The following is a 108,223-nucleotide window of genomic DNA, read 5'->3' as shown; positions in this document are numbered from 1 at the left end:
AAAGACCTTTCTATTTGAGAGTGATTCTTCCACTGGATTGGCATGGTATGGCATGGTTCGGTTCAGTACTTCTACATTTAAGTAACAGTACTTAAAGTTGAGTAAACATATTGGCGACTCTGCCTCCGGTCTATCATGGCACAAAGAGATGAGAAAATAAATAAAAAGGCTGTGTTTTAAAGCAGTACTAAGTAACTCTTCCCCCTAGAGGCCATAAGCGCAACTGCAGGTGTCGTAGCAAGTTACGATTTTTTAACTTATTAATTGTCTTGGAGACTAAATACTACGCTGACAGGAAAGGCGAAGGGAGAGAGGGTTACTGTGCATCCAATTATACAATGGAAATATTTTTTTTCACTCAAACTTGGCTGTAAATACTGTTTAAAGTGACGTTTGCCCGCAGTTAGCTTTGTCCGTTAGCATGTTAGCTTCTTCTTCGTGATTCCATTAGTGTGTATTGCTTTCTCCGGACCGGTGGCAGTCAAGTTGCAAACATGGTTTTCTGTCCAGAGACACCAGGGGGAGATGAAAGACCCTCCAATCATCCCATAAACACTTGTATTACCCACACAGGGACTACGGGGAGGATTTATTAAGGTAAACACGTTACTTGGTACTGCTTTAAAGTGGACATATCATGCACATGGGGCTTAAAAATACACCTTAAAGCAGAACTTTTGGGTGCATCAATATAATATGATTTTCAGTTTCGATTTGAGGCGTGGTTCACAGCTTCAACACAGAACCGATATAATGCTTGATTATTTAAAAATGTGGAGGACAGTTTGGGGTTTTAACAATGACTCAATAGTACCCAGGAAGTACAGAACAGAAGTGCTGATAGGGTAAAAGAAACTGCGAAAATTAAACAAGACCTGCGTGAATCGGTGAATGTAGTGAAATAATACTCCGTCTTTTACGAGGGAACAACATTATTTAAAGCTAAAAAAAACCCTCCCAGTTTTACAGGAGTTTTCCATTGGAGACAAAAGGTTCTTTAACAGTCATTGTTGAGTGTCCACTATATGTATCCAAAACGTGCCACAATGGCCCACACTAGTCCCATACCAATCAGTTGAAAGGCACTCCAGGTATTTCTGCCCTTGTTGTTGTTAAATAGATATTTTAGCCTTGGTTTGAGACGTTAGTATAATATTGATAATGTGCTTGTTTTTTTTCAATATTTCATTCATTTATATATAAAAAAAAACTTCACATCATCACAATATAAAGCAACAGGAAATAGTTAAATTGAGGTTTTTTTTAACATTAGTAAGACTATAATAGTGTAGTGACCTTTTCACTTTCTTTTGTGCATGAACACGTTTTTGACACGCGGGGCTGGGTACCGTTGCTTTCTGAAAGTTCAAATGGCTAGTCTGAATTTTGTACGTGTGGCTTCAGTTGATGGATAACACCCGGGGTAAGTATGAATCGTGATTTTATATCAGAGAAGTGGCGATTTATTTGCGTTTTCTTTTTGTTCCATAGAATTCTGACTCGCTCATATGTGGTTGGCATGGAAACAGTTAAAAACATTTACCTCTACCAGGGTTGCCAGGTCCACGGGTGAAAAAAGCTCTTCTTATATTATATATAGCAAATTCAAAGTTCTCGGTGCTTTTCCAGAGGGCAGGGGAGGGGGGGGGTTTGGCTGCTGATACCAGGAAACCCTGTCTACGTATATGCCATAGATACAGACGGCATCTCGTCATAGAAGGGGGCGTGGCTTCGCCGAGGGGGAAAATAGAATCTTTAGAGAAACACAATTTTCCACTCTTTTTAGCCATTTTCTGGTGGAACATCAACTTATTTATCACACACAAATAAAGTCAAGTGTAAATCGGGCCCATATGGATATTTTGTCACAGCAGATTGTTCAGTAGAAGTGAAAAAACGGCAGTTGTAGCAAGCGCTAGCTAACCGTTAGCATTAGCCCGATGCTAACATGTAGCATCAAGTTAGCATTCTCCGTTATTCATGTATTTATGGGCTGTTGAACCACTTTGCTCCTCCCCATGTCTTTGTATCATTATTTAGTAGAAAACTATATTCATATTTCAGCATTTGTTACCGTCGTTTTTGAATAATTAGAAAAAATATAAATTTTTCCAAAATTGTTTTCCCCCTTAACTGTTTTCAAAAATGACCATATATGGGCGATTCCAGAGATGCCGTCTGTATCTATATGCACTGGTCTGCTTCTTTGTTTTTCAAACTGTTCTTCTGTTTGATCAAATCAGCAAATGCTTCTAGAGTCGAAAATGGCATCATACAACATTTGACTGTAGTAGTAGAAGTAGTCTTTTTTTCCCCCCGAATTTGTTCCTTATGTGGATATGTGGACCATAACAAAAAAATAAATAAATAAAACACTATAATCTGAAAAGGAGTAGGCAGAAGTAAAACTTATGTTTCCTACCCCTGCTCTCTTTGAGTGGTGTGTGACCTGTGAGTTTGGAGCTTCAGCCTATACCTTTTCGGTCATTTTGTATGTTATGTTATGAAGAAGTATACTTAACTGAATGTAAATCTTTTGTCATAATTTTGACCGAATAAACTGAACTGAACTGATTTGATTTGGGATCCGGGGTAAAAAGCCTGGACTTTGGCACTGTCTCGAATTCCCTAGGACGCCTGGTCACCCTTGTTGCAGCAGTTATTAACGAGAGCGGAGATGTCCAGACCTTTTTTATTCACGTGGGGCCACAGGAAGGTGGTGATTTGTGTTAGTTCATTATGATTCTAATTTGGCAGCTCCGGTGATGAATAATTGACTCCCTTCTCCTTCCATGTATGTAATTATATATTTTTAAAGAACTTGAACTAAAAAGGCGTACGTGAGGGTCAATTCAGGAGTAATTCCGAGGGCCTACACAAAATGGTCATAGTGGAAAACAGAATTAAAAAATGTGAATGAATTATATAAAACCATTTTCCAAAACCAGTCTCGACGATTACAAAACTTTCCGAGGCACCGTCGTCGTAACGATCACGCACCGTCCGAGACTAGAGAGACTATTTTTGGTTTCGTACTTTTTAAAATCAACAGTACCCAGCCCGACTGGCACGAGACACGTCTATAAAGCGTAGTGTTTCCGTCAGACCTGCTTGTGCATATGTTTGGGATAACTTTCGGGAAAGCTTGGACTGCAGTTTTCAGGTTGCGGCGATGCCACAGTTCTTGAGGATGGGGCTGAAATGCGGCGCGTTGCCGACCATGGCTTCTCGGGGAGGAAAGGGCTTCATGGTGGACAGGATCAGAGCCAGGCAGTCCGCCACGTTCTTATTGGGAGCACAGGCCAGAGCTGGGGTGCGACCTGCCGTTAAGAGAAACAAAAGCATCCATTTGAGCTGGAGAAGAGACATTTTGAAGGCCCTGTCAGAGCGTATGCTAATACTGAATCCTCTTCTTTGTCTTGCTCATACCCTCTTCATCCACAGCCATCACCGCTGCCCCCCGGCTTAGCAACACCTGCACCACCGTGGCCAGGCCGTTCCTCGCTGCGATGTGGAGAGGCCTGAAACCAAGGAGAAAACCATAAGCTCCCGAATAAAATCACACTGTAAATGTGTGGAGTAAAAGTTAGATTTTGGAACCTACATTTGCAAAGTACTGTTGGCTGCGTTTATGAGCGACGAGTCAGTGATTTCTCCCAAGATCAGCAAGGCGCACATCTCATGACCCTGCAAACAAATGAGATCATCTTTAATCTGTGAAACTGACACCGAAGAAAGAATAGACTGGAAAACCTGTGGTGTATTTTGATTATTAACTTGATCATTGTGTATGGTGGGAGACTTGTGTTCTAAAAAAATGTGACCTGTGGCAACTACAGTGTTGAACTAACATGGGGCGACGCGGTAGCGCAGCTGTTAGCGCTCGAGCTTCACAGCTAGAAGTCTGGGTTCGATTCCCACCAGGGACGGGGCCTTTCTGTGTGGAGCATGTTCTCCCCGTGTCGGTGTAGGTTTCCTCCGGGTACTCCGGTTTAATCTACCTCTAAAAACATGTACAATAGGCCAGGATGAATAAGAGAGTGTTAGTACGGATGGAAATTAGCCCAAGGTTACAATCCGGTGTGGCTTGTTCATTAACATGCACTGTTCCGACCAAATAAACCAATAAACTAAACTAAAAACAAAACATTTTTATAGATATTGTTGTCAATTGTGGGGGGTTATATTGGCACAGAGAGTGTTTTAGTTCCCACCTACTAATGCTGGGTAATTAATCAAGATTTAATCACAATCCCTACTTTGGTCAATCTCAATAATTGTCATAGGACTTAAAGGGATATTTTTGACATAGGGCTTCATTTCCTAGTTATCCAGAGTGTTGCTAATTTCTGGAGATATTTTTTTTGTAATTTATGCAGTTCTTCTGTTTGGAGAGTTACGTGGCGTTAGGCTAATGCGAGGCTAGCGCATTTCTACGATATCAGCTAGCCTGCATTAAAAACAGTCTGACGCACTCCACAGTGTGTCAATCTTAAAAATGTTTTTTTTTTTTTTGCCATATTGACCTACCATCAAGGCCGTGGGAACCCAGGGTGCTGAGGGCGCTGCAGCACCCCCTGGTGGATAGTTTGTGAACTGCAGGCAATATTAACCCCTTAACTCCCACCTGAACCGAGCACATTTTCTCCAGTTTGGCTTAACCCCAGTCCAAAAGCTTCTGGGTTGACGAAAAAGTGATAAAAAATTGACAAAAAAGTGAGAAAAATTGACAAAAAATGGAGGAAAAAATGGACGAAAAAGTGATAAATACTCACGAAAAATGACAAAAATTAACCAAAATTTGACAAAAAAGTGAGAAAAATTAGCCGAAAAATTGAGAAAAATGAGACGACTGCCCAACAAAAAAAGTGATGAAGAAAAATCTGATGTGAGGAAAAAGATCAATTTAGTTTTGTAGGTCTTTCAAATGAGGCGTTACACTGGCCTACAGGATTTGGGTAAAGCTGAACTGGAGAAAATGCTCTCGGTTCAGGCGGGAGTTAAGAGGTTAATAAATAGGATTTATGCACAGAAAAAGTATTTTGGGGGTAAATTTTGTCCCTCAGCGCCCCCTAACTAAAATATCTTCCCACGGCTCTGCCTACCATCTACCTAATGTAGCTTTGTGGACCTTAATTTTCATTGGAAGAATTAGGCAAGAATCCAAACACAATGCTAAATGCCATGTATCTAAATTCTTTAACTCTGGTCTGTCCTCCAGCTCTTTAGGCTTTGTGACACGAGCCTGGTGCCGTTTGAGATTACAGTGTAGCTTCATTTGCAGGTGTAGCAGGTGCAGCAGGTGTGGTTGTGTGAAGTCACCTTGCTGCAGGCCAAGTGAAGGGCCGTGTTATTGCTGGAGTCCACCAGAGTCAGGTCGGATTTGGCTTTGTGCAGCAGAAACTCTGGAAACAAAAGAACAACAAACACAAGCTTAATGAGAGCCACAACTAATCAGTACAAAAGGTAAAAGAGTTTAAAGACGAGTATAAAGGTGCTTTCATGACGACCTACCGACAGCCATGGTCTGCCCGCACTCTGCCGCCACCATCAGGGCAGAGCAGCCACTGTGGTCCACGGCGTTCACCTCTGAGCCCTGGGACAGCAGCAGCTCTAGTCCTGAGAGGTTTCCTGAATACGCGGCGGCGTGGAGCGGAGTCCTGCCCGTCACAGTGGACAGGTGATGCATTAAAAACGTTACAGAACATTTATCTGAATATGAAAAGCACAAACCCACCTTCCTTTCGCGTCCTGCATGTTAACACTCTTTGGGCCAATAGTCTTTAAGATAATTTTAGCAGCTTCATCGTGACCGTTTATTCTGCAACAAGAGGGAGATTATTTGACAGCCTTTTTTAGATACAAAAGTGGCCGATGTATCGAACGTCTGGTACTCACAGTGCACAGTGTAACGGTGAAAAAGGGTTTCCTTCTTGGTTTCTATCGACTTTATTTTCAAGAAAAATCTGTAAGCACTTCTCCCGCCCTGCAGAGAACAAAAACAGAAAAAACCCTTAGCAACTTTACAACGCTGTGTTTTGTTTGACTTTGGTGATAAAAATGAATGACTGTATAAAACTGAATACAGAAAACAGCTCATTAGAAAACACTCTAAGACAGTGCTTTATCATGCCAGTCTGACCGTGGTAGGCCGCCCAGTGCGTCGGCGTGTATCCTCTGAAGTCCAACATGGAGTCCAGGGGGTCACAGGTCACGGCCACCTTCAGCAGCACGTGCAGTAACGGCGCATGGCCACAGGAGGCGGCCAAGTGCAGCGGCGTCCTTCCCTGAGAGTCCCGACACAGAGCGGAGGCGCCGTGGTCCAGCAGAGCAGAGAGGCACTCCTCACTGCCCAACATGGACTGCAGGGACAGGAGGGTGGGGGTGCGGTGAGATTACGGTCATTCAATTGTTTCATTTTTTTTCTTTTTAGAAATACAATCTCTACATGGAATACAGCATCTAACGGAACTAGGGAGAGAGACAACCACTTTCGCCACGTAACAATACCGTTTGACGTTGTTTCATATGTTAGTTCCACTAAAAAGGCTACTTCCTCACTCATATTAAATTGACCTATATTATCATAAGTTCAATGCAATAAAAAAAGCTGAACTCATCAGTATAGTTTACACACTACTTATGCCATTTAACATTGTAGATATTAGGCTATTTCCAGCTATGAAGATTTGTTTTGTTACTTTATTATGGGGTGGCCAACTGGTCGGAGGCCAAGAGCCGAACCTTTGAACCTTGATCCTGTGAAGAGCCACAAAGGCACCAATCATTCGCAAGATCCAGGGGCGGTAGCTTATTGTGATTAAATATAATGTGACCGCTATATTTAATCAAAATAAACTATAACTTTATGCCTTTTTTCTTTTTTATGATTGTATTAGATGTAAAGGTTTTGTGCTGTTCTGCTCTGATTGAGACAGAATTAGATTTTTTTTTTTTTTTTTAAATGTTGGAGGGTGTTTGTGTGTGGGGCCCTTGCCCCCTGAGCCCCCTGAGCCCCCTTCCCTGATTCGCCCCTGGCCTGTGCGCTCAGTGCCTGCAGCTTGATCCTGACTGGACTGTGCAGAGAACGCACCTAAGGCTGCACAAAGTTCATAAACTTTAATCAGGAGCCTCTGGAGGACGTCTGAGATTCTGTTTTATGTTGCATTTGTTACAGTTACAGCACATGTGAAAGAAAAGTCAATGACTTTGCATATTTCCGCTTTACGATGTCACGGTTTGCATCATATGTTATATAAGAGCTCTGTTTTTTAACCTTTCCTAATTTTGATCTTTTTCTATAAATATGAGGCCAAATTTCATCAAATAGAGAGTAGGCTAATCAGAAATTTGAAACGACAGAAGCTGATCCCAGTGCCACAATCTATTCTGCCTGACTGTTGTTTAACCTACATCCCGCTTTGTCTGAGGCTGCCGCACGGGCACCTTTCACACGCCGCCTCGACAAGGAGGGAGATACAGACTCTCATTCATGTGTGTAGAGATGGGAAACAGGGTCTGTAGGACTATGGTTGGATTTTATTTCAAGGTTCTCAAAGACTGTTGCAGATTATAGGAAATATGTACGCTACCAATTATTTTGCAAAGAGCCGCATTGTATTAAACATATCCAGTCATGCAAAGAGCCGCACTCTGATTGGCCAAGAGCCGCGTGTTCGCCACCCCTGCTTTATTACATCACTCTTCAGAGATTCTTTAAATACATTTCTTAGTGCTGTTTTTTTTTTTGCTTGTTCTAGCTATAAAGTCGACATTGTAAGGTTGCTTTATTGTATCCCTTTAACATGGGCTAAACTAATTAGACCTTTTTTGTTGAATAACACGTTAATCGGTTTAAAACACAAAATTAGTCGATATTCTTGGTCATCATTTCTTCCATTACAAAGACATACCACTCTGTGCAGTGCAGTAAAGCCCTTTTTGTCGGCTGTGTCCGGTTTGGCTCCTTTCTCCAGAAGTATATGAACACAGTCCGTGTGGCAGCCCAGAGCCGCCAGCATCAGAGCCGTCCTGGAAGAAATAAATAAAGTGAAAGTTGTTTTCAGGAGCCATAGCCGATGCTAAAACTGCATAAAGGGGTCACTCACTGTCCCTGTGTGTCTGCGAGGTCGATGACGTCCGCGCTCTGTTCCCCATTCACCAGCAACAGCAGACAGTCCATGTGACCCTCCGCCGCTGGGACGCAGAAATAACGTGACCAACATGAATGACAATGGAAACACTATCCATTATTCATTTGCCAAGATCATTTATGAAGCACATGAAATAATCTGTCAACAAATTAGAAGTTAAAGTTGGACATGTATTGAGCTGGTTTGGAGGTGAAGAGGTCGCAGATGATAAGTTTAACTGGAGATCGATGATTTGCTGAAGGGTCTGATACCTGCGGCGTGTAGAGCCGTCCTCTTGAGCCTGTGGTCCCTGACGGCGTAGGAGGCCTGGTGTTTGAGCAGGACGTCCACACAGGAGGAGTGTCCTCTCTGAGCGGCCAAATGCAGCGCCGTCTGCCCCGCAGCGTCTCGAACGTCCAAACTGACCAGAGTCTCACAGAGCAGGCTGAGGGCCTCGCAGTGACCATAATAGGCCTGGGACAACAGCAAACAGGGACAAGTGAATAAAAACGCAGATATGCATTTGGGAAGTGGGCGAAATGAGAAGGACACTTACAGCCAAGTGCAGTGGACTGACGGGAAAATTACTTTCTACTTCCTCCAGACAGTTGAAGGAAATTTCAAGTAGCTGAAAGAGTATGCAGGATTAGTTAAACTAAAAGCTTCACACAGTAATAATAAAAAAGTACATAACATGTCTCATACCAGTTCTAGGTGCTGCTTGTTTCCATAAGCTGCAGCGTAGTGGACTGCGCTGTATCCTTTACTGTTCTTCAGAGTGGGGTCTGCGCCACTGTCAAGCAGATAATCCAGGCACCTGCAACAGCAGACAATACCGACATCCCAAATTCATTAGAAGAATCGCTCTGTAGGCTGTTCCCTGGCAGCTCTACTCGTACATGCACAGATCCTCCTCTGAACATGTCCAAACCATCTCAATCTGGAAACTTTATCACCAAACTTAACAAGCTTGTCATTCAACGTCTGAATGTTGTCCATACTTTACCTCAACACCAATGCTCGATAGACTTAAGCTACAAGCTAGAAAAACAAGGAATGGCCAATGGTTTACTTACAAGGAGGCTTCTCGTTCTTTCTCCAGATACGAGTCGGGATCTGCGTCTGTGTCTTCTCTGCAAAAACAAGCATTATTGTAAAACTTGTAAGAGTATTCTTGCATCATTAGAGAGATTTCGGTACATGTTATCAACTGAAATGTGAGCGACATAAAGTAAAGGGCGGTGCAAAAAGACATGGAACGCCACGGCCTCATCTTACAAAAATGAAGAACCATCCCGTGACCAGACAGAGCTCTATTTTTTGCAAATGTTTACCCAGAAAAGGTAAGAGACGCTGCGGCATAGTGCAGGGGACTACAGCCCATCAAGTCCCTCTCGTTCACCTCCGACCCGGCTCTGACCAGGGACACGGTGCACTGGCTGTTCCCATTGGCCGCAGCGTAGTGGAGGGGAGATCTGAAGAGAGAAAGAACACTCAGAGCTGGGAAATTTGTATTATTTACAAAATCATTTAAAATAAACCATATAATACTTTGATACAAATGAACTGGCAATCATATCTTACCTTCCCAAATTATCCCTTGCATCGAGGTCAGCTCCACAATTTAACAGCAAGTTCAGACAGTCCACGTTTCTGTTTTAAAATACATGTCTTGGTCAGCTCTTCCCAAGAAAAGTCTGTCTGTGATAAATGTAATGTCTGTTCTCACCCTCCGGAGGCAGCAGCGTGCAGACAGGTGCGCCCGTGTTCGTCCTGAGTGTTGATGTCAAACCCAGAGGTCTGATCTTGGCTCAGAGGCGGCATGATGTTGTAAAATTGGCCTTAAGGAACACCACACAATGTCAATTCATATTTATAATCCTCGTCACGGCCACAATGATGATGTAAAGATGATAACAACGAGGCAATCTCTTTTGTACCTGGAGACAGCAACTTTCGACAACAGTCAGGAAAGCCATAGAGCGACGAAAGGTGAAGTGGAAGCATCCCATTAATGCCCTGTCTGAAGAGGGAAGAGAAATAGGTTTAGAAATATACAGAAAAATAAAACTGACAAAGAAATCACATGCTTATTGTATATTTGTTTGCAAAGGTCTAAACAACAGGGTAAGACCCCACGGAGACCAGATATTTTGTTGTTTGCAAAGAATATTACCTAAAATAATTGTAGCCTTTGTAATTTGTCAACTGCAACATTTCAAATTCAAATGTTGATTTGATTGCAAATAATCATGAAACATTTTGATGATGCAAAAATGATCGCTCTAGTTGTCGCTCTAGCATTCTAGTACTACTAGGCCTGTCACGGTATGAAAATTTTACCTCACGGTTACTGTGACCAAAATTATCACGGTTTTCGGTATTATCGCGGTATTTTTTTAATGTGTGTTAATATGTTCAGAAAGCATTGATAGTCCTGCACAAACTGAAATAGTTTCAAAAAAGTTTAACAGTGCTTATTACATAAAAAAAATACAGACAAAGCCTTTTCACATCAAAGTAAAGGAACTATAACGATGTGTTGTTGATCGTTTCAAGGTATTACATGTACTATTTATAGTGCTAGAAACGAAGAAGAATATTTTTGAACTAGATAAACCGTCTATATCAGGATTCAGGAATATTGTTCTCAGTTTGTGTCCATCCAGTGAGCTTTCGCTTTGCAGATTTGGGAAAATGCCAACAGACAGTGATCATTGATAAATTCATAATACTGCGGCGAGAGTGAATCTATTGCAAGATTGCAATAGCCCTCCGCACAATGGCACAATGCGTTACGCGTGAAAGTTTTGTTTTGGTTGTAGCTGCAGAGGCGCCTGCGCGGCAACTTCAGCAGATGAGACGGCGGCTCATAAGGCTCACTTTGACTAAACCGCGGGCGCGGTAATCCACCGCGGTGTTGACAATAATAAGTACCGTTTTGTTTTTGAAAAATATCTTCCAAAACAAGACGGTAGTTATTATTGTCAACATTTTTACCAGGGTTTACCGCTACACCGGTAACCGTGACATCCCTAGTACTGAGTAGGGACAGGTGTGACAATATATTGATTTAGCAAAATATTGCGATATTTGTAAGACGATACGATACCTTTAATTCCAGTGATGGCATGTTTGATTATGTCATACATATCAATGACCAACGTTATGCATATTAATGAGGCAACAATGCTCCACTGCTTTTAACTGTTTTAATTTCAATTTAGATAGAGCCAATAATGGCACAGTCAGAGCAGTAGAGGGCAGCACTTACTAGTAGTTGTTGTTAAGCTTTTAATGTACTAGTTTTTATATAAATCAGACTAATTTATGTTTGATTTATACCTTTCGAAACAGGACTGTAGTTTCTTGCTTATAATGTAAATGAAGTGATGTCACTGCCAAATCAATAGGCCCATTTTGAGTGTGTAAGTCAGGGATCAGTGATTCACTTACTCATATAAGAACAAGGGGTACAATGCACATGAAAACAAATGTAAATAATGTCTTTAATATGGTAAGGTTATCGTTATCATGAGCCATGTATATCGTGTATCGCATCGTGAGATTCCCATCCTTACTACTGAGCCTCTTGTTGATTAGTCAATACATTATTACAGTCTTTTTCAGGACAACTACAAACTTATTACACAACATTTTTATACTTGGGGCAGTAATACATTTCAAATAGCTTGAACAGTCATGTACCTTGTTTTATCGGCTCCGTTGGTCAGTAATGTACTGATGAGCAGCTCCTGTCCGTACCTCGCCGCTACATGGAGAGGAGTGTTCCCGAAGTGATCCACACAGTCCAGCTCACCCCCTGGAAACGGAGCAGGATAAAACAGCTGAGGGCCAATGCTTCAAAACTTATTAAAGGATGCAACAACTGAGGCAATAGCTACCATTTTGTATGAGGATCTGGGATGCAGAGAAGCGTCCGTGCATAGCCGCCATGTGTAACGGACTCTTCCCTTCTTTATCCTGAGAGAAGATGAAGAACAGTAGTTGACGTCTTACAGAACGGGAGTTGTTACCAAAAGTAATCATGCGTGTACCTGTACGTTGAGGTCCGCTCCATTGTTGATGAGCAGTTCTAGGCACAGGGTCCCGTTCGAGGAGGCGGCGGACAGGTGCAGAGGAGTGTCCCCGCTTTTGTTCGGGTGGTTAATGTTGGCTCCGCAGTTCACCAGCTCGTTGGCCACAGAGTCCTGCCCCATCTGACAGGCCACGTGTAGCGCCGTACTCCCGGATACGTTCAGCTCATCGGTCTGAGGGGAAGCGTTCACAATAAGCATGGAACTGCATAGTTTTATCAGGCTTCAATCTGTAAAAATATGTTATTGCAATATGAATGGACAAAATATCCGCATCACAACCAATACATATAGCAGCAACATGTATATAACAGTAAAGTCAGAAGTCTAGAGAATTCAGAAAGTGACCTTCAATTTGTAAAAGCATACAGAGGCCAAAACTAAAATGTGCATAAATTATAGTGTAGCTTTCTTAAAGGCCCTGAACCTTATTTTCTTCTTGTGGTGGAACAAAATTTGCTGTAGTCAGTTCCTTCAGTGTAGTGTAAACTCAAGACATGCAGAAAAAATACTGTGCAAAAGATTATAATTCTTAATTTCATGAACTTGCAGTTGCACTAGTTGTGGTTAGCAACTCTGTGTCTGTGACAATGAAAACTTGTGAAACATGTTAATTTGTTGACAAGTAAATAAGTGGCTTAAAATTTATATTGTGACCTAATTTCAACTTTGTGTGCTTGTCAGCTGATTTAACACACAAATCCTAAGAGGGGAAAAAATGATGTGCATGCTTATCATTGAGAGGACTAATGGGGTTGTTTCCAGTTGCCATCACATGTGCTGCTGACTTATAAACACAGCAGTTCATGTAGTGACAGAAGAGCAGAGGCGGCAGAGGACATTGTGACTGAGGCCTAATTTTATCAAACTATTTATAACTCGTTCATTCTCTCGGTGAAATGAAGAGCAAGTGCACCGCAATACAACCACTGAAGAACATAGCTGAAGACTTCATCATGTAAATAGTTTAAGTGAATATTTCAAGTGAATTCATGTTAAAAAAACATCTAAAAATATAACAAAAGATTAAAAAAAATGTTTTCTTCTGGGAATCAGATTTAAGGAACATTGGATTATACGATCTTGGTACTACAACATGGCTACAACATGGATGAATCAATGTATTAAGAAAATAAAAACAGTATGTGCACGATAGGTTTCCACGCCCCATTACCTCGACTCCCAGTTTGAGCAGGTATTTGACCATGTCGGTCTGTCCACCGGCAGCAGCGGCGTGAAGTGGAGTGTAGCCCTGTTTGTCTTTCGACATCACATCAGCGCCCTGAGAGAGAAGCCGCTTCACCACCTCCACATGTCCTGAAAGAGAACGGCATTACATTAAAGTCGCTGTAAAGCCGGGGACATAGTAGAGGACTTTAAGATCGATTTAGAGCCCCATTTGCCTTTCACATATTTTGGGAAAGCACGACATTTGGAGCGACAATGGCAAGTGTAAACCGCTCTTGTAGCACCTTGACAACCAGGCTTTCATCCACACTTGTTTTTCCCCCACTTTCAACACATAAGAGTGCATACAAGAACAGACAGCTGGCGCTGTCATCTATCGGATGGGTTTGTTTTGATTCTGAAATGCTTTTAGTAGTCTCACGTGTGCTGTTAAAGTGATACTCTATCATACCCAGATAAGCTGCCCAGTGGATCGGCTGCCTCTCCTTGTTGTCTTTGGCTTCAATATTTGCAGAATTGCGATGGAGCAGGCTCACCATCTGCAAACAAGAAATATATGTCACTTTTTTGTAAACAGTTGCTGCTCATTTGCACTCTTACTCACCTCTGTATGTCCACTGTGAGCTGCATGATGAAGAGGTGTCCGTCCTAGCTTTTCGACAGCATCAACGTTGCATAAGTGAGAAATGAGGATCTCAGCGGAGCCAATAGCCCAGTTAGCAGCAGCCATGTGCAACGGAGTATGCCCAAATTTGTCTCGTGGCTCAGGAAATGCCCCATGTTTTAGCAGCAACTCCACAGCCCTCTGAGAAACAACATTACCATTTAATCATAATTAAAACAAACAAATAAACAGCACAATACGTTTCAGCATACCTCATTTCTGGATGCTGCTGCTCTATGTAAAGGAGTCAGCAGACCCCGGTCCTCGGCATTAATGTTGGCACCTGTAGGAAAAACGTTAACTTGTATAACAACAATAAAAGATGATGATGGTAAAAAGATGGTAAATAATTAGTAGAAAGCAGAGAAATACATTCATATCACTGATGCCACTGCCGCAAGAGTAACACATTTAATGTTGATTACTGCAATTTTATCATTTATATAACTGACACAAAAGCATGATTCATATAAGGAAACTCTTGTCAAACAGACTTTATATTTTTTCTTATTATTATTTTGTTCACACCTGAGGAAAGAAGAAGGTCCATAATCTGGACATCACCCAAATAAGCAGCAGCATGAAGTGGTGTGCTTTGTTCTTCATCCTGGGAACACGTAAACGAGGTCTATTTAAACATCCACTTGAGAGATTGGTGTCATAATAACAGTAATGTATATAGTAGGAATAAGCCCATGCTAAGAACTCTAGTATAGGTCAAGTTACCAGTACATTGACGTCCTCATTATGGCTCAGAAGAAACGCAACCTCCTCTGAATTTCGGCTGAATATCGCCTGCAATAGCGGAGACTGGAAAACATGAGAAGATTTGGGCATTTTAGCTCATGTCACAATAAATCACGGTTCATTTACTAGTCATAATGCATAGTCATAGTGCTGTTCTGTCATGACCCAGTTCACCAACGCTACCAGCGCTTACGCAATATAACAAAACGATCAAAGCGATCATGCAAACTAAAGACTTGCAAAACAATCAAAAAAGGGCAAAGTGGTCATTGTTGTGGCATTGGTTATTGCAGTATAAACTTTTCTCATCGTTTCGCTAATAGGACTAGCCATCATCTGTGCGCAGAGGAGATGAGAGATAAGCCGTAAATCTACACAAAGCAATTTTATTTTCAATGCAATTACCTCGTCCTTGATGTGTCGTAGATCCATTTTGCAATCACCCTCGTCTTGTCTTCATTAAGACTGACTGGGGGTGCATTTGACTACATGACACAGAACAAGACCGAGGTAGCTTAGCATTAGCACTTTCCACGGACCAATGATGGAATGTCGCGAGATGTCAGACGGGACAACTGACATGAGTGGATTTTTTTCTTTCTTTAGATTTTTAATTTTATCATTTTTAACGTGACGTATGTTTATTTTACTGTTTAAGGTTTGATTTAATATTTTCAAGATAAATAAATACAAATAAAAAAACATAAATAAAATACAAGTACGTTGGTTCGGTGTACGCATGCGCACGAGCAGTGGACGCCATGGCTGACATGGGGAGATCAGAGTTTGCCACAGCTTGAGTTATCAAACTTAAATTTTACACATGTCGCAGCTTTGGATTAACTGTAAACTTCAAACAAAGGTCTTATTTGTTCACCGATAACGGATACTCAGGTAAGGATTGTTGTACATGCACTATTATTCGTTGTATGCTGTCTGATCTTGGTATCCAGGTTAGCTAGCCGGTTGTCACACACATGAATGAATAGGGCACTTGACATTTTGCTATTGACATCATTAATTTTCTTCGTTAGCTCGATATTTGTGTCTACTCATGATGTTAACGTGAATAATGGTAGAAACATACACAATGTCTTCAACTCAAGTTTACTGAAGCTGCTTATAAGCCATATGGATAAAATAGGCATAGCATGTCTTTTGATGAGGACTTGAACAACACACAAAAATAAACATGATTTGACATAAAATAAAGATTAAGCCTGTTCTACGCTTTTTTTCTTCAATTGTGTATTTTAGTGATACAAATGTGAAGTTCCACTATAACACAAATTTATTGTACTCCTAATTTAAGCTCGTTCCAGCTATGCAATGACAACAAAGTAATGTGTAGCCTAAAAATCAACGTGAAAATTGTTGTCAATTTCCGCATTAAGGAGTTCCTAGTTAGCTCGTCACTAGTGAAGCATGGTGATGTGTCAAATAACTGATATAAAGATCAAGTGAGATTAGACAGATTGTTTTTTTTTTTTATTGGAGTACATTTTTTTTCTGTTTTCGTTTTAGTCATTCTTACAGAGGCAAACATTTTACCCTTTCATACTGTGCTTGTGAAATTAACTATTTTTTTTTTTGTAGTTGTGTGTGCTACAACATGCCAGCACAGCATTTAGAAGAGAACACATTTCAATCCAATTACAAAAATTGATATAATGATCCTAAAATACAAAATATACATTTACTAAGAAAATATTTTGAAGATAAAAACATGTACTGTAAAGTGGCTGTTCAGATCCATTTTATTACAAATACTGTGCCCTCTCTTTCTACACAAGTCCGTGCATTCGTTACTGAGCTGTGGGTGGTGTTGGTAGATGGAGAGATTGTAAAAGCTGGTATTCGTAGATTACATTTGTTCGTTGTAACACGTTGCTCTTCTTATTTTGCGTTGTCAGCCGTCTCGGAGTTACAACACTTTGAAACCTGTGCATTAAATGTGACCTGCTTTGATCCCTGTAATTCCTCTGTTGTCTCTATCTAAGTACAGGATGTCCATAAAGTTTTTATCAACATGCCAAGTGTCTTTAAAGCCTTTACTTTACCTGAGTGAAAGTACAGGCAGTTCTACTTCTAACATGGGATTCAACATTAAACATTTAGGCACAGTGCACTTTGGATTTTTGTAAACATTCCATGCTTTTCCTCCAATAACATCAGGTGATGCTATTCATTACCACACTTGGCTCAAATTAACAGTACTTTTAAATTAATTAAGTGTAAAAACTGACCATGTTGAGTGAGGTTCAACAAGAACCAACAAAGTCTCGAAAGAAATCTGAGCAAAATGTGTAATTATATCCTTATTCCCTGGATTTATCATGTTTCCCCAAACACAACATTGCTAAACAGTAATAGATCTTATAAGTGCAAGGTTTGGATGTCTTGCTTATAATAAACACGTTTCTTGCCTCTCTTCGTCTGTGGGAACTTAAAGCTGAAGGAACACAATGTGATCATGTGACCTGAAAGAATCCCGGGACTCAGTGGGAGAAAGTTTGTGGGTAGCACTGCACTGCATACTGTAGAAAAATGTGACTTGTTCTCAGTTTGGTTTTATCTTTGTGGTGTACCTTAGAATAAGGGGACATGAAACCACTGATGCAGACAACATTTTCTGTGGGCGCCCAAAGCTGGGTACCCCAGGCAAAAAGAACACAATGTTTTGGTCATGTGATCTGAAAGAATCTCTGGACTCTGGGGAAAGAATAATGTGTTCTCGTACCAAAAGAACAAGGAAGTAAAAAGGGGGCAACATTGATGCAATCTCAATTTTTCTTTGTTATTAGAGACTTCAAAAGATTATAAGTAATATAGGAGCCCAGAGGAATTTCAGAGGAATATGCATTCTAAATAATACAAAATAAATGCTTGGATTTTTTTGTTTAAAACCAGACTTTTTCATCTTCAATGTGTTCACGTTTCAGCTAGAGCCGACCGATATGAGTTTTTCTAAGGCTGATGCCGATATTTTGGGATGTTAATTGCCCAATGCCGATTTTTCCTAATGTCTGGTCTATAATCCTGTAAAAAAACAAATACTTGGCCGCTCCAGCACTGGCCGATTTCATTTTATTACTTGATCCAAGCATAGTTTCTGTCCCAGCTTTGATTAGTTGTCGTTAGCATTAGCATATTGTTACCAGACGCAGCATTTTGCGCGGCAATCAAAAATACAATAGTGGAGCTTAAAACTAACTCAGTGATTGAATTCTCCAGATTCAATTTTCATTGCGATGTTTCTCACCTCCCCTGAGGCCTAGGGAGTTGTTGGAGGACTTGTTTTAAATGCAAAATACAGGAAGTCTATCATTTTCGGTCCCGGAAATATCGTCTTTTTCCGGCACTAGATCGGCCAATAGCCGATATTGTAAAATCCCCAAATATCGGCCCAATATATTGGCCGGCCTCTAGTTTCTTGGTCTGTGTTTATATAGAGCATGGTGGGCAAATGAATGCAGGCAAATGTCATCAGTGTCAAAATGCAGAGTTATATTAGTGTTAACTTAAGTTACACTTTATTAATTCCCATAAGGAAATTCATTGTATTGCATTTTACCCATCCTCAATGACGCTGGGGCAACCTGATCAGAATCACCAATTGTGCATGTTTTTAGTGGTAGGGGAAGCTGTGAAGCACAAGCTGCCATACAGTCCTGATGATGCATTCAAATGGACATCTCATTCATCTTTATCAGCAGCAGAATCGATAAAGTATGCAACAAAGTAAACATTTTTAGACAAAACTGCAACTTTCATGTAAGTCTGTGTTCAATTTAGAACAAAATTTACAGTATTCAACCCCTGAACGCCTCATACTCCTCCTGATGAGGCCACGGTGCCGGCTCCTCTGTAAACAGAAAAATGAGCTGGCAGCTCCCTGTAGATTTTGACTTATTAAACAAACGGACTTTTCATGAGGATTTCAGCTGCATCAGAACAGCTCGGTCAGATGTTTCATTGCAAACTTCTGTCATAATGCTAAACTCTGTGTTGCTGCTTCAAACATTTCCACTTATTTTGCGATCCCTGCACGTGCTTGTGTTTACATGGTGCAAGTGAGGGGTGTGTTGTGGGTGCACTGGGGGGCAGGGGGGGTGTGCAGCCCGTCTCTGCTTTTGTGGGACAAAGTAAGCGTGCTGTTTCGAGGGTGCCCCATCTAGTGATGCAAGGTGGGACTGGAATATTAATCTAATTTTAACATCACTAAATTAGAAAAGAATTGTGTAAGAAATGGTTTTTCAACTAAAATAAATCAGGACCAAAACAAGGCTAAAATTTAACTACATTTGGAAAATCATAAGTTAAAAAAACGGCCTTTCTGACAAAGAGTTTTTTTCAAATTAAGTATTTCCTTATTTGTTTCGGGGCATTCAGAAATTGCATTTTTCGTGGTTGAAATAGTCATGACTATGTTCATGTTTTTCTGATCTTGCAAAATCACAGTAACAGGATAAAACATTACTAGTCTACGACGCCACAGCTACTTTCTTTGACTGGAGGATTTAAAAACAAGGCTTTTGCTCATACTTGTCTATTTCATTTGCTTTAGGTGTCCTGTCATTGACCAGTCAAGTTTCCGAGGGTCCTCGCTGCAATGAAGGCTGAACAAGAAGACGAGATTGTTGAAGGTAAGCGGCGCAATTTGGCAATTTTTATCAGTGCATTCCAAAATACAGTATTTTTTATTTTACTGTTCCGCTATTTTAACCGTTGAATTGTGGGAATCTTAAGTGCACTTTCTACTTGATATTTAGCCACTATTCGAAGAAATAAGGAAGTGAATTTGAGTAGTCTTTGCCCCAAATGATTCACAGTTCCTAATTTTGAGCCGGGAAGGTCACTTCCTGATGTAAATTTGCTCGTAGTCACTTGTTGCAATGCAGTGACCTATAAGACATGAGTGGAAAAGGCAGAGTCATTAGGCGGCAGAGGTTAGACAGAGGAGATGGACGAACCCCACGAACGATCCAGACTCAGTGAGTAGAAAAGAAAAGGCGCTAATCGTTCCCAGTTATAGTGTTGACCCAAATGTATTTATTGCCACTGTACAGAAATTTAAAATGCAAAAAAAAAAAAAAACACTCTAATGGATATTTTTGTTTGTTTTTGCTGTAGGAGAAGTTGTTCCTTTTGGAATTGCTGTGTTCAAAACAGACCGGCAGGGCATTAGTGAAACACAGGGCAATAAGTGTCACCTGTGCTGCCAACACGAGAAATATGACGCTAAAAGTTAAATTGTGAAAGAGCTCGTCATAAGATGATTCATGGTTTTTGTCTATGCTCAAATGCAGAAATTTGTCCCACTCGTTCCTGTTGGTCTGTCTCACCATGCTCTGGTGATGGTTAGTTACCTCTTAGGGTGTTTACATGTATAGCTTATATTATTTTATTACATTATTTTAAAATTATTTATCCGCTTATCATTTATAAAATGAGGCGTGTGGGTCAGTGCTGTGCATAGATGGCCATGGCTTTGTTACATGTAACTTTACACCGAGTTCGTGATGAACGAGAGTTTATACTGGCACACCCTGAAGCAGGAGTTCTTCTGACGATGTTTTCTCTCTCCTGCTGCACCTCTCGTCTCTCCCAGCAAAGTTTACAACAGTCTCTCTGTGTGTCCCAGACCAGTGATGTGTCTGTGTTCACAGAAGCCTCACATAGTGCTCTCTGCTGTGAGGCAGGAATGCTAATCTCTCTGCCACCTTGTAGAAAAGAAAAGTGAATTAAAGCAGTGAGTGAGTGAGTTAGCACTTGTGAAATGGCTGTTTGGGAGCCCATGTGTACATGTTTATTTTTGCGTTATGCAAAATAGGGGTGGGGACCTCTGGGAACCTCACGATTCCATACGCCACACAACGATAACCTTATCGTGGCTCAGGATAACGATAGCCAATACTCCGATAATCCATACATTACAGAAAAATAACCTATGATGATACATTACGTTTTTCTAAGGCTATGTCTGTGAAAGACGCTATACAAACAATCAAATAATAAGAAGAAATAAGAAATAAGAAACATGCGATTTTTAGCCTTGAGTGAATAAATTATCCCTGACTTACATGCTGTAATATTGTCATTCTGGGTCTGTAGATCTTTACATGAACCAGAAACCACAGTCAAAAGGAATAAATCAACCCCAAATGAATCTTATTTATATAGAAATAAATATTAAATGTATATTTGTGTGCCAGTGTTTGAAGTGCTTCAAATTGTAGTGCTGCCCTCTACTGATCTGACTGAATTCTTGATCATTATTGGCCTCTATTGGCTGTGAAAGCAGTCACTGGAGCACTGCTACCTCATATCCATGACGTTGGTCAATATGCATGACATCATCAAAAGTATCAATATCAGAATAAAAAAATTGCGATATCTGATCTCGCTGCATCAATGTATAGTCACACCCCTAATGCAAATCTCTCCAAGACACATTCTCCTTTCTCCCTCTGTAGGAAGTCAGTTCCTCTTTGCCCTTGTTATGAAGGTTTTCTGGCATAAAAACTGACAAATCATCATGTGTGTAGTTCAATGTGACTCCTGCTGAAAACATAGGTTATAGCTATATAGGTCATAGCTAAATAGAAAAATAAAGTATCTCTTAAAAAAAAAAGACTCTTTGTTGACTCTTCTTGGTGTTTTTTAGAGGCCCCAGGAGCTCCGGAGAATGGGGCGATCCAGACGCACCAGTACAGCTCTGTCTCTCCTCCCTCCACTCCGTCCGAGCAGGACCTCGGCTTCTCCACGTACTTTGAGGAGAAAGTACACATTCCTGAAGATGCCAACCAGGTTCAACCCTTTTACCCTTGAAACATTAAAAAACACATTTATACATCTATAATAGTGCCTGTATGAGTGCAAATGTTTGCTCTCTGCAGATGTTCAGCTTCCGAAAGCTGTGGGCATTCACTGGACCCGGGTTCTTGATGAGCATCGCGTATTTGGATCCTGGCAACATTGAGTCTGACCTTCAGTCTGGAGCCAAAGCGGGTTTCAAGGTATTATTTTTGCCCTACATCTTTGATGCACTTGATTTCTTACTGTGATTACATAAACTTTATTATCTGTATCATTATGAATCTGAATCTGATCCACATGATTGTTTTTAAGCCTCAATTATGCCTGACCTGTCCACTTTAAGGTTTAAGGTTCGTTATTGCACACGCTTTATTTACATTAACAAGCATAACTCCCTCTGCCCGTCAGCTCCTGTGGGTGCTCCTCCTGGCCACCATCATCGGTCTCCTCCTGCAGAGGTTAGCAGCTCGTCTCGGGGTCGTCACGGGAATGCACTTAGCCGAAGTCTGCAACCGCCAATATCCCACCGTGAGCATCTCTCTTCTTTGTCTCTAGTTAAGACTGACGTTTTCGGGGGTTGTCTTTGCTAAATATTTTGTTTTCCTGAATGTTAGCTCTGTGAATTTTAACATACATTTTGAAATATAACATAAAATATGCATTTGTAGGTTCCCCGCGTCATTCTGTGGTTGATGGTGGAGTTGGCGATCATCGGCTCAGACATGCAGGAGGTGATCGGATGTGCCATAGCCCTCAACCTTCTCTCTGTGGGCAGGTAATGCAAGAGATTATGAGATTTCACCAGAACTTTTGTGTACTATAATTTATGTTTTACAATTTGCCTCAGGATCCCGCTGTGGGGAGGTGTCCTTATAACAATCACAGATACATTTGTCTTCCTCTTTTTGGACAAATATGGTGAGTCTTTCCATTCCACTCCGTCATACCCACATTTTTCTTCTCCTAAAGCCTGTGTTTGCATCTGGTTATAGTTGACTGTTGGCGAATTCACAAGGCGAATGCTCTGTAAAATGTTAAATCTTTCATGCAAATCTCCCCCTCTCTTTGCAGGTCTGAGAAAACTTGAAGCTTTCTTTGGATTTCTCATCACTGTAATGGCCATAAGTTTTGGTTATGAAGTGAGTACGTCTGGTACTTGGAACAATTTTGATTGTGGGGCGATTTAGGTGGTTGAGTCACTTCTAGAGACTGGTTTTGTGGATTTGCCCAGGCCAGGGGCATGCCAACTTTTTTTTTTGGTCATTGGGATTCAAGCTAAATTTGAAGAATTAAGAATTAAACACGTACACTAGGAATTAACCCTCGATTTGTTTGCGTAGGTTCTCCATCATAGTCTCTTTATATCGTCGACTCGAGGGATGGAGTTGAGAACGCTTTGCTTCTGTTTTCATTAGTGTCCTCTTGCTTTTGTAGTCAAGTTAGAGGTCTGTTTAAACTCTGCCCACTCCTGAGGGGAAGGGATGAAACTGTGATAAAAAACAGTGTTGTTTTCGTCAACAAACATGAATGTCCGAATAGCTCCACGGTCTTGCGCTACTGACTGGTCCTACTTTTGAACAGATAAGGTTCAGTGTTGTTTTTGGCCAGGGAGCGATTATCTTTTTATGCAGGATGGGGAAGCAGATTGGCTAGCTAGTCGAGCTAAACTAATGTGCTAAACTAGCCCTAAACCTAAACCCTAACCCTAATCGTATGGATAGTGATGTCTACTAAAGGCGCCCTATTGAGATTAATTGAATTCAGAGATTGAATTCAGAGCCCTGACTTCCCCTGCCATCCCGAACACTGAACCACACCTACCTCTTGTTTACATTTAAACAGCTTCACATGTAAATATACTTTTCTTCCGAGTGGAGACAAGACTTGCAGTTGTTTGCATTAAAAAAGTCTTGCCGCTCCCTGACCTGAGAAGCCCAACCTCATAAATTGGTCATGAAAAAATTACAAGTCGCCACAAATTAAAGGTCGGACCGCTTTAGCTTAGAGTACAGCACACATTTACTGTAGCCTTGTTTCAATAAGCTTCTGCAATGACAAAAGATCCAGCGTTGCATTCATTTTTCACCAAGATCTTGTATTGATGATGGGAGAGTGACCATTGCGCAAAGCGTTCTCTTGCACATCCCAAAGATTCTCAATGGGGTTAGGATCTGCAGAGAAAATTGGGCCACCTTTAGCCTCCTCTATTATCTTCTATCTCACCCTGTGCCCTGTCTGTGTGTCAGTATGTGTTAGTGAAGCCAAACCAAGTGGACCTCCTGAAGGGCATGTTTGTCCCGTACTGCGCGGGCTGCGGGCCGGTGCAGCTGGAGCAGGCCGTGGGCATCGTGGGAGCCGTGATCATGCCTCACAACATTTACCTCCATTCAGCGCTTGTCAAGGTCAGGAAGTATATCGAAACCTTTGCACCAACTGTCATGCATCCTTTACATCCAACACCATGGATAAGATTTTTTTTTTCCTGTGTTCCAGTCCAGAGACGTGGACCGCAAAAACAAGAAGGACGTCAAAGAAGCCAATAAGTATTTCTTCATCGAGTCCACTATCGCACTGTTCATCTCCTTCCTCATCAACGTGTTCGTGGTGGCCGTGTTCGCTCAGGCTTTTTATGGCCAGACCAACGAAGATGTGGTGGGTACAAGGGAATTTTGTTTCTGTCAAAATGCTGGACTAATGCAGTGTATTTGTTGCTACAGATTAAGAAGTGCAATGAGACTGGAATCCCCCACGCAGACCTCTTCCCTCCCAACGGCACTCTGGAGGTGGACATCTACAAAGGGGTGTGTGTGCCTGAGGTTTTGTAACATCGGAGTAACATGAAATGTGCTAATGAACCTGTGTATGTCCCTCAGGGAGTGGTACTGGGCTGTTACTTTGGTCAGGCTGCGCTTTATATCTGGGCCATTGGGATCCTCGCTGCGGGACAGAGCTCCACCATGACGGGAACATACTCTGGACAGTTCGTTATGGAGGTAAAAACACACGAATACTGTCCTATCCAGTAAACAACTTGTGACATGGGGCCCAGTGTCTTAAATGGTTAGGACTAAGGTCAGTTCAATCTCACCTCTGACCAGAAGAGCGGGAACCTCTGTCATTGTTTTGTGGCATTTCAACTTGGTGTTTGCTAGCTTGCCCGAAGCGAGTTTGCAAAATAAAGGTATCATACATGATTTCATATATCACAACATCACAGTCGTGATTTTGCCAACAGAAAGCATTAGCCGCAGTTAGCATAACATTAGTCACGTTAGCATAACACTAGTCACGTAGGCATAACATTGTCACGTTAGCATTACGTTTGTCACGTTAGCATAACATTAGTCAAGTTAGCATAACATTGTCACTTTAGCATAACTTTAGACACATTGGCATAACATTAGTCAAGTTAGCATAACATTAGTCACGTAGGCATAGCATTGTCACGTTAGCATAACACTAGTCACGTAGGCATAACATTGTCATGTTAGCATTACCTTTGTCACATTAGCATAATATTAGTCAAGTTAGCATAACATTGTCACTTTAGCATAACTTTAGTCACGTTAGCATGCCATTAGTCATGTAGGCATAACATTAGTCACGTAGGCATAACATTAGTGACGTTAGCTTAACATTAGTCATGTTAGCATGCTATTAGTCACGTAGGTATAACATTGTCAAGTTAGCATTACCTTTGTCACAATAGCATAACGTTAGTCAAGTTAGCATAACATTGTCACTTTAGCATAACATTGTCACGTTAGCATAACATTGTCACTTTAGCATAACATTGTCACGTTAGCATAACGTTAGACACATTAGCATAACATTAGTCACGTTAGCATGCCATTAGTCATGTAGGCATAGCATTGTCACGTAGGTATAACATTGTCACGTTTGCATAACATTAGTGACGTTAGCTTAACATTAGTCATGTTAGCATAAATTTAGTCGCGTTAGCATAACATTAGTCGCGTTAGCATAACATTAGTCACGTTAGCATAACTTTAGTCACGTTAGCTTACCATGATAGTCCTCTTTTAGCTTCTTCTTCCCTCTTGTTTCCTAGTTGTATTCTCTTCTACATTAGCCCGCTCACTACTCACTAGGGCTACTTCTAATAGAAACACTAAGCACAGTGCAGGGTGGAGGGTTGGAATGTGCTACTAACATTCTTGTGTCTTTGAGCAAGGCACTTCACCAACCATGACTTTGCGCAGATTTACAGAAAAAACAAACGCAAAGTAAAATCAAGCGTGCAGCCACTGAGGAGCCATTATCTACCAGTGCTGTCATTTTCAGCAGCTGTAACCGACTTGGAAGTGTCCAGAAGTACAAGGTTATGATTATGTTTTGTTCAATACTTCAATACTTCTCTCCCAGGGTTTCCTGAACCTGCGGTGGTCGCGTTTCGCCCGCGTGCTGCTCACCCGCTCCATCGCCATCTTCCCAACTCTCCTCGTGGCCATTTTCCAGGACGTTCAGCATTTGACAGGAATGAACGACTTCCTCAATGTCCTCCAGAGCATGCAGGTGGGGCACATTCGCCAACCACAAGCAACAATCCTCTGTCTAATGTCCCCGTTATATGATAAGACCCTTGAAATCGCTGTCTTCCGCAGCTCCCATTTGCGCTGATCCCGATTCTGACCTTCACCAGTGCCACGGCCATCATGAACGACTTCGCAAATGGATAGTAAGGAAGTCTGCGTTTTAGGAACTTTTCCCAAACACAAATATTCTGTTTTAGCTGATAAACTCAACCATCTTCTGCCTTTGTTTTCCAGCGGGTGGAAGATTATGGGATGCGTCGTCACCCTCATCGTTTGTGCCATAAACATGTATTTCGTCGTGGTGTACGTCACGTCTTTGAACAGTGTCGTCCTCTACGTCATGTCGGCACTGCTCTCCGTGGCCTATCTCTGCTTCGTGGGATACCTGGTGAGTTCTTCGACTTGTAGAGAAGGCAATAAGATAATTTTATACCTACATTTTGTTCTATCTTGGTCATTTGTCCATGATCTGTCCTCAGGTTTGGCACTCTCTGGTCTCTCTGGGCGTCTCGTGTCTGGACTTCAGGAGCCGGGTAAGACACTCAGCGCTCACAGAGGAACAGGCTGATGATGACTCCTAACTCTGTGCTAAATGGCTCAGCTCTTCCACAAACTATTGCCTCTGGAGAATGATACTTTCTTCTGTTTTATTTGTTTAAATTGGTTTTGGTTCATTATGAGCTTTGAAATGTGTTTTATGGCATCACTCCACCAGCATTTTGAATGACCTTGAAAGATCCTGTAAAAACCCAGGTGATTAAGAAGACAGCAACTATTGCCAAAACATAATAGCGACCCAAGGTACTCTGATTTAGAATAATTGACATTAAAATGCATGTGACCATGCTGTTGTTTTGAAGGGTAGACCTGTCAATCACATATTTATTTCAAGTAACTTTATTTTTAAAGGTGTTTTTGACCCATTCAGTAAATTGTTTGAGCTGGGACTCAAACCCACAATGCTGAGGGCAGAGAAGTCCAGTCCCATTAACCCCCTCAAATAACGTGATGAGGATCTTGTTTAAATGTGATACCAGCTTGAATAATCAAAAGTGCCACTGACAGGTCTTCACTTCAGACCCATTTATTCTCAAACTTTATTTGGACTTGGCCACTGCAGTAAAACCAACGTAAGGGCTGGCCCTGATATCTGTGATGCTTAAACCACTTTGTTTCCTTCAACAGTTATTTAATATAATCTTCAACTTTTTTTTTGCAGTTTTTCTTTATTCTTACATATTTCAGTTTAATGTTGCAATATAATTGTTCCTATCAATGTGTTAAAGTAACAAACAATGGTATTTCGGATGATGTATATGGACATGCATAGTTTTATAATGCTTTTGTTTTCTAAAACTGACTTTTATGCGTCATTTAAAAATACATTTTTACGCACAAATGAACTGTTATACCTCAGTGATTCAGGTCAGGTTTGACAACTAAGTCTGAGAAAATCATAGTGAACAACAGTAACATGTAGCTCATCTCAGACATTGTTGAAGCTCTTTATAAAACAGGTACAAGATTTACCTCTTAATCCATGTGAACGTACGGATCCAAACTCAATGTGAATACATGATTATAACACTTTTCTGCTGTTACTGTTAAATGTAGAACCAATTTTGTGTAAAATAAAACTTAACTATAAACAAAGACATTTGTTGCGTTTTCTGTCTGGTTAATTGGACAGTGTTTGACCCACATGTAAGTTATATTTCTTTATTAATAATTAATCATATTAATCATATTGCCTGATTACATTTTTATTTCAAATAAAGCCTCATAATAATCCAGACTGGAAGGTGGGTCCTGTACTAGTTTAACGTTTGACTCAAGGTGAGCAACATAAAACACTGAAAATGTAAAATTAAGATAAATAATCTTTGTAACATAAAATCAGCCTTCTTTATGCTTTTTCACTTCATTGATTGTAAGCTCCACTCTGTATTGTGTGTTTGCTTCATGTAAACTCACTGCTTCACAATAATAACACTGTCAACATCTGTCTTGAATATTCTGTCTGTCAAGCATTTTCCCGTGTGAATGGTGTCAAGAATGAGTTTATTTTTAAGACCTACGCATGACAATAAGGTATCGTTTTTTTTGCTTCTATTCCAGATGCCGGCGTCTTTGGCTCGTCGCAGAGACATTTACCTGCTCAACGACATGGAGACAGATGTCGCGGACGGGTAACTTCAGTCAGTGGGACCTTAGAAGAGTGTAAGGGCTGAATACACTACTTTAACCGCATCACGAAGCTACTTGTACTGCAGCTACAGCTGCTACTGTCAATATTCAACAAGCAACAGGCAGCTGGAAGAGTAAACACACCGGGACTGTGTTTAAGGCGTATTTTAGAGCTGAGAAGAACAACAGTATAACTTGCGCTTGAACAAAACCAAGATCAATAAAAACATGTGCAGCGTAGCCAAACTTAAACCATCTTGAAACTAATTATTGATTCATGGGCATTTTGGGCGACCTATTTATGTACAAAGTAGAGCTAGGACATTAATCACAATGAATTAATAAAAACTAACCATGGTAATATTTTGATGAACCACACAATATGCTGTCTCCTCATGGCATTATATCATAAAAGCTGCTAAACATATGTGATACTTTAATAGTTTAACTGCTCATGTTTCTGTTTTGTCTCACATTTTAATCAGAATGTGCCTAAAATGATCAACCTAACTGCACAAAGATGTTTAGCCGCACCACAAACAATGGACAATCAACGACCATTTCTGTTAAACTGAAAGTGTGCATGGAGAACGATGGTCAGATTAAAATTTCAAAGCTGCCATGAGGATGCTCTCTGGTTAGAGAGTGAAATGATGGCGAGTGTCAAATCCTGTAAGTCCAGTTGTTTTGTTTTTACTTTACGAGATTGAATTAAGCACATGGATGACTGAATATTTACAGGATAATGTAATGTCCAGCATGACTGAGGCATGAATGCCCACATTAGGTCTTTCACACACAATCTCAGCCTTAGACTCTAAGGTCTATTTAAAAAAAACAACTCTGTGATAACTTTCACAGTTAAGTGCCTTGTTCCCCCCATTCAAAGCCTTTCAAGTTTTACTAACATGCATTCAAAGTATATTGAGTTATACAAACCATAGGTACATATATTTATTAGTAGAATTATGTTTATAAATGTAATTGTTGCTTTTGTTGACAAAAATAGACAAGTAGAATTTCAAGTGTTTTTTTTTTTATTATTATTTTTATCAGAACAAACTTTTGAAATGGAAAACCAAACGTGCCTGTTTTGTTTATGTTCTTAGAATTTCACACAGTTAGATTTAGAACACACTTCAATTCTGGTTAAAAAGATTATATAATTTGCTTTAATTATTGAAAATCTTTTTACCAGTCTTCCTTGTGGGTGCCGAGCATCACCATGGCGTGGCTATTTCCCTAGTCTCATTCCTTGTGATAAATTATATTTTTGCTGCTCTAAAATACTAAGCTTTAAAACACTGAGCACTTATTTTGTAAAACAAGCTTTTATTTTGAAATCTCATCTGTATGAACGAAGTTACTGTGGGTTGGGTAACTATTATGGGAAACTGCTGTCCTGAGATGTACAAGTTTTTCTATTCTAAATTATATGAAAGCACATGTATTTAATCGTATTTGATATTTTATTGTTGAACTAAAATGATCTGACTAATGTACAGTATGTAGAAAAGTTATTGTACTGTGGGAAAATGTCGTGCTTGTGTTTTGGACATTTGTAACTTTTGACCAGAAACATTTGAATAAATAAGGAGAAAGTTGTTAAATAAAATATTTTTATTTATTTTACAAGTAAGTGCTGATTTGGTAAAAGGTTTTGTAAAGTCTGTAAAATCATGTAGCAATGTTGCACATGCTCTTTAGACTCAAAAATGAAAACTTCAAACAACATTACAAACTTTAGATGTAATGTTCTTTTCATTCAGAAACAAAACCCTCGATGTTTCATACATAACAGTTGAAATAATAACAATGCACACTTAATACTCATTTGGCCTTTGTTACATCTGTACATGTACATATTTATAGTGATTTTGATTGACATAACATTTACATAGGGTGAATATGGGTAAAGTGGGACAATGGGTAAAGTTTTTAATATCGGCTATATATATTTCTTTGCAAATCTTGAAAATATGTTTGTTCCTACTTCACCAATCAAAGGTGGCCTGAGTTCACAGATTAACATGTGTTTTTTGGGGCATGTCCTTCATATTATTCCTCACTCATTTATAAACAAAAGTAAATCTGATGAAGGCACTTTACAGTATTATTCTTCCATTGTCCTGTCACTGTTGTTTTCAGTTTATACCAAAGGTCCCGGTTAGTTATCCCACACTGGAACATGTCTGACAGGACAGGCTGCACATCAGACACAGGTGCATGATGGGCATATGTCTCACACAACAGTTAGAACAACCATTACAACCATTCTCTGTTATTATTATTCATAACCTCTTCACATATTCAAAAAAGTAGTTGCTACAATAATATTAATGATTTTGAATACAAAAAATACCATTTTAATAGTGTCCCACTTTACCAATTACAAGTGTCCCACTTTACCAATAGCACCTCGAAAAATTTATCATTGGACCAACCTGTGTTTGAGGTAAAATTATAACTTCTATGTTAAACATTTGACTTTTTTTCCTCCACTGATGTAAAATAGACATCTAAAGCTTTTTAAAAATATGTAACATTAAAGACGTTCGCATTTAATTCCAAACCAAAAATGAGGTGGAAACTGAATTTTCAAAAAGTGTCTCACTTTACCCATATTCACCTATTGAAAATGATGTAGAGGTGTTGTGTTCTCCTTCCATTCCACACGAGGGCGCTGATTAATCCGACTCACTTCCGCTTGGTCTTCCTCCTTACGTTGCTACGTCACCACATTTCATCAGCGTGGACGTCCAACAACATCGGCAAAGTGCAACACAAAACCCTAATTCAGAGCTTGTAAAGTTCAGTAATAAATTGTCAAATTAGCGGGATTGTCGTGACTCATATTTGTCAAATAGTTCGAGCGTTTGGAGAGAGTTTTGGACTTCGAAACTTGGTATTTTTGCTTTGAATTCTAGACTTGTCTTGCGCATTCAGGTGAAAAGATGAGAGAAGCGCTCTTGTTTTTGGCTCAATGCGCGCTTTTATGCCTTCTGATCAATGTCAACCAAGCAGCCAGGCAAGGGCAGGACACGAGATGCGGAGGTGAGCGCATTTTTAGTGTTTAAATCTGTTATGTGCGCAAAAATGCTAGACTTCTGATTCTTCTGCTGCCTTCTCAGCTTGCAGGGCGCTGGTGGATGAGATGGAGTGGGCGATCTCGCAGGTAGACCCTAAGAAGGTGGTCCAGACCGGGTCGTTCAGGATCAACCCAGACGGGAGCCAGTCCATCAAAGAGGTTAGAGAGGCTGTCAATGTCCCATTGTTCTTCAGTTTTCCTTTATAATAAATAGTTTTAACAGGGTTGCCCGTTACATCCATCTCTGGGAAATGGATGGAAAATGTTCTCGAAGAAAAAACAAAAGTTTATTCTTGAAAGATCTTTTCCCTTTGCTTTTCTGTTGGAAGTAAATCTCTCAGCTCTAGTTAACGCTGTTTGAACAGAAGCTTAGTTCAGCAATTGACCAAAACTAGGGCTCGATTATTGAAAAAATAATAATCACGATTATTTTTGTCATATTTGAAATCACGATTATTCAAACGATTATTTGTTGCCTTTAAAAAAAAGGATCTTTATTTTATTTATTTATTAATCAAAACACTATGATGATATTTTATGTTTTCTGGACAGTCATAAAAGTACAAATGATTTCAAGTACGCCGTGATTAAAGAGAGGTCCCTGTTTCACGCCTGCCCCCTGCTGGCCAACCCTCACACCTGCGCAAGCAAACTGAGCAGCGCGGCCTGATGACATCATCACACAGCGCCGTTTGTTTTTATGTCAGACAAAAGCATGAGCCGTGGCATGTGAAAAGCGAAGGGAAAATAATCCCAGCGGCCTGAAATATAACGCAAGTCTGCTTTGCAAAAAAAAAAAAAAAAGAAAGAAAATTGAAAAAATAAAAATAAAAGCAAATTTGAAAAAAAATATTGAAATTAATAATAATAATTTTGTAATCGCTTACTGTTTTAATCAAAATCATAATCGAATTTCGATTAATTGCACAGCCCTACCAAAACCACTGTAATTCCTGAAATTAGCCCTTCATCAAAATATTTTGATTCAGGTATAATATGGAGGTTATAGTCACTGCCACAAAATCTGATTAATTTAATATTGCCAGCCATAAAACGATGCCTTAAATTCCCTATGGTTTCTAAATCAATGGTTCTCAATCTTTTCACTCAACTAAACAAAACTCTATAGTATAATAATATATCAGAGTTACAATATATAAGAGTTTTGAATTCTCCTGTGTATGTTGTCCACTGCAGATCCCTCTCGCCCGCTCTGAAGGGAACCTCCTGGACCTCATGGAGGTTGTGTGCCAGCGGATGGAAGACTACGGGGAGGTGGTGGACGACTCCACTGAGAGAAAGACCTACGTCAGAGTCAAGTCCCGGAACGGAGAGAGTCTCGACCTGTCCGAGGCCAAACTGGACTCCAGAGTCACCTCCGGCCTGAAGTTTGCTGTGAGCCACATTTCTCATCAGTAAAGTCTTCAGTTTTAGTAGAGCCATTCGCTATCTCCATATTATCGTTATACACAATAGAATGTGATAAAATAGTTTGAAAGTATGGTTATAGTAGCAACAATAGATACTTCAAATTCCATTAACATGCTTTATACACGGGAGTACATGTTTTTTCCTCTTCCACACATGCTTCTCAAGTCTCTAACTGCAACATTTTGCTTCCTCTCCTTCAGTGTGAAACGATTGTGGAGCAACATGAAGATGAACTGATTGAGTTTTTCTCTCATGAATTGGAAAACGTGAAAGACCATCTCTGCAGCAAGAGAACAGGTGTGTTCTAGCATTTGCTTTAAAGGGAGTGTACGTTATATAAATAGCATGAGCACACAAGGCATCTCAATCTGGGCGTTGCCTTCGTAATTTCTGTATACAGGTCCTTCTCAAAAAATTAGCATATTGTGATAAAGTTCATTCTTTTCCATAATGTAATGATAAAAATTGAAAAACTTTCATGTATTTTAGATTCATTGCACACCAACTGAACTATTTCAGGTCTTTTATTATTTTAAAACTGATGATTTTGGCATACAGCTCATCAAAACCCCAAATTCCTATCTAAAAAAAAATAGCATATCATGAAAAAGTTCTCAAAACCAGCTATTAACCTAATCATCTGAATCAACTCATTAATTCGAAACACCTGCAAAAGATTCCTAAGGCTTTTAAAAACTCCCAGCCTGGTTCATTACTCAAAACCGCAATCATGGGTAAGACTGCCGACCTGACTGCTGTCCAGAAGGCCATCATTGACACCCTCAAGCCTAACCCCATAGAGAATCTGTGGGATATTGTGAAGAGAAAGTTGAGAGACCCAACACTCTGGATGAGCTTAAGGCCGCTATCGAAGCATCCTGGGCCTCCATAACACCTCAGCAGTGCCACAGGCTGATTGCCTCCATGCCACGCCGCATTGAAGCAGTTATTTCTGCAAAAGGATTCCCGACCAAGTATTGAGTGCATAACTGAACATAATTATTTGAAGGTTGACTTTTTTTGTATTAAAAACACTTTTCTTTTGGTCGGATGAAATATGCTAATTTTTTGAGATAGAAATTTTGGGTTTTCATGAGCTGTATGCCAAGATCATCAGTTTTAAAACAATAAAAGACCAGAAATATTTCAGTTGGTGTGCAATGAATCTAAAATATATGAAAGTTTAATTTTTATCATTACATTATGGAAAAGAATGAACTTTATCACAATATGCTAATTTTTTGAGAAGGACCTGTATGTGGACAAAGACATGCCCTGCTTCATTTGGAGGCTCAGAACCCAATGGAGGTGGCAAATTAGTTTCATAAATATTTGTAAGCAATTCCTACATAAGCTACCTTTTTAAAGTATGAATCTGATCGTGAAAATGTAATTGACTTGTGTTTACAGATCTATGTGACCATGCCCTGAACATACCCCATGACGAGCTTTGACGAACGCTGCTGTAACTTCTTTTCTGAGACGGAGACACCTGGTGCTGTAGTAGTTTTGGTTCCTTGTACTTTATTCATGTGGCTCTAAAAACTTAAATCAGACAAATTTACCAGCGCTAAATATCACAACATAGCAAAAAAAATAAAAAAAATAACTCTGAGTTCACCCACACAAGTGTAGATTGCTGATATTTATTTACTTTTCAATTTGCTTTCACTTTATTTATGTTCTATGGTGTGAGTTCTTTAGGTAAAAAGTTATTTCTTAGATGATAGAAATTAATATTCAAGACAAATAGATTTTTTGTCCCTATTGCCTATATTTAAGCGCAAATGATCTGTTAAGATGGGGAAAAAAATCACTGGTTTTCACAAGTTAAAGTATATAAACCTTGCTGTAGTAGTGTGTCAAAATGTATGCAGTATTTCCGCCATATTGTGCGCAGTATTGAATATCGACCCCATTCGAAGAAAATGTCAGGCATGTTTTCTTGCCACAAATGGTTGTCTGAAAGTGGTGAACTGAGCCTCCTAAGTGAAAATATTTCCTGAAATCTTTTTATATGAACTTTGTAAGTTTTCTTCAGTCGTTTTGTCTTTAAAATCTGAAATATATTTGTACAACATCTGCACCTGAGTTTGACTTTAAATTTGCAGAGAAAACATGATGTGTGAAAATTAGCTCATTTATTTATTCATAACATTAGGTACTTTGCTACACACTGAAAATATAGTTAGATGGGATACAATTCCACAACACATAATCACATGTAGTATTAACTCTGTGTTGTGATATTACTGAAACATTAGATACATTAAATACAACAAGCTTTCATTTAACTCACTGTCACTGCAAAAAGAAAAAAAGTATAGACAGTCATAGAAATGCTACAGTTACAGTAACTCGGGTTGGGCACTGCTCCCATGGGGTCGTAGGATCATTATGCGACATGTGTTTTCTTTGTTTGAATGAAAAACATGCTCACTGAGGGTTGAGAAACGGCACTGTTGTAATAGGTTGGAAAGCACTGGGTTAATGTTTGCCATGAGAAAGACCTTACAAAAGCAAAACAACAAAAAAACTCCAATCAGACGTGCATCTTTGGCCCCTACTCAAAATATACACTGCCTGACCAAAAGAAAGTGGCCACCTGGATCTCACTGTTCAAATGTTTGATTTCATTATTGCATAAAATTGGTTATGATCTGGGGATGCAGCAGTAAGTCATGTCTAGGTTCCACCAGTGTTCATATAGTCGACTAAAATATTTAGTCTTAATTTTAGTCAAGTGTCATGAGACTAAAACTATGACTAAAATGTCCAGATATTTTAGTCGACTAAAATAAGACTAAATAAAAATGAAAGGGAGAGACTAAAATCATCCAAACTTCTATTGACCGTCTGAAAAAGCCTCAGATCATGTAAAGTCACTGCCAAAGGATCAGCTCTGAGGTTTGTTCATGTGGAGCAGCTCCATGAAGCAGAGGAACAAGATTAAATATGATTATAATGAATATTATCAATCCAAAGTCGACTAAATTTGTCTTAAATTCAGTCGACTAAATTTACTTGCAATTTTAGTCGACTAAAACTAGACTAAAATTGAAGATAGTTTTTTTGACTAAAATCGAATTACATTTTCGTCAAAAGACTAAGACTAAAACTAAATTAAAATATGTTGTCAAAATTAACACTGGGTTCAACAACACAAGACTGACAGCTGACTACTTGAACTACCGGGTTATTCAATCAGTGGATTTCTTCTTCCCTGATGGCACCGGCATATTTCTTGACAGATCAATTCTACACATGGATTGGCCAAACACTCTAAACCCCATTGAGAGTCTTTGGGATGTGCCGGAGAGAAGGCGTTACACAGTCCATCAATACAAAATTTAGCTTTTTTCAGGCAGTGTGTTTTGCGGTGTTAATTTTGACAACATATTTTAATTTAGTTTTAGTCTTAGTCTTTTGACAAAAATGTAATTCGATTTTAGTCTAGTTTTAGTCAAAAAAAATATCTTCAATTTTAGTTTTAGTCGACTAAAATTGCAAGTAAATTTAGTCGACTGAATTATTATTCTAATCATATTTAATCTTGTTCCTCTGCTTCATGGAGCTGCTCCACATGAACAAAGCTCAGAGCTGATCCTTTGGCAGAGGATTTACATGATCTGAGGCTCTTTCAGACGGTCAATAGAAGTTTGGATGATTTTAGTCTCTCCTTTTCATTTTTGTTTAGTTTTATTTTAGTCGACTAAAATATCTGGACATTTTAGTCATAGTTTTAGTCTCATGAAAAACTTTTAATTTAGTTTTAGTCCAATTTTAGTCGTAAAGAATATCACTTTGACTAAAATTAAGACTAAATATTTTAGTCGATGAAATTAACACTGGTGTTTTGGCAATTTGGAAGATGATAGCCACTTGTGAGTGACTGAACAATGCAAATGTAGTAATATGTTACTAGTAGGATTTTTGACTTTTAAAAATTACTTCATTTGAAACTCATGGGTAGGATCAATAAGCAGCTTGATGAGAATTATGGGCTTTACATAATCTAAGATAATGCTTTTTTTAATGTGTATAATTTAAACATACAACTGATGCCTACAGTTAAACAACTACAACTTGATCTCGTCTGGCGTCTCTGCATCTTCATTTACTCTCATCTCCTCATTTTGACCTGTTTTGTTCACTGTTTCTCCATTTTGAGGCTCATTTTCACATTTTTCCTCATCGCTGCCCTGATTCTAAAAGCAGACTACCTTAGATTCAGTATTACTCATTACTCCCAGCTCATCATCCACAATCGTTCCATCTGACCCCTGACTGCTGTTACTACATTGAGAAAGCGTGTCATCTTGCATATTCAGACCTTCACAATATGGGTCTGTTTGCATCCCCTCTGTAATATCTATATAACCTTGATCAAATACATGTTCATAACCAACTACATTGTCTGCGAAACTCTCTCTATCCCAACTGTCCGTGACTTCTTCCTCTTCGTTCTCAGAGTCAGGCGCTGTGTGCTTCCTTATACGACTGACCGCGTCCCATAATGACTTGGGATATTTCTCCTCTTCACCGCAACTAGCATTTTCAAAATTGCTATCGCACGTAGAAGTCGGAGGAACAGACTTCAGTGAGGGATCCATTGAGGAAGATGACCTGTCCAAGATGGCGGTGCTGTTGTTTGTAATTGGCTTAGGGTCACAAACTAAACCAATCTCACTAATGTCTTTATTTGTAGATTGACAGATTCTTGCATCTGGGTTGCTTTTCCAATTATCTTTAATCAACTCTTCTTCAGTCGTGCTACTTTTGCATGTAGCGTCTTCCAATTCACAGGGTTGCAAGTCGAAATCTTGAACTTTGAAATCTGACGCATCTATGAAGCCTATTTCCTCCAAAATCTGCCCCTTTAAATCTGTATCTTTCTGGATTTTGGGTTCTTTTCCCCGTTCATCATCTCCTACCGAAAAGGCTTCAGGTTCCTCTTTTACACAGGTTGCACCCGCTATTTCTTGCGCCTGAACGCTCTCGTCATCTTCTACTTTTTCATCATCGTGCAGCTTATCCAATGTATGAGCTTTTTCTGAAATGACTTCCAGTGTTTTGCTGGTTTTTGTACACATTTCATCCTCTTCTTGATCATCTTCCGTATTATTTTGTAGCCTGAACTCTTCGCACATTTCTGAATAAGTGTTTGGACTGTCTGGCTCTGACACGTCTATGGAAGGAGCCTGATCTTCTGCACCTTTCTCGTTCACACTGCCTGCATCTTCTTTGTCGTGCCTTTGCTCAACATCCTCTGATGGTGCTTCTACTTGTGTATCTCTCACAGGTTGCGGTTTGTCGTCCTGATTTTCATGTACATCTACACTTGGTAACTTTTTCTCAATGTTGCCTTCATCATAAAGTCCCTCTTCTTTTACAAGAGCCTTTTCATGGCAACCAAATTGGAAATGCTCCTTCAAGTCGTCAGTCAAGTCTAGCTGAGTTTCTTGCTCTTGATCTTTAAAATCTGATGTTGCCAAAATGTCTGCCTGCGCTTGCTCCATTGCTGCTAATTGTTCTTTGCTACAGGTTGTATCTTTAATCGCATTACTTTCTCCTCCTTTCGTATCATGTACCTCAATGACTTTTTCTGCTATTTCTTGAATCTCAAAATCACTGGTGGCAGCATCCATATCTTTAATGTCTTCTTTCGCGCAACAAACATCAGCTTTTGGTTCACACTCAGGCTCGACTGCGTTATCCATTTCATCGTGAGCTTTCAGTGTTTTCTCACTGTCTGATAATATTTCTAGAGCTGGCATGGCCTCTACTTGACCACTGTCCGATTGCTGCAAGGTTTCAATTGCACTGACTTGTACCATTTCCTCCCTGTCTTTTTCACCATCATTGCTGCGAGAAACCTCATCTCTTTGACTAGGCTCAAGTTCTAGGTTAGACGATTCACCCAGTTTAATATTTACAAGTTTCTCGACCATGTTTTGTTGCTCAAGATCTCCTTCAATGACTTTGTCCGTAGCTTCTTGGTCTTGATTTTTGTCATTAGAATCATCTGACAAAATTCCATTGTTTGCCCCAATCAAACTAGATTGCATGGTGTTGTTCTCATAGACTTCTAAGACTTGGGGATCTGCGTCGACCTCAACTCGTCCCACGCCATTTTGCAAACTGTCATGCAGTGGACTTTGATATTGGGTTGGTAATACCTCATTGTCTCTTTCTTCTGCGGTCAATGCCAAATTATCTGAGGCATCAGTGCACTGATCGATCTCTAATGGCTCCTCACATTGCCCACTTGTAGTTTCTTCACCGTTTGATTCTTGTTCTAGATTATCTGCCATTTTGGACATTTTTACCTTACAGTCTTCTTCCAAACCGTTGCCATTTTCCTTGATGTTTTCTGTTGAAACACCAGCTTCACCAATGAGCTCATCTTTGCAAATACTCACTACTTCTGGTTGCACATGTTCAGTTTTACTTTTTGTGAACACATTTTGCAGCTCCCCCTGATTTATATCTCTCTCGAAGTCATTTGTACTGTCATTTTTCTTCGGGAATATATCAGCACCCAAATCAAAAGCTTCTTCTCCTTGCGGTTGTATCATTGTAGAATCACGCAGCCCACATATCCTTTGTGCCCGTTCTTCCAAACTTTCCGAAACGTTGTTAGAATTCCCTGGTGAGGCATTTTCACTTTGTGCTTTCTCGTCAACAGCATTACCCTTTGCTTCTTGTTCTGGCAGTGTGTTGAAGTCTCCTGCAAGCCCAGCATCCAGCGGATTTGTTGGATTATCACGATTCCTCTGTGCAGACTGATTGTCTGCGCTTACATAATGAACCTGCTCCTTCTTTGGGCCTTGTAGAACTTCCATCTTCACTACAACACATGTGGTGTCAACCATCAGCTCAGCATCATCTTTAGCTTCTTGCACACTGTCTTTGTCGACTTTCTGGCTTGACTTTGTGCCGTTTTCGTCATCTTGCACGTTGCTATCCGAGGTGTCTTTTAAACAAGCTTCGAATGCATTATCTGACTCGGTATAGCTTGTATTGCTCGGTCTTCGCCATAAAGGGAATTTAATTTGAAGCTTTTCATATGCAGAAACCTTTTTCTCCACATTTTTCTCCACCATTTTGGACAGTGACTCCTGGCAAATCGGTATCGCTTGCAGTTTCGAGTAGGGGCTTCTCGCGTGTTTCGACGGGGTTTGTACTTTGAAATCGACTTCGTCTGCGAGCTTCAACGGCTGACTGACGTCGCCACTTTTTGCTTGCGCGGCATCGCTTTGCTTTTGCGACACTGGCGGACTTTCGCGCTCTGTGTCGGCAATTCGTGACACGAGGCAAAATATCGTCATCCCACCGGCTTTTTTGTTCAACCTGAACTTCCTACCCTCAATGACCTTCGCTGCCTCATTGCTTGACCTCCCTTGCACGAGTTGCCTATTCACTTGCAAAGTTTCGAGCTCTCCAGTCGCAACTTTGGACGGCCACTTTTCAGACACCTCTCGCTGTAGCTTATTTTGATTTTCAAATTTGTGCAGCGCGGAAACACTTCTGAATTGGACATTGTAGGAAGGAGGGGCATTGTAATTTGGCGGGTGACTGTACAATGTTGGTGGGCAACCAAGCCTGTCCTTAACATCGAAACTAGGGCTGGTAGGCGTAGTTTGACAATAGTTTGGAGCTTGTTGCCTTCTCGCTCTATCCCACTGTGTTGAATCCTGCATACATTGCATTTGCATGTCTCTTTTTTCTATATTATCTTGCCTTGCGCCCCTCAGCTCTGCCTCTATTCGCCGCCGCCTCGGTAGTGAGTGGCTGTAGCGCAGTGCCCAAGCTTCCAACTCCCTAAAATTGCTCTCATTCTTTCTGGAAAGGTCCCGTTTGCAGTGAGCGGGATTGTAGGACCACCCCTCTCGTTGCATTCCTCTTTCTTGTTGCAGCTGATAAGTGGCCCAGTCTCGTGCTTCTTGTCTCTGTTGCTCTCCCACGTCGCTGTAATGTCGCTGAATTGGATGCCCGAAGCTAAACGGGAAGTTCTGAGAAGAAGTCATACTGGTAGATTCTTGGTTCGTCCAGTTTGGGACGTCCCGTGAAGGCCAGTATCCGGAATGAATGGTTTTGTGTTGCTGATCTCCATAGTAGATTGGAAATGGAGGCGCTGGTTGTCTGTCAAGATAGCTGTAAGCAAAAAGATAATAATTTCAGAGGCAATATAGAATTCAGTGGCAATTTAATTACTTGCACTATTATGAATACAAGCATTTAATCAGTAAATTAGAAGCAACGCCAGTTTGGTATTAGACAAGCAACCGAATTTCACAAGACTTATTAGAAAAGAGTCCTGTGTGCAAATGGAATTGAGAGGATTTATTTGAGGGACTTGACGTGGATTGGTCTGATTGCTTCACAAACTGGAGAACTACTGGGATTTGCTAATCATTTCTAGGGTTTATACAGAGAATGGAAAGTATCCAGTTAACGGCACTTCTGTGGGGACTTGAGCTTGCATTAGAACAGGTGCACTTAATTCATTTTTAATAGACTTTTACCCTACTTTTGTGTACAGCTTCTTGAAGGAACAGTGTTGAACTTGTTGTACTCAGTCAAATGCCCTTGGTGTTCTGCCCAGTAATCCATCTTCAACTCTGTAAAGTACAATTAGATAATGAAGAAAGTGATAAATAGAGAATTTTACTTGTTGAATAGCTAAGCATTAGTTCATAACTTTTGGGTGGGGTTCAAAAAGTAGGTTGAAGCTGAAAGAAACCTGGGGGAAAAATGTGGTTTTACTATTGAAAACAAATAGTATGTAAACCACCAACTAACTTCAAAAACTAACCTCTTTGGTTAAAATATTAAACAGAACTTTACTTTATGTCAGAGAAAAGGTGATTACATCTTTATGTCCAACTGCAATTTGCTTAATTTTTTTGAACATTAGCATTTTCTTATAGTCAGACCTGTGTGGTCATGGTGGTCCCTGCAACGCTCCAGGATCACTTGTTTTGTAGGTTTCTGGTGAGAGGCTCCGTCAGCAGTGAAAACCTTCCAAACAATAGACCCTGGAGCGTCATATGGACCACTGTGATGGAAAGTAAAGGCACCATACTGACCACTCATACAGCCACTGGGTCACTACAAGGTCAAATACACACAAATATCACCTTTTTTGCATAACGCACCTTTAAATTGTTTAATTACAGACTATCGACTGAGTATACTGTGTGATAATTCATGCTTTTAAACAAACACTGAGTCTCAAGAACACAAATAACTGCATTTTTAACACCAAGATGCAAGAAATTGAGCGGTTATATTTTTGAGAAAAGTCTCAAGGGCTTCTGGGGATGTCCCAAAGGGCACCTGATGCCCACGGACATAGGGTTGGTGACCCCTGGTTTAGTGGTTCACTGTGTAGTTTGTTACATATGCTTTTTTATTTTAATGCGAGAAAGTTTATGTTTTTAGAACAAAGTGCGCTTTCGCCCTATGAGTTCACAATGTATCGCAAAATTAGGAGTGGCATTATTTCAATTCTAAAAAGCCACAATAAATGACAAACACACTGACCTCTTCCTTCTGAATGAGATTTACAAATTTGATTTGGATGATAGTATGTTCTTACATGTAACATATGCATATAACATTTAAGTAACATGTGCAATAATCTCTGTATCAGCTGCACTTTACTAACTCTGAGTGATCTTCTTGAACGCCGACTGTAACAAGTGAATTTCTCCTTTGTGAGATCAATAAAGGTTTATCTCATCTTATCTTATCTTATCTTATCTTATCTTCTTATAGCCAGACCTGTGTGTTTATTTCATACCTGGCAGGTCTGTCAATAAGAACATACTAATGTACTAATTTGATTACTTTTTTGTGTGCGTACCTGAAACAAAAAACTTGCAATGGTCCAGTTTGGGTGTTGATTGTTTATGTTTAGTCTTGATCCTGATGAAGTTTTTTTGACTAAATTTGCAAAAACAAAAGCCAAACAAAACAATTTAATGGAACATATTGTGTTGAAATGGCCTAGTGAAATATTTCAATATCATTATCATAATATTCAGTGCTTTGTCATGATAAAACAGTTATTTGTGAATGTGATCCTATAAAAAAAAAAAAAAATGTGCAGCATTTTATGAAATGTGTCCAACAAAGTGCTCAAAACAGGACACACATAAATAAATCAAACTGAAATAGTGCAGGGTTGAACTGCGATATTTACGAATCAGACAGACTTACCTTTGGAACCTGAGGCAGTATAGTCCTTTGCTTGTTGCTGGTGCTTGTGAATAACTAGGCTCCAAGCAGGACGATGTGTTTTAAACAGGCTGTGGGTGAGGTCACTCCCACTCACTCACTCCCGAACACAAACTCCCACAGCACTAAAGCCTCCTCATTTTCACAAGACGACAACACAGTAATCTAGCAGTTAAATCAGGCTTTGGCTTTTGTTCAACTGCTGTTTACTGTCCCTGCCGTATTTATTTACTCATTTTTTTCTGTCAACACAAAAATAATTATGGCAAAACAATGACTATGAAGTGTGACCAAAATGACTGAATTGATCATTTCTTGCCTCTAACTTAAAACCCCCCTGTGGAACATTCCAGGTTACAGATCGCTACGTCATAAAGGCGACTAAATTGTGGTAAAACACAAATGTGCCAGTGATACTAACAAAATAGAAGTAAGTCTGTATGAAAACTTTCTGCATCCGCTGTATAAAAACAACACACCACGTCTTCGTAATTCGATGGCACGATTAAACCCCCCGTGTTGTTTGGCTTTTAAATTTTGGCACGGGGAGAGCGAGAGTTGGGGTCTGCGGATGTGGAGCTGGTCTTTCTTTAAAGCTCTGCAGCGGAACAAACAGGCTTTCCCCCTGAACAGAAACCCCACATCAGCACAGTCCACAGGCAGGAGCAGACACGGGCCGTGAAAGGGAGGATACCAACCATTGTTTTCAATTGGGGATAAAGGTGAATTGATTATCAGCAATTATTTGAATGTTTTCGTACTGTACGCTGCAGGGCTGGAATCGAAATCCCAATTTCAATAGTTGCAGAAACCAAATTCCAATTATTGTGAAGTTATTTAAAGTGTGCAAAGTGATCTTGATCTACAGTATGTCGCTATAGATCTAATCTAATGTTCAATGAGCCAAATGTTTAGGTGATGATATCTTTGAATTTGCTGAGAAGCTCGAGCAAAGGCCACCCATAATATCACATTTTCAGATCAAATCAAATTGTTAAGGACAAAATAAAACTGACCTTGATTAACAGGTTGCTCTGATTGAACATCATGTAAAAGGTTTTGTTTTGCGATTGTGAATAAATCAATATTACAATTATCAGTAAAAGCGGTACAGTCCGAATCATGTTTACCTCATGTCTACAGGCACAAATACACAATGTTTTTGAATTACAATGGGGTGCGATAGTTTAGACCACTGTTTTTCAACCACTGTTTTTCAACCACTTGGGAAATTATCCAATCTCACCTAGTTGTTCTTTTTTTTTTAAACAAATGCATTATTGTCCACACATAATGTACCGTTTTCGAATGTCTATGCTGTCTGGTGATCGGCAGAGTAACCATATTATACTCTTCCATATCAGTTAATTTCTTTCAGACAAGAGAAAGTTTAACTTCTCCTCACTCCTTTTTGGACATGTGCATTTGTATTTGGCTGACAAGTTTGCTTATGTCTTTTTGATTTGTAATAGCCTTTATGTTTAAAATTTTTGAAGCTTGTTGTTTGTACTGTTTATTATTTTATGTTGTTTTCTTCAGGTTTTATGACAGTTTAGCTGTGTAGCAACAAAACCCTAGAATGTTCCGCAGAGTGGCTTTAATTTTTCATGAATAATCAGTATTAAATGAATCTATCTCCTAATATGTTTGACCAATAAAAACTACCAATAAAAACTACCTAACCAAAACACTGGTTTAGACACCCTGGATTAAAATTTCTAATAAATGTCAACAATAAGGCAAAGGGGAAGTTGGAAATATTTCCAAAAGGCATGAGGTCACAGCAAAGGCTTGGGCACCCTGCAGAGTTAATACCTAGTAGCGTCCCAATATGGCAGGTGTCACAGTTTTATAAGCGTTTTTAGGCAGCCAAGATTCTAGTTTGAGGGATTTTAGCCCCTTCTTCCTTACAAAAGTCTCCAGAACTAAGAGATTTCTGGGCTGTCCTGCACTCACTGCTCTTTTGGAGGTCCATCCACAGACCTTCAATATTTTAGTCAGGAGACTGTGAAGTGGCACAGGGAACATTTCATGGGTAGATTCAATTAATTAAAATAAATAAATAAATAAAAGCTTAAGTTAAAAAGCAAATGACTTCTACAAATGGGCAATGGTCATAAACACAGCTCACAATAACTCTGGATCACATAAAGAAGTGCAGTCTGAAGGTTTTGCCGTGGCATTCAGTCTCTTGACCTAAACAACATTGAAGATCTATGGATAAACCTCCAAAGATCAGTGCGTGACAGACAGCCCAGAAATATCTCTGTTGTGGAAGAAAGGGCAAAAATCCTTCAAATTTGGCTGTCTAGAAAAACATTTAAAGCAACTAAGCATGAACTCTGCAGAGGCTTAACACTATATCTGTGGCCTTTTTACTTTTTATGTTATGCTGAAAATGTAAAAGATGAAAATAAAACCTTCTTTTATGGGGACCTTCCTTTCATCTTCCCCTTTGCTTCATTGTTTACATTAATGGGTTTTTTTTTTTACCCAGGTGCCTAAACTTTCACACTCCACTGTATTTTCAAAAAGTATTTCTTACCCTATCTTTACTGTTATACAGGTGAGTAGAATATAACCTTTGTTTTATCTTTATAATAACAGAATTTGATGTTTTTTGACACAATGTGGATTTATATTAACCTGACTTGAATCTAGATTATTGTAACTGTGCGACATACTTGGGACGTATGTATTAAAAAACAAATGAAGATAATTCACTCTCCACCTGAGAAAGAGGTGAAAGATTTTATTAACTTTTGTTTTTGATGAGAAGAGATGGGCATAGAATAGACAGTTCAGTTATGTTCTTAAAGTTGCCTTATAAATGTTAATATTCTGCTGTTCATCTCTTTGCACAAGCTCCACGTTGAACCTGGCGGGCAGATAATCCTCATAAAAGTCGTGTGTCCTGTGCTCCTTCCTCATTTTGGAGCAGAAAAACATCTCTGTCCCACTGCGGCACAGGTGAACCAGAGTCTCTATGAGGAGGGGGAAGGTCTTGGGGAGGTAGATGATGTCCGCACCCAAAACAAGGTCCCAGTCTGAGGGGAAGTGCGGCTGGTCAGTCCCCCAGGACAGAGGTAGGACACGTGGAGGGGAGGGCCAGCCACCGGGGGGCGTGTTAGCATCAACGTTAGCACTGAGCGGAGGGAGCGCGACAGGGAGGTCTGTGAGGGTCACCTCTGCGCCTGAGAAGACAAAACGAGGAAAGTTATACATCTATATTACATGATACAGATCAAAGCTGAGTGAGTTTGGGATCGTGCCGTGAAAAGTTCTAAGAATTATGGAAATGGGGCTATATTTTGTAATAATAAAACAATTTGTAATGTGAAATACTGAGTTATTGTTCACATTAAGGTTTAAGGTATTTGGACACTACAGGTGTATGGGGCCTACGAGTATTTTGCCAATGACATTAGGTGTGTTTAAGATGAGCGAGGCGCTGCAGGCGGCTGCAGGTGAGCGGTGCAGGCCGGTCAGATTCGTGTCCAAGATGGCCCCGCCTCGCTCTGACGCCACCTGTGCGACGGTGCCCGTATTCTCGTGAGACCGAGGCGGCTGGAGCGCCTTGGGGAGGCGAGCGAAGTTGCTTTTCTCCGCCTCGCTCGGCTGCCTGAACTACAAAGGGAAATGAAGTGTTGTAAACACGTGCGCTGACAGAGGACTGACAGATGATTGGATATGAGTTGTGTTTAGATCAGAAACGTGTTGCCCTGACGCTCCACAGCCTCCTGCCTCATCTTTTCTCACCACAAAGATCTACTTTGATCTGCAGAAATGCTTCACAGGGTTCATATTTGACAGAAAGTGCCAGTGTGTTCAACATATGGCCTAAATTTAAATAAGCATCAGTTTATTATTCTAATCCTAAACTGTAAGAGGAGAGTCGGTTATTTTTGCTGTAGTGATGGGGCGTCTGTCTGGTGTGTGGGAGAAGCAAATGTGTTCACAAACTTTTAAAATAGTTTTATTCCCAAACTCTTTCTAACAAACGCGAGACGCTGCGTGATCTGAGGCTCCTCTCTGTTTCCGGGGCTGAGATGTGTCTGACTTGATTAGAGGCGCCTTTCTCCGCCCTCGGACGACACCGCCTGGTCTCGTCTGCGCACTTCATCTTAAAGGAATAGGCCACCGTTTTTACATACTAAAATATGTTCTTACCTCACTTTAGTCGAGTTAATATATCCCCGTTTGGTCTTTGTCCGTGCGCTCTGCCAGGCAAACGGAGCACATACGCAGCATACGCAAGTTACGTGAAGTGTTTTCATGCGAAGTATATTTACACAGAAATGTAACGTGTCGATTTTATAAGCAGATAAAAAGGGGGACTATATTGTAAGGCGTAATGATACGAGGAGTAAAACGTCCGCGCAGTAACTCCTAAAGGTTATTGACGGAAGTGAGCGGGGGAAGTCTTTAGGAGTTACTGCGCGGACGTTTTGCTCCTCGTATCATTACGCCTCACAATATAGTCCCCCTTTTTATTTGCTTATAAAATCGACATGCTACATTTCTGTGTAAATATACTTCGCATGAAAACACTTCACGTAACTTTATTTAAATAGGGAACACGTGGAAGAGCTTGGTAGCTTCTATCGTGAGCTTTTTCGGAGCTATATGACATGTGGGAGAGGCTGCGTATGTGCTCCGTTTGCCTGACAGAGCGCACGGACAAAGACCAAACAGGGATATATTAACTCGACTAAAGTGAGGTAAGAACATATTTTAGTATGTAAAAACGGTGGCCTATTCCTTTAAACACACCTGTTGTCAGTGTCTAGACAGGCATGGGCAAAGTAAGGCCCTCATAACATAATCATAAAGAAATATAATGCATAATTGCTATTTTGTTTTAAGTGTCTAGGTAATTACAGTCTATTTGACAATTGTAAATTGTTTGAAACGACCAAATTTGCAACTAATCTGGCCCTCGTGGAAAGTTCAAAAACCCAGTGTGGCCCTCGCATCAAAAACTTTTCCCATGTCTGGTCTGGCAGATCATTGTGGTTTGTTTATGTTTTGAGTTGTATCAGTTTAGTTACTCTTAAGCCACAGCGACATATAACCTGGAATTTTCCGCAGTGTGGCTTTAAAGAGGGGGTATTATGCTTTTTTCAATCACATAGCACCAGTCTATAGCACACTACTGTTGGTCTGTAAATGCAGTAAATTAGAATAACTGCCTTGTATAAAATGGCTCTCTCAAAATGGCTGTAGTGAATGTCTTGAAATAGGCCTCTGTCTCTTTAAGAACCTCTGACCCTTTCCGACACGCCCCCTCCACACGCTGTCTGTGGCATCAGTGGGGAGGGGGTTCTGCTGAGGAGCAGTGGTTGGTTACTCGGCTGGTGACGAAAGCTCGGAGGCGTCTCCAGGAGGTGGGGGCGTTCCTAGGAGGACTCAGGCAAACCTATCCCTAAAATGGCCGCCATCAGAGTTTTGACAGATTACTCAAAAATACGTGAATGTGCCAAGGCAACACTTCAGGCATGTTTTTAATGAGGGAGTGACATAATAACATGATGTAAAGCTTGAAAAAGTCGATTTTGCATAATACCCCCACTTTAAAGAAAAAAAATATTTTGATGAATAATAAAAAACATTATAGCACAATAATCACTCTAGTCAATATAATTTCTTAAGTCTTATGAATCTACTGTTTGGAAATGTGATCTTAAGTTTGAAGCTCTTGGGTCCTGCGCTTTAGTTGAGGATCCACTACATGGATTTATAGAAACACGTACCAAGCCGAGCAGCGAAGACACCCAAAAGTCCTGCGCCAGCTCCGAGTTCAATCACGCGCTTCCCTTCCAGCTCCACGGACCGCTCCGCCAGGTACTCACTCAGATGTATCGCCTAGAAACACACACAAAATGTCAAATCTCCCCCATTCACGGCGCACACCTTGAAAAATAAAGTAAACACTCCTACCGCCTCCCAGACAGGAGCAGCCACGCCGAGGTTCGCCCCAAAAACCTGCTTTATCCTCAGCTCGTGCCCGCTCAGATTGTACACGCTCTCGTTCGAAAATGTCTCCTCGAAAAGACAGTCCTCCACGGGAAACGGGTCATCGACTTCTCCATTCATGTCCTCAGTGTTAGGAAGGCTGTTTGTTTACAGGTGCGACATTACGCATGGGACAGAAGCGCGCTCGACTTCCAGGTCAGACCTTGGTCAGACGCGCGATGGACCTGAAGATTAGAAACTCTCGACATGTTTAGGCCACTATCTTGATTATAGGAAGTGATAGTGAAAGAAATGCATATTAAAATGTGTCGTGCTTCGGCAGGACGTTCACATATGTAGCAGGTAGATCCGTGCGTAAGACACACACGACACAAGGCTTTTAATTTGAAATGTAATACTATGCTCCGTTTCCGGGTTGGCTAAAAATAAAAATACAAGCACATGTTGAAAGCTTGTTTATTTGTTTTGTTTTTAATAGCTTTTATCTTTTATTTTTGTTTTGAGAAAATGTGCTGATGAATGTTTGTCTTGTTAATATTCAGGTCATACGTTATAAATAAATACCTTGTCTTTTTGCGTGTGTTGATGAAAATAAAATAGAAATAAAAAATATCGTCTATCCATCCATCCATTTTCTTCTGCTTTATCCGGGGCCAGGTCGCGGGGGCAGCAGTCTCAGCAGAGATGCCCAGACTTCCCGATCCACACACACCTCCTCCAGCTGTTCTGACCCCGAGGCGACACCAGGCCATAGTCCCACCACCGTGTCCTGGGTCTTCCACGAGGCCTTGTCCCACTAGGACATGCCTGGAACACCTCCCGCGGGAGGCGACCAGGAGGCATCCGGAACAGATGCCCGAGCCACCTCAGCTGCTCCTTTCAACGTGAAGGAGTAGCGACTCTACTCCGAGCTCCTCCCGGATAACTGAGCTCCTCACCCGATCTTGGAGGGTGCGCCCAGCCACCCTGCGAAGGAAACTCATTTCGGCCGCTTGTATTCGCGATCTTGTCCTTTCGGTCATGACCCAAATCTCATGACCATAGGTGAGGGTGGGAACGTAGATCGATCGGTAAATCGAGAGCTTTGCCCCGACTCAGCTCCCTCTTCACCACGACAGACCGATACAGCGACCGCATCACTGCTGACGCTGCACCGATCCGTCTGTCGATCTCACGCTCCATCCGTCCCTCACTCGTGAACAAGACCCCGAGATACTTGAACTCCTCCACTTGAGGTAAGGACTCCCCACCGACCTGAAGAGGGGAAGCCATCTTTAACATCGTCTATATAAGAGGTAATTGCTTATTAGCTGTTAATTCACTTATGATCAATCATATTTTATTTTTTGCTTAATCCCTCTAAAGGTGCTTTATGTAACCTATCACGATGGCCGCCCAAGAGCTCTAGGATCAATTGTTTTGGGGGTTTCTGGTTACATAGAGTACATTCCTTCCAGAAAACAAACCACACACCCTAAATAAACGATTGATCCTGGAGCGTCCTGGAGGCCACCGTGATGGAACAATAAAGGCGCTATGTTAACCACCCAGCCTCTGGGTCACTGAAAGCTCAAATACACGCTAAAATCAACTTTTCTTTTCTGCATAAAAAGTTCCACAATGTCTCTTTAACCTCTTACCACCCGCCTAAACCAAATGCATTCTGTCCTCCTTGGCTATTATATAGGCCCGTGTAACACCTCATTTGAAAGCTAAGACCCACAAAACTGAATTATTCTGTTATTCTGTGTTATGCTGTGTTTTGTGACATTTTTGTTGAATTTTTGTCACTTTTTGGTTTAATTTTTGTTGAATTTTGGTGACATTTTTGTTGAATTTTGTTGAATTTTTGTGACATTTTTGTTGCGTTTACATCCTTGTTTTCTTCTCATTTTTGTGGCTATTTTGGTGTTTTTTCCCAAGAAGCTTTTTGATTAAGGTAAAGCCAAACTGGAGAAAATGGGATCCGTTCAGGTGGGAGTTAAGAGGTTAAACTAAACTTATTCAGCCCCTCTGCTTTACAAAACGCTTTCTTACAGACTGCCCCGTCTCTGCTTTGCCCGGCTGAGACCCATCTCCAGATCTGGGCCAGGACAGCAGCCGCAGGATTCAGGCACAGGGAGAGCGTTCAAACAAAGAAAAGCACGTGGTCTGATTGCACTGAATTTTCAACTTCAGGTTTATTAAAAAACAAGTTTCATCTTTATCTTCTCTCACACTTGTTGAAAAGAGCATCACTAAGACATGTTCACACACTTCACATCAAATGACAGAAATGATTTTTATAACGCGCGCGTGTGTGTGTGTGTATAAAGTTCAGAGATATATCAAATAAAGCTATTTGTTGGACAGAGTTGGTCAGTCTCAGTGGAACGAGTAGTGTTTCAGATGAGATACAGTAATGTGTAAACGTTTTTTTGGGGAAAACAATGACCCAATTTGTAAATCTTGTTAATCTTTATCATTTGAACTGTTTCTAAACCATATTTAGTCCATGCTTTGTCATCCCGATTGAGTCCTAGCTTTCTTAAAATCAGCTAAAGCCGCTTTTACACAGCACTGTATCTGGTAAAACAAACAACTCATATTTTAATGCTTTTGAAGTCGTACATCACAGTTTCTCAGTGGAGTGGACGATAAACGTTTTTTCGCTACAGTCGCTTCCTGCTTAAGCCCCTCGGACTCACTCCGAATAAAAATAAATAATTTCATAATGACAGTAGTAGAAGTACATCCATTATATATATATATCCCGCCCCGCTGTGCAAACTGCAAGAGGTTTTTTTAAAAAGGTAGCACTTTCTCTAAGGACCACTGTGATAGAAGTGTTTGTCGATGGACACTTCACCTTCAGAGTTGAACTCGTTCGTTTGATGATTTGGGAGGTTAAGAGCATGGTTATGTGTGGCTGTTGAGGACAATATAATAGAAAAATGGAAAAAGCAACATTCTGCAATTAAATACCCACTTGAGCAATGGAACGAAATGGTTTTGCTCACATCAGTCGATACAGTATGAAAAGGAAACTCGTTACCCGAGGTTCGCTCCGCGGGTCAACTGATATGTTGCTTGAAAATGGAAAAGTTAGGGCACATTGTCGGTTAAAAGGGACATTTATCCATCTCCATTTCCCCCAAATTATTCTCATTTCGATGTAGGCCATTTTGAACACAAATCCATTCATCTGTAAAGTTTTAAGACACTAGTCAACCAGCTCCGGCGAATTACGCTCAGACTTACCACCTATTTTTCAGAGATCTGCGTCTAGACCTTCATGCCGTATTTGACGATACGCATTTTAAGTCAGCCGCCCAAATAGTTTAGGTTCACGAAAAACTGAAAAGCTAGAAATGTTGGAACGTCATCATTATTCGTCGAACTTGTCATGTTTATCTTGTGGCTAAAAATCAACGAGACGCCGAACTTTGGGCCAGTTTTTGTTTCAAGGTGGATATAGTAAGCCCAGATCCAAACCAGGTCCAAACATCTGCATCCAAACAGGAAATCTTGGCAGCCTTCAAGACATTTCTAGAGTTTTTTTGCCAAAAGTAAACAAGTACCTGGGTGCTGTTTACATTTACGTGACAGTGTTGCTCATTTAAAGTTGTGAAACGTGCTTATAAAGTCCTCCCTGTGAAGAGTTAGGACAATAGAAAGGTGTTAAAGCAGTACTAAGTAACTCTTCCCCCTAGAGGCCATAAGCGCAACTGCAGGTGTAGTAGCAAGTTACGATTTTTTAATTTATTAATTGTCTTGGAGAGTAAATACTACGCTGACAGGAAAGGCGAAGGGAGAGAGGGTTACTGTGCATCCAATTATACAACGGAAATATTTTTTTTCACTCAAACTTGGCTGTAAATACTGTTTAAAGTGACGTTAGCCCGCAGTTAGCTTTGCCCGTTAGCCTGTTAGCTTCTTCTTCGTGATTCCATTAGTGTGTATTGCTTTCTCCGCACCGGGGGCAGTCAAGTTGCAAACATGGTTTTCTGGTCAGAGACACCAGGAGGAGATGAAAGACGCTCCAATCATCCCATAAACACTTGTATTACCCCCACAGGGACTACGGAAAGGATTTATTAAGGTAAACAAGTTACTTAGTACTGCTTTAAGTCTGGAATGTGTTTGGATACTTACTGTTCCTACACCACATAAAGTTCTATATCTTGCTTACTATTAAAAATGGGCACGATTCATTCATTTTAAGCCACAAGATTGATTTGACATACTTGTGAACTCAAATCCACATCAAATGATAAAGCTCAGCGCATAGTGTAAGAGTATAGCTACCTGCCCTCGATCTGAAACGCTGACAATTCAAGAACATCATCAACTTATTCAACAGGCTAGAACTGGTCCTATCAACACTGCAGAGGTCTCTTACAAAATCCCCATGGCTCCACTCTTCTCAAACGAGACGTCCTCTTCGCTCTTGGCTCCCGGGTAGCGCTCTTAAAGACACGCATTGTTTTCGTCGTCGATAAAAAGGCTGTTTTTTTCCTTCAGTAGAACCACACAGATGCACGACAAACGAACGAACAAGCACAAACGAAAAAACGAAGGCGGCGGAATGATTAAAACTTCGTTCCAAAAAGAATAATTATTAATACGACCACGATGACGAACAGGATCAAAATAACCAGCATCTTCCTGTTCTTTTTCTGATACTGTTCGGCCTGTGAGAGAGACGAGAGGTGACTTGAGTTTAGGATAGAGGACATTTGAATCCTTCAATTAAGCTGTATGTCAATAATAGGGCTAGTGTTTCCTACCTTTTGTAACTGTTTTAAACCGTCGTCTGTTTTAACGCAAGCTTGTTCCACGTTAAAGTCGATTCTGTCGAGAACTGTCCCCTAAAAAGCAAAAATATACAAAGATTATCAGACAGAGACAAGACAATTGTGCTTTAAAGGAATAGGCCACCTTTTTTTACATACTGAGATATGTTCTTACCTTAGCTTTGACGAGTTCTTTAGGACCTGTCTGGTCTTCACCCGTGCCTTCAGTCACGTAAACACAGCGCAGACGGTGTTAGCATTTAGCCTCTCCCCCTCTCCTCTATAGCTCCAAAACAGATCGAGATAGAAGCTACCAAGCTCTTCCACTTCTTCGCTATTTAAATATGGTTACGTGAAGTGTTCCACTACAAAGTATAATTACACAAAATTAAACAATGTGGATTTTCTAAGCGGATAAAAGGGGGGAATATACTGTAAGGCGTAATAATACCAGGAGTAGTTCAAAATCCGCGCAGTAATCTTCACTTTACTGCGCGGATGCCAAATTACTCCTGCTATTATTACGCCTTACAATATAGTTCCCCCTTTTATCCGCTTAAAAAATCCACATTGTTTAATTTTGTGTAATTATACTTTGTAGTGAAACACTTCACGTAACCATATTTAAATAGGGAAAACGTGGAAGAGCTTGGTAGCTTCTATCTTGACCTGTTTTGGAGCTATAGAGGAGAGAGGGAGAGGCTAAATGCTAACGCCGTCTGCGCTGTGTTTACGTGACTGAAGGCACGAGGGAAGATCAGACAGGTCCTAAAGAACTCGTCAAAGCTAAGGTAAGAACATATCTCAGTATGTAAAAATGGTGGCCTATTCCTTTAAGAGGTGCTTTTTATCAAGGTATTTGATGATAATGTCAAACACATCTGATCCTCCTAACCCGCCTTTTCATGCTGTGCAGCTGTTCCAATAAAGAAATAAAACAACATGGTCAATACCACTTGGTCTGTGTGGCTGTAGTAATGGTAAATGGTAAATGGTCTCAACTTATATAGCGCTTTTCCACCTACATTAGGCACTCAAAGCGCTTTACAGCAAGGATCCACTCACCCATTCATACTCTCATTCACACACCAATGCACGCAGACACTGGGGGCAATGTGGGTGAAGTGTTTTGCCCAAGGACACAACGACAATGTGCACTTTCAGGAGGTGGGATTTGAACCCCCGACCTTCCGATCATGAGACAACCCGCTCTACCATCTGATGTTGAGTGTTTTTACTCTGCGATGAAAGGATTAGGTTTAGCAAGAGATGGAGAGGTGCGGAAAACATTTCCTGGATATGTAGGACCTCAGGAGCAGCTTTTTGGGAGCTGCCGTCACCCTAAGAACAGCCACTGATGTAGATCCAAAGATTAAAGATGTGCGAGTGGCTGGAAACACAGCTCCAGGTCTGTTTTTGACGATAGAACTTTGTAATAAAGTACAAAGGCGTTATGTTTCCTTTGCTTTTTTCCCAGGTCAAATTTAAATCTGTACAGTTTTGTTGTGACAAGATTCTAGTTCAGTATATTCAACATTTAAACAAATAAAACTTTTAGTGCTTGCTGTTAGAAATTAGTCTGACTGTAAAGATCAAAGTAAAGACATTGCAGTACACACATCTCTGTTACTTGTGCCACAATTTATTAACTGCTCCAATCTGTGTACAGTATTCCTCCGCTACTGTATGTATTATAATCTCATCATATACTTCTTCCATTTCAAACCTTTGCTGTCCGCGTAACTCTAGGGCCACACATTCTTTCGTGCGTGTCTGTACCTGCTCCACCACCATCGTGGCCAGGTCTCTGAAGATCTCGTTCAGATCTGAGATGGACTGCACGATGTTCCTGATCTCCCTCTCTCTCTCCTCCACCATCACAGTGTTCTGCTCCACCAGCACCAACTGGTCGTCTGTGAAGCCCTGAATCACAGTTACAACATACTTTACAAACTCTTTACTAGATTTTACTGTCTGAGAAACGACATGCAGACTGACTAAATGGGATAAAGTAGATGACATGTGTCTATAAATTCATTTTAAAGATTACAAATCACAAAAAAAGACAGGTTTTCCTTGTATTTAGATGAAGCAACAAGTAAAAAAATGCCACTCACTCTTTCATAAATGGCTAAATCTTCATCTTCTTCCATTAAAGGTCCCGAGTCAAAGAAGTGCTTTGATCTCTCCTCTCGATTCTTCATTCCTGCATTGAGAGAGGAAGGTTATATCACACCCACGTGAGAGAACAGTGGTATGTAAGGGCTAGGTACTTTTAACAAGATTTGCTCTGTTTATTTTTTTGGTGTGCGTGTGAATAAACACACATGGGACTCACACGAACGCAAAACATTCTATTATTTATCCGGGCCTTTTGTACATGTTTTAATGGTAAGGGAAACTGAAGCAACGGGGGGAAAAGTTCGTAGGCACAGGGAGAATATGTGCACTTCACACAATTAAAATTAAGATGAAGTGAAAGCCAAAAAGTGATTGAATCCATTGCAATAATAATAATTTAAAAAGTACAATAATAGGATACTAGAGAGCGTGGTTACTTTTTAGGTAGCCCGACTGCGTGTGTCTGAAGGTGGTGGACAGCTCCTGCAGACTCTGGGCCAGTGAAGACACCACGTTCCTGAGCAGCCTCTCCTCCTGCTCCGTGCAGTGACCACATCGGGCCTGGAGACCTATGACTGCCCGCTGGCATCTGTGAAACATCTGCAGAGCACAGTGAGAAACCACATATTATTCCCTCACGTAAAAAGTCAAAGGAGTTCTGTTTTGTACTCAAGCAACGCCGTGAAGTCTAAGGAACTGTGTGTAGACCTCTGAAACGGGTTTGTATCGAGGCACAGATCTGGGAAAGACCACAGTGATTCACTCCATCATTCGTAAATGGAAGAAGTTCAGAAGCACCGCCCGTCCAAATGGAGCAATCAGGGGAGAAAGGCCTTGGTCAGGGAGGTGATCAAGAACCTGATGGTTGTTCTGACAGAGCTCCAGCGTTACTCTGATTAAATGGGAGAATCTTACAAACGGACAACCATCTCTGCAGCACTTTACCATAAAGGCCTGATTGATGGAGTGGCCAGACTGAAGCGTCTTCTCAGTAAAAGGTCCATCACAGCCTAACGACTCTCAGACCATGAGAAACAAGATTGTCTGCTCTGATGAAAGGAGGAAACCAGGCAATGCTCATCATCTGGCAAATACTATCTCTACTAGTGATGGGTCGGTCGCGAACCGGCTCTTTTAAGTGAACGATGAGAGCCGAGTCTCACCCGTGAGCCGCTATTTTTTTTTTTAAAGGTTGCATGTTTATCAAGCTTTACGTGCACCTCTCCGTGCTACATTAGAGAAAAATAGAGAAAGGCAAATGCTAAAAGAGAAAAGAAAAGAGTAACGGATTTCGATTGGGGAGAGAGGGAGAAAGGAGGTAAAACATCTGCAGCTGCAGCCCGGCGTCCGCCAGGAATGAACCTGCTGTTTACACAAAATCAAGACCTCTACAAACTTAAACAAATCCATAAATGTAGTCAGTGCATCTCTAGCCTTTAGCCACTTCTTAAATGAGAAAGATCCGCCTCATATTTTCAGTTTTATGGCTACGCTGGGTTTGTGAAGTGAAAAGTAAACAATGCGATCACACGCGAAGCGGCGATACTCGCAATGTCGGCCTTTACTGCTCATGTGTATGAGCCCATTGCAAAAGCAACTAAAGCAGAAGTACAACAAAAGTCCTGGCTAAAGTTTGGACTTCAGTGATATCTGGAGTCTGTGTCCCTCTCTCAGGCTGCAGCAGGACCAGGGGCGGAGCCACAGGCAGCAGAGGGACTGGGGAGAAACACTGAGGATTTTGACTGTAAATAAAAGAGTACATATGTAACTACTACCAGCTTTAAAAGTTCATGTGTTGCTATAATAAACAATGGCTCTACCATCTCGAAAAATCAACGTGGATTATTGAAGACAAAACAACACCACTATAAGCCAAAATCACTTCATTATAGCATTATTTTTAATTTCTTTCTTGATTATAGTTGTTTTGTGCTGGGAGTAGTCGAAAAGCTCATTTAACATGCCATGAATCCAAATCTCTCCTGAATTTGTAAAAACATGAAGAGCCATTTGGGAGCCAAAAGAGCCGTAAATCCCATCACTAATCTCTACGGTGAAGCATGGTGGTGGTCAGGATAGAAACAAGGATGAATTCAGCAATGTACAGAGACATCCTGGGTGAAGACCTGCACAGGACCTCAGACTGGGGTTCACCTCCCAACAGGACAATGATCCGAAGCACACAGCCAAGCTAATGAAGGAGTGGCTTTAGGACAAGTCTGTGAATGTCCTTGAGTGGTGAAGCCAGAGCCCAGACTCGAACCCGATTGAACCCGGCGTGAACACTCAGACACGTTGTAAAAGCAGTAGCCTCGTACCTGTGTGATCTCCTGAGTGGTGATCTCGATGGCGTGCTCCTCTTCGCTGCTGTCGTCCAGGGTCGGGCGGTTCATGTGTTTGTCGTGAAGCGCCGCCAGTTCCTTCATCTTCTGACGCACTCGGGAGATCTCGTACTGGATCTGGGAGGAAACACAAGTGAGGGTACGCGTTACTATCTGTGATTTCTCCCCAGTTTGGTGGATTTTACAAGCAAGACCTCAGTGCTCATTCACGATCGCACCTCGTCAATGCCGTCGATCCATTTGGGCGGCAGCTTCTTGGTGACTCCGATGGCCGCTTCGGGATCCAGGCTGATCCCCGACACCAGGGCCATTCTGTCGTCCGCCAGCTTCAACAACACAGAGCAATGTTATTTTCCTCATCTTTTCACAGGAAGGTCTAGAGCGTTTCTAAAGGAAAAAGGAAAAACAGCAGTACCTCATCAAGCTCCTAAATTTGATTGGCAGATCCAGTCCAGAGATCAGGAAAGAGAAAGAAAGAGGAAGAAAGAACAGAGATTAAGCTTCAGGAAGTTGACAAATCTATAAATAAGATGAGAGTCGAAACAAGAGAAACCCCAGTGTGATTTTAAAAGTGTAGCAGATGCCTGTAGCGTTTTATAGAGCTGCAACAAACATTTTATTGATATTTATATTTCAAATAATTGATGCAGCCCTAGTATCTTGCAAAATCAATAAAAAAACAAATGATTTGACTTGTAGCCCCATTGAGTGTGTACATATAATAGAAAACAATAAACATTACAATACACAATACGCCTACGCAGACAATGATTACAATGATTCGCAATCAAATTAAAAACCACAAGACAAGCAGATTAAACAGAGCTGCTGCCAAATATAGATGAGGATCGAGACGGGAACAAACACAGCAGACAGTTTTCACATAAGACAGGACAAAACCTAAACTGCAAATACATTAACAACGACGGCTCGATTCATGAGACCGACTTTCCTGAAATGGTTAAGTGACAAAAACCTACGGAAAATGAAACATGGTATTGAATGTGTCATGGATCATATTTTTTGTGTTTTTGTTGCACTTATGGAGTAAAAAAGTAGATATTTGTGCTTGACCTTGCTTGTATTTGACCTTGCTGTGTTGCAGTGACCCGTGACTGTATGAGCGGTCAGCACGCCGCATTTATTTTCCATCACAGTGGTCTCTAAGATGCTGCAGGATCAATTAGGGCTGCTCGATTATTGAAAAAATAATAATCATTGTTTTTGTCATAATTGAAATCACGATTATTCAAACGATTATTTGTTGCCTTTAAAAAATCCATCAAAAAAGTGACAAAAATCCATCAAAAAAGTGACAAAAATCCAGCAAAAAAAGACAAAAATCCAGCAAAAAAGTGACAAAAATCCATCAAAAAAATGACAAAAATCCATCAAAAAAAGTGACACAAATCCATCAAAAAAAGGACAAAAATCCTTCAAAAAAAGGACAAAAATCCATCAAAAAAGTGACAAAAATCCATCAAAAAATTAAAAAAAATCCAGCAGAAAAAAAGACAAAAATCCATCAAAAAAGTGACAAAAATCCCAAAATTAAAAATTAGGAAAAAAATTAGAAAAAAAAAAAAATGGAAAAAAAAAAATATATATATATAATCAATTTTTTGCGGTTATGCTAATTTTGTAATCGTTTACTGTTGTAATCGAAATCGTAATCGAATTTCGATTAATTGCACAGCCCTAGGATCAATTGTTTGGAAGGTTTTCACTGTTGACGGACCCATGCTAACCCCTCATACAGCCGCTGGGTCACTGCAAGGTCAAACATGCACCTTTACCTTTCACTTAATCAATTTAATAACATTTAATGCTCCCCGGAAACCTTGTAACTAATGGGATTCCTGCCCCCGTTTCCGTCTCTGTTTTGGAAATAATCCAAAACACAACAGTGAATTCCGAGACACACCAAGTGCAAACAGCGGAGTGACGAAAGTGGATAAACTGGGAGCAGACAGACTGTGAGCGAGCAGCAGAAATGTGACATAAATCCGTGTGACTTTCGATACGCTCATGGACGGTCACATGCCTCCGATTACGGGCGAAAGTCAAGGACATCCTGTGTCAGAGTGACGCTATCTGAATATGGATTTCCATAATCCCCTTCTCGCTCTTTAAGTAGAAAAAAGGCGGTAAAAATGATGAAATTGTCCTCTAAATGCATTTCACTTCTCAAAAACTACCTGTTAAGTTCTACATCTACTGGCAGGTTTTTGTCGGCCTAACATCCGTATTTGAATGAATAGTCTAAGGCAGAATAGACAATTCCCACAGGCCAATGTGAACTGTCAGGACTCGGGAAATAAAGATGTGTTCGAAGAAAGGATTGTTCCTCCAATTGATTTCAACAAACCCTTTACAGAGGTGTCAGACAACAGTCGGTGTTACACAAAAAGCTTTTCTGCTATTAATAGTCTGGAAACTGTAGTATCCTCAATCGAGCTATTCCCTTCAGAATTGTCCACAGTGTCTGCCTCCACATAACCCAATTTTACACAGTCTTCACTAAGCATCCAGCCTGGCAAGCAGTTGAAAATGTTGTTGTCTAATAAGTGAGCATGTTACTTCCAGTTCAAACAAAATTAACAGCACTCCATCTTAAACATTACCAACCAAAACAAGACAGATCTTCTGATATTTCTGTTAACGCCCATAATAGTCATCATCTAAAATGAAATGTGCAGTAAATTACATTGTATTGTGGATCTACCCAAGGAACTACAGTGGAGGAACTACAGGCCACAAAAACACAACTAAAACTTACAATTAAAAACGTGAACAAAACACACCCACGTGATTCTAGCAAAAAAACAAGAGCCGTGCGACAGTCTAAGGCAGTGGTTCTCAAACTGTGGAACTTGAGGGGTTTTAGATCTCGTTTAGTGAAGGTGTTGTAGCGAGTTTATTCTTGATTTTGATTGAAATCTTAACCAGCTCTGTTTCCAAATGGCTCGAGTCTGGGTTAACCTTTGTTTAGTCCAATAGTTTAGATCAAAGTCTTAAACTTGCAAGCGACTGGTTTAGATATGGATTGGCACTGCATTGGTGCTGGTTCAGCCAAGTTAGGTTCGTTTGACTAGACTCAGAACTAGACCTGGTTTCTACTTATTATTAGGACTGCACAATATATCACCAAATATATAAAACCCATCATCCATAATGTAATCCAAATAACTGGTGTCTTCAAATTCACTGAGATTTACAAAAGAATTTCCCAACACAGCCTAAAATGGAAATGTCATTTAAAATAACTTCTGTTTTAATAATGGCTTTCCTTATTTATTTTTCTATGTCGCCTCGTTATGGTCCTGATTAGGGCTGGGTACCGTAAAAAAAATTCCGATACCGGTACTTTAACGATACTTAGTTTTCGGTACCGATACCTGAACGATACTTTTTTCGGTACCAATACTTCATTATTTTTTCATTTAGAACCAAAACAGATGAATAATGTTAATTTTGTGTTTTCCTTCCATTTACTTTCTTTTACATTTGTATTAGTTGTTTGAGATTAAACTTCCTTTAACAACAGGCGGAAATTTTTTTTTCCACATTTCTTATTCCCCCCCCCATTTTTAACAATTTAGAAGAAAAATGTCCCCCCTAAATTTTTCTTCAAATTTTCCCCCACTTTCTTTTTTGTTTTTTTTTCTCCCAATTTTCCCCTTTTTTTCTAATTTACCCCCCAATTTTTTTTCTTAAATTTTTTCCCCACGTTATTTCCCTTTTCGATATTATTGATTCCCCAAATTCTCTCCAAATTTAACCATTTTTTTTATTTTTTGACTTGTCTTTCACTTTTTTTTTTTTTTTTTTTAATTTGTACAACCAACAGCATAAAAACTTGAATATAAAGATTTTATATTCCTTTTCGGTACTTTTATTTTTCCGATACCGGTAGTACCTAAACCTTCATTTTCGATACCGTACTGGTATCGTTTAACGGTACCCAGCCCTAGTCCTGATATACAACTTTTTGGAAAGAAAAAATTAACACAATTGAAAAAAGTAATACATTTCTTAAAATTTTCAGCTGAAATATTGTTGTAATCTTCTGCGTTAAGGTGTTTTTTTTTTTTTTTTGACAAAATATCGCGATAATGTACTGTAGTAGTTATCGCAATATCACCATGGATACCCCTTTCCCCCACATACTGTGCAGTCCTGCTGGGCTTTACTATATTATCTGATTGGAAAGCCAGATGTTTTCTAACGTGGCATGCGTCACTAAAAGTTTGAGAATCACTCGATAAATTAAACTCTAAATAAAAACACACACATAATAAAATGTCAAACGATGCAGACGCACTCACCGCAGCATTGCTACGTGTACTCAGACGGGGGTCGTATGTACTCACTTGCTCTGCCAAAATCTGCCGGTTTTGGATCGCATTGTTCCGCATTAACAAGAAGGCATCGGTCAGACGCCTAGTAGCCATGATTGCCTACAATTTCTAATGTTTTTTTTATTTTTTATTGAAAGACTGACGACGATTAGCAAATTATCTCCACACCGCTAAGCTAAGGTTTTAGTTAGCTCTCACGGGTGAGGAATAAAAAGCCAAAATACGCCTAGGATAAAGCACGCACGACTCGTTTTTAGTTTCATCTGTCAAACATATGGATATGAGATTGAGGAAAATAAAAAGACGAGGTGTTTTTTTCAAGGTAAATACGATATAATTTGGGGTTTGACTGGTTGCGTTATCCGAAGGAGGCAGCTGCGGAAGTGAAGGGGGAACGTAAACATCTACGTCACCGTGCGTAAGGCGACGTAGGGCGGTCTTTACGAAGCGAATGTGCGTCATCTGCTGGACAAAACTTTAATGTGCATGCGGGCAAATGATTTATAGCACTTACATTTAGAGTCTCGTTACATTTAATCTGTTATATGGGAGCTTGGGTTTCTTTTGATGTAGTTGTAGGCTACTTAGAATAGTTTAATCATACGGTAGCCTATTTTTTTATTTTTTTTAACCTTGACTAAAAATATTTTGACTAAAAAAAATAGGCTACTTTTTTTGCAACTTGAGTAAGTAATATATCTGGATGAATGAATGAGTTTAAATATTTTGGGTAGCCTCTGGGGAAAAAAAGAAAAGTTTATTTTTGCTCAAGTAAGCATGTCTGGCAATCACCTGTTTAGGCTACGTGCTCTTTTGACTCTACATCCAGGTTTGTTCTGTTTCATAATTTCATGTTTTACTTGGTAATGTTTATGACACCTATTGACAGTAAATTCGTATTCACGTAAACCTATTTCACAGCTTGAGTTTGTGTCTGTTACGTTCCCAAATGCTTTGGAACAGAGAGGCTGCATTACCCTATACCAGTCTGTTCACTGGACATTTATCTATGTTTACTATCAACATGTCTGCAGAGCTTATGTCATCTCTTCGTTACTTATGAACTTTCTAACAGGGTTAAATGCAGTGATTCATTCATCGTGTGTTGAATTAGCATTTTGTATCTTTCAACCACCTAAAACATTCACAATATAGGGTATATGTAGGCATAATTGTCATTCTTAATACCTCACAATATTCTGGAAAGAGGGTCCTAACTAATAATAACAACGCAGACTTGCTATGCTGCTGCTATGCTGTGACATCACTCGCATTCCCTCCTCTGGCTGCAGGTATTCTTCCTGACCAAGATCCAAGCCCAGGTGCTGCGCTGTCGTTGTCTTTTGACCCCACTGCACTGAGGAACAACACAATTCAAATCTACAAGTCTGCACTATTGTTAGCGATTTGGAAAATGATAGATTAGATGCGATTTGGGTCATGACCGAAAGGACAAGATCGCGAATACAAGCGGCCGAAATGAGTTTCCTTCGCAGGGTGGCTGGGCGCACCCTCCGAGATCGGGTGAGGAGCTCAGTTACTCGGGAGGAGCTCGGAGTAGAGTCGCTGCTCCTTTACGTCAAAAGGAAACAGCTGAGGTGGCTCGGGCATCTGTTTCGGATGCCTCCTGGTCGCCTCCCGCGGGAGGTGTTCCAGGCATATCCTAGTGGGACAAGACCTCGTGGAAGACCCAGGACACGCTGGTGGGACTATGTCTCCGAGCTGGCCTGGTGTCGCCTCGGGGTCAGAACAGCTGGAGGAGGTGTGTGTGGACCGGGAAGTCTGGGCATCTCTGCTGAGACTGCTGCCCCCGCGACCCGGCCCCGGAAAAAAGCGGAAGAAAATGGATGGATGGATGGATGGATAGATTAGATGCTATTTATTATTATTATTATTGTTATTATTATAGTAGATATCTACAAGACAAATTGCAGTGCGTATCAACCACATAGTCAAAATGTTTAGCAGGAGGGAACATTATACAAATCTGATTCCATTACTTGACTTGATTATGTATTTGAATTTTTCTCCACTGTTTCACCCCAAACCTCATTAAGTCCATTCATTAACCACAGTGCTGTCAATCTGCTTCATCCATTCACGCTTGAGCCTCATTCACATTTCCCGTCCGCATGTTCTGATCCCAAAATGTGATGACTTTCTGGACACGTGCGCGTACATCCCGTTTGTGTGTGTGTGTGTACTGTGAAGGTGCGCGCTCTGAGGCGGTGCCATTCGCGTAATAATACCGCAGCTCCTCCTACGCCCATTTTAATCCCTTATATCCGCTAATACCGCGACAGACGCGACCCACAACATCCCAAACGGGAGCGCGAAACTTTGCTGCACCACTTTCGGCACAGCCCTCCTCATTTTCTGCTTCACTCTCGAGCGTGAACAGCGTAAAGTGACGTGAGGTAAGGAGTTTGTTTACGTCTCGGCGCGTCTTTGGATAGCTCTCCACCTGTGCGTAAAAATGTAATGGTTTGAGAAGCGGCATATTTGAAACAAAGATTGTTCGCGTCCTGTGCCACTCACAGCGCGGGCCTCCGTGGATTAATCCGCGCTGATGGGTGTACTTTGGGGGGTTTAACTCATAATTGTTGATTTTCTTAATGGCCTCGCTAACTCCAAAGGGCATGGTGTTTGAGAGTGTGCGGAGCAAAGCCGCTTGAGTGATGCACAATGTGTTATTTAATCATTTTATTGGACTTTAACCAACGAGTATTTTATGGCTAGAGATAACAGCAGACAGAGGGTTGTATTCAATTTCTAAACTATATAGTACTGTCACAATAATTACTAGGCTACGACCAATACATTTAGTTGCATTTTTGGTTACACTTTATTATAGATGACATAAGGTAGGCTACAATGCAATCTGCTTTGTAACAATCTGTAGTACCTAGTACCTATGTGGTACATACACAATGGACTAACATGTACTCTGGAGGTAGATAGTGTAGGCCTAATAAGACATAGGACCATTAAGGTTAGAGGTGAGCTCTGTATTGTCATTTTTCCCATTTCTTATAACAGTTGTGGTTCAATAGGCCTATAATTCAGTGTCGCTCATCAGTGGCGAATTTGCCCATATGCTGGTCATTCTAAATAGAAGCATTTAAAGATATTCCTTTACAAAAAGTAAAATCTCAACCAATTATAATGATTGGAATAAAAAAAACAAATGTTAATAATTCTGTCTTGCAGGTAAAAAGGGGCAATATCTTTGCACTTAAAGGGGGGGTATTCTGCAAAATCGACTTTTTCAAGCTTTACATCATGTTATTATGTCATTCCCTCATTAAAAACATGCCTGAAGTGTTGCCTTGGCACATTCACGTATTTTTGAGGAATCTGTAAAAACCCTGATGGCGGCCATTTTAGGGATAGGTTTGCCTGAGTCCTCCTAGGAACGCCCCCACCTCCTGGAGACGCCTCCGAGCTTTCGTCACCAGCCGAGTAACCGACCACTGCTCCTCAGCAGAACCCCCTCCCCACTGATGCCACAGACAGTGTGTGGAGGGGGCGTGTCTGAAAGGGTCAGAGGTTCTTAAAGAGACAGGGGCCTATTTCAAGACATTCACTACAGCCATTTTGAGAGAGCAATTTTATACAAGGCAGTTATTCTGGTGCTATGTGATTGAAAAAAACATAATACCCCCTCTTTAAGATCAGAAAAAAAGCCTGTATGAAGTAGAATTCAATGTATTGTCTATAATTTTAGTGCAATAGATTATTTTTCTTATTTTAATGGCAAAAATACTGTCGGCAGATGATTAATTAATTAAGTTACCTACTCGAGTCAAGGATGAACACATTTTTACTAATTTCTAGATTACCTCTTGTTTCAGATACCACAATGTGCTCTATTGGAAATGGCCATGGCACAGCTCTCCCCATAGACAGAGAGAGAAGTGTTCTGGCTAAGACAAGCTGAATAACTGTGTTACTAATGCTGATAGTAGAAAATAGCTGAAAACTCGTTGCGTGTTTGCAAACATACTAAAGATGCAATGACACAGCACCTGTCAAACTGCATTTTGCCAGAAAAAGTCTAATTTTCTTTCCAGGACCAGTGTTCTGAGGCTATATTTGTGACTGTAGTGCACTTTTACAACTCACTGATTCTGCTTGTGTATTAAAACCGGACTGAGCAACGAACAAACTGTTGCTTCTGACTTGTCATTTGTGAAAATAATTCTCTAAGGTCACTCCCAGAGCCTTGTTTCATCAGTCCTGGTTTCACTGCATCTTTTCCCATTGTGTGTTATTGTAGTATTGTATTTATGATTGTAAAAGTAACATAATACTCGTAATCTGATCCTAAAAGTCAGGTCAAAGGAGGTGCGGGCAGGTGCACAGTCAGACAGACAGACAGACAGACAGACAGTCAGACAGACAGACAGACAGACAGACAGACAGACAGACAGACAGACAGACAGATATAAATCTAAATAGGATCTTAGATTTATTTATTCGTGCATATTGGCAAATCAAAACAAACAAAAACTGCAGCCTAAGCCTATGTATAAACTAATAGTGTCTATGGAGGGATATGTGGATATAAGAATGCAAGAAAAAGTATCCACTAAACAGCAGTAAAGTAGTTATTGCATGTTTTAGACATAAATATGTAAGCATTCACCTTAAACCCAGTATCTACAAGCCCTTTAATTACTTGTATGTGTCTGGGAGTGCCACTGAGCACCTGTAGGAATGAAGGGGAGCAGGTTTATGGGTAAGTGCCAACACCGAAAAGGTCCTTAAAGGCAACACACTGTGGCATTCCTCATTCTCAGTGTCCTCCCGCTAACAAAACCTTTATTTTGTCCGGGCTTATTCATGCGACAGGTATGGCCTCCTCCGCAGACACAGAGAGCTCCCTGACACCGGTGGATTTTATTCAGCTGCAACATTATATGGATGGTGAGGCCACACTAAACTGGGTGACATGTTCTCCCGCTTCCCCCCCACACAAAATTAAATAGATTACCAGAAGGCTTCCACCCTTTTTGATAAGTAATCCCCCAAAGGCCCCCTACAGTTCTACAGTAGCTTGATTTGATCCTCGTGTATTAAGTCACGCCCAGCCAAGATACAATAACAAGTCTTCTTGCTTTTGCAGATAGTAATAAAAGGGTCAAGGATGTGTTAAAAGACTTTTATCCGGGAGGAAAGCTTGCCCAGCACACGTCTGGAGAGGTGAGTCAGCCGCCCTGACCCTGCACTGCACCACTCAGCTCTTTTAGCGTCATGTCTGTTGAAGGATGGCCTCTCTCTGTCCTTCTCCACGTCTGATGTGTTTGCATTAAACCAAAAGTCCTTGAGTGCAGATTGTAAGCACCGTTGTGTTTTTGTGCTTCTCTCCTCAGTGTCTGGACGAGGGAGGCTTCTGTCATTTCCTGAAGACGTATCTCGAAGTGCGCGAAGTTCCCGCTGATTTCGGCAAGCGGCTTTTCCGATATTTCAAACATGTGGATCATGAAGGGGCCGGGAGCTGCCAGAAAGGAGGTAAAGAACTTTAATATAAACTTTTATCGTAAAGCGCAATGTTTTGTCAGTTTGTCTGCCCACAACATTACATCTTTGCAAGCTTTTTATCAAGTAGAGAAGCCTTGTGTGGACTGTTGTTTAGAGTAGGACATGTTGGCTTTCACCACAAAGGCTTCGTCCGACAATCAGATGACGACTTGCACAACCCTTCTCTACGACTGAGAGCACATACAACAACCTTAAAAAAATCTTCGCAAAGTTCTACACTGAAGTCATGTATTCACTCTTCCCTTGGTAAATAATTATAAAAATAATGTGGCCATATCAACGCTGGGGTCGACTGCTCAGCTCCTCCAAACCCCCGCCATTCACTCACTCGTCACGCACTTCGTCAGAACCGCAGATCTCTGTGCTCTGTGGAGAATGAGTTAGAAATGTTTTACAATCTCACCACAGAGGATTGAAATTCTTTTGGTCCTAAAACAGTGCTGAGCCCTCGTGTGGTTGATGTTACTCCATTGAGGGCGGGCACTGTCCCGCACAGTGATGCATCTGGACAGGATGCTGTTGATGGTCGCGCTGTTAAAGGTGCACGTACACGCTTTATTGGGAAATTCGGTTTGTGGTGGTACAAGCAGTAAATAGACAATACAATAGATAATCAATATGTTACTAAGTATTGTCTATTGTATTGTTTTTTGTATTGGTATTGGTGTCATATGGTGGGACTCTGACTCTTCCCGGTTTGCAGACGATATAAAGATGCTAATGTTGGTAAATGTTGGTCATGTCTCTCAGGTGGAGTCTTCCTCCGAGATGTGTCCTGTTACTTCTCTGTTTTGGAGGACGGACAGCCACGGGACAAACTCGAGTGTAAGTCCTATATATTGACAAGCAAATCATTTACATTAGTTTAGTTTATTTATGTTGCAGATGGCTTACATACATCAGCACATTTAGCAATGCATCAAGTACATTCAGTAACACAAAGGGATGCAAGAGGGTTAAAGCAAGGGATGTGTGTGTGTTAGGGCCCGACCGACAGCCAATATGGGCACACAGAGAAACATCAACTATCGGCCAAAATTTTGCCGATGTGGCCAATGTCAATTTTCCAACAATGTTTGTGAATATCTCCGAAAGGAAAAGTGACAGAGAGTTCCCTTTTCTCCTAGTTCTCCGGGAAGCTGTGCGGAATTGCATTCAATAGTTGTGTCCAAAAGTTACATATTCCACACAATGCTAGATAAATACTTAAAGGGGCTAGATGCAAGTTGGACATTTTATGCTCACTACTGCCACCACAGGTCTTCTGCGTAACTGCACTTTTTATATTAAGCTTGTGCATGACGATTTCAGACCCGAAGTAACAACTTACTGAGTGACAGTGCGGGATTTTAGAGGCAGTTGTGGTGAACAGGTCTGGGCTCATTTTACACATTAGGTAAAGGCTAAAAGTAGACACTTTCATCTTCAAAATGTGTCCACAGTGACAATGATAGTCCAAAAAAACCTAGAGGCAAAAGCAACTTCTTTTAAAGCTATTAAAGGGCTGTGTATTAGTAACATAAATATATAAATACATTTAAATAAATAGCCTCAGCCCATAGCAAAAGACTTATTTCTATGAGTGAAACTTTTAGTATAACTACATTTTTAACTATAGGCTATTTGGGAGATAAAAAATCTAATTAAATCAGTTATCATATCGGCTATTGGCCTTAATATCGGCATTGATATCGAACCTCAAAAATCCATATCGGGCCCTAGTATGTGTGTTTGTGTGTTTGTGTGCAGAATGTTTCAAGGAAGTGTTCAATAAAGAAATTTACATTACTGCCCCAGTACTACCATCCCAAATTCCTACAAATTTAGATCAACGATCTTAAGATAAATTAATATAAAACAATCAATAAACACTCCAAACAAGATAAAAATGTGTATAAGGATGAACAGAATAAAGGAAGACTGGTGGAGTGCCCATTCTTTGAGAGCCACTGTAAAATGTAAAATATAAAATATAATGTAAAATATAATGTAATAATGTAAATATAATGTAAAAAATAATATGGAATTTATGAAAAATATGTCAAGGACTTGTATGTCTTGTATGTCCTGTCTTTGTGTTTGTTTGTCTTGTCTTTGTCTTGTCTTAGTCTGGAAGCATCTTTCTGTGAAATGTATTGTGATTTTGGTATTGTTGTGTTATTTATGTTTTTGTTTTATTCAATGTATACTGTGACTGTGTCTATGTCTGAGGTGAATGAATGAATAAAAAAAGAAAAAGAAAAAGAAATGTACATTGTAAACCCCACTACGTGTTTTGTTTTGTTTACAGTTACCTTCAAACTTTATGACAAAGACATGAACGGGCTCCTGGACAGTTCAGTAAGTACCACAATACAATGATGGTAGTAGTAGTAGCAGTAGTAGTAGTAGTAGTAGTAGTAGTAGTAGTAGTAGTAGTAGTAGTAGTGGTAGTAGTAGTAGCAGTAGTAGCAGTAGTAGTAGTATTTCATTCTAATTCCATCTTCCATTTTGTCAGGAAGTGGACCGTATCATCACTCAAATGATGCGAGCTGCGAACTACCTCGGCTGGGACGTGACGGAAATCAAGCCTGTAAGAAAACATCTTAATAGTAGAGTTTTCCATCTGATGAATCTACATATGGGTCTTGTGTGTGCAGTTGTTGAAGGACATGATGAAGGCCATTGATGTGGACAACAGTGGGACTGTGACTCTGGAGGAGTGGATCAAAGGAGGCATGAACAACATCCCTCTGCTCGTGCTGCTCGGACTTAAGGTACAATCTGATACACACTACTGCTTCAACAGTGGCAGTAGCCGTGGTAATAATAACACTACCTCCTCTGGAACAATCTCAGATGACAGAGAAGGACGGGCAGCACATTTGGAAGATGAAGCACTTTAACAAACCCACCTACTGCGGAGTGTGTGAGAGCATGCTGCTGGGGCTGGGCAAACAGGGGCTGTGCTGCACCTGTGAGTACTCAAGAATACTATGTCAGTACAGTACATACTTTACATACATCATTTCAGCCCTTTATTGCCCTTGGACCTTTAGCTCATCTTGTAGGGCGTTTGCTTTAGTCAGAGGCTGTATGATCATTCCCAAATTTTATCCACTCTTTATACATGGGCGGCGAATTACTTTCTTTTTTACCACAACGGACATGTTATCTTTTCTGGATTGGATCAACTTAAACTAACTTGAACACCCCTCAGAGTTAGTTCAATGTCCAATGGTATCTCCCCGTTAGAGTAGAGTAGTATGAATGAACAGCGTGATGCAAAAGTTCTCCCTCAGTCATTGTTTGATAGATTTACATGACAAAAACATTTTACACCAGAAAATAGCACAACCCGCACCCAAAAAGTACCAAACCTCAACATTGTGTAAACTCAAAGACTATTGTTGTACAAAGACAATTGTTGTGCAGACCAAAAAGACCACTACGAGTGTATACTCCAAAGTTTGCCATAATTTTTCAACATTAAAGGTGGGTGACTGATAGAAACTGTAAGTAACTCATGTAGTATGTTAAGTCATGTTATTTACAAAAACATTTGTTTCTACATTTCAACCTCACTTTTATATTGATGAACTGACTTTCAAGAAAATTCCCTGACAAGGATCTATTTACTGTAGTAATGCAATTGCTCTCAGTCACCAGGGGGGGTCACTCTAAGTTTGTGAACAGTTTCTGCTGGTTCAGTCTGATTTATTCAAAGTGATATATCTTTGCTTCTTATTCATTAAACCAAAGTTGAAAACAGTATTGATGACTTTCAGATTTTAGAACATTCCTGTATCCTGTGTTTCAGTATCCATTATAGTATTTTCATGAGAAGTGAGTTGATTTGGTTCACACCACAAAACCTGAAAATTTAATTTGAATCATTACCTTCTCAGTAAAGTCCATCCTTTGATCACCCACTGCAGTAATAGTATTTTCTGTATCGAGCTGGTCATTAGGAGAATGTTTGTATTGATGGCAACAATAGAGTCCCAAATGTTACTGTCATTGTTATTGTCAGTTTGACATAAAGGTCCAGCTGTCTCGATTTTTCAGACATACTAATATTAAATCTACCTGAATGACTGAAGGTTCCTTCGTTTCAATCCAGTATTTTACATTATACAATCTCTACTAGTTTATCATAACAGAATGTGGTAGGAATCCCAGAAATGTTAGTGGTTTTGACGACACATTGGTTCTATGCACAAAATGTAATATAGCAACATGATGCTAACTTTCTACGGCAATGACTGTTTCCTGTCCTAGTTGAACTCTTATGGAGAGTTAGCCGTGTCTTGCTGAAATCAATACATATTTAAACTGCATGTGGCCAAAAACATGCAGCTGCACTGCAAAAAGTGGATTCTAGGCAAGTAAGAAATGTCTTACTTTAAGAAATAAGTTTTTATTTTTTCTCTAAAAAGTAATAATGTCTTGCCTAGCAAAGTTTTCTTGAGAAAAAAAATCTTATTTTGGGAAATTAAATCTAGCCATTTCTTGTTCAGATATATTTGCTACATGCTATTTTTTCTTGTAACAAGAAAGAAAAACTTTTTAAATCTTCTTCAGCTTTAGACAAAGAATATTTTTTCTTATTTTAAGAAAAAATAAAATTACAACAACTCTTAATTTACTCTTAATCTGATTCTCACAGATAGAAAATACATTCCATTCTTTAAAGTGGGCGGCTCGGTGGCACAGCGGTTAGTGCCTCAGCTTCACAGGTCACAGGTCCTGGGTTCAATTCCCACCAGGACGGGGCCTTTCTGTGTGGAGCATGTTCTCCCCGTGTCTGCATACGCTTCCCCTACCACTAAAAACATGTACAATAGGTGAATCCTCCAGCAGGTGATTCTGACCATCAGCCTGGCTCCACATCATGGAGACGGGTCTCCGGGCGCGGGCAATATTTTCCTTAAATATTAGTATTTATTAAGAACATTTTGCTCAAAAATGTGTTTTTTGTACAAGACAAAACGTCTTATTTTAAGATTTTTTCCCCCTTGTTTTTAGTAGGGCACTTTTTGCAGTGTGTTATACATATTAAAAACTTTAGCCTTGAAGCAAATCTAACATTAATGTAATGCTAACAAATGTTAAAATAGCACCACCATCTAAACAAAGCTTTATGGAGAAACCCTCGTCTTGACATTTATTTACATTTTCTTGTATGCATATATATTTTTAATCTTATTTTATTTTTAATTTACTTTGGCAAGTGTCCTTATCCTACACTGGCTAACAAGAAGTTCCATGCACAGAGCCTATAGGGTATTGCGATACTGTGGGAATCCTAGCAATAAAGAAAGAGGCAACTGCAAATAATCTGCATTTATTATAAGCCATTAACTGAAATGCACGATATAAAATCCTGAATACATTTTTAAAGGTGGTGCTTTGAACTAAAATGTTTCCTTTTCTTTCTCAGGCTGCAAGTACACAGTCCATAACCAATGCGCCAACAAGAACCCCGAGCCCTGCGCACGCACCTTCGTCAAGTCCAAGAGCGAGATTGGCGTGAGACACACACATTACTGTTGTTTTGTTTGCTTGTTTTTCTGGCCTCTTCGCGGGACCATTGTGTATTTCTAACTGTGCTTTGTTGGTAATTTGGATAAAATGAAATTGCCGTCAGTCTGTTGAGTTATAAAAAGCAAATGCGTCACTAAAAGGACATTAGTGGATTAGTCAGAGCCATGTTTTTAAGGGTGGATTAAATCTGGCTTTTACACAAGTGACAGAGAAAGATGGCGTTTTTAACCCCTGCAGGTCAGCCCAAAGTGCCGTAATGTGAAAGGGCTGTTTTATTCCCATGTTGTCGTGGTCGTTAATGTAGTGCTTTGACCGCGACAAATCAAAACAAGAATACAAATACAAGAATTTGGTCAGTTAAGACTAATCTCGGGAGCCCTGACTACACCACTAATGCTTTGCTTTCCAGATTCCAGCTCACGACTGGATCCGGGCCGACTGTAAATCCAACAAGTGCGAGGTTTGCCACAAGAAAATCAAAACGTTGGGAGGACGACACTGCGTCTGGTGCCATGAGATTGTGCGTATAGAAAATGTGAAAACAGCAAAGCAGCTTACTAACTTTTCCTGACATTTTTAGCGCCACGATGAATGCGTTGTCATTGGCATTAAGATGTGTGACTGTGGACCGTTGAGGGACCACATCCTCCCTCCATGGGCCATTCACGATGTTTCTAAGGTAAAGCATCAATGAAGTGGTAAATCTATGCATCAAACGCATTTCTGCTGGTGAATGAATGCTGTTTTACTGTTATGTGAATGTTTTTGTGTAGGACGAAGATGCAAGCCTCTTAAATGTTACTCCAGATGGCAACAACTTACAGGTTTGTTTCAATCCACGATCGATCTTTTACTTTTACTTATCATTGACTTGAGAGAATAGAAAATAAAACGTACAGACTTACAAAGCTATTCGCCACCATATTGGACAATGTTTCTAATGCAAATAATGCCAAACTGAACTAAAATTAAAATCACAAAGCTACTAACTTCTCATCTAAAAATCAAACAAACTGAGGCACTCCAAAGGTAGAAATATTAAAAAGCCTTTATTTAAACATGGCTAGATTAGGTAAAATTGCCAACGCGTTTCGGCTCTAGGCCTTCCTCAGGGCAAGCAGCTTGATTTTTTGCTGAAACGGATCCCTGCACTGAAGAGCACCAAAAAGACTAAACTTATACAACTTTCTACATCCGAGTACTCCAGCCTCCCAATTTTTTTAACTTCTCATCGATCCTGCCTTTTATTCATTCATACTTCACAAGAAGCAAGAACTTCTTCTGCACAAAATGTAGCGACATTTTAAAAGCTATTAACTGAAGTGCAATATGTTATAAAATCCTGAATACAGTGGGGCAAATCCTGCATCCTGCAGGTGCTGTTGTTGTGTCATTGGGCAAGACAAACACCATGAGATTTTGTGTTTCCATTAAAGGGGTCGATCTCTGGAATGACTGTACAGAGGATCTCAAATTATGTCCCTCTCTCTTCCACCTAAAGAGAATGTATAAAAGTATTATACTTAAAAAATACCTTAATTCTGTTTACTAGTTTGACTGTCAACTTACTTGAAAAAAATAAAAACACACACACACCTCCTCCAGCTGTTCTGGGGGGACCCCGAGGCGACAACAGGCCAGCTCGGAGACATAGTCCCACTACCGTGTCCTGGGTCTTCCACGAGGCCTTGTTCCATGCCTGGAACACCTCAAAATAAGCATTAGCTTCAGCCTATACCTTTTCGGTCATTTTGTATGTTATGTTATGAAGAAGTATACTTAATTGAATGTAAATCTTTTGTCATAATTTTGACCGAATAAACTGAACTGAACTGAAGACACTTCACCCATGTTGCCTCCAGTGTCTATGTACACTGGTGTATGTAAAAGTGCTATATAAGTTGAGATCCTTTACCATTGTTACTATATAAACAAGTATTTTGCTTAAAATGCTAAAGAAAGATTAGCAACTGTGATTAGCTTACAAGTCTAAAAAGATGCAATATAAAAAGCCTTCTGCGTGTAAATGTTTGAAACTTTCAGTATGTATGAAAGTTCAAGAAAAGCAGTTTAATTTAGTTATGTAATTTCAAACATTTAGAGATATATATATATTGATCAGTTTCTGCCTACTTTGAGTCCCTGGAAAGCTGTTGTCCTCCAACATGGCGCTGACTTTCCTGTGTTACCATGGAGATCAGACAGCTTATTTTGGCTACTTTCATGTAACTCTCAATTGTACAGATATTGTACAATAGAGAGTTACATTAACATAATGTGAAATATATTTTCCATTTTAGCAAAGGTTTATTTTACAAAAACAATGCAGGGGCATTAACAAAGTATTTAACATCATCAAATCAAATTAATATTGTACTACTTAATATCACAACAGCACTTGATTTACGGCTTTGTTTCTTCAGATTGTTCCTATAAAAGGCACACATCCTCTGCTTGTGTTCGTCAACCCGAAGAGTGGAGGGAAGCAGGGAGAAAAGCAAGTCTGCTCAGATGTGTTATGCCAGTGTAACCTCTTCAATAAATCTTTCATTTTAATAATAACATAATATTGTTCCAACAGTGTCATGAGAAAGTTTCAATATTTGCTCAACCCTCGCCAAGTTTACAATTTATGCAATGGAGGTCCAGCACCAGGGTACGGTATTTTTCCAATGAATTATTTGAAGAGAAACATATACAATTCAATATAGGGCTGTGGAATTTATTGCAAGATCATATGAGCATACTGCAAAGGCTGCACAATAGCATTTAGTCTTAAACGTTTCATGTTTTTTCATTTTAGTTTACAATTATTCCATAACCTTCGGGACTACAGGATCCTAGTTTGTGGAGGGGATGGCACGGTGGGGTGGCTTCTAGATGCTATAGGTAACGTGCATGTGTTCTGTTAATAAACTATAGTAATATTATTGTTGAAAGTGACAAAAAAAAGTTTTGTTTTCGTTTTCAGACAAAGCCAATCTCCCGGTCCATCCTCCCGTTGCCGTTTTGCCGTTGGGCACTGGGAACGACCTGGCCCGGTGTCTGCGCTGGGGAGGAGGTATGCCATTAATATCTAAGTCCGATGTTGTCCAAAGAACTCTCTTCCACTATAGAAACTGTAAATTAAGAATGGACTATGTGAGGGTGGCTTCCATAGAAATCATGGCTATCTGAGGCTGTTCTTACAAATGCGTATATTTTTTTAGCCAACGAATTCTGGACCCATTTAAATTGAATAGGGAAGCTAAGCGAAATATTAAAGCAGTACTAAGTAACGTATTTATCTTAATAAATCCTTTCCGTAGTCCCTGTGGGGGTAATACAAGTGTTTATGGGATGATTGGAGGGTCTTTCATCTCCCCCTGGTGTCTCTGACCAGAAAACCATGTTTGCAACTTGACTGCCACCGGTGCGGAGCCACCAATACACACTAATGGAATCACGAAGAAGAAGCTAACATGCTAACGGGCAAAGCTAACTGCGGGCTAACGTCACTTTAAACAGTATTTACAGCCAAGTTTGAGTGAAAAAAAATATTTCCGTTGTATAATTGGATGCACAGTAACCCTCTCTCCCTTCGCCTTTTCTGTCAGCGTAGTATTTACTCCCCAAGACAATTAATAAGTTAAAAAATCGTAACTTGCTACGACACATACAGTTGCGCTTATGGCCTCTAGGGGGAAGAGTTACTTAGTACTGCTTTAAATTGAATAGGGAAGCTAAGCGAAATATTAAAGATTGGTATGTTTTGTCAGTTTCATGGCATTCACTGTAAGTCATTTTTGTGGTTTCTTTACCTTTAACATCTTATAAGATGATGTTTAATTGCCATGGGATGTGTATCCGACCCCACAAAAAGCAGAAACGACCGAATTGATTTAGCATTTCGCTCAGAGGCCACTTTTTACGTCAATTTGTATCTAAAGTAAAATCCCAAAAGGTCTGTACATCCATTGATGATTTCTAATTAGGCTTTGACCTAGTATAAGTGAGACAACAGCTGAAAACATCTGGATCGTAGGCATACCTAATTTACGATGTTGAATAGGAAAAATACTTTGAGCAGGCCAAGAGTTTCCTAGAGAAGCCGACTGTCCGCATACGTCACTTCTCCTTTTTATTTCTATGGTCGGTGGCTTCCCTATAGCGTTTAACACAGGCTAACTGAAGCTCGTACATGCTACCAATTTAGCTGGGTTTTTGGAGCCAGCTCCCTTATTAGAATAGGGTGAAAAGAAAAATAGCGAAAAGAAAACAAATAGGACGATGATGCGAGTGTTAAGACAAACACATAGCAGTAAGAATGACCTTAACAGGGGTAAAAGGTTTTAATGGAGAGTCCATAAGAGCAAGGAGCAGGAACTGTTCTAGAGGTTGGTTGCATCATAAGGTTTTTAAATGGGACAAACAGGCAGCCGGCTTTATATTGTAGCGTAATATACTAGATAAGTGGAGTAAACAGACTACTCGAGTAAAGAACAGATCCTCAAAAACGGCACAAAAAGAAAGTACATGAGCTGACGCTGTGTGTTGTTGTCAGGTTATGAGGGCGGAGACCTGCGGGAGATCCTGAAGGTGATCGAGGGAAGTGAGGTGATAGGCATGGACCGCTGGAGCATCAAAGTGGTGCCAGACGACCCAGAGGAGGTGGGCGACCCGGTGCCCTACCAAATCATCAACAACTACTTCAGCATCGGAGTGGTGAGTGCAGTGTACAAAAATACTTAACTACTATGGCTAATGCCTAACTCGTAATGAATAGTTCTTCACATACCTCACTTATTCATAGTGAAGTAGTTAAAAGTACAGCTAAATAAGGTGTAGTTATTGTAAAGTGTTACCCATTCTGGTTATGTCTTTAAAAAATCATATCTCCACACAGGAATTTGTACTCTACAAGTTGCGCCCCGCATTGAATCACCTCGCAGGCCGGATCTGGCCCGCGGGCCTTGTGTTTGACACATGTGCTCAGAGATTTGTATACAAGCAATTTTTTATTTTTTTTTATTTTTTTTAAATAATTTTAGGACAGCCCTATCTTCAGTTTATTCGGTCAAAATTGTAACAGAGATTTACATTCAGTTAAGTATACTTCTTCATAACATAACATACAAAATGACCGAAAAGGTATAGGCTGAAGCTAATGCTTATTTTGCCTACCCTTGTTTTGTTTTTTTTAAACTTACAACACGTGTTTTTGTTAACTTTCTAACATAACATCAGACATTCAAAAGGATTTTATTTTATAATTATATATATGTATATTTTTTAAGTTGACAATCTTAAACACACTAGTAAACAGAATGAAGGTATTTTTCAAGTATAATACTTTTATACATTCTCTTTAGGTGGAAGAGAGAGGGACACAATTTGAGATCCTCTGTACAGTCATTCCAGAGATCGACCCCTTTAATGGAAACACAAAATCTCATGGTGTTTGTTTGAAATGTTTTCTTTACGAACATCTCCTCTGAGATCATACCGGCTCTGTCTGATGGTGAACATGTTTTGTAGTGTTTGTGACACAAGTTTATTTTTTACTTTGAACATCATTTTTATTGTATACAAATCTACTAAATCATAGAATTTCAATGTTTGCAGCTTTATGAATAGGGAATGGGTTGGTTGGTTGTAGAATTTGTAAACAAGCAGAGCTGTTTGAAAGTCTTTTCTCTGAGCGACAGGAAGACAGAAACAGATATTCACCATCCTTTCTCTGTCCAAACTATTTTCAATCTGGAAAACCTCTCTAACATTAGAAGAACCACCTGATGTAATTTTAGCGGTCTCCACGTGGGCCGATGTTGCTGATTGATCAAATTAAAACAGCCTTTCTTACCTCATTTGCAGGACGCCTCGATCGCTCACCGTTTCCACTCCATGAGGGAGAAGAATCCACAGAGATTTAACAGCAGGTCAGCCCTACAGTCACCACTATTCTAACCAGATTTATTTACCAACATGAAGCTCTTGTGTCCTGGTCACCACTAATTTGATCTCATTACTAGGAGCTGACGTTGACTTTTGGCTCATTTGTCTCTGTGGCTAGTTTTTATTCAAATATAACTATGTTTTGTGAGACATATTTAAATAATCTATGTTGCTTTTGCTCATTTTCAGTGAATACAAGGCTCCCATTGGTTATTTGTAGGCTAATCCATATGATACAACAAGGTATAACTCGGCCTAGAATAGCTTACCGTGTTTAATTTTGTTATAGATCTAAGTATTGTTAAACTCAACTGACCAAACTGGCTAGTGAGAGTGAAATGGTCCTGCCAAAAATGGCTTGTGTTAATGTGTAGTTCCGCCCATTTCCTGGCATTTACTAAAATAGTATCAAGCATAGTCTCTTTAAGCTTTATAGGTTTATTTAAAAACATTTGAATCACTAAACTTGGTCTAAGTATGCTGGAAGTTTTGCCCCTTTCTTTTAACTTATAGCTAAATAGTTTTGCTAGTTTGCCAATGCTTTAACAGTCACCATTTCGACCTCTTCTTTTCTCTTCACAGAATGAAGAACAAACTGTGGTACTTTGAGTTTGCCACAACTGAGACCATCTCCGCCTCCTGCAAGAAGCTGAAGGAGTGTCTCACAATAGAAGTAATTTTACCCAAACATTATAACACTATTTTGATTAGTTTTTATGTCAGCTCTAGGCTCTGTGCACAGAAGGTTTTTTGCCAAGTCATTTGAACCTAAATTAAAAACAAAGACACCTTATATATATGTCGGCTACATTTATAAACACAGACGTCTCCTGCAGTGAGGTATTTACATCTCATTTACATCTCAAAACACAGACAGGAAGCGGTTGTTACGCTTGGGAGTTGGCATCATGTTGCTATGAAACATTCCGCGCACAGAGCCTACTGTCTTGAAATGCCTTAAAGTGATAGTCTACATGTATTACACTTTTTAAAAATGTGAAAAATCAACCACTTGGTGCTACATTTTGATGTAAAGTAAGTAATATATATATAATTTTTTGTGAAGTCCCTCCTTTCCGGATCTCAGCAACTAATCAGAGTCTAGTAGCTTTTCCTGTGAACCAGCCTGTCAGGTCCAATCAAGAGGAGGGGGAGGAGCTCTTCATTTTTTCACATTGAAATTCTTTTGTTTTTGCAGTTTGTCTCATAGTAGGGATGGGCGATACCACATTTTTTGGAATCGATACGATACCGATACTTTTGGGGTCATTTTTGTCGATACCGATACTGGTCATTTCATATGGGTGAATGTATTTCAATCAATATAATAATAATAATAATAATAATAATAATAAATTTTATTTGTATAGCGCTTTTCAATACACTCAAAGACGCTTTACAGAAAACAAGAATAAAATCACACATAAAATAAGCACATTAAAATAGAGGGCAGTTATTCAATATTAAAAGCCTTTTTAAAGAGGTGAGTTTTGAGTCCTTTCTTGAAGATGAGGAGGTCAGAACAGGCAAGGAGCGGTTGGGGCAGTGACATACATCTCTAAAGCTGGTTATTATATATAATTAACTGGTCAGTTAAAATTATATTACTTCAACTGGTTGATTAAAGAATACTAATGTAAAATTGAATACATAAACAAAAATTTAAATTAATACTTAAATGACAAACAGAACCTAAACCAGAATGACATGCCCGGCTCAGTTCAATCCTTTGCTGTTGTGACTGTTTTGGCTCAGAACAAAGAAATAAATCATCCTTTTGTGTTGATAATTGCTGCCCCGCCTTCTTTTTACATATCGATACTTAAAAAATAGCCGTTTGGTATCAATATATCAATACTTTGGTATCGATCCGCCCATCCCTATCTCATAGTGTCAGTAGTTGATTCTCCACTCTACATGTCAGGCCCCAAAGGCGAAGCAGTAGAAATGACATGCGTCCCAAAAATCCACCAATCATTTGATCATCATTTGAAATGTTTTATTGTTTTTTGAGAAGTTTGGCTAAGGTGTGTGGACTTTAAAATGACTGAGGATCACCGGAGGATGTGCGAATGAACTGAAACCACAACTACTTTTTTAAAATTAAGAATCTTCATTATTTTTGGTGTGGTTATATGGTTGGAAGCGATAAATATGACCTTATACACCTGTCTACGAGCTTAAAAGTAAAACGATCGGGGCTATTTTCAGGGTCCGGCGGAGTCAAAATTGTCTGACGATGTTGCATTAATCCCCGTAACCTCTCGTCTATTCTACAGTGTGGCGGGAAGCATCTTGATCTTGGCGCGACCACCCTGGAGGGTATCGCCGTCCTGAACATTCCCAGCATGCACGGCGGCTCCAACCTCTGGGGCGAGTCCAAGAAACCGGAGGCAGCACCAAACCAGGGGCCGAATCAGGCGCTGCCGGAGGTCACCATGGATCCTGATCTCCTCAAAGCGGTCACTCAAGGTCAGACAGACATGAGGAGTGGAGTCCGTTTCTGTAACTGTGAAATAATAAGTGTAAATAATGACGGGGGGAGGTCTCGGGTGCCGACCTCACGCGCCCTGTGTCGTTGTTAATGTTTGCCCCTGATTTAGCGCAGCTCTGATCTCCTTTATGAAAGTGATCCTGCTGTATTTGTATGTTGTAGGTAAACAAATGTTGTTTTGCTGTTTCAGATATGAGCGATAAGCGCCTGGAGGTAGTGGGTCTGGGGGGCGCCATGGAGATGGGGCAGATCTACACTGGACTGAAGTCGGCCGGACACAGGCTCGCTCAGACCTCGCAGATTACTATCAGGTTTGGTTGTTTATTAGTTTATCCAAATCCACTTCAATACTCTGTGTAACAAAGGACCTTCTGCATTTTTTCCACAGGACGATCAAACCGCTGCCAATGCAAATCGATGGAGAGCCGTGGATGCAGCCTCCATGCACGGTGAGTTCCAGTGTCCATTGCAGCCATCCATCCATTTTCTTCCGCTTTATCCGGGGCCGGGTCGAGGGGGCAGCAGTCTCAGCAGAGATGCCCAGACTTCCCGATCCACACACACCTCCTCCAGCTGTTCTGGGGGGACCCCGAGGCGACACCAGGCCAGCTCGGAGACATAGTCCCACCACCGTGTCCTGGGTCTTCCACGAGGCCTTGTCCCACTAGGACATGCCTGGAACACCTCCCGCGGGAGGCGACCAGGAGGCATCCGAAACAGATGCCCGAGCCACCTCAGCTGGCTCCTTTCGACGTGAAGGAGCAGCGACTCTACTCCGAGCTCCTCCCGGGTAACTGAGCTCCTCACCCGATCTCGGAGGGTGCGCCCAGCCACCCTGCGAAGGAAACTCATTTCGGCCGCTTGTATTCGTGATCTTGTCCTTTCGGTCATGACCCAAATCTCATGACCATAGGTGAGGGTGGGAACGTAGATCGATCGGTAAATCGAGAGCTTTGCCCCGACTCAGCTCCCTCTTCACCACGACAGACCGATACAGCGACCGCATCACTGCTGACGCTGCACCGATCCATCTGTCCCTCACTCGTGAACAAGACCCCGAGATACTTGAACTCCTCCACTTGAGGTAAGGACTCCCCACCGACCTGTAGAGGGGAAGCCACCTTTTTCCACTGGCCTCAGATTTGGAGGTGCTGATCCTCATCCCGGCCGCTACACACTCGGCTGCAAACCGCCCCAGAGCAGCTGAAGGTCCTGATTTGTTGAAGCTGACAGAACAACATCATCTGCAAACAGCAGAGATGAGATCCTGAGGCTCCCAAACCGGACACCCTCCGGCCCCTGGCTGCGCCTAGAAATTCTGTCCATAAAAGTAATGAACAGAACCGGTGACAAAGGGCAGCCCTGGCGGAGACCAACACGCACCGGGAACAGGTCTGACTTACTGCCGGCAATGCGAACCAAGCTCCTGCTGCTCATACAGGGAACGGACAGCCCTTAGCAGAGGGCCCCGGACTAGGGATGTCACGGTAACCGGTGTAGCGGTAAACCCCGGTAAAAATTTTGACGGTGAAAATTACCGTCTTGTTTTGTGTTTTTATTATTATCTCGGTGAATAACCGCACCCGCGGTGTAGGCACGGTGAGCCTCACCAGCCACCGTCTCATCTGCTGCAGTTTCCGCGGCTATTGTCAAATATAAAGCTACAGGCATCACAAAACTTAGATCAGTTTGGTGCTCAGTCTCCTGCACAGTTCCGCGCTGTGTCGGCGTAGCTTTGTTGTGCAGATGCATTAGCCGCTCCCGCTAGCTACGAAGTAAAAGCAGTAAAAGTTCACTTGTCGTAATATAAAGCCGTATAACTTTCACCTCAGTGTCAGCGCGATGTCTCATGCGGTTCATCGCCCTCAGTGGTGCGTCTGTTAGAGCGGGGTTAGTTTAATATAATAGATCCATGGGTTAGCGAGTAGACGAGCCTACAGTCAGACGGCGGATGCGGGCGGCTGTAGCGCTGCTCAGGTGAAGTGAGGGAGCGAGAGGGCGAGCGTGGGGCAGCGGGGCTCACTCAGCCTGGAGCTGGAGGCTCCTACGGCTGAAGCCACTGCGAAATGGCATAATTGTATGTTATAGCAAGTAAGTTAGCGTTTTAGCTGAAATGCTGATGTGGGACTTTGGGTTGAAGGAGAATGTACCGAGTCGCCCCATAGTGCGGCTGCAGCACCACCGCCAGTACATAAACATGTCGCGGATACCTCCGCACGATGGCACAGTGCGTTACGGGGCTCCCGGTGGCAGATTGCAATAGATTCACTCTCGCCGCAGTATTAGGAATTTAATAATGATGGTATTTTCCCAAATCTGCAAAGCGAAAGCTCACTGGAAGAACAACAACAATGTTCCTGATATAGGCTATAAATAGTACATGTAAAACCCTCGAAACGATCAACAACACATCGTTATAGTTCCTTTACTTTGATGTGAAAAGGCTTTGTCTGTATTTTTTTATGTAATAAGCACTGTTAAACTTTTTTGAAACGATTTCAGTTTGTGTAGGACTATCAATGCTTTCTGAACATATTAACACACATTTTAAAAAAAATACCGCGATAATACCGAAAACCGTGATAGTTTTGGTCACAATAACCGTGAGGTAACATTTTTATACCGTGACAGCCCTACCCCGGACCCCATACTCCCGGAGCACCCCCCACAGGGCACCACGAGGGACGCGGTCGAAGCCTTCTCCAGATCCACAAATGCTTGTGTCCCATGACCAGTGTGAAACCTAAGAATGCTGGTTTAAAAAAAACACTGCTACTGTCTACACCGGGGGTTCTCAAACTTTAAATCAAAAGGTCAAAAATATTAAATTCACAAAAGTCAAATGTCACATTTAAATAGTAAAAATGTACAATGAATGCATTTGAAAACATAATAATTTAATCATCAGAGTGCATTTTAACATGAGCAAAAAATGTGTAATTTAAGCAGCCTTATAATGGACACTGTAGTTCTAAACAGAGACATGGCACTGCCTGCTGTCAGTAAGCCTCTAAAACCTGGTACAAAGTATGTTGTTGCAAGACGAAGGGACTGATCTAAACAGATTACAGCTGCAACTGGAGTTCTTTAGAATGTTCATGGTTGAGAATGCACATTCACTGTGAAGTTATTTCCAAAATAACTTTTTCTTTCTTTTTCTGCTTTACTTGTAAATGCTCCCATTTTTTCAAAACACAACTTCATGACTTAGAAAAAAAATTATATCAATAGTTACAGCTCTGTGATCAGTTAAGGGCATTGAAAGAATATAAAACTATTTTTATTCAGTGATTTTCATGCAAGCCAATAATCTCGATGGGACCTCAAGAGCTTATTGTTAGCCGCAGTGTTTAAAGGGCTTGCCATTCCCGCAGACTGTGTGCCTCTTTTTATACGCTGCTCCTAAAGGCCAAAGTTGCAATGCACTTGTGTTAATGCAACAAGCTCTGCTGTGGCCATCAAATTCACAGTGCAGAGGCGCCACCGGGGTCCGGACCAAATAACCTCGAGGTCCGGAGCTTGAGAAGGCCTGGGGTACACCTATTTATACAGCATTTTTATCTAGAGCAATATTGGAAGTAGCACTAATTCAATGTTAGAAGGATATAAGTCACTAGCATTATAGAGAAGCTCTTCTTTGCCATCTGGAAGTTATGAAATGCGGCTGTAAACTCATCCTTGTGAAGAATCAGGATGAAAGGAATGTAGGAAATTTAGGAACTAACCTAAGTAGCTTGAAAACAGGAAAAAACGGGTCTAATCTTAAATGTAAAGCCAAAGGTTTTAATACATTTTTATCCATTTATGTATTCCATTGTAATTATTCAACCTATATTCTGTATTAAAGTAATGTGTTATTTCATTTTTCCCCATTGTATTTCAGATCTATATAAGTCACAAGAACCAGGCGAACATGCTAATGGCTGCAGCGACCAAACCCAGCGGCTTCTTCCACCTCAAGTAAAAGAAACTCAAAAGAGGACTTCCACTTTAAAGTCTTTCAACATGAGATGTGTTTCTAACTGTTACATTATGCCGTATGATATAAGACCTACACTGTGACGTAAGACTAATTCTACCCATCATCCTTAACCCCTTTGCCATGACCAGTTTAACAAATACCGCGGTTATAAATGTTCAAGGTCGGTTAGAATTTTAGGATCCACAGTGAACCCCTGTCACGTCTCATGAACAGTAGCACTTGTGTATCTTTTTGTCTCACTGGTAAAGGCTGAAGAAAGTATTAAATCCAAGTGAAATAATTCAAGGGAGCAAATCCTATCCATTTTTACAGGATAATTTCATAATGTTGCCAAAGGAAAAGTCCCCAAAAGTCCCTAAAAGTGAAATTGGAAATCAGCTGATTGATTGTAATAATAGGGAATTCACGAGACAGCAGCTCAGAGAGGGAATATTACTTAAGATATGGCTAATAATATTCTGTTGCCTTTTTATTAGTTGAGGATCTTTATTAAAATTATTGTTACATAAGGGTAAAAGCAAGAAAATAAAAGATAACAGGCAGAATGTTCAATTGGTTTTCAATTAAAACAACCCTTTAAAAAAATGTACATATAAAATGTTGTCTCTTGTGAACATTTAGATACTTCGTAAAGGATTTGAGAAATTCGTCTCATTTTCTTCCTTATTTTCCAAAATCTTGAATAATCGTAAAATCCCAATATTTTTCCTCACAAATGTTGCATCGTGGCATCGCTACGGAAGAGTAATTAAAGTCCATTTCACACATTTTAAACCACTGTATTTAAGATCCCGTTAAAGAGTTGCCCTAGTGTTACCTGGTTTGACATTTTTTTGTGATGTGTTTGTTATTTATTGAAAACGGGCACAGAAGAGGCAAACATTCCCTGTGGGTCCGACCATACTGTACCAATGGGCCTAAGCAAGTCACAGTCCTGTCCTGTCCTTCCATGTGGATTTTCTGATCATTTTCCAACTTATTTTTTACCTTTTCTCCATGAAATGTACTGGTATAAAAGTATAATTAACATTTACTTCACGCATGATCCTTTCAGACTAAGAAATAATAATAAAAAACATGAACCTTTATGTCTTTTTCACAGCTTGTTAATGTTTACCTGCAGCTCGTATGTTTTCAATTTGCTTGTGGTTAGTTTTAGGTGTGCAAAATCAAATCCTTTGTAATGAGTGGTGGGAAAGTACATGTGTTACGTTTTGCATCTTTGCTTGATGTGGTTGCCAAAGTTAAAAAGTTGAGCAAAACTATCAACTCTCTGGTTACTGGGCCATTGGTGCTTTAAACTAGGATATTTTTTCGCTCCGATGACTAATCATAGTCATCTCATGGAAAACGTGAAATGTAACAGTGTTTGACTAAAGAAATTGACTTCCAATTTACACGACTGGTGCCATAAAACAAGTGAGATGAAGAGCAAAGAGGCAGGAAAGCTCATATCTGTAAAATGCTTCATTCATTATTACTAACAAAGCATCCCTCGTTATTTTAAATCATTTAAACACTTTCCTCCCCCCGTTTTTAGAACCGATTTAATCATAATTATATCTTGATCTTGGCGTGGTGATATTTATGAGACTGCATTCGGTGTGAAAAGTCCACTGACTAATATCAACTAAAAACAATATAAAAAGTAACGAAAAGAGCCGTCACTACAGGTCAATACATCTAACACACTGCGATGTCCAAATGCTTTAATGAAGGGGTAAGTAGCACTGAGGGCCACGGTCATCGCACTTAGCAGAGTTAGCAGTGTAAGCACATCTTTATTTAGGCTCGGAACCTCAAGGTCAGCTCTGCCTTACACTAAAATGCTAGTTGCCGAGACTATAATTGTGCGTAGATTCATTAAACTTGTAAACAGCACTATCTCTGGCAATGAGCGCCAACTTAGCAAGGAACCTGAGGGCCGTGTTGTGTCCGCAGTGCACTTTGGGAACCCCTTAATGTGAACAATATCTATAGTATTTTTACACATTTATTTTGCACTTATTAGCAGAGCCGTGGGAACATATTTTGGTTAGCGGGTGCTGGAGGACAAGATTTCCCCCCAAAAATACTTTTTCTGTGCTTATTTCCCATTTTTGAATGTTGCCTGCAATGCGCAAACCATCCACCAGGGTGTGCTGCAGCACCCTCAGCACCCTGGGTTCCCACGGCCTTGCTCATTAGTTGACTATGGGACCTGTAAAAACATCAAATAAAAATGGTTCAACATGGATTTGGACACTGCAGGGTGGTAGAAGTATTTCCCAGTGGTTGTTGCCTCGTCTCCACTTTCTGTATTCTTTTCAGCTCATGTTAGTCTATGAACAATCCTAACTTGCACTAGTGAATTTAGAACATCCCACCCCAAACTCTATTAAATTATTAACCTCTGATTTGTAAAGCTTTGTAAATGTTTCATAAATCATGAATTAAGTACTTACCAATGTTTACTAGTGTGTAGTTACTACAGTATTACAAACTGATTTTAAACTTTACATAACATTCTTGACATACTGTGTACTTGTTGTAGTCGGTTAGTTACTTTTTCGCCTGATAATTTAAGATCATTTTCATGTAGTGGCTGGTCTGTGTTTTATGTCCTTTAATGGTATTTTCGCGCCTGAAATCTATTAACCTAAAGCTTCCCTGATGCTGCCAGTCAGCAATATGCACTTTGTATAAGCTTGTGAAATTACGGACATGGTTATTGTGGAAAGTGAATGATTTGTTCAGCTGTGATTCACGTATAAATGTTGTTTTTCTGTTGGTTTTGTACTGTATACTAGTTTGATGATCATCCGAGAAATAAAATCAAGTTTCCCATAGTTTTTTGGGTGAAAATACTTGATGTGATGACGTCAAAAATAACCAAGTAGCAGCATTTAGAGACTTTAAACAATCCTTAAAGGGGGGGTATTATGCAAAATTGACTAGGCCATTTTAGGGATAGGTTTGCCTGAGTCCTCCTAGGAACGCCCCCACCTCCTGGAGACGCCTCCGACCTTTCGTCACCAGCCGAGTAACCAACCACTGCTCCTCAGCAGAACCCCCTCCCCACTGATGCCACAGACAGCGTGTGGAGGGGGCGTGTCGGAAAGGCTCAGAGGTTCTTAAAGAGACAGAGGCCTATTTCAAGACATTCACTACAGCCATTTTGAGAGAGCAATTTTATACAAGGCAGTTATTTTAATTTACTGCATTCACAGACCAACAGAAAGTTTCATCATCGTTGTAGTGTGATATAGACTGGTGCTATGTGATTGAAATAAGCATAAAACCCCCTCTTTAATTGAGTGAAAAACATGTATCTCTCCTCTATGGGTCTACACATGACAAAAGCCTTGTATAACATGAAAGAAATGCAAATGTTTGTATTTTCACAATCGTAAAAGTAATCTTTCTTCTATGGTAACGGAACTTTCACATTATTTTCTAACACTAAATCATAAATCGAACTTTTATGATCAAACAGCGACCTCAGTAAATTTAACAAGCTGATGTTATTGCTTGCGTAAATGTGGGTCACTACTTTTTACCTCAATACTTTAGTAAAATCATGTGAAAGCAATGTCGCTGTTACTTGAAACATTTTGTTCTCACCTCTGATTAGGTTGCTAGGGAGCACTTTGTTCCCTTTTTGACTTCCTAATTTGCAGCATTTTTCCATGTCATTTCGGTCATCAACTCCCACACTTTTTTGTATTACGAAAGCAACAGTGAGTGACACAATGTAGAAAGGATCAACTGATCAACTGAATGAAAAATGAATACTGGTTCTGCTGATGTATGAACTATGGATGTATCTTCTATATAAAGGTACAGAGACATGAAGAGGAACCGAAACTGCTCATGATGGTGTGTGGCCCAGACTTTAAACTAATTAAAGTTATTTATTTTTTGGTCTATGAGGTGTAAAATGTACAAGTTCAGTAAAATGGCCCAAACATACAGCCTCTATAAAAGCTAATGTTCAAATAAAGTGATCAGAAAAACATATTAGACACAAAAGAAATGTCCTACCATGCCATACCCCATGTGACAAATGATCCCTCAGGTTTTGTGACAAATAACCCAGAGTGTCACTTTACGAACAGTGTAGGCTCGCTAACAAACGGCTTTAGCATGTTAGCTCTAAAACAGCTCAAATCAAAGCTAACATCTCTGTCTTTCAGATCAGTGTATTTTGTTTACGGCACTAACTAAAGGAAAGCTCTCAATACAGAAATAACCCAAACATTAAAGTTTGGGAAAAGCATAAAAACAATTCAAATGTGTCCTGTCCTCATGTCTTCAGTCCCAATGAGAGAATTATTATTGGAAGAGAAGAGGTAAACCAATGCACATGTTATATATCAGTACCAGCGTACAGCGCCCTCTAGTGTGGCTATAAAATGCAACGTGGCAAATAGCCCCGGTCTCCCTACAGGTATCATTACATTACATTACAAACAGGTATCATTATGGTCTTGCCAGGTTAGCGTTATTTTGTCATGGAAACACAAAGGACCAGGTCTACACCCTCTGTTTGACCATGTCCCTTGGGGTGCCCTATTGGGTATGTTCCGGGAGTATAGAGTCCAGGGACTGTCCGTTCCCTGTATGGCCGCAGCTTGTTTCGCTGAGCTGGCAGCAAGTCAGACCTGTTCCCAGTGCATGTTGGTCTCCACCAGGGCTGCCCTTTGTCACCTGTTCTGTTCATTACTTTTCCGGACAGAAGTTCAAGGCGTGGCCAGGGGCCGAAGGGCGTCCGGTTTGGGAACCTCAGGATCTCATCTCTGCTGTTTGCAGATGATGTTGTTCTGTTGGCTTCATCAAATCAGGACCTTCAGCGACCGGGTCGGTGGAGAGTCCTTGCCTCAAGTGGAGGAGTTCAAGGCTAAAGGAATCTATTCTGGATGCCTCCTGGTCACCCTCTTCACGAGGTGTTCAGGCCCTGAGGAAAACGCTGGAGGGACTCACCAGGATCTCAGTTTGTTACAATGGCCGATGCTCATCGAGGTTCCAGAGATGGTCAAAAATATGTAGAATAAAAAAATGGGGCCGAGGCACGAAAATGTATTACGCCGACTCAAACGAGTCTTCATCAGGGCACGTATAAAACTTCTGTTGTTTTAAACCTACAAGATGGAACTAACCTGAACGACAGAATTTAAGTGAAGTAAATAATAAAGAAATTGAGGCCTTCTACCACTTCTGGCATTTCATACAAAAATTGCACATTTGCAGTCACAACTCCTCCCCATCACCTCAACAGCCTTGAAAGTCCCTTGCGTTAAATAAGAGAAGTAGTAACTCAAGCCCTCGGACAACCCTTGTGATTCAGCCTTGTGGGTGTCCATCTTTTTAAAAAGCATGCCGTCAGAGCTGCATTAGCTAACCACAGTTTCCGAGTAGTTTCCCCAGACACACGCTGCCTACAGGGAGATCCTCGGAGTCTCTCCCTGACCTTTCTCACTTTCTACATACTTAAAAATAATTCTGTTTCACGCCCAGTTTTCCCCCCTGGGACAGCACATGAGTGGCGTGTTTTGGAGCAGTTGACATTAGAAGTGTCTTAGTCGGGGCTTAAATTGTTGTTGACAAACGGGTGTCTACAACTGCAGCCAGAGAGGGTGAGGAGCAAATTGCCACCTGACGACAGAGGGCTCTGCAAATGACAAGCTCCTGTTAGCGTCACTTTGTAAAGTCTTTAGCACTGGCTGGTTCAAAAAAAGGGGAATCTTTATATTTGGTAAGGACAGGCTTAATAAGGCAATAAGTACATTTTTATGATTAATTTATAGGATATATCAGAACAACAAGCTAATCTGTGTGAATAACTGTAAATCAACTGTTTATTACTCTTGGTTAAGAAAATGTTTTGGCTCATTTCACACTGGTCAAAACTACTGATATGTCAATTTATGACTGTGATGATCTGGTCAATCTGGTGATGAGGTGACATGAGCTGTCCACTGCCCCCCACCTGCTGCCCCTCGGGACATGCACTTCTAAACTAAACACTCACCGGTCTGGACTCAGCGTCAAAACAAATCATGATATACTTGCAAACGTTTGTTTTTATTTATTTAGTTTCTTTCTTTTTTAATTTTATTCATGACAAATTGGGCGGCACGGTAGCACAGCGGTTAGCGCTCGCGCTTCACAGCTAGAAGGTCCCGGGTTCGATTCCCACCTGGACGGGGCCTTTCTGTGTGGAGTTTGCATGTTCTCCCTGTGCCTGCGTAGGTTTCCTCCGGTTTCCCCTAGCCCTAAAAACCCTACCCCTAGAAACCCTTCCCCTACCACTCCGGGTACTCCGGTTTCCCCTATTTGAATAGGTTCCCATCTGGGGCCAGGAGATTCTTAATCTCAGTGGGACTATCCTGGTTAAATAAAGGTCAATAATAAACAAACACAAAGGTGCAGGTGCTGTTTGCCTACTGATGGAGTGACACACTGGTCAAAAAGGTTTAAAAGAACTTAAAAGAACTCTTGTGTTAACTTTACAAGTTAACACAAGAGTCCAAATCAACTTTTTTGGAAATTATATATCAATGCCATTAGGCGGCATGGTGACGCAGTGGTTAGTGATCTTGCTAAGAAGGTCCTAGGTTCGATTCCCGGTCCCCTTGGCGCCTCGCTGTGTCCTGACATTACCTGCATGTGCATTTGCCATAACTCTAAAATCATGTACAATAGGGTCCCAACTATAGGGCCATGATAGACGAGAGTGTTTTTTTGAGTGCAAGCAAGGTAAGATCCTCAGGTAAATTGATTTAAAATGAAATTTTTAAAAAACACCTACCAAAGGGCGGTACACAGGCCAAATAAAGTAGCCAGGCACAATCGTGTGGGCCAACTGTTTTGAAACTAACTATTATTCATCAACTAACATTTTATTTGAATTCCTATAATTCCTAAATTAGGAAAGGTGAGTGGATTCATTCACAACATTATCCATGTATAAACACAAACTAAAACATAAAATAAGGGCTGAGTATTTGCACTGACTAGAGCAAAGACTCACAAAGGAAATGATTCAGAGTATTGTATACTTAATACTTTGTATTTGACTTGGCACGGCTTAGATTTACTTTATTTATTTAATTGTCTTCTTGGGAGTGGTGTTGTTATACGCCGATGCTTAGTTTCTACATGCACACGCCATTGTTTTTTATAACCATACATCTGAATGGATGGGGTTTTTTTAAGGTTCTTTCTTATTTCCTTTAATGGCCTCTCTGGAGTGCTAAATTATTAAAATACTTTTATTTATTTTTTTAAGTATACACTATAACCAAATTCTTGTTATTTTTCACAAGGATTTACTACATTGCACCGTGCTTTTCGAAAGAGGCAAAGCAGTAGGTGCTTATGTGACAATTTACAGTCATACAAAATAACGCCACTCCAAGGCACCCTGAATCTCCCCACCTGCAGGGGCGGACTGGGACTGAAAAGGACCACATTAGTGTAATTGTGCACTTCCACAAATACATATTTTAATCTTTTACCACCCACCCTAACAATAACGAGTGCATGTTCCCCAGTTCGGCTTTTTATTATTATTTTTTTGATTGGTATCATCAGCAAAAAGAACGGGAAAGGTGGTCGTAGAAACAGAAGCAAAATCATTAATATAAATAATAAATAATAATGGTCCCAAAATTGAACCTTGTGGTACACCATACTCCACGGAATTCCTTTTAGATTCATGTTTTTTTATACTGGGCTTTACCCAAATCTAAAAGCTTCTCGACGAGATCAACAATGTAACGCCTCATTTGAAAGCTAAGACCGACAAAAGTGACGGAAACTTTTTGTCACGTCGCCACATTTTTGTCATATTTTTGTTGTTTTATTAATGATTTTTTTTTTTTTGTCCGTGTTTTTCTCATGTTTTTGTTGACTTTTCATCCTCTTTTTCTCGCTATTTTGATGCTTTTCTTTTTTAGCTTTTAGATTTGGGTAAAGCTCGGTTGAGGCGGGACCGGTGACCCTAGAGCCAGTCCGCCCCTGCCCACCTGTGTTTGTATAGGCTACAACTCTCTGAACCAATCTATGGAAAAGTAAAGAGCAAGGTTTTATTCAGCATCATATAAATAAACAGCAAGTTTTAAAACCACATTCTCAAACCTCTCCGTCTTCTAAACGAGGGTATTCTTGGCATTTCTCTCTCACAGGAATAGCCCCACGTGCCCGCCTCTTCTCTTTTTGGGGAGTAAATTTAGACGCACACGACGCTCCCACGGACCTTGCGTCATGGAATCCCGTCTGTGCGTCAAACGGAAGAACCTCGGCGCGGCTCCCACGCTGATTGGCCGCGTAACCGGAACGTGTCGCCGCCCTTTTGCCATATTTGATCATCGGAGTCCCGCCCGTCCCCGTGTAGATTCAGATAAAAGCGAAGTTGATGGAGGTCTGAGCCTCGGTGTGACCCAGTGAGAGCGCGTCTGTGACCGGGTGAGTGTGTGCGTGAACCGCCCGCTGCCTCCGGAGACTCTGCTCATTTGATTGTAAATGGAATAAGTTTTTTTTTTTTTTTAATGCTCGGATTTTTTTGTTGAATGAAATAGGTAAGTTTCTATTTGGCTGATTTGTGCTTTTAAAGACAGCGCACGTGAGTTTGATATATAATTGCAACTTTACATTAACTTTTCTGTATGAAGATTATAGCAATGACCTGAGCAAGTTCAACTCAAATGTACTCATAAACTACGATTCATTAATAGCAATTGCTTGAACAAAAAATATGATATTTATGGCTGACAAAGCTTCAAAGTTTATTGAATAGTGGTTCTTAAAGTGCTGAGGGTCATCTGCAATTTTAGACATTATTTATTTTAATAAGAGATGAGATAAGACAATCCTTTATTTATCTCACAATAAGAAATAATTGCATTGATGCTTCGGTGATGCTTTTGAAACGTAGGCCATGTGTTTTCCTGGATTAGACATGGTTTACCCTATGTTTACACACACAATGTAGACCAATTTTGATCTGTTTCCTAATCTTTTGGGCCTGGTTAAGTCCTGATTTGATCTTGATCTAGGCCTGGTGGGACGTGGAAGGTCAAACTACCAGAACGACTGGCTTAGTTTGCCAAACAGGACATGATGAGTGATTACAACCTATATTCTCATGTTGATTCATATTTGCTCCTACATCATATGTCAGACAGAGTAAAACAAAATCGTTTAGCTTTGCAAAGCGAGATGATTTGCAAATTAATTTAACTTTTTTTTGCTTGGTGAAATTACACTGCAAAAAGTATTTAACTTGATCAGTATAAACATCTCAATTTGAGCATAATAATCCAAATTTTAGTTGTTTTGACTATTTTGACTAGTTAAGATGTTGTTGGGCATTTGTCCTAGATTATTTCACTTGTTCTGAGATGTTTCTGACTCGTTTCGATACATTTCGTCCTTATTTCAGGTCATTTTCTTTGCCAATGGGGTAAGAAAATTGGTCTTATCTCATTGGCAATTTTACTTTCTTATTTCAAGCGAGATTTACACTAGAACTGGTGTGAAATGTCCTCAAACAAGCAAAGTAAACTTGGTCCGATCAGGAAAAGTGTCTAAATGAGTGAAAACCGCTCAAAACAAGATACATTTCCTCAATTCAAGTCATTTAAGCCAATGCTTGATATTCACTTTTTATCAGTCCATTAGCGGACAACAAATGTTTTTCTGAAAGTATTTTTTACATGTTTACGTATAAATGTTTTGCCTCTGTCCACACACCCACAACTTACAAACGACCAAAACACCAACTTCAATATTTGAAATGAATGCGCCTTGTATCTCCTCCAGAAGCTGAACAATCCCTCTTGCCCTGGCACCATGCCCGCTCTGCAACCCAATCCCCCTGCTACACTCCCTCCTCGTCATGTGGGCGAGCGGAGGGTTTGCCCGGCTCTCGGAGGGGTTTAGGGCTTTAACAGTCCGTAACACAATATCTCCAATATCTGACCGCTCTGCTCGGCCTGCCCGGTGCATTTTCCGAAGAGGGGGCTTGCCCGCTCAAAGGCTCTGAATAGGCAGCAGACAAAAAGGCATTTTGGAGAGAGAGAGAGAGACGACAGGGGAGTCGGTGATCACGAGCTTGATCTATGAAGGAGAAGCATAGCAACAGCTTATGTGGTTGGAGTGCACTGCGAAAAGTAATTAACTAGACTAGTATAAACATCTCAGTTTGAGCATAATAATCCAATTTTTTTTTGTTTTGACTGGTTAAGATGTTGTTGGGCATTTGTCCTGGATTATTTCACTTGTTCTGAGATGTTTCTGACTCGTTTCGATACATTTCGTCCTTATTTCAGGTAATTTTCTTTGCCAATGGGGAAAGAAAATTGTTCTTATCTCATTGGCAATATCACTTTCTTATTTCAAGCGAGATTTACACTAGAACTGGTGTGAAATGTCCTCAAACAAGCAAAGTAAACTTGGTCCGATCAGGAAAAGTGTCTAAATGAGTGAAAACCGCTCAAAACAAGATGCATTTCCTCAATTCCAGTCATTAAAGTCAATGCTTGATATTTACTTTTTGCAGTGTGGCTTCTCTGGTTTTATAGTTATAGTGGTTGGCAAAAATATAATATAATGAAGCAAATTGAAAGTACTCGAAGAAGCAGCCATAATGCATGACCGATTTGACCTTTGACTAGTTAATTGATTGATTAGTAGTAGTAGTTTTAGAGGTGCTGCATATCTTTGGTCTAAGCTTCTTTATAGAAAGAATGGATTGATATAGAAATATTAGAACGTTTTTTTTACTAACCACGTGACATTAATGCTTGAATGTGTTTAGGGCCCTCCCTGCACTGGGTCTGGGGTTAAACAGTCCTCTTCACTCCCCCAGTCTAACATGCTAATAGTTGGCATGGGCGGTAGTTCCTTTGGCAAGTTGAGTTGCTAAATTACTGCAACTGCTTGATGTCGACTCGACATAGCTGCATGTGTCACAAGTCGACTTATTGCACTGTGTAATGCACTAATGTATGGGCAGCTGTGAGTTTACCACCTTCTAGTGTCACCGCCCTGACAGTTTGGCAATAGGACTGAAAATAATAGTAGCTGTTATGTTGTCATTAGTTGCAGTGACATTTCCTCTTACTTTTAAGATTAGGATATGCTCAATTTGACCCTGTTGGGATACTTGACCTCTGCGTTTGACCAGTGCTTCTGAACCTCTGGGGCAACAATGAACTCATATCCACATACCGATCTAGGTTCATGCGAGAGCTGGGCAATTCTTCCAAATGTAATTTCAATTGCACTCTTAACATCGGTCCATCTCAAATTTCATCAGCGGACTTCAGATCTAGAGCCAATTCAGTGGCAGAAACAGCCCCTGGTTCGGAGTTTGGATCTTGTCAAGTATCGAGTTACAAGGAAAACACACCAGCTATACCTCGGGCCTTCTTGCTATGATGCCAGAGCACAAACCACTCAGCCATATAAAAAGCCATATAAAGCCCTGAATAGGTTGCGTTCAAGTTGGAGCACGACTCAATTTGAGAGACACAGTTTTGAAAAGAAAATCTCCAAACAGAATTCCAATGTTTTGCCCCGATCATTGTTTGGAAGTCATTAGAATCACAGACCTGCCACAATCATCTTAAAGTCCTTCTTCTTACCAACATCAAGCTCATCAATTTGAATATTGTCACCACTTTTGAGTCTTCATATGTGAATAGCTCGAACCATTACGGGGGTAAAATCCATGAACCAAGTGCCAACTGTATTTAAATGCTGTATAGACTATCATGTTTTCTTTTGCTCTTTCCCAGCAGCGATGCCCTGTGTCCAAGCCCAGTACGCCTCCCTCCCCCACGACCTCTCCACCCCGTCCCCCTCCTCCTCGGACCTCTTGGACTCAGACCTGAGCTCCAAGCTGCTCATGGACCTCCAGAGGGACGACCCCGCCTTCTCCCTCCCGGGCATCAGCACGCTGGTCGGGAATGCCTACATGGGGGAAATGGATGCCTACTCCTGCAAAATCACCACCTCCCCCGCCTTACCTGGGACCTCCTTCAGCCCCGGCCCGCAGACCTCCAACCAGCCTTTGAAACTTGATGATTTACAAGTGTACGGATGCTACCCGGGATCCTTTGCGCTCCTGGATGAGACCTTATCGTCATGCGGTTCCGACTATTACGGGAGCGCGATATACGCCGCTGGGTCGTCTCCAAGTTTCCCCAATCAGTCAGCGCCCGTTTGGGATTCCCCGTTCTCTCCATACCAGCCGGACAAACCAGCGATGCCGCAGCAGTTATCGTTTTTCTCTTTTAGCCCGACTTTGGATTCGCAACAAGACGAGCACTACTTCCTGCCACCTCCGGCTCATCCGCAGCAGCATCAGCATGTTTTATCGATGCATGGGCCGCAAAGATGCCGGGACTCCCTCACGGAGAGCCCCAGCAGGGCATCGGAGGAGATCGTTGCATCTCCTAAAAGTCAACACCCGAATGGAGGCGAAGGGAGATGCGCAGTTTGTGGAGATAACGCGTCCTGTCAGCACTACGGGGTCCGCACCTGCGAGGGGTGTAAAGGATTTTTCAAGGTGAGAGCGTGGAGTTGGCGGAGTTCGTTTTTGTCAGATGGTTTCGTGATATTGTGGGTTTAAATCTAGATGTGTCCAGATTAAAATGGTTTGGAGATGTACGGGAATTGTTGTTGTGTCCCTGGGCAAAATCTTTCTCCCAAATCGCCAATGTGTGCGTCAATGTGTGCGTCAATGTGTGCGTCAATGTGTGCGTCAATGTGTGCGTCAATGTGTGCGTCAATGTGTGCTTCAATATGACTGTATTGTTAACTGTAGGTAGAGAGGCCGTCCCCAGCCCCAGGACAGCTATGGCTACAGATGTACCTACCGCCACAATGTCTGAATCAAGAGTTAATCAGGGCCAGACCAATATGGAATTTTGGAAGCTGATACCACTGTAAATAAGAGGTAGCTAAAAACAAGATAAAATACCAGCATTTCAAGATAAAAATACTTAAAACTAGTCAAATTATCTGTCCATGCAGCAAGATAATTTTACTTAGCAAGAAATCTTAAAATAAGATAATAAGTCTTGAAACAAGCAGTACAAAATAAGCACTCCAAAGACTTATTTCAAGCTCAGAAAACTTATTTTTAGATTCAACTATAAGGAAAATATACTTATGAGCATATCAACTTTTGTTTATAGTTAACCTTGCTTAAAAAAAAGTGGAAATTATCCTGAAACAAGTCGATATATGTTAAAATGAACCAAAATGTATCCTAAAACTAGCTCTAAAAACCTGAAACCAGTGCTTGTTTAAAGCATGTACATCTTACTGAAATCAAAACCAGAAAAGCAATATGAAAACATCAGCATTTATTTTTCAAGATTTTCGACGTTGAAATGAACAATTTCTTATTTTAACTCCGAAAAAAAATGATTTAAGATTTCTGAACTAAATAAGACAAATAATAAAGGTCTGTGCTAAAAATAAGACTATAACGCAAAGTCGATGCCTTAAAATAAGTGAATAACTCTAAAAGTTAGTGAAATAATCTAGCATGACTAAAAATAAGATTTAAAATCTTGCCAAGTTGTAGGGAATTTGCAGTGTAGGAGTTTGGAAATACATCTGATAATGAGGCTGTTATGTATCTATAGTGTATAGTAAATATTCGTGTTCATAGAGAGTATTCACTTACATCATTTACTCTCTAAACCGTACCCTCAAAGTTCCAGACTGAATGGCAAAATGAAGAAATAATAAGGTTCTTCAAACACTCATAGAGCAGGGATAAGCAAGTTTACGTTATGGTGAGTCGATTTCCTCCCTCGTCAAAAGTCCAGAGGAGGAAGCTTCACTTTCTCCAAATCCCCATGTTGTCCATAATATATGTCCGAACAGGTGTTTTGGAGGGGGAAGGTTTACATTGATAGTGTCCTTCAACATTAGCTTGTTGTCAAAGATCCTCATCACATTTAGGCAAAATGTTGTAATCAGAATGACTTGAGCTATTGTATTGTGAAGAATATAAGCTTTCAAATGGTCCAGGTTTTATATCGGTCTGTTCTCAAGGTATTCTCCATTTGTTTTTGACAGCGGACGGTGCAGAAAAACGCCAAGTACGTGTGTCTGGCCAATAAGGACTGCCCCGTGGACAAGAGGAGGCGAAACCGTTGCCAGTTCTGCCGTTTCCAGAAATGTCTCGTCGTTGGCATGGTCAAAGAAGGTAATCCGGCACACGCCTCCTCCTAAAGCGGTCATTGACCACTGGTATTGGGGACTCGTGGGTGGTGGTGGTGTCGTGGGGGAGGGTGGGGGGGGGTCGGCCCTGCGAAACTGATGCTCTATAGGGGTGCATACTGTATTTACTGTACTGGGGTTTAATTTTAGCAAGTCCCAGCTGCGGAAAACCAATACGGAAGATGTTTCTCTACAGTGTCAGACATGTGAGACACACACGCATGTTCACCCGCCGGCCACTTCTTTAGGCACGCCGCCTTCTGTAGATCTGGGCAGAAGAGTTTCTTTAGTTACCACGAGTTTTGATCACATTGGGACGGTCAATATTTTGTTGTGATTTTCTTCTCATTGAACCGTCCTGCATTCATTCGGTGCACTGAAGTTCTCCTTTGTCTCTCAGTGGTGCGCACAGATAGTCTCAAAGGTCGACGCGGGCGGTTACCCTCCAAACCCAAGCCTGCGGAGCCCTCCTCCACCACTCCCTCCACCAACCTCATCTCCTCCCTGGTGCAGGCTCATCTGGAGTCCAACCCCAGCGCCGCTAAACTCGACTACTCCAAGGTACAGACCAATAAAAACCCATTTGCGGTTTATCTACCGGGTCATGGTCAGCAGGTTTTTAGAATATGATATGCCATTGTATACTAATGACAGTCTGTGTGTTTCCCTCAGTACCAGGAGACAGTGGAGAAGGCGTCGGGGAAGGAGGATGCCGGCGACATACAGCAGTTCTACGAGCTTCTGACCGGAGCGCTGGACGTGATCAAAGCCTGGGCTCCCAATGTGCCTGGATTCACAGAGTTCTGTTCAGAGGATCAACAGCTGCTGCTGGAGTCCGCCTTCGTCGAACTCTTCATCCTCAGGGTCGCCTACAGGTCAGTACTATCGATACAGGCGGGGTCTGAAGGAACAAAGTAAATGTGTGTATTTATATCAGTGATGTGCTAGTATTAGGCTACATCTGAGCCAGAATGAACTTGTTTGATATTTACGGTTTTGGATGTTCAACCTCCACAAACACAATCAACTGGCATCACTGCTCGTGAGAAACACTATATGAATTAAGTACAGCCTTTGAACAAATCCTTTCCTCCCCTGAAGATTTTTGCAGTACTAACTTCTGCCAGTTGAGACTAAATTAGCCTTTTGTGACTGTTATTGTTATAATACATTGTTGTGTCAATGCATGTGTTCATTGCATCGTCCCTTTCAAATAAATACATAAACAAAATATATAAATATACTGTATATATATTGAAAATACGATATAAAAAAGTATACAACAAAATATATAAATTATTAATAATATAACATGAAATAAGTAAATGGTAAATTTAAACTCATTCTGGATAAACGTTTATTAAACGTTGGTGGTCATGTCCCAGGTCGGACCCGGAGCAGGAGAAGCTGGTGTTCTGTAACGGGGCGGTGCTGCACAGGCTACAGTGCGTGCGGAGCTTTGGGGACTGGATCGACTCCATCCTGGACTTCTCCCAGAGTCTGCACCGAATGAAGCTGGACCTGCCCATGTTCGCCTGCCTCAGCGCCCTGGTCATCATCACAGGTCAGAGCTCGCCTCTGAGTTAGGAATACTCTTCAGATTGACGACAATAATAACATATCTATAATAAAATGTCCTCTGTGCACAGACCGCCACGGCCTGAAGGAGCCTAAGCGAGTGGAGGACTTCCAAAGCCAGCTGCTGTCCTGCCTGAGGGAACATGTGAGCGGGACTGGGGGAGAACTGGGCCGAACACAGCCCAACTACCTGTGCCGTTTGCTGGGCAAGCTCCCAGAGCTCAGGACCTTGTGCACCCAGGGCCTCCAGCGGATCTTCTACCTCAGGCTGGAGGACCTGGTGCCTCCCCCACCCATCGTCGACAAGATCTTTATGGACACCCTGCCTTTCTGAGACTGCACAAAACCAAAACAGACGGACACCCGGCGGTGAAATGCACTTAATGTGAAGCTCTGTCTCCAATGGAGACTAGAGGATATTTTTTTGATAAAGAACAATGGACATTTTATTATGAAAGACCCTTTTAACATCTCCAGTGTGAAGATGTCTGAGTGGATTCTATTTGTGCTCCGTGTGAATGAGAAGCACATGCACTAAAGTGTTGCTACAAATTCAGAAACACACAAATTCAAAGTACATTAATTTCATCCCTCACGCTCATGGAGGTTTGTTTTTTAAACCAATGAAAGCCTTGCAGACATGAGAAAAGCTTCTTGTGGAAGTCTTGGACCAAAGTTTCGAAACTGAACTATCTCATCACTGCACATTTCAGTGATTGCTATTCTCAGAGTGCCTTCAAAACAATCATGCTGCACATACCCAGCTCTGTTTCTCTGCAGTATTGGTGCAGCCTGGGAAAGGCGCGGCACGAGTGTGGGGTTTTCACGATTGTTTCCCCAAAACAGGACATGCAACATGGGGACACATTCAGGAGGATTTAGTTTTGACATCTCACCTTTATGCACTGGTTTGTTTCCATATCCCACTGAACAGATGTGGTCTGGTGATAATGCTTTGCAGAGAAGTCTCTTGGGTACCGTAGACTCATTCCCCTTTGCACTTTACAGCACAGTAATAGCATGGTAACAGCAGTCTTGGGCAAGTTACTGTTAAAGTGCAATATATTACATAATACTAGTTACAGAGATACAAATATTATGTTTGTATTACATTTCAAGTTACATGACTTTGCACTTACTTTGAGTTACTTTTGTTTTGCGTTGCCCCCAATACTGATGGTAATTATTGGAAATAACTTGATACCTAAAAGTGTAATAACAAGGAAATTATAGTAATGACTTAAAAACAGGACTCACGTCTTATTTATTTAATGATGAGATGAGTCGTGCTGCCTCTGACCCAGCATGACAATTTGTCTATTTCTTGGTTGTAACATGGAAACAATTGGCTTTTTACATCCAATAACCTCACTGTGTTATTACAGTGCTGTGTTATTACAGTGCTGTGTTATTACAGTGCTGTGTTATTACAGTGCTGTGTTATTACAGTGCTGTGTTATTACAGTGTTGTGTTATTACAGTGCTGTGTTATTACAGTGCTGTGTTATTACAGTGCTGTGTGACTACAGTGCTGTGTTATTACAGTGCTGTGTTATTACAGTGCTGTGTTATTACAGTACTGTGTTATTACAGTGCTGTGTTATTACAGTGCTGTGTTATTACAGTGCTGTGTTATTACAGTGCTGTGTTATTACAGTGCTGTGTTATTACAGTGCTGTGTTATTACAGTGCTGTGTTATTACAGTGCTGTGTTATTACAGTGCTGTGTGACTACAGTGCTGTGTTATTACAGTGCTGTGTTATTACAGTGCTGTAAAGCTGTAACTTAAAGAGTGCCCTGATACCTCCATTGCAGTTTTTACAATAGATATGGGTTCAAACCTGTATTTTGATTGTAGGTTTTGATGGTGAGTCCACAGCAAGTCAGTCCCAGGTCAAATAAGTTTCACAGTTTATAATTTTGGTCTTTTTGGAAGTTTCTAAACATTATTTTGTGTTCTCCTGATTTCTGTCTGACATCTGAGTCATAAATCATCTTAAGTACCATTTGAGGAGGTCGAAGTGAGAGTATGAACGAGCAGCTAAAGCACGTCAGTGTTAAGACAATCGAGTTGTTTTTTCTCATGCTGTTTGAAATGGAACATGTTTTTCTTCTTTTTTTTTGAGTATGTTTGGGTTCTGAATTATGCAGGAAACTGTGAATGTGAGCTCATTTTTGTGTGTGTGTTTCAATGCTTATTGTTGACTGTTGGTTTGGCAAATGTTTATAAAGTGCAATTAAAAATGAACAACACAACGATAAGAAACAAGATCATTACATTGGAAGCTTTTACATACATTATGTACAGTCTATAAATAACATTGAAAAGTAATCGGCCCAGGACTAACTACATGGCACCACATACTGTTATTAATCCTCTGGGAATAATGGTTCTTTTTTAGCTTCTGATTAGAAAATTACTCTGAAATGCCAAGTTTATACACAGTCAGTTGGTTGATATCAGTTACTTCATAATATTTCCATAAGTTCGCTGTAGGCCTCCTCAAGAACCGTGCACAGAGAGGTTAATGGAATTGTTTTCAATGGCCATTCTTGTGAAGAATCCATCGGGTATAACTGACTTCACCTTCTCATTCAGAATGGTAACCTCTTTCATTCAAAGAAAAAACAGTGTAAAACCAGGACTCAATGGTTTTGGAGACATCAACAGAAACACGGGACAAATTGCTCAAAACTTGGACTGTCCTGGGCAACCATGGGACAATCACTCTATCCTCTAACGCTCCTGATCTTTAATCTAGTTTGTAAAAAAAAAGATAAGAAAACTGAAATCATGATCAAAACAACTCTGGACATTTTGACAGTCCCAGATTGTGCTTTCATACTTTTTCAGTAAACAGAAATTGACAGATCTCAGTCCCACCAGTTAAAGGGAGATTTCAGGATTTTTGACATAGGGCCTCATTTCCTAGTTATCCAGAGTGTTGTTGATTTCTGGATATATTAATCAATTTTTTTATTCATGCAGTCCTTATATTTGAAGAGTTTAGTGAAGCTATGCTAGTGCTAGGCTAGTGCTAGGCTAGCGCATGTCTATGGTAACTAGTAGCCTGCATTAAAAACCTCTTCAATGTTTGGAGTCGTTCTCCAAACATTGCCATATCTGATTAGCAGAAAGCTCCTCTGTGAATCCACCGTGTAGTAAGGCCGGTGTACAATCGAAACAGACGGCTTGTCGAGTTGCACTACTTCTCGTTGCTGCGCGTGTGCAGAACTATCGGGTCATTTTACATTCAGCCATCGAGTTCCGCTTTTTCAGCAAATAACATGATTTCATAAATTTTACTGTCGAATTAGGCAGTCTATTCTACATGTAATTAGTAAATGATGTAGCTGCTAAAACAATTTGCCTTTAAAGCAGTACTAAGTAACGTGTTTGCCTTAATAAATCCTTTCCGTAGTCACTGTGGGGGTAATACAAGTGTTTATGGGATGATTGGAGGGTCTTTCATCTCCCCCTGGTGTCTCTGGCCAGAAAACCATGTTTGCAACTTGACTGCCCCCGGTCCGGAGAAAGCAATACACACTAATGGAATCACGAAGAAGAAGCTAACATGCTAACGGGCAAAGCTAACTGCGGGCTAACGTCACTTTAAACAGTATTTACAGCCAAGTTTGTGTGAAAAAAAATATTTCCATTGTATAATTGGATGCACAGTAACCCTCTCTCCCTTCGCCTTTCCTGTCAGCGTAGTATTTACTCTCCAAGACATTTAATAAGTTAAAAAATCGTAACTTGCTACTATACCTGCAGTTGCGCTTGTGGCCTCTAGGGGGAAGAGTTACTTAGTACTGCTTTAAATATCTGTCTGTTGAAAATATAGGCTTTAAAAACAAAAAAAAGTACAAGTTTTGTCAATAATCAGAAAGCGTGACCGTTTAAATGTCATAAAAGTTGCTGAGGAAAGAGTCGACAAACTAGTACCTGTAGATCCGGTAAGCTAGCAGATCACTCGTAGCTTACAACCAGGAAGCTGATGGTGCTCAAATATAAGTTATTTTAAATGCAAAATGGTTATATTTCAAAAATTATTCAGTCAACACAGACATTTATATCGGTAGTCCGGTGTTATAAGCGATTTTCCTCAGGTGCACTGTGCTTGGGTCAGACTGTTTTTAATGCAGGCTACCAGTTACCATAGACATGCGCTAGCCTAGCACTAGCCTAGCACCACTAAACTCTTCAAATATAAGGACTGCATGAAAAATATATATCTCTGTAAGAACTTTGGTTGAACGGTTCAATATAAATGAATACATATGAGGAAAGTTGCCATGTTGGTGAGAACCCCCCAACATTATATTTGCAAATGAGTTCATTATAAAACCATCATAGCAATGTGTAATGAAATCAGAATTGTAAAATGTATGTAATCTTCCGCCTGAGTTGTGAAGTCCGCAGCGCCTCTGATGGACCTCGATGTAAAACCTGTCGCTAAACTCTCCTAACAATGTGCTGAAAGCGCGGCCTCTCGTCTTTTCCACTGCACTGGTTTGTCACATGTGGTGTTAATGCTGGCATCGTTCAGACCAGGAGGAAACCTACACCCCCCACACAAAACTCTGCCCCCCGTCCCGCAATCGGACACCTGATCCTACTGTACATCACGTCCCGGCGGCCTGGCAGAGCAAGTGGAAAAGACACGGGTATGAAAGGGCTGCCCTGAGATTATTATACCACAGAAGGGCTGGTCCCTGAGTCAGACAGGAACTGGAGATGAGCACAGGTTCATAACAAGGCACTGAGTGAATGATGCAGTTTATTAGCGGAAACTAACAGGGAGAGAAGGCATTTCTGCTTAACTAACTTTACATTTTAAAGTGCTTCGCTATTGCACAGTGAGTTGCGTACGAAATGATAATAAATAATGCGCGGTATAAATGAAGCTGCCCTGCCTTGACGTAAAATTACAAAAGAGCAGATCAAATCAATCTATAAAACATCAACATACATATCAACTAATTACAGTAGAAAGCAAGAGTGCAGATAAGATACGTTCAGTTGTCATATGCACGGGTAAAAAGAAGTGTTTTCAGCCTGGACTTGAACATTGTCAGAGTTGAGGCCTGTCTCACGTCCTCATGAAGACTGTTCCAGATTTTAGCTTCATGAAACTGAACCACAGCCTCACCGTTTTTGTTATTGACTCTGGGAACCACCAGGAGACCCCTCCCTGACGTTCTCAGAGCAAGAGATGGTTCATACGGCTGTAACATGTCAGAGATGTACTTTGGAGCTAAACCATGAAAAGACTTGTAGACAAGCAGAGCTGTTTTAAATTCTATTCTCTGAGCGACAGGAAGCCAGTGCAGAGACCGGAGCGCTGGACTAATATGGCCGTATTTCCAGGTTCTTGTCAGGACTCGAGCAGACAAGACAGATAAAGACAGGTGCTAAACCAAGCCCCACCACATTAAAATATTTGAACTTCAAAGTACTGCTTACAAAATATCTGACCTTCCAAGTACCACGTAGATCAAGATCTCTTATTGCCTGCTGCGCATTAGAACCTTTGCCTATATGTGCCGGTTTAAGTGCATTTTGCCTTGGGCTTGAGTGTCAGCCTTACTGTATTTAACCACAGGAGAGAGCGCGCATGTGCGTATCACTGCATTGACAGAGCTCTTTCATGGAAATAAGTTCACTAAACAGCTGATCCTTGTCACGTGATGATGTGACGGTGCAGCTTTTGACCCGAGAGCCTGTGAATAAAGACTGAACACTGAAAACTAGAGAAACTAGAGCCATCTCGGGTCGACCCTCAAAGAGCTCCAACATGTGTGAAAACGCTGTTAGGTCTTAACCAGAAAACACCTAAGGAGCAATGAGGAAAGTCTAAAATCACAGATAGGTTTAAACACCACCCGAAGATGCCAGCCATTCATCCATTTTCTTCCACTTGTCTGTTTCCGGGTCATGGGGCAGTTGTTGGATCTGCCCAAATCACATGGCACCAGCCCCTATGGCTCCTCCTGCAGGTGGGGGGTCCACAGAAGGACGGCCTCACGATTAATTGGGCCTGTTGGTCTCTCATACGGAGCTTCTGAACCACCCGAAGATGCTCAAATATAACCAAAAAATAAATAATAAATGAAGTGAGATATGACAATGGGGCTTTTTGCATTAGGTGGTGAAATTGATATTCACTAATGAAGTTTTGCAACAGGACCACAAAGATGCGAGTAAA

At 40.6% G+C, this 108,223-nt stretch overlaps 7 protein-coding genes across 9 annotated transcripts; 4 read left to right on the top strand and 3 right to left on the bottom strand.

Moving 5' to 3' along the window:
• Nucleotides 1–2,898: 2,898 nt before the first annotated feature.
• On the bottom strand, nucleotides 2,899–15,368 carry ankrd52b (ankyrin repeat domain 52b). Of its 2 annotated transcripts, none has more exons than XM_079582258.1 (28): nucleotides 15,234–15,368; nucleotides 14,808–14,891; nucleotides 14,610–14,688; nucleotides 14,294–14,364; nucleotides 14,022–14,222; nucleotides 13,869–13,956; nucleotides 13,404–13,546; nucleotides 12,191–12,403; nucleotides 12,038–12,116; nucleotides 11,841–11,955; nucleotides 10,073–10,155; nucleotides 9,862–9,973; nucleotides 9,717–9,785; nucleotides 9,467–9,607; nucleotides 9,209–9,265; nucleotides 8,838–8,949; nucleotides 8,689–8,760; nucleotides 8,405–8,606; nucleotides 8,109–8,196; nucleotides 7,914–8,031; nucleotides 6,143–6,362; nucleotides 5,899–5,986; nucleotides 5,738–5,821; nucleotides 5,515–5,660; nucleotides 5,323–5,405; nucleotides 3,605–3,687; nucleotides 3,430–3,521; nucleotides 2,899–3,320 (listed from the first exon to the last, which is right to left on the bottom strand). In XM_079582258.1, exons 1-28 carry the CDS (start codon nucleotides 15,258–15,260, stop codon nucleotides 3,160–3,162), a joined length of 3,111 nt encoding a protein of 1,036 aa, XP_079438384.1. In that variant the 5' UTR covers nucleotides 15,261–15,368; the 3' UTR covers nucleotides 2,899–3,159. The 2 variants fall into 2 exon arrangements, with proteins under 2 accessions (XP_079438384.1, XP_079438385.1); XM_079582259.1 differs by having other exon boundaries at nucleotides 14,814–14,891.
• Nucleotides 15,369–15,585: 217 nt separating this feature from the next.
• Nucleotides 15,586–28,636, top strand: LOC306982364 (natural resistance-associated macrophage protein 2-like). Of its 2 annotated transcripts, XM_079582278.1 has the most exons (17): nucleotides 15,586–15,722; nucleotides 19,396–19,474; nucleotides 21,496–21,638; nucleotides 21,728–21,847; nucleotides 22,056–22,175; nucleotides 22,316–22,422; nucleotides 22,495–22,565; nucleotides 22,719–22,786; nucleotides 23,894–24,049; nucleotides 24,141–24,299; nucleotides 24,365–24,448; nucleotides 24,521–24,640; nucleotides 26,034–26,183; nucleotides 26,273–26,346; nucleotides 26,438–26,591; nucleotides 26,683–26,736; nucleotides 28,322–28,636. In XM_079582278.1, exons 2-17 carry the CDS (start codon nucleotides 19,441–19,443, stop codon nucleotides 28,394–28,396), a joined length of 1,689 nt encoding a protein of 562 aa, XP_079438404.1. In that variant the 5' UTR covers nucleotides 15,586–15,722; nucleotides 19,396–19,440; the 3' UTR covers nucleotides 28,397–28,636. The 2 variants fall into 2 exon arrangements, with proteins under 2 accessions (XP_079438404.1, XP_079438405.1); XM_079582279.1 differs by lacking the exons at nucleotides 15,586–15,722; nucleotides 19,396–19,474 and adding an exon at nucleotides 19,761–19,822.
• A 2,499-nt stretch (nucleotides 28,637–31,135) lies between these two features.
• cnpy2 (canopy FGF signaling regulator 2) lies at nucleotides 31,136–34,936 on the top strand. The gene is made up of 5 exons (XM_079582370.1): nucleotides 31,136–31,444; nucleotides 31,522–31,637; nucleotides 32,676–32,873; nucleotides 33,110–33,206; nucleotides 34,320–34,936. Exons 1-5 carry the CDS (start codon nucleotides 31,345–31,347, stop codon nucleotides 34,361–34,363), a joined length of 555 nt encoding a protein of 184 aa, XP_079438496.1. The 5' UTR covers nucleotides 31,136–31,344; the 3' UTR covers nucleotides 34,364–34,936.
• Nucleotides 34,937–45,949: 11,013 nt separating this feature from the next.
• On the bottom strand, nucleotides 45,950–49,353 carry LOC306982367 (EEF1A lysine methyltransferase 3-like). The gene is made up of 3 exons (XM_079582282.1): nucleotides 49,095–49,353; nucleotides 48,908–49,019; nucleotides 45,950–46,348 (listed from the first exon to the last, which is right to left on the bottom strand). The coding sequence occupies exons 1-3, from the start codon at nucleotides 49,248–49,250 to the stop codon at nucleotides 45,960–45,962; spliced, it is 657 nt and encodes a 218-aa protein (XP_079438408.1). The 5' UTR covers nucleotides 49,251–49,353; the 3' UTR covers nucleotides 45,950–45,959.
• Nucleotides 49,354–53,240: 3,887 nt separating this feature from the next.
• Nucleotides 53,241–63,113, bottom strand: stx16 (syntaxin 16). Its single transcript, XM_079582277.1, has 9 exons — nucleotides 62,697–63,113; nucleotides 58,784–58,795; nucleotides 58,587–58,694; nucleotides 58,345–58,485; nucleotides 56,464–56,626; nucleotides 56,023–56,111; nucleotides 55,685–55,828; nucleotides 53,900–53,980; nucleotides 53,241–53,803 (listed from the first exon to the last, which is right to left on the bottom strand). Exons 1-9 carry the CDS (start codon nucleotides 62,820–62,822, stop codon nucleotides 53,702–53,704), a joined length of 966 nt encoding a protein of 321 aa, XP_079438403.1. The 5' UTR covers nucleotides 62,823–63,113; the 3' UTR covers nucleotides 53,241–53,701.
• Nucleotides 63,114–67,585: 4,472 nt separating this feature from the next.
• Nucleotides 67,586–86,299, top strand: dgkab (diacylglycerol kinase, alpha b; the record flags this gene model as incomplete). Its single annotated transcript, XM_079582365.1, has 23 exons — nucleotides 67,586–67,658; nucleotides 67,858–67,934; nucleotides 68,105–68,243; nucleotides 69,024–69,098; nucleotides 70,564–70,613; nucleotides 70,771–70,845; nucleotides 70,913–71,029; nucleotides 71,112–71,229; nucleotides 73,696–73,784; nucleotides 74,209–74,319; nucleotides 74,380–74,478; nucleotides 74,573–74,623; nucleotides 76,223–76,323; nucleotides 76,381–76,455; nucleotides 76,603–76,688; nucleotides 76,771–76,860; nucleotides 78,343–78,503; nucleotides 79,653–79,717; nucleotides 80,316–80,406; nucleotides 82,013–82,205; nucleotides 82,418–82,538; nucleotides 82,616–82,676; nucleotides 86,111–86,299. 23 exons carry the CDS (start codon nucleotides 67,586–67,588, stop codon nucleotides 86,189–86,191), a joined length of 2,199 nt encoding a protein of 732 aa, XP_079438491.1. The 3' UTR covers nucleotides 86,192–86,299.
• An 11,696-nt stretch (nucleotides 86,300–97,995) lies between these two features.
• LOC306982390 (putative nuclear hormone receptor HR38) lies at nucleotides 97,996–102,775 on the top strand. Its single transcript, XM_079582316.1, has 6 exons — nucleotides 97,996–98,765; nucleotides 100,292–100,421; nucleotides 100,836–100,996; nucleotides 101,108–101,310; nucleotides 101,821–101,999; nucleotides 102,085–102,775. The coding sequence occupies exons 1-6, from the start codon at nucleotides 97,998–98,000 to the stop codon at nucleotides 102,345–102,347; spliced, it is 1,704 nt and encodes a 567-aa protein (XP_079438442.1). The 5' UTR covers nucleotides 97,996–97,997; the 3' UTR covers nucleotides 102,348–102,775.
• Nucleotides 102,776–108,223: the final 5,448 nt, after the last annotated feature.

Source organism: Gobius niger, assembly GCF_951799975.1.
Source record: "Gobius niger genome assembly, chromosome: 24".
NCBI classification, from domain to species: domain Eukaryota; kingdom Metazoa; phylum Chordata; class Actinopteri; order Gobiiformes; family Gobiidae; genus Gobius; species Gobius niger.
The sequence above is the reverse complement of the archived record's forward strand: the minus strand, read 5'-3'. Positions and strand labels throughout refer to the sequence as shown.

Excerpts from the sequence above, each read along its gene's own strand:
- LOC306982364 (XM_079582278.1), top strand. The coding sequence starts at position 19,441 with ATGAAGGCTGAACAAGAAGACGAGATTGTTGAAG. Across the intron at positions 22,176-22,315 it reads GCAACCGCCAATATCCCACC|GTTCCCCGCGTCATTCTGTG; the intron begins GTGAGCATCTCT and ends ATGCATTTGTAG. Across the intron at positions 22,787-23,893 it reads CCATAAGTTTTGGTTATGAA|TATGTGTTAGTGAAGCCAAA; the intron begins GTGAGTACGTCT and ends TCTGTGTGTCAG.
- LOC306982367 (XM_079582282.1), bottom strand. The coding sequence starts at position 49,250 with ATGAATGGAGAAGTCGATGACCCGTTTCCCGTGGAGGACTGTCTTTTC. Across the intron at positions 49,020-49,094 it reads CTGCTCCTGTCTGGGAGGCG|GCGATACATCTGAGTGAGTA; the intron begins GTAGGAGTGTTT and ends GTGTGTTTCTAG. Across the intron at positions 46,349-48,907 it reads TGTCTTCGCTGCTCGGCTTG|GCGCAGAGGTGACCCTCACA; the intron begins GTACGTGTTTCT and ends TTGTCTTCTCAG.
- LOC306982390 (XM_079582316.1), top strand. The coding sequence starts at position 97,998 with ATGCCCTGTGTCCAAGCCCAGTACGCCTCCCTCCCCCACGACCTCTCC. Across the intron at positions 100,997-101,107 it reads CTAAACTCGACTACTCCAAG|TACCAGGAGACAGTGGAGAA; the intron begins GTACAGACCAAT and ends TGTTTCCCTCAG. Across the intron at positions 102,000-102,084 it reads CGCCCTGGTCATCATCACAG|ACCGCCACGGCCTGAAGGAG; the intron begins GTCAGAGCTCGC and ends CTCTGTGCACAG.
- cnpy2 (XM_079582370.1), top strand. The coding sequence starts at position 31,345 with ATGAGAGAAGCGCTCTTGTTTTTGGCTCAATGCGCGCTTTTATGCCTT. Across the intron at positions 31,445-31,521 it reads GCAGGACACGAGATGCGGAG|CTTGCAGGGCGCTGGTGGAT; the intron begins GTGAGCGCATTT and ends CTGCCTTCTCAG. Across the intron at positions 31,638-32,675 it reads GGAGCCAGTCCATCAAAGAG|ATCCCTCTCGCCCGCTCTGA; the intron begins GTTAGAGAGGCT and ends TGTCCACTGCAG.
- stx16 (XM_079582277.1), bottom strand. The coding sequence starts at position 62,822 with ATGGCTACTAGGCGTCTGACCGATGCCTTCTTGTTAATGCGGAACAAT. Across the intron at positions 55,829-56,022 it reads ATTTAGCCATTTATGAAAGA|GGCTTCACAGACGACCAGTT; the intron begins GTGAGTGGCATT and ends ACTGTGATTCAG. Across the intron at positions 53,981-55,684 it reads CCACGATGGTGGTGGAGCAG|GGGACAGTTCTCGACAGAAT; the intron begins GTACAGACACGC and ends TTTGCTTTTTAG.
- ankrd52b (XM_079582258.1), bottom strand. The coding sequence starts at position 15,260 with ATGGATCTACGACACATCAAGGACGAG. Across the intron at positions 13,957-14,021 it reads CTCACAGTGGACATACAGAG|ATGGTGAGCCTGCTCCATCG; the intron begins GTGAGTAAGAGT and ends TCTTGTTTGCAG. Across the intron at positions 8,950-9,208 it reads AAAGAACGAGAAGCCTCCTT|GTGCCTGGATTATCTGCTTG; the intron begins GTAAGTAAACCA and ends CTGCTGTTGCAG.